The sequence below is a fragment of the Sarcophilus harrisii genome, chromosome 6 (genome assembly GCF_902635505.1).
Source record: "Sarcophilus harrisii chromosome 6, mSarHar1.11, whole genome shotgun sequence".
NCBI classification, from domain to species: domain Eukaryota; kingdom Metazoa; phylum Chordata; class Mammalia; order Dasyuromorphia; family Dasyuridae; genus Sarcophilus; species Sarcophilus harrisii.
Genome location: NC_045431.1, coordinates 225,956,817 through 226,100,995, shown reverse-complemented (window position 1 = coordinate 226,100,995; position 144,179 = coordinate 225,956,817).

Genomic DNA, 144,179 nt, shown 5'->3' with positions numbered 1-144,179 from the left:
GTTTCCTACCTCTTTGTTCATATAATAGTGAATCATCTTTTTAAAGAATTGAAGGAAATATTAAATTTAAATTATAGGTTAGTGAGAATAAAAGATGCAATTTTCCTCCCATTCAAGTTTATACATTCAAGTTATCCCTGATAACTATCCATAGAACTGTGGTAGGACCTAGACCTCAGACTTAAGACTTTTGCTCTAGAAATTCATTTTTAATATAATTGTTTTTTATTCATCTCTCTCATCAACTTTTTCAAGATATGTTTTCATTTCTTAGTAATCTTCCTAAAAGGTGATGGACAGAACTGAATATGATTCTTTGTTCAGGACAAGGTATACAAGTAATTTCATTCAGTTCTTTGCTTCTGCATCCTAATTCTCTACTCATGCAGCCCAAGTTTGCATTATTATTATTATTATTATTGTTAGTCTTAATATATATTATATTATAATTATAATTTATAATAATTTATGTGTTGTACCATTATGACATATTGGCTTTCAGAGTACTAACTGTCTTTCTGCACACATATATGCACATATATCATAATTTTGAAAATTCTTCTTAACTATAATCTATACATTGAGGAGCATGTACTTAGGAATATAACAAATACACTGAGAAAACATCTGAAAAGGATGCCTGTGAAAACTGCTGTTCAAAGCCAACCAATGAGCACATATAAAAATAGAATTAACGGTATTTTTCATATCGCTCAAAGATTGGTATGTCCCAATATACTGATACCTTGGTATATTCCAAAATGTTGGTATATCACATGACTGTTTTAGAAAGAAAAACAATTAAAAAAAAAAAAGAATAAGAGAGATCTGAGTATGTCTGCAGGTCATAAAAAAGAAAGAAAAAAATATAAATTTCTCATCCAGACTCATATGTTAATTTATTTTTAGGTTAACTGATTGGTTGTTTATTTTGAGTTTTGGTCTCTTTATTTCATGGCAGAAGTGCCATGGTAGATCCTGGTCTTGATCCCACTATAGATTGACCCTAAATCTTTGACCTGCTTTGTTTTGACCTGTGTCAATTGATCCCCAACTTTGGCAGCTTGCCTCTCCATTCCACGCCTTCTTCTTTCAGGGTTATCACATCAAAGCCAGAAGAGACTGATGTTTAATTAAGTGAATCCACTGCAATTCAGATCTACCTAAGTTCAAATCTTCTACTTATGTCAATCTTATCTGGTAGCAGGCATTAGAGGTACATTTGCTCATGCACAGCAAATTAACACATAAAACAAAACTAAAACCAAAATCAAACCAAACAAAACCTTTCAAAAAATTCTAATTAATGAGTATTTATGTTTTCCTCTTCCCAAAATGAATTTCCTTATTAGTTATGGATGAAAGATATGTCTCATTCTACTCTTTTAATGCCTCTCAGTGTGTAGTATTTACCATTACTGGTCTTCTAAAATTATGTTTTGTCATTATTTTTATTATAATTCTATAAATGAACTTTTAAAGCATCATTTCATCTATTTCCCTCCCTGGATCCATAAGCAATATCTTGGTGACATGTACATTTCATGACATATGGTTGACACTTAATAGATAATTGTTGTTTACTTGATAGAGTACACTTAGAAATGGAGATCACATTCCCTACTAACTGACAAGGTCAGGGTCAAGACCACACTGAATTATCATCATAGCTCTTTAATGTGTTGTCTTCATTTCAGAATGGAAAAACCGATAATAACCATATGGATGATGAATATAGGAATACAATTTAATAGCAATAAAAAATAAAATAACCTTTATTTATTTATTTATAAAGTAACCTTTGAAATAGGAAATAGAAACACAGAAGCTAGAAACGGAGGACACATGTCTTCAAACATTTGATAGGTTGCCATGTTGAAGAGAAATTAAATTTATTCTGTTTGGCTCTGGAGGGAAAACTAAAAGCTATAGAAACTAGAAACTAAAATTTGAGGACATTGGTCTACGTGACCTCCAAATTCTTTTCTATCTCTAGATTTCTGAATTTATAATCCTAATTTTTTTTGATCATCCTCCATTGGATGAAGGAGTAGCCAACATTCTCCAGATACAAATCATCGGTGGATTAAATGTAGTTAGGTAGTCAGCCAATGGATACATTGGATACATTTATGGAAAACATAAATACTCATTAATTAAAATTTTTTGAAAGGTTTTGTTTGGTTTGATTTTGGTTTTAGTTGTGTTTTATGTGTTAATTTGCTGTGCATGAGCAAATGTACCTCTAATGCCTGCTACCAGATAAGGTTGACATAAGTAGCAGATTTGAACTTAGGTAGATCTGAATTGCAGTGGATTCACTTAATTAAACATCAGTTTCTTCTGGCTTTGATGTGATAACCCTGAAAGAAGAAGGCGTGGAATGGAGAGGCAATGGATACAGAGTTTGAAAGGATAAATAATGGAGAAATGATATAGATTTGGTATTTGTATTAAGGAATTATGTGGATTAATTAGGACAACAATCTTTTGAGTCAAGGAGTGTAAAAGGAAATAATATTGTAAGGAAGTGGAGTTATTTTCTGAGAAGTTTTGTTTGGTGCTACAGACCCATATGAGTTCTGTGAGTGACTTTGTGTATGTGAATGTCTTGAGGTTATTTACCTAAATTTTACCTAAATTTTGATATGTGGAAGAAAGAAACAAAGATTTAAACCTGTGTATCCAGCAGGAGAGAATGAGTAAATTTGAAGTCTTAGTTCTTCCTTATAGAGTGATTTCATTATCTGAGTATGGTGATGGAAGAGCTATAATATTTATATTTATATCTATCTAACCATCTATTTATCGTTCTCTCTGTAGTTATAGAAATAGATATGTATATATAGAAAAATCTATATATACTCACATGCATATATTTATGTATGCATATATATGTATAAACACAAATATGTATATATGCATTTTAATGTATATATTTATGTGTCTGTGTGTATATGGTCACAATACACATATATGCACATATGTACATGTAAACATGTAAGCCTGAAGTCAGAAAGCCTCGTCTTCCTGAATTCAAATTGGACTTCAAGCACTTGTTAGCTGCATAACCTTGAATAAGTCACTTAACCCTATTTGCGATAGATATAGAGACATAGATATATATGGGTATGTATATATGTATATACAAATACATATATATGTACAGAGATGTGTGTGGGTGGATGTGAAAGCAATAGTAAACCACTCCTACATCTTTGCCAAGAAAATTCCAAATGGATTCACAAAGATTTGAACTTGATTTAAACAAATGAATGAGAACAATAAATATACGTTCATGTCATTATTTGTCCTTTCTTCTCAAAGATCATTATGAAAACAGGTTCATTCCTGTATGTGTGAATCTGTATATTTTTCTGAATGATATAATTCTTAGTCCACAATTCTATTTACTTGGGAACTTGGCATCTGTGGAGGCTTAAGAAAACTTGGGGTCAGAGCATTAGGGCAAGTGGGTCCATGACACAGAGATTCTTCATTATCTTTTTTACTTTACTGTGCTATCCAATTTTTAATCTATAGAACTTCCCCTCAAGTAGTTTACAACTTATTTAGGGATACAGAAGAAATCAAACAAATAGCATTACAAAGTAAAATGTTATATCTGGGAATAGAAAAGCCATATTAAACTACAGTTATCATTTCCTGCAAGGCATTTCTTTTTCATTCTTTTTTCTAAAACTAATCAGTATTCATATTATCTCCCTTCTAACCACCCATTCACATGATAGGTAGGGAAAGGGATTAAAATGAAAAAAATAAGCTTGTAATAAATATGCATAGTCAAGAAAAATAGATAGTTTCCAACATAGGTTATGCTCAGAAATGCATTTCTCATTCTGTCTCTTGTACCCATCACTATTCTAAGGGGAAGTGGGTATCATGCATCATAATCATTCTTCCAGAACTGGTCCCCAGCACTTAGCATAGTACCTGACTTACAATAGGCATTTAAAAATATTTAATTTATTCCTTTCTCCCCCTTACTTTTTAAAAAGCTTATTTAAAAAAAAAAACTTACTTAAAGAAAGAAGATTATATTATTGCTTCTTTAATTTTGCTTACCACTAATCCCATCTCAACTCCCTTAAGAAACAGATGACTATGAATTAATAAGTACCTGGGGCAATACAAGAGAAATATTTTATATGAATACATGTAAGTCATATGATTTAGTTTCTGTAAGGAACTCCTAGTGAGGGAGCTCCTTCCACCAAACTGCAATTCACCAATGATTTATTAGATAAATTATAAATAATTTCTTGGAGCTCATAAAGATTAAGGAAATTGTCTATTAACACAGCTGGTATGTCAGAGGTGGGACTTGTATCAGGTCTTCTACATTCTAAGTCAAGAACTCCATCAGTTAGACTTCACCTCCCTCTTCATCTATTTAAAAAAAAAAAACTATGTCTGGGAGGATTCTGAGAGGATGGCAGAGCTGGTTGGTAAATTTTAAGCTCTCCAGATTTCCCCCATAAACAGCACAAATTTGTGCTTCAAGGTGAACATAGAACAGGGGTCCTCCACTGATATCCCAAAAAGATCTGAAGAAAGACCCCAGCTGAGGATTAACCAGAGGAGGAAGTATAGACACCTCCAGGCTAGTTCCTTAGAAGCAGCCATCAGGAGCTACCAGGGCTTCAGCTGCTTCAGAGCTTCAGCCTGAACCAGAAGAGCTTTCACCTGCTGGACAGGTGGGGAGTCAGGGGTCTGAGATAGAGAGAATTTCAGCTGATCAGGAATGCCAGAACCAGCTGTGCTGCAGCTCCCCAGCCCTGGGTGAGAAGGAACCAGCACTAGGTGAGTAAGGGGTAGGAGCAGGGATGCTGCTAACTGTGGACACTGTCAGGAGGGGGAGCTTTTGATTTCGGGTTCCAGGAAAGGAGGAGAGCTGAAGTGAAGCTTAAGGCACCATCCCCATAATTAGAAGTATTTACCCTAACAACAATTCTTCTTCTTGTTCTTCTTGTATTTCTTCTTGTCTTCCTTCCTTCCTTCCTTCCTTCCTTCCTTCCTTCCTTCCTTCCTTCCTTCCTTCCTTCCTTCCTTCCTTCCTTCCTTCCTTCCTTCTTTTTTTCCTAATAATAACAATAATAATAATACATGCAAAGAAGAAAGAACTCAACCATGAAACTTACTATGGGAAAAAAAGACCAGTTCAATTGCAGAGGACATGATGGAAAAAACCTCTTCTATCCCAAAAAGTAACATTAAGTGGTTCCCTGCCCAGAACCCCCAAAAGACTTTAAAAAACAAATGAAAGAGATTGAGGAAAAACTAAAAACTAACAATAAAAACCATCCAAGAAAAACAAGAAAATTATAAATAAAAAATTAACTGACTAGAAAAAGATTTAGTCTTAAAAAAGAAAATAATTCTTTGAAAATCAAAATTGTGCAAGGGGAAACCAGTAAAGCTATAAGAAAACCAAGAAATGATAAAGCAAAATATGAAGAATGAAAAATGTGAACAAAATATGAAACATCTTGTAAGAAAAAACTACAAATCTAGAGAATAGATTAAAAGAGAAAATATAAGAATAATTGGAATACCTGAAACCTGTGACCAAAAAAAGAACCTTGACATAGTGATCAAGAAATAATCCTAGAAAATTGTCCTGTACTGATAGAACAAGAGAGGAAAGTAGAAATAGAAAAAAAAATCCTTTTCTGTCTTTCTTTTTTATTGTTTTTTTAAATTTTGAATTCACTTCAATTAAAAAAATTAAAGCAAAGAAAAATGCTGAAGCTGGAATAAGTTAGAACTGAGTTCAAATTTGGCATCAGATATTTGCCAACTGTACGTCACTTAACAGCTGTTATCTCAGTTTTCTCATCTATAAAATGGGGATTAATCATATCACCTACTTTCCAGGGTTAATATGTGCAAAGAACTTAGCACAATGCTTAGAACATAGTAGGTGCTTGATAAATACTTATTTCTTTCCTTTTTCTCAAATATGAAATAAATCAAGGGGAAGGGTGGTGAATAGGGGGGATGGTCCAATTTAAGAGTACACAGAAGTAGTTTGAGATAAATATCATGTGTTTGGCTATAAGTTAGGCAGCCTTCCTAACCCTGAGATAAATGTCAGAAAAGCTCATTGGTGATATAATTTTATGCCTATTGAGTTCTTCAAAAAATCTTTTTATTTCAAGTATGGATTCTGCGACTAGGATAATGAATATGCAAAAAGTGTTTGCAAATGTAGTGGATAAAATGCTTAAATGGTCCCAAACATACAAAGAGGTATGTTTTTGGCAAGGTTGTGTGTCTGTATAATAAAATGAAAAGGGGATTTCCCTTGTAGCTCTAGACTTTAGATAGTTATTGAAAATGAAACTTTTCTATCTGATTTTGATTGAACTAAGGTTTCTGAAATACTATCAATTCATGAGAAACAGGATAGTGGGTGAAATACTCCTACATGGCTGTTAAAGAAACAAGAATCATTAATCCCACGGATGCTTTCACTGCAAATGACCATAGTCTACTTCTAAAATGACTACCTAAAAAGAAGGAAAGAAAATTGGTTGTAGTGGTCCTTTTTTATTTCTATGGTAGAATCAAATCTATACATTTGTCTTTCTCCTGGGTAGATTTCTATCATTCTGGTGGCAGTCTCCATCAACTGCAAAGATAGCATTTTTCATGTAACAAAGCCGTGGTTACAAAATTTGTCTGTACAACTATGAATATATTCTCTAGCAATTGGGAAGGAGCCCATTCTGCAGCTGAGCCACTGAAGAACGAACCAGACAAATATGTACCAGTCACTTGGGATACAAGATATAGAAACTGTGCTCTTAAGGTACTCACATACACTCTGTGGGGGCTGAAGAAGGGGAGTGTAGATAGGTGGTTGATAATACATATATGGGAGGTCAACTGCAAGATGTTTACAACATGTCATGGCTCAAATCTCCATCTTTACTATTGCTCAGTAAATGAATTGCCCTCTTATTCTTCTAATAAGATTGGATCCAGTCAAAGTGAATTCTCCCACTTCTCCTTTTTGCTTACCAACCTCTCAAAATATTAGGATTATAAGATAATAAATCAAGAGCTAGAAGTCTTATTACTGACCTACTCAAGCATCTTTTAATAGATAACAAAACACTGTTTCACATTATTCCCACCCATTTATTCTTCTCATTAGCCTCAGAGAAAGAGATGTACTCCTCTTTGCTAAAGCTAGCTGGTCTACCCATACTCTCCCCAAATCCAAATATTTATCAAACCCTATCGATTCTCTCTTCCCTCTCATATAAATTCTTCTCTATTCCCTACACCTACATCCTATGTCAGGTTCTCATTACTTCTCATTTGGGCTTTTGAAATAATTTCTTATTTATTCTTTCTATCTTTAGTCTAAGTTCTCTATAATGTAGCTTTCACTGACAAAATGATAAAAGCATGCTTTGCAAATCATGTTACTACCTTAGTTTAAGTTTGACGAAACTTTTATTCAGCTTGCAAGCCTTCACAATATATCTTTTTTGTGTCTCTTGAACTTTTAAAAAGTTTTGTTTATCTTATTAAAAAACAGAATAAAAAAGAAAAACAAAACAAAACAAAAGGAATACAGAACAAAACAAAACAGAACAGAACAGAACGTTGTCATATGCCTAGCAGAACATCAGGGAGGATTCAAAATATATAACAATAAATTATCAGTTCTTCACAATATATCTTCAACTCATCTTTATAAATATTTCTTATAGGATTAAAGATTTCGATCTGTAATTGACTTTAAAAGTCCTCTGGTTCACCTCCTTCATTTTACAAGTAATGAAGCTGAGAAAAGACTTGCCCCAAATAATCTCATATATATAGGACATGAATCTAGTTTTTTTTAAAACCATCAACTGCATCATATTTCATTCTAAACTATATCCAAAGGGAATTACATTTCATCTTCATTTTGATCTTAGTGTCTCCCATTTTCATGCTTATTCTTTCACCATTGCCAAAGCCTGGAATTTACTACCTCCCCCTTCTATTTCTCTCTGATATTATATATTCCATAAAGGCTTCTTGGATATTCTAAACCACCTTGTCCAAAAGTTATTTGAAATAAAGTCATAGAACCATAGATCTGGAACTAGAAAATACCTCAGACATCATGAAATGAAACACTCTCATTTCAAAAATGAAGAAACAGATTGGTAGAGGTTAAGATACTTTTCTAAAGTCATATAGATAGTAGGTATCCTTAAACTTTTTGTTTTACTTAGCCTAAACTGAACTTATTCTTTCCCTTTCTCTGAACTTATTCTTTTCCTTGTGTATTAGGTTATACATGTACGTCGTGTTATTTTTTTTTATTTACAGTTCCTTGTATGGTATATCTCTCCTTGTATCCATAGTCCCTAGTGGTCTATTTTGTTGATGGAAGGTACTTAACAAATGCCTCTAGAAATTAAAGGAATTGAAAAGGTGTCCAAAGTTTCAAAAAGTAATATTTATGAAGATAGATCAAAGAACCGGGATTCTTTTGCCTGGAGATAAGAAGAATGAGAGTTGATTTAATAACATTATTCAAGTATATGAAAGGATCTCACACCAAGAACAGATGTTTTCCATCCTCAGAAAGCACTGTACAAGGAGGAATGGAGATTATATTAGTTATACAGATAGAGATTAAACAAAAAAAATCTCATTTTCAAGGAAAATTACAGGCTAATCTCATAAAATGGAACTTTTTAGAAATAAGGTATAATTGACTTTCCCTGAGGTATCCCACCTAAAGACAAAGAAAGGAATGGAGGAAGAATCTCTTTCAGGGAGGCATCTTTAAGTGTTTCAGTATTACGCCCCCCTCCCAAAAGAAAAGGTATTGTCACAGTCTCTTTTTCTTATTTTTTATTCTGAGCTTTGTTGACACCCAAATTCAGTGATCGTTTCATACATACAAAGAATAGTAAAGCTTGTTGTTTTATGTATATAATATATTCAATAGCATATTATCAAACTTTCTCCACATGCCATACTGGAAACATGAACAAGCAAGTAGCTAGCATAATGGATAAAACATTGGACCTGGGAACTCAAAGAGCCAAATTTAAATCCTACCTCAGATGTTTAATAGCTATGTGACAATGCATAAATTACCTAACTTCTTTCTCATTATTTCATTAGTAAAATGGAAAAAATAATATCATCATGAACAGGATTGTTGCAAGGATCAACTGAAATATTAAAAGTAGAGTTCTTTGCACAAACTATGTAAATGTTAGCTACTATTAGTTTGTCATTAATATTATTATTATTGCACATATTTCATCTATATCAGATTGTCTTGAGGAGGGGAGAGGCAAGGGAAGGAGGAAGAAATATGTAGAACACGAAGTCTTAGAAAAATGAACATTGAAAACTATCTTTACATGTATTTGGAAAAATAAAATACTATTGAAAACCAATGTGGAAATACATTTAGAAGAATTGCACATATTTAAACTATATTGGAATTCTTGCTGTCCAGGGCAGGGGGAAAATGAAGGGAGAAAAATTTGGAACACAAGCTTTTGCAAAGGTGAATGTTGAAAACTATCTTTGCATATATTTTTGAAAAATAAAAGGCTATTATTATAAAAAAAGAAAAATATAAATAAAAAATATTAAAAAGTAAAAGGTATCAGATATTCCATCAAGATTTAATTCTTCATGTAAAAATAAATAAGCACATTCATATCATTAGTATGCAACTTTGCTTTCTACTTTAGCCAATGGTAAAGTTACACGTATGCTAAAAATATTATTATCTTCTCTTAGGTGTATTTTAAATATTTCAATAACTCTCTTTCCTTTCTTTTCCTTAACAACAACAACTACTACCACTCATATACACAAAACAACAACAACACAACAACTAGAAATATTAAATATATGTATCCTGTGTCTTAAAGCCCATTGGGTATGGGTATTGGTGGAAATAAATGTCTTATCCTGAATAAAGAATAAAAAACAGAATAGAGTTGGTGAAAGGCAGGAGAGCTTCAGTTCTCAATCAGTTGCCTTTGAGAATCTTCAAGTTTCAATTCTTTAGCACTCTTGTGTTATCTAATTGATTCAGGCACTTCTGGTGTCCAGTGTTAAGAGGGAAGATGGAGGAGATCAACCCCACTTCAGGTTTCTGAAGGAAAAGACCGTGGGAGGACACAAGAATAGCTGATAGTTTCCATACTGTTCCTATTGCCAGCTTGCCACATAACAGACATTAGGAAGTTTTCTCTTGACATTGAAATCAAGGATAATTTCTCTTAGTTGAGCTGAATTATCTCACTCCTAATAGGAAAGCTTCTTCACTTTTGTTCCATATTCTCCTATATACCCCTTCTCTGGTTTCTATTTGTCATAATTTGGGGGAAAAAAGTGTTGTTGGTTTTTTTTTGTTTGTTTTTGTTTTTGTTTTTGCTTTTCACTGTGCATCCCAATACCAGTTTACTGGGAAAGGGGTCAAGCTTTGGACATGGAACTTGGGGTTTCCTCTTTATCTAGTAATAACAACAAGATGATCAGAAGATAGATGGAGTGATCACAACCTCTGAACTAATAATATTTAAGATAGATGAGAAGTACCCATTCTCCTTGAGGAGGGTAATGATCTCTGGAACCAATATTCTGCTACCCTTACTATCAGGAATTAACGTCTACCTTGGAGAAGGATGGAGAAGAGTCTGGAGATGTTTTATCTGTTTTCCTTTGAGCATATGACAACATTCATGATAGAAAGGCCCCTCTCATTAAATGTAGTCTTTTTCCTACCACAGACATGTGTAGTCAAATAAAATAAAATGCATTGTCCATATTACTCTAAACTTTGGGCACTTCAACTCTTTTTCAGAATGTAATATCTTTTTACTTTTTCCTTTTGAATTGTGGCTGTTCATTATATGGATGGTTGTTCTTAAGACTTTCCAAGTTGTTTATTATTTACAAATTTTTTATTGCATATCTTATTCACTGGATTCTATACTCATTCATTCAATATTAGTTTAGGCAAGTCTTCCAGATTTGTCTAAAAATGTGTCTTATAGTTCCATGATATTCCCATATCATCATTTGTTCAGAAATTACCCCTCTTCAATGGGAAATCATTTATTTTAAGCTCATTACCATGGCAACAACAACAAAGGCTACTTTTAGTATAGCTGTCCATGAGAGTCCTTTTTTATAAAAATTTCTTTGAATGTATAGATCCAATATTGGTATTGTTGAATTAAGGGGTATATACAGTTTAGTGATCTTTGAGTATTGTTCCAAATTGTCATTTTCCTTTTTTTCCCTGTCACTTCCTTTCAATTTTGTAAGTATAAGAAGGAATATAAGAATTATTTTAATTGAAATGTCTTTTTATTTGTGTTTTGAGATAAAAAATAATTGTGGTTATTGATAATTTAGAGAGAGAGAGAGAGAGAGAGAGAAGAAGAAGAAGAAGAAGAAGAAGAAGAAGAAGAAGAAGAAGAAGAAGAAGAAGAAGAAGAAGAAGAAGAAGAAGAAGAAGAAGAAGAAGAAGGGAGGAAGAGAAAAAAGAAAAAAGAAAAAAAGAAAGAAGAGGGAAAGAAGAAAGAAAGGAGCAAGGAAAAAAGGAGGAAGAGAGAAAGAGGAGAAGGGGACAGGAATGGAGAGTCTATATTTATGCTAATTCCCAGTCAATTTGTAAGTCTAAGAAGTTGTGATTGGCTCTCCAAATTTTAGTTGCTCTTCCTAGCAAACAGGCAGCAATATGCAACCCCATTAATCTTTCTACTTAACTCAGCTTTTCTTCCTTTCTTGGAGCACAGTGATTTAGGGGAGTAGATGAGAGGAAATGGACTAACATGACATAAAATATGGGGCATAACTCTGAACCTTAACTAAGTTTGGAATTGCCCCTGATTACTTTTGAATCTCATTCTTTATTTGCAAATGCCACTGACTCATGGTCACTGCCTTCTCATTTCCTTATTGCATCATTAATCATTACAAGAATCCCAACAACGTGGCTCTAAGATCAGTATACACAGCATACCTGCATCACTTCAGCATTTTCTCGTTACACCTTGCATTTAAATAATCTCTTGTTTCTGCAATATCTCCCACAGCTCTGTGCACAATGATGTGAGAACCTTTAGAAAGAAACATTGCACCAGCAGCTTGCAGAAACAAATAAAAGATAGGGAAGGAAAGAAGACGCACATATGTACCCCATTAAATAATGAAGGTTTATGAAGATTGAATAAACTTACAGTAGGACTACAAAGATCATAAATCAATAAGAATTTATTTAATATTCCTATAGATACTGTCAGATTCTTGGAATACATGTACAAAGAAGGAAACAGACATACCTGTACACACATATATTTATAAACCTATATGAGATGACACATCATGGGAATGTTTGCATGTAGCTAAAAAGAACATGTTATGTGTATGTATGTACATTCCACAAAAATATAAACTGAGTAACTAGAAAATAATTAATTGCAAGGTAGTCTGGGAAGGACAGCACTAGCATCTGGAGGAAATGGAAAGCTTTTATGCATAATATTATGTTTGAGCAACCCCTTGAAAGTAGAAAGGAACATTCTAAAAAGAGGTTAATAGGGAGTTCATTCTAGGCATGGGATTGGTCAATACACAGCATTCAGCCATTTTCCTCTTTTACCTCTTCTATCTCCTCTTCACCTGGAAGAGAGATGTGCAGACATGACTTCCAGAGACAATCCCCACCTAGTTAATCCACACACTTTTGGAACTTCACTTGGGGTTGAACAGTTCTAACTTTAGGATGAATGCCAATTGACCTCATCCACTACATCTAACTGGTCCTAGAACATGCATCAAATATTTCCAGCCATCTCTGAAATACTGAGGGTTTATGGAGGAATGTCATTCTCTCTCTTGACAGATGCCTTTCAACTCTTGCTCTGGGAACTAGTAATTAAATCAATGCTAACATTGCTTCTAAAAAGTTTGGTAATTGAAAGCACAATGGATTCCTTTACAATCCTTATGATTTTCTGGGGTACCAGATAAACATTGTTTCATTTTTTTAGAATATAGGGTCTTTAAGAGCAGGGAATCTGTATCAGAGCTATTTATTTCATAAATACCTTTCCTTCCTTCCTTCCTTCCTTCCTTCCTTCCTTCCTTCCTTCCTTCTTTCCTTCCTTCCTTCCCTCACTTTCTTCCCTTCCTCTTTTCTTCCTTTCCTCCCTCCATTCTTCCCTCCCTTCCTCTTTCCTTTCCTCCTTTCCTCCTTTCTTCCCTCCTTCCTTCCCTCCCTCCCTCCTTCCTTCCTTCCTTCCTTCCTTCCTTCCTTCCTTCCTTCCTTCCTTCCGACTACAAGTGATCTCACCATTTTAGTTATCTTTCGTTTGGTCATTTTCAACACCTAGGATTGAATACAAAACCACATGCACTTGGACCACTGTAGGATACAATGGACAATTACCTCCCTTGTTATGAAAGCTAACTCTACTCAGATTAATGAAGCTGAAAATTGCATTGACTTTTTAAACATCATACTGTTGAAATACATTAAACTTAGAGAAAGGTGAACGCCCTAAGAGTTTTTTTCACATGAATTTCTGTCTAGACAAGCCTGTCCCTGTCTCAGATATGTGTTGCTGATACTCCACTCAAATGCAGGAGCATTATGCTTGTCCCTATTAGAATTCATCTGATTAGATTTGCCCCATTATCCCAAGCACTGGCAATCATTTTGGATCCTGATTCAAACAGCCAATTAATTGGTAATCCCTGATTAAAATTAGCTTTGGATCATCCACAGGTTTTGTTAAGCTATCTTTCTGTTGACAGCCATGCTTTTAGATAGATAGAGATAGAGATGGAGATAGATACACACACATACACGCACACACATACATACAGAGACAGAGAGAAATGGGAATGGAAATGTGACTGTGAAATATTATTTCTTTTCATTTTACATGCATATTTAAATGATGATACATCACTGATATGAATGACATTGTAGATCAGAGCCCGTCCGCACATATCATTCCTGTATCACTCTTGTCCATACCCTCCTTCAATTTCACCAAAGGATGCTATGACCTTGCTCCGAAATTCCAAATATTCTGTGTAAACCAATGGGATACCTGCTTTATCCACTGATTATCTCTCTTACTTTCTCCTGATGGCCATGGTATTTTATTATAAGATCATAATTTCCTTAATGACATCCTTTGTACCACCTGCTCTTTCATATTTACTTTTGTTTTTTTGGCTGAGGCATTTGGGGTTAAGTGACTTGAACTCAGGTCCTCCTGAATTCAGGGCTATCCACTACACCAACTAGTTGCCCCCATATTTACTCTTTCTTAACATATTACAACCTGTCTCAATAGTCACCTTGAGTTTCTCCATTATCCTCTGCACATTCTCATTGTCAATTTTTGGAGATAATAATGTTATATGATTTGCATTCAATCAATATCACTAAAAGATTCTTGGTATCAAAAAGCTGAGCTTGGTTGCTGGGATAAGTTTATGATAATTAAAATGCCTTTTCACTTTCTAAAGGCAATCTAGGTCACTTTTTCTCTCTGAACCCAATTTACTGTGTAATCACATTGTAAATATATATATATATATATTTTATATGTATTTTCATATATATCTACATGTGCTTTTGTTATATAGATATGTGTGGAGTAGAGAGATAAGGTGAAGAACTTACAGGAATGTATGAATTCTATTTCTGTATTTTATTTTCATTATTTTTATGTTTCCCCTATGACCTGTATAATATGTTCAGGCCCATATTTACTTGACCCTTGGCCAGCTAGAAACATATTTACTTAACCTGAGCTGATGACATTTATCTGTATTTGACATTTATTGATATTTAGTCTATTAGCTTGACCACTATCTGCTTGATTAAGCCTGAAGGCCTGATTTTCTGTTTCCTAGAAATCAGGTGATTTTGGGGAAACAGAAAAGTTCCATTCCAATCTCTCCAAAAAGCAACAACCAATTAGATGCCTCCTTCTCCCCTTCTCAATGCTCTCTTACTTGTGATGTAATCTCTTGTATAAAAGCTGTGTATCTTTATTACTTCTTTAGCCTCCCTATCATGAGCTTTCTCTTTCTTATCTCATGATGGGACGGCTCATCTCTGGAGGTTTTAATAAACAACTTTTCTGCTTTCTGCTGAGTGACCTGAGTAATCATTTTGGGTAAGGGTCTTCTACATCCCTCACAGATATATATATATATATATATATATATATATATAAATTTATGCACATGAATGTATATGTGATATATATATATATATATAAACATGTGTATTTATACATATATATGTGTATAGATATAAAAACCTATATGTATATAGTGATAGATGTATAAACATCCATAGATACATAAGATATTCATATAGAAGAGCATGTGAATATGTCTATACATATCAATATAAATAAAGGTATGAGCACAGAGAAATATAGATATATAGCTACATATATGTATATTGTGAGCATGTATATGCTCCTATGTTCATACGTGTGATACATGCATTCAGAAACAAAATGTAGCTTGTACAGTCATGTCAATTGTGTCTAGGGTTTTCATGGCAAAGAGACTAGAATGATTTTCTATTTTCTTCTCCAGCTTATTTTACATATGGGGAAACTGAGGTAAACAAGGTTCAGTGACTTGCCCAGGATCCACAATCAGTAAGTGTCTGAGGTCAGATTTTAACTCCGGCCTTCCTGACCATAGGTCCTACACTTTATCCACAGTACGAGCTAACTGCACTAAAATATGTGTGTATGTGTTTGTGTAGATCACATATATAAAAGATCAATTAATATATGCTAATTAAATAGTAGTATCTGCATATGTTACAATTATATTGTATTACAGTGTGTTTATATACTACATAGAATATAAAACATTAGAAATTATTTAATTTTCATGCAGATAGTTTGTCAAACTTTTGAACGATTAATAATTTCAGACCTCCTAACTGAATTTGATACTGAATATGATATTCTGGGATTAATGCAATCAGCACAACTCAGTGTAAAGACAGAGATATCTGAAGACCTCATCATGTACAAGGATTCCCTCTTCAATCTGTATTTTGGAATCAGAGAGAAACTAACTCATGAAGCAGCATCCTTTGAACACTGGAAGTCAATTATTTATGAAATCAGTTAACTGTATTATAAATGGGAGATATTTTTCTATCTTTTCCCACAAGAATCTATTGAAAGGTGAGAGAAATGATTATTAATAACCAAAGATTTGGGGAAAGCCAGATTTTTCATTTTTCTAAAATACACATTTCAAAATTGTTTTCTGCAAGATATTACTGAAAAAGGAGATTGAATTAATTCTTTCCTCAATTTTGGTCAGACGTCATCTAACCTTATAAGGAATTTAATCTAAGATGTAGAAGCCTATTGAGTTCTACACAGGAGGTGGAGATAAATTCTTTGATTAGACTGCCAAAGCTGGGCATTAAAGAAGTAAAGTATATAATCAATTTGCTACCCATCAGCCCCTCATTAAAATTCACCTCTTCTTGTAGTTCTCTCTCTCTCTCTCTCTCTCTCTCTCTCATACCCACCCTTCCAAAGACATCTAAACTAGAACCCACCACCACAATTGGTCTTTCATTTTTCAGAGTGTCACTGACCATCTTATAAGTAAATGCTAAAATTATTAATGAAAGAATTAATTAACCGGAAATTATGTCTCTTGATTTTTTTTTAAACATCACAAATGATTCTTCTAATTTTTTAAAAAAATATATTGAATTTCAAGCTCCTTTCTGTTTTCCTACTTCCATGTAGAAAGCCCAGTTTGTAGTTTCAAAACTAAATTCTAATGAAGATAGTCCCTCTATCAATTCAGATAAGCAACTATTATGCAATTTATAATGTTAGAGCCTGTGCTAAGTGATGGAATACAAATAGAATAACAAAGAAAAGCTCTGACCTTAAAGAGCTTACATTCTAATGGGAGAAAGATAATAATACCTAAAAAGAAAATGAAGGGGATGGAAAGAGAACTGGTAGAAAAGAGAAATTTGGAGTACAACTTGGGGAAGAATGAAGTTCTGGCTAGCCTAGGTACTCTACTTAAAGACTACCATTTGCAGCTGGCCAATGGGAGAACAAGTCACAGGAATGGAAGGTATTTTTAGTATACGAGTTTCAAGTGAGAAACGAGCTTCCAGTATAAAGAAATGTCTGAGTTGTGATAGAGAAATTCAGAGAACAGTTTGCAAAAGGTGCTGAAAGACTGGGAAGGGTGAAAAATGAGAAAAGATCCTATGAATGTCATTAAACAATCATTATTAACTTTAAAGAGAGGGATAAATTCTGAAGCCAAAGTGCAAAGATTTGGGGAGTATGAAAAGAAGTGAAGACAATATTACTTCTAGGAGTTTGAGTAAAAATTGGAGAAGTGTTGCTTGAAGGGATCAGTGTCCGATTAAAGTTTTTGTCTTTATTTGAGAATGGAATCATCCCAGATGAAAATTATTTCTATCTTATTCCTTGATAAAATGAGTAAACTTTTATTTTTGAAGAATTCCATTGATATAGATTAATGAAATTTTTTAAAGTAAAGTATTTGATTTTCCCATGCAATCTTCATAGAGCATATGCAGTTGTATAGGCTCCAGGGGTCCTCAAACTTTTTAAATAGGGGGACAGTTCACTGTCCCTCAGACTGTTGGAGGACAGGACTAGAGTAAAAACAAAAACTCTGTTTTGTGGGCCTTTAAATAAAGAAACTTCATAGCCCTGGGTGAAGGGGATAAACGTCCTCAGCTGCCAAATCTGGCCCACTGCCGTAGTTTGAGGACCCCTGGACAAATGAAGTTAGGTACTTAGTCCCAACAAATAATCGTTAATATTCTATGTTGACTTGGAAGGAAGGATCCAGAGAAATGCTACAGAGATCCCTCTGGATGTGGTATTCTGCATTTTTTTCCAGTTCCTTGGTTGAAGGAATATTTTATCAGGTTTGCTAGTGGTACCAATCTAGGAGGAATGATTAACACCTTTGATAGCAGAGACAGAATTCAAAAATATCTTGACAGGATAGAATATTGGGCTGAATTAAAGAGAATTTCACTTATTAAGGATAAATTTAAAGTCTCATATGTGGGATCAGACATTTGACTTTGCAAGATGATGAAGAATAACTAGATAATATTTGTTTGAAAAAGGTCTGGTAAAGCTGAATTGCAAGGTCAATAAGTGTTAGCAGGGTAATATAGGAGTTAAGGAAGCCAATGTAATGATATAACCCGTTATCAACAGACTCATGGGATCTATGTATGAAGAGGGGAGATAGTACTTCTGTATCTGACCTTGGCGAGACTGCATTGAGGACATTATATTAAATAAAGAGTAGCAAAATAATAGTGGCTAAAACACTGACCCTCAATTTAGATCTGAATTCAAATTTGACTTCAGCTGTCTGCTTACTTTTTTTTTACATGTAAAATGGGAATAGTAATAACATCTCCCTGAATGCGTTGTTGTGAAGATTAAGTGAGTTAATATATGTAAAACACTTTGTGAATCTTAAAGATTGAGAATGTAAGAATTCCTGAACTACTAAGAAGACTTGGAAGAAGTGGAGGACAGATAGTTTGGCTCAGAAAATCAGAGCAACAAAGAGTCAGATTTGATATGATCTTTTCAGCCATCGATAACAGAATTAAGATCAGTCCGCTGAAGCAGCAAAAACAAAAACTAAACCAAACCAAATTTAGTCAATATTAAAGAGGGAAATAACCCTAATTGTTAAAACTTTGCAAAATATCAGACTTTTCTAGGAGTTCTTGAATTCCTTCCTTCTGAACAACTTCAAGAGGATACTTAATAATTGTTTGTCAGATATATTGTACAAGTTTCCCTTATTCAGGTGGGATTTGGGCTAAATATCTTCTGAAGTCCTTTCCCACTTCTGAATTTCTTTAAAATATTGTTGCAATAATCTGTACCAAAATGCTTTTTTTGTTTGTTTGCTTATTTTTTGTTTGTTTGTTTTTAAGGGAGGGCAATCCAGATGGAGTGTTCTGGGATATGCAAGGAAGGAGACACCATTTTCAGAGGATCTCATCTGAATTCCTAAGCAGGAACCCCTGCAGAGAAAAGTGATTCAAGTTGAGGGCTCCCTTTCACAGATGAGGAACCTTTATTCAAGAGAGATGGAAAGAGGTAAGAAGGGGAAGACTTTGCTGCAAGGATGGTTTCATTTTTTGATCTTGGAATTCACATACTATCTTTCAAAAATTCTATCTGGTCTTGATGCTATGGATCATGGAACGGCTCCAGGGTGGGGGAATGATGCCATCTATTCTGAGTACCTGCAATTATACACCTCCACAGCTATGGAGCTCTGCATAATCCCCTTGGCAACAGCAGTCCTCCATAGAAGCACTATGTGGAGTTGATGCATCATTTCTAGGCCAGTGTTTTGTTGCTGGGGTCAAATTTGGAGAGTTTCAATTTAGTTTCAATGAAAATGGGGGAGATGAAGGCTTGAGACAAGGGCTCAGAAGGTGCTCTGGAGGCTGAGAGTAGCCCTGGGAGGAACGAGATATTCAGCACTGAAAGACATAAAAAAAAATACAAAGGTTTTTTTTTTTTTTCTTTTTTTGAATAGTTCATCTTTTAAAAAATTCTTATTAGTTGCAGAATGTGTGTAAGTTTTAAAACCACAAATATGTTGACATATCAAACTGCATGAAAAATGAATTAAGTTGGAACAATTTACCTGTTACTTCTCAAGTCTGATTTGGGGACAAGTGCTTCCTAATTATAGAATCTCTGAAGTTGCAAGGGACCTTAAGTATCCTATCATCTACCTTTTACTGACAAGTTATCTGTAGTAAAAAGATCATATCTCACAGATTAAAGAACTAAGATAAGAAGGAACATCATAGATCATTAGTTCAATCCCTGCTTCTTACATTGATTTTACAAAAAAAGGAAACTGAGGTTCAATCAAGGTAGTTAAATTACTTGTTCAAAGTCAAGTATTTGTTCTTTCCATGATTTTTTTTTACCTCTGCTGCTGCATTAGTAGTATTTGCTTTGACTATTGAAATAATCCCCAGACATACTTCCTATCTATATTCTCTCCCCTTCCTCAATTTTTCCTCCTTACCACTATCAGACTTGCTTATATATACATAAACGTGCATATGTTAATGTGTTGTTTCTCTTCTGAACAGAGTTCAAATTAATTTGCCTGGACTTGAGACCTTCACAATGTCATGTTTTATCTTTCTATCCAAATGTCGTAACTTATTTCTGAAAGATATTTTGCAATTTGGTCAGACTGATGTCATCCTTATAACCCACTTCAAATCCTGTTTTATTTATTTATTTTCCCTATACATCATTCAATGCTCAACTTACAAGTCACTGTCTCTGTGTTATCTTCCAAGATCTCTTTATTTGGAAATGAGAGCACTGCTATGTCTAGAGAAAAGATATATTTATCAACTGATTTTATTCACTTTTCTTTTGACTTCCCTGACCACAAAAATAACCATTTCTGGCTTCTATATCATTCATTTTCTTTCTTTTCTTTAGTAGACATTTATTTATTAATTTTATTTTATATACCAAACAAATTAAGCCCTGGAGATACAAGAAGCAGCAAAATATAGTACTTGCCCTCCAGGAGCTCATAATTTAAAGACAGAGATGACCAACAAGCTATTTATAGGATAAATTGTTGCTCAGTTATATTCTTATTTATTTTCTTCCCAATATATAATAATAGTAATGATGATGATTGCCATTTTTCCCTTCAACTGTGTTCAAGTCTTTGTATCTCCATTTTGGGGTTTTCTTGGAAAAAATCCTCGAGTGGTTTGCCATTTCCTTTTCCAGTTCATTTTGCAGATGAGGAACTTGAGGTAAATGAGGTTAAATGACTTGCCCAGGGGCACTCAGTTAGTCTGATGCCAAATTTGAACTCATGAAGATTAATCTTCCTGACTGCTACTTAAGAGGATGATGATGGATAGTATTTTGTAGAATATTCATTCACATTTATAAAGTGCTTCACAAATATTCTCAGTTTATCCACAAAATAATCTTGTGAAGTAAGTGCTATTATTATCCTCATTTTTATAGATGAGGAGCTACTATCATCTAGAAGAGATTGAGTGACTTTCACAGTATCCCACAGGTAGTAAGTGTCTGAGGCTAGATTTGACAGCAGAACATGTAGGTTTGCCTACCCACATATGTACAGATATAAAACATCCAGTGTTAATCATAATATATTTTTGTTTATATCTAGTTTATATATGCATATGCCTATGATCACATAAATTCATATGTACATATACAAAAACATTAGGCTGATAATTTCAATCTCCAGACCAGACTGTAAATTTCTGAAGAGTAGGGACTATTATATCTTTGTATCTCCTCAAGCATCTAAAACATTGCTCTTCACAAACGGGTGCTTAATGAAGCCTTATTGAATGAATTAAGTTTAATTGAAATGGGTACCATCTACTGGAACACCCTAATCAATCAATCAGTCAGTCGACAAACATTTATTAAGCATTTATCATTTACCAGAAATAATGCTAAATCCTGGAGATTAAAAGATAAAAATAAAACAGTACCTACCCACAAGGAACTCACCCTATATTAGCGGAATCAACACACCCACATATAAGCAAATCAAAATATATACAAGGCAAATACAATGTAATTTTGGCAGAAGGGAACCAGCAGCTGGTTTGATCAAGATAGAATTCATGTAGGAGGTGGTCCTTGAACTGAACTTTGAGGAAAACTAGGGTTTCTCCAGATTTAAAGTCTCAAGGTCATCATTTTTAACTCATCTTCTCCTTTTATGCTCTATAACCAATCTGTCACAAAATTCAATCTTTGCTTCTTTTGCAGAATCACTCACATTTATACTCTCCTTTCCATTTATATTACTGCTTACATTCACTGCCCAGTTTGGCCATTATATGCAGCTAAGCCATTGAAGATAATGGGAAAGTATGATGCTATCAGGTATACATCCTCATTCGCATCAGGAAGGTGCCTTAGCAGCCATTTAGTTCAACCTCCTCATGTCCCAGGTGAAAAGCAAAATCCCATGTAAGTTAAAGTGAACCCAGATTCTTTAAATTCAAATTCAGGTATCTTTTTAACTATATAATACTCCTTTTTTGTCAGAGAACACTCCTGGTCATAGAATTTACAACAACTGAAGAAAAATATTTCTAAAACATTAGTTTTCAAAATGACAGTTTTCAGTATTAACATGGATTCTAAATGAAATTTCATATACTTAATCTATTCTATAGAGGTAATAGAGCAGCCTAAAAGCATGATAATTTCTCCCTCCACCTCTTAAACCATACATGTCCATTTATGTTTGGTGAACTTTTTAAAGAAACCTTAACTTTTCAAAGAAATTTAAAAGAAATTTTAAAGAAAATGCTAATTTTTAAAAGAGTTCATTGGGAATCCTTTATAATTTTCTTTTTGGTACCTAAGTGGAAGGAGGAAGATAGGAAGCAAAATCAGCACCTCCTGTGACAGGAGTACATGATGGCAGCCAACAGAACATTGGGGAGTGCCAACAATTGGAATATGCGCAGAAGGTGGGTGTGCCTTCATTACCAAGGAAGTCTGTCATAAGGATATTTTTAGCTTTTCTACTTTGAAGAAAAAGGAATATTTTAACAGGCATTTCATAGAAAGACAATGAGAGGAACATTTCCCAGTGAGGCTTGAAGAATGATTTTGAAAACTTGATAGCTTGAGTAAAATTGTAGGAGTAATCATGTAACAACTTGTTTTTCAGGGTCTCCAAAGACTAAAGCTAGTTTTCAACTGAAAAAAAAATCAAATTTTACAAATTTAGATTTTATTTAATTCAATATAATAATTAATTCAGTTGTTATTCACTTTCTATGTGCAAGGCACTAGGAATTCAAAAATGAAAACAACAATAACACAGAAATAAGTCAATGTAAAATAAATGCAAAGTGATTTCAAGAAGGACAGAATGCTAGCAAGTGGGAAAATCAGAAAAGGCCTGGTAGAGGGGAAAAGCTTGTAGTTATATTTGAAATGGATGTAGGGATTCTATAAATTACAAGAATATTCCAGACCAAGAGGGACTTTTTATGCAAAATCATGGAGCTGAGAACCCGGAGAACACAGTCTATAAAGAATAGCTAGTAATCTACCCTGGATCAAACAGAGATAGGAGGGATGAAAATGGTTGAAATAAATCTGGAAGAATGGGTAATATGCAGATTGTAAAGGGCTTTAAATTTTAGACTGATGACTTCATCATAGATTCCAGAAGCAACAGGGATCTCCTACTGAATCCTTATCCGGGCATTACATAGAATCTCTGATGTATATGTACATAGATATAGATAAAGATATATAGGTGGATATCGATGTAGATATAGATACATATATACATATATTATATACATATATATATATATATATATCTATGGAGAGAGGGAGAAAGAAAGAAAGAAAGGAAGGAAGAAAGAAAGGAAGAAAGGAAGAGAGGAAGAAAGAAAAAAAGAAAGAAAGAAAGAAAGAGGAAGGAAGGAAAGAAAGAGAGGGGTGTGTGTGTGTGTGTGTGTGTGTGTGTGTGTAACCCTGGCTATTTTTTGAGTGTGCTCAGTTTGGCTAATGTGGAGCCTCCTATGTCACCTACCATGGGAATAGGAGTAACCTCCTTTGATTGGCTTCTTGAATCTTTAAAAGAAGTGAGACCAGAAATGGGTGCCCTTTTCCAACATCTTTTCAGCTTTATTCTTCTCCAAGATTCCTATCTTCTTTCCCTCATGTGGACTCTATGACTGAACCATGAAAGGGGATGGTACTTTCCTTCTATTCTCCCTTTTTTATCACCAGTTCTGACTTCAAGAAATGGGCATAGAGGTGTTTGTTTCTGTTCTTTGTTGTTTGTCCTCAGGGTCAGGTGCTAAAAGTAATCCCCTTTGATGGGATGGCAACTTTGGTAACCATGGCAATCTTGGATTCCTGGCAAAGAAACCTGAGAAGTCTCTGCCCTGGGGACTTGAATCTGATGGGGATTTTGGTCTTAGAACCGGGATTGTTCTCTGTGGGACATAAACTCTATGGGACTCTATGGGAATAAGCTAAATTATCAACTTAATCCTTTTTCTCACTGCAGAACCCAACATGGTACAAGGGCAGGTGAATTATGCCTCCTACATGTGAAGGAAATTATGCTTGGATTTTTATGATTATGCCTTTTGAAATGCATGTTATTTTGTAAAAGAACTACTGTGTTGTACACATTTCAGAGACCATGAGACAATAAGATTTCTCTGCTCTCTGATGGTCTCATGGTCTTGGCTGCATAATATTCCTGGCTAACAGCTTCTCGTTTCCATCTCTTCAAAATTACTTTCGGGCCATCCCAGTTCCATTCTGATAGAATACAAAGATTAGAAAACCTCTCTTTGATAAGAACAGAATGATGGGTAACTCTTTAGTTGTAACCAGGGGCATAATGCACCAAACTTCACTTGGTTTGCTTGTCTGTGAAATAAAATGGTCGCATTCGATGTCCTCTAAGGTCTCATCCAAATCTATATCAATAATCCTGATGTTGTTTGACCTTTGTTCTTGAGGAGGACCATGGCATCAGGGAGATGATGTCACAACATGCAAGTGAATTGTATTTAAGTGAGGGAGGGCTGGGCAAAGCTACCTGTCTCTCTTTCCCCTCCAGAACCAACTGGGTCCAGTGTCCAGATCAGGATCACTAGAGATGGCCCGGATACAGTGCAAGATTTTGGTCTTTTTAAACTAAGGTCTTTAATAGGTCTCAGTTTGACTGAGAAAAACAGTTTAAATAATTTTATGAATAAAAACCAGGCAGAAAGCTCCTAGCTTTTAGAAAATAATTATGTCTCATAATTCTTTGTCAGAAACAATGTTCTGACTTGGAGTTGGAAATTCTGAAATACTTCTTTGTCTTGATACTTAAATGAAGTGAAGCCAGCACAAAGGGAATAGAAAGCTATTAAGTCAATATTCACTATCGATTTAATACTGATTACTGCCTTTATTATGCATGTTACATGAGGAGGGGGAAACAAACAAACAAACAACAGATGAACAAAGAACAAAACTAAGCTTGACTTCAGTATTTAGTAGAAAACTTCAAGGTTGTGAATCTGGATGAATAGAAAAATAACTGGTATTGTCATCGGTAGAAATGAGAGGTTCACAAGAGATAGATTTTGGGGAAAAGATAATGAGTTCCATTTTGGATATGTGATTAAATATCCATTATATGCAAGCATGATTTGAAGCTACCTAGAGAAAATAAGACCCATTCTTCATTCCCACATTGTTAGGTTGTGTATTATCTATCATATTATATCTAGCTATCTGTCAAATCTGGGAATGACTAAGTATATAGGAGAGGTGAAAGAAAGTGGGCTGGCAGTACTGAAGAAGGGGACATCACTTCTAACAGTTAAGGTGAGGGTAGAAAAGGAATGCTAAGTGAATAAAATAGAGCTGTCTATATAAATCAAGTAAAATCATTTGACCATCCTTGTTGAATTTTAGCAAAAATAATTTTTTCTGGGCCTCAATATGTTTCATTTTAAAATGGCTACGTAAATCTCTAGGTTCCCTTTCAGCATGGACATTTTCTGTTCTAAGCTCTCTTGAATTTGGAGATTCTGTGTTCTATATTTCAAGGCCACTTTCAGTTGTAATGTCCTATGTCCTAGGTTCTAAGTTTTCTTCCAATTGTAACACTTTTGATAATAGTGAATAAGCAGGTATATCTTTTAATATCATACTTATAAAATGACAAAAACAAACAAAAATCCTTATTCTATCTGAGTCCTCTGCCCACAGCTCAGATTAAATAGTTGACAATTTATAAAAATTTAAGAGTCTTAGAACTATTAGAGTCACTTTATGTTGTGATACGGGAATCACCTGTCAGCGGCTGCTCAGCGCTGTAGCGCTGTGAGCGGCTAACTCAGACCTGTAGAATGGATCTCTTCATGTGAGAGGATGATGATGATACAAGGAGACTGAGAGGCAGTTGCATTGTCTGACCTCCATCCTCTTCCCTCTTGCCTCCAATTTATTTCATTCCCAATCCACAAGGAACATCTGCCAAGACTGCTTTGCAACTACCTCAAGTTTATGATTCACAGTCATGGAGGCTCTCAGAGAATTGACCTGCCCCTTAAGCATGGTCCTTAACAACTCCCCATTTTTTGTTTTATGGAAACATGATTATTTTCCCCCCACAGTATGGCCAGTAAGTTTATGCCTTAGCTGTTATCTAAATCCACATGCTAAGATATCTGAGTCCGCATGCTAGGGAATGCAAACAGCACTATAGCAGGTGTTGAAGCTTGTGAGATGTCTTGGAGGCAAACTTTCAAACCAAGGAGAGGGCTATGGACAGAAAAAGCTTTTTTTCCTAAGTCTCTCATCAGTCTCCTGGCTTGGCCCTTTGATGTGTTGGCTCATTTAATTACCTAAAAAAGTCTTACCAGGTCTCTTCTCCCTTTTCTTCCCTGTGGGTTTCTGAAGGAACTCTGGGAGGGTCCTGCTCACTAACAGCTCTTGGGCTCTGCTGCTTCTTTGTTTCTTGTGTCCCATGTTTGGGCGCCATAATATAGTGTGCTTTCTAGAGCTCCCCTGCTGGGATGCCAAAATATACCGTCTGGACTAGCTCTCTGGAGTATCTCAGAACCAGCCTTGGTCTTAGTGGAGGAGTGAAGGAGGCAGGAGACTCACAGGGAAAGAGGATGGTCAAAGATGGAGTTCCTTATTTCAAGTCCTCTCATCCCTTAAATACTTAAATCTTACTTAAATCCCTTAAATCTTAGTATGATTACATCATCACAGCCCACTAAGTCAACTAATGAACCATTATATCACTACAGCATACTGTGCAAGTGCTAACTATAAGTACCCTGCTATTGATATGTAAATGCATCTCTACTGTAAGTATCTCTTGCTTCAACCAGAACACAGGTGATCATGCCCTCCTTGACTTCTCAGAAAGGATGAGAGTCCTTAGGGGAGATGGGGAGCTAAACCAGATATTATTGGCCAGTTCCCACCGGGCTGAAAGGTCCTATACCTCACCCAGAGTTTCCACACTGTCTTACCCTCTTCAACTTTATATTTCAACATTATTCCCAAGCCCTAAAGACGTGCAATTTCTTTCAATAAATCAGGAATTAGGGGCCCAATCACATTTTCAGGATGAGATAAGGTTTATCATCAGTCAATGACCTTAACCAGGAATAAATCAAGAAAGGAGAATAACAATAATGGATGAATCCTTCAAATCACTAGTAATAAAAGAAATGTAAATCAAAATGTCCTGGTGGTTTCACTTAAACCCTGAAAAATGGCAAAAATGACAAAAATTAACAATAGTGTTGAAGTTGCATAGGTACAATAGTATATTATTGGTGGAGCTGTGAAATGGTATATTAATAATATGGAAAGCAATTTGGAAATGTACAAACTAAATAAAATGGCCATAATCTTTGAACCAGAGGCCCCATTACAGAGCTATTGATAAGAAAAAAAAATTCTCATATAACAATAATAAATGAAACTAATTTCAGAATTAGAAGGGATCTCAGTAGTACTCTAATCCAAAATGAACCTTAACACAAATCTCCTCTACACAATCCTCCAGATGCTAATGACTGATCTATGTGTATGTTGTTTTCTGCTCCCTAACAACTTCACTCCTAGAACACAAATTCTTTGAGCACAGGAATACTTTGATTTTTTTCTTTATATCTCCAGTATTTGACATAGTGCCTGGCACATAGAATGTACTTTATAAATGCTTATTGAATGGAATTGATTCAACCATACTCAAAAAATGCTCATCCAACTTTTATTTGAAGACATTCCTTTCCTCTCAAGGGAATCCATTGCACTTTCGAACATCTCTCATTGGGAAGAAACTTTTTTCCTGACATGAAATCAAAATTTTATTTTTTAAAATTTCTGCCAAATGTTGTAATTTCTGCTTTCTGAGGCCAACTAGAACAAGTGCATTTCATCTTGCAAGTGACAGTCCCTCAAATACTTGAACACAGCTACTATGTTCCTCTTAAATCTATTCTTAAAGTTCAATGTCCCTAAGTCTTTCAACTGATTCTCATATGGTTCAAGGTCTTCTGCATTCTGCTTGCTGTCCTCTGAACAATCTCTGACTAATCCACATCTTTCCTGAAAGGTGTTTCCCAGAACTGCACACTTAAGATATTATCTGAGCAGGGCAGAATATTATTAGCTTTTTTGGTATTTAATAATGACCAAAACAGAGTTGTAACTAAATCCATATATTTTGCTGCTTGTTCATGACTCCATTTGTAAATTAATTTTTTTAAAAATACAAGTATAAGATTTTATACTTATCCTTGCTAAATTTCATCTTCCTTGATTTGACTTAATGTCATTAAGGAATTAGTTGCCAAATAGTAAAAAAAGGAAGTTATGATTACAAAGAACCAGCATGATTTCATCAAGGAAAAAAAAATGTCATATCAGACCAATCTAATTACCTGTTTTATCAGAATTACTAAAGTTGTCAAATTCTAAGTATAAAGTTTACCTAGGTTTTATGAAAATTTTTTGAGAAAGTATCTCATACACTAATCATGAAGTAGATGAAGATCTATGGATTAGAAGACCAAACAATCAAATAGATTTAAAACTGGTTGGATGGTTGGGTTGCAAAAATAGATGTTAATAGTTTATTTGCATCATAATAGGGAATCTCCCAGTGGAGTAGTCCAGGAATCTGTGCTTGGTTCTCTGCTGTTTATATCTCATCATAACTCTCCAGAAGAAGGTTCTCCAGTCTTTTTGGTATGAGAAATTGTATCACAAGTGCTCTGCTCAAGATTATAAAGACTGGAATTTTTGCCCAGTTTGCCATTACATGAGTGTTTTAAGGGTTATCACATGAAGTAGGGATTAGATTTGTTCTGTTCATGACCAGAGGACAGACCCCAAAACAAAGGAATTCATAAAGAAACAAATTTAACTTTGATGTCAGAAAAAATGAATTTTATTAAAAATTAGAGCAGTTAAAAAAATGGACTTCTTAAAGAGGTCTTGCCTTTCTCTTCCTTAGATATCTAGAAACAGAGTTGGAATGATTTGCTGGGTATGTTATTCCAGGGATTCCCTCATATATGGCCATTGAGATCTCTTTCAGCTTGAAAATTCTGTGATTCTTGTGTTTCCCTAGTTGAAAGTACAGTCATTTCCTCCACTTTCCCCTTATTTTTCTTAATTATATTTGAAAGACTCTATGCAAATGCAGTTCCTAACAGCCCTTGCTGGTTTTACTTCACTGACCAGGAGTCTGTCATTTCTTTATTTTAAGCTGTGGTCCAGAAATACAAATTGTATTTTCCTATAGCATCTTCTTAACCTACTTCCAGCTTCTTCATCTTTGCTTTTAAAATAAATGTGTATATGTTTTCAGAAATGGTTGTGTGTGAAAGAAATATTGTTCCCTTTTAATGAGCTAATCAGTTTTATAAATAAGTGCCTGAATCTGACCAGCAGTAATTTTCATTTTTACCAGCCTACACTCTCCTCTGCAGGAACTCGGGCAAAATAATAAAATAAAATAAAATAAATGGATAAACATCAGAGAAAGCATTCTTCTTGCTGAAAGAGTGGCTATTTGTTATAACAAAAGTCTTTATCAAAAACTTCTCCTTTACCAAGTCAGGCTTCATAATATATATATATATATATATATATATATATATATATATATATATATATATATATATATATATTTTAAAGAAGCAGAGAAAATTCCATCCCTATGATAGACAATGTTTTACAACAAACCTAACATACAGAAGACACATTTAAATAAAATTTGGAAACTTTTGAAAAAAATCCTTTCTTTTCAGACATTTCCAACATGGGCAACTGATATGACACAGTTCATTTTAAAAATTGCATCTACATAATCAAAAATCTAGAGAGATTTCACTAAGCCCCTTGCACAGTTTTTCAACTGCAATAAATCTAGCTCTCTTTCTCAAATTCCACAATGATCCCATTTAAGTTTTTATCAGTACCATTTCCCCCCAAGATATTTGCACTGATTAACTAGATAAATAGATTGTCCATCTGAATGGACATAATACATTTAGTTTGAAATTAGTTGACCACTTTTATTTTCTCTACGTGGATTATTAGGTTTTATTCTTTTGACTTTGAGTCAGTGTTTGGGAATTTGATGCAATCAACAAAATATCATCTGCAAACAACAGAAATGGTACTATTCATTATCTTTTCCTTCCAAATCTTCTTTTCTTCCTCATTTCCCTATTATTGGTGAAAACATGAACATCCTCTTAGTTGTCTAGGCTTACAATTTATTTGCCCATTCTCAATTCCTCAGCCCCTTTATTTAATCAGCTATCAAATTCTGCCATTTGTCTATCCATTGTATCCTTTATTTACATCTTCTTTTCCATGATACTACCAATACCATGGTGCAGGCTCTTGTTGCTTCCTACCTAAACTATTGCAATGTCCTGTTAGTCAATCTGCTTACTTCAAGTTTCTCCACATTCCCAATCTATTTTCCACTCTGCTATTAAATTGATCAGCCTAAAACACATCTGACCCTATCACTTTTCCCCATTCTTCTCCTTACTCAGTGACTCCATATTGTTTCCAGGATCAAATATAAATCCCTCTGACTTTTAAAGCCCTTCATAATCTGGCCCCTTCCTGCATTTCCAACCTTAAATTTACATCCCCCAAATACTTTACCATCCAGTGACACTAGATTACTTGCTGTTTCTTGAACGTGACATTCTATGTTCTAATTTCAAGTATTTTCACTTGCTTTCCTCCATGCTTGGAAATCTCTCCCCCCTCATTTTTCTTCCCCGATTTCCCTGGCTTCTTTTGAGTCTCAGCTTTAGTCCCCTTGTCTGCAAGAAGATTTTTCCAATTCTTTTTTAATATTACTGCCTTCCCTCTAAGAGTATCATTAATTTATCTTGTATGTATCTTGTTTGTACATGTAATTTGTTAATATTATTATCCATATTAGCCTCTGAGCCCCTTTACAGATGATATTGTTCTTTGTCTTTGTATCTTTACTCTTAGTACTTAGCCTGGTATATAATTATGTATTTAAGAAACACTGATTAAATGATTAATCTGTCTTCCATTTCATCTCTGTACTTGACATTGTCAATGGGATAAACTTGGAGTAAGGAAACTATCATTTAAAATCTGCCTCTGACACTTAAATAGCTACATCATTCATATCTTCATCTCTCTGAGTCTCAGTTTCCCTTTTCATAGAACAAATGCATCAATTAGCACAGTGCTTCCCTTGCTGGGTTGTTAAGGAGCTCAAATGAGGTCATGTTTGCATAGAGCTTTGGAAGTATCCAAAGTACTATAGAAATGTCAGCTATTATGATGATGGCAATGTTTTGGGGAAAGACTGCACGCTCAACCACTCTATTCCCTTTTTTTTCTCAATACAAGTAAATAGTTGGCAGAACTCAAATTTGGGGATACTGCTACAATGACGCATTTAACCTTTCTCTTTCAGCCTGTTATAAATAGCAGGGTAAACTGTGAACCTCTTTCCCTTTGAAAATGATGCTACCCTGAGGGCTTAGTCACTTTCTGAGGCTTTTTCAAGGAGCTGTGATACTTGGCTTTCTTTGAAATGAGTACAGTTATTGAAATAGTAACCAATGCAGCTGCTTGGTGGATTGGCACTGGAAAACGAGACAAACTGGGAGCTTTTCTCTCCAATTAATCTATTTGTATATAGATTTTTTTTTTAAATTAACAGATTGGGGGCGAAGACAGATGAGCAAAACTGGAGAGAAAAGAACAGGTCTGACTTTTTTTAAAACTAAATTTTGGATTGGATGATTCTTAAGTTAAAAAAAGTTGCTTCTGCAGGGAAACTGGATGACGACAAACATTTTCTTAGGATTGATGTTTAACTCATTAAATCTCAACTTATGAATTTTACAGAAGTGTATAAAGATTTTTCAAAGAGCAATGTGTGTTGTGAGAAAAAGTCTTTCGTTGCGCAGAGAGCTCTGGAATCCATCCATTCTTTAGAGTCAGGAGGACTTAAATTTCAATCCTATTTCAGACAATTATCACCCTCTGGTAAATCTTTGAGTCTCAGTTTCTGCATCTGTAAATTGCGGTGATAATATATGCTATGTCTATCTCACAGGATTATGCATCTCAAATGAGATAATATACCCAGAGAGTTTTGCATACTTTAAAGCAATACATAAATGTGAGCTATTATTCATGTTTATTACCTGTAAGACATTGGACAAGTAATTTAACCTCTCTGGATACCATTTTTCTCATCTGAATAAAAAAATGGGTTTAACTAGATAGTCTATGAAAGCCCTTTAGTACCAGATCTAAGTTCTTAAGTGCAAAGCTCTAGAGTTGAAACATCTAACAGAAACTGTCTTGTATAATTCCTTCATTTACAAATGAGGAAACTGAGGACTATGAAGATTAAGTGAGTTTTCTGAAGTCATTCAGGTGGTAAGAATCACAGGAAGGACTTGAATCCAGGTCCTCTAATTCACAAGATATCTAGAGATGGAACAAATTGCCGAGGTCAAATAATCCAATCTCCTCATTTTATAGTTGTGTATCTTGGTTAGGTAAGTGTCTTGCCAAAGGTCATATAGGCAGTAAATGATTTTTGATATGGGACCTGTTGACTCCAGTGTCAGTGCTCTTTCCTCAGCATCATGCTACCTCTTTTATTACAAAGGGACCTAATATTGTTTCTATTCTGAAGAGGTTTTTTTTTTAATTGTTGTCACTTCTCCAAAGACTGTCATCTACACTTAGAATAATCCTACTGCTCCTAGAGAAAGCCAAGGAATGATGTCTTTAAAAACAACCTTATTTCCAACACTTCCTACATGACAGGACAAAAATACCATTAGAACAGAGTCCCAAATTCGAGTCTTGTATTTCTAGCTTGAATTGGAGCCAGGAAAGGGAAAGCTCAAGAAAAAAAATCTTCACATCTTACAGGCTCCAAGAGAAATTTGGAGGCACTGAGTCTGGGTGTCTTGGATTAATTACTTCACACATCCCTGAGCATGACCATTGCCTTCTTCCAGTTCATTACACATATTTCTGCCTTCTTTGTTTTCATTTCCTACTCGTGACACTATAGTTTCTCCTTTCCCACAGCTTTACCCTAGTCTGAGACTATGTGTGTGGTCATTTGCTGCCTGATGGCTCTCACAGAATGGTTCTAACTCTTGCTACTGACTCGTTCCCCAAGTTCCCCTACTAAATTCTGTTTGACCAGGAAGCATTTTCCACCTTTTCAAAATTAGAGCTCAAGAATTATATCTGGAGGGAGAATTCCTAACTAAACAAGGGTTAACCTTCATCACATATAGAGTCTGGCCCTCCAGAAAATGATATCTTAATGAGGGAGACCATATAACCAAAATGGAAATGATTGTCTTTCCTCCTAAACCCTCCCTCTTCCTAACTTCCTTGTTATTGTCAAGGGTACCACCATCCTTCTTCTCATCTAGGCTTGATTCTTCACTCCTTCTCATCTTCTATATCCAATCAGCAATGAAATCTTGTCATTTTTACTTTCCAAATACAGCACATTCTCTTTTCTGACACTTCAATGCTGGTACAAGCCCTTATTCCCTCAGACTTGGACCATTACAATTGCTTTCTGATTTGGGCTCTTGACTTCTTTTCTTCCCCATTCTAATCTACCCTCCTCTCTGCTATCAAATTTAATCTTCCTGATACACAGGTTTGACTATGTCATTTCCCTATTCAATCAAGTCCAGTGGCTCTGTATTGCCTCCAGGATCAAATTTAAAATCTTTTGTTTAACTTGTAAAGTCCTTCATAACATGTCTCCTTCCTCACTTACTTCCTAAGATGACCAATTCCTTGAAAGCAGAAATTGTGTTTTGCCTTTCTTTGTATTGCCAGGGCTTAACTCAATGCCCCACACTTAGTAGGTGCCTAATAAATGCAAGTAGATTGACATTCATATGGATAGTGAAGGGAAGGTTACTTTGGAGGGGAAGTCACTGGAACTTGGGGTTAGTGGGGAAAGAAGCAGAAAACCAGTAGTTTTTAGAGAAGATTGCATTTGCTATAGAAAGTTGGAGATTAGGAGAAAGAACATTTAGGAAATGGAAAACAATTCATAAAAACATATAGATATGAAAAATGGAACATAGTGATTGAGAAACTGTAGATTTGCAGAATATGTGGAGAGAAATAACATATTAAAAAACTCAAAAGAAAGGATAGGACCAGATTGTGAAGAGCTTTATATGACAAATTGTTGTTGTTGTTGTATGAGTCAATGATAATCAAACATCATGAGATAAATAGATTTTACTTAAATCACTTTGGCATCTGTGTTGGAAATGGTTGGGAGTGGGGAGAAATTTGAGTCCAGGAGGAAGATTATGAGGTTATTGCAGTGGTCCAGAGGAAAAGTTCTGAGAGCCTGAATCAGTGTGGTGGCTATGTGATTTAAGATAAAAGGATGCATATAAGCCATATTGTAGAGAAAAAATGATAAGATTTGGCAAATACATACTATTTTCTAAATCAAATCAAAGCAAATTTGAAACTGTATGTTTACTGTGTGTAACATTTCAGCTGAGGAAAATACAGTACCATCTAGCCAAACCAATCACTTGGAAGACATTCCCATATCAGTGAAATCACAGATATATCAAGGAAAACAAATAGTCATCAAACAGTGATTCTGTAAATAATATATCTACTGTGGGCACAAAAATATCCAAATGGAATAAAAGACAACTGAGACAGATCTCTGAGCCAATAACCTTTTAATTTTTTAAAATAGTATTGTATTTTTCCAAATATGTGCAAAGATATCTTTCATCATTCACCTCTGCAAAATCTTCTGCTCCAAATTTCTCTCTCTCCCTCCCCCAACTCCTTTCCCTAAAAGAGCAAACAATCTGATATAGATAGGTTAAATGTGTGATTCTTCTAAACATATTTCCATATTCATCATACTGTGCAAGAAAAATCAGATCAAAAGGAAAACAAAAACTTGAGAAAGAAAAATATATATATAAACAGCAGACAATAACAACAACAAGGTGAACGTACTAAGCTTTGATCCATATTCAGTCTCCAGAGTTCTGTCTCTGGATGCAGATGGCAGTATCCATCCTAAGTCTCTAATAATTTTTTATCAAAGGGACATGGGTCACTTTAGTGAATGGGACCTCAGATCTTCCTCTTAATCTGAGATGTCCCCTGTCTACTAGATTTCATATCAGAATAATACAGATGAAGCAAAGTACAGAATCTTATTGGTTGATAGATCTAAACCTTGACTCTCTAGAGAGGCAAAGAAGAGTCATAGCTGCTATGTGGTCATAGAATAGAAGCTTCCTATTGGGCAATAGGTATAGTCTGGAGGTTAAAAAAATAATAAGTTGGGGGACTTTATTTATCATTAGGTCATATTCACAAAGCAAGGCTTGGTTATAATGATGAGGCACAAGAGAAGATCCAGAGGTCCTTTCATCCATCCTGTCCTTGATCACTCACTTATTAGGCCAAAAGTGTAGAAATCCTCTAGTTGTCATTCTATAGTTAGGCAAATGAACTTTCAAAAACCAAGTGAACTTATAACTTATAATTTAAAATTTGGGAACCTAATCTGAGAACAATTTCATCTAATCTTACCTAATTTTGATATATATATATATATATATATATATATATATATATGTATATAGTCAGTGTAACTAGTGTAATATATATATATATATATATATGAGTTGATTAAACTGACTAAATGCATATTAATAGATAAATATAACAGAAATAATCACTCCCTCTGTGGAATCATACTAAACTGAATAATAATACTTTTTGGAATAAGATAGGAGTTAAATTAATCATTTTTCACATTACCTATACCAACCTTTGTCAAGAAATCTTTATTACACCAATCACTTAAATTTATTTATTTTTATTTTTTTTATTATGGCTTTTTGTAGGTGTTTTTTATTATTAGAGCTTTTTATTTACAAGTTATATGCATGGGTAATTTTACAGCATTGACAGTTGCCAAACCTTTTGTTCCAATTTTTCCCCTCCTTCCCCCTGCCCCCTCCCCCAGATGGCAGGTTGACCAATACATGTTAACTATGTTAAAGTATAAATTAAATAAAATATAAGTATACATGTCCAAACAGTTATTTTGCTGTACAAAAAGAATCAGACTTTGAAATAGTGTACAATTAGCCTGAGCCACTTACATTTATAACATGAAAGTAGTTTTTATTATTATTATAAAATATTAATCACTCTGACTTTTTTTGGGAGGGGGAGCGAATAAGTTGGAGTGAAGCCAGAAAACTGCTTGATCTCTCCCAGTTTTTTCTTGAAAACCACGTGAAATCAAGCTTCTGAACAGAAACTAAGGGAATGGAACCACTCTCCAGCTCAAGAAAGATTTGGAAAAAAACTTCAAAAAAAGTCATTACCACTGAGGTAAAAAGAGTGTTCATTTCAGCTCAGAAAGAGTCTGGGAAAGTCACAGAGAGGGTCTTAATCACAGCATATCAGCAACTGAGACCCTCTGTCCTGGATCAGTAGCAGAGCTAACCAGTAGGGCAGTCCCCAGTCACAGCTCAGAAGGGAAATTCTGGGGAACCAGGGTGTTTCCTGGAAAGCAGGAAAAGCTACTTCCTGCAAACAAAGAGCCCCAGTTCTCAAAGCCAAGATTCAGAACTACACAGGAAGCTTAGGACTATGTTCCATTTACCCCAGATGGATCTTCAATGAAGTAAGAGACTTTCAATTGAAAAAGCCAGAATTAAACAGGAAATTTAATTTAAAAACACAAGACTTAAGAAGCATAGAAAGGTAAACCAGGGAAAAAGGTTAAACGGTTTATATACCTAGCTGGGAAAATGATCTCTGTAACTCTGGGAAACTGTATCTTTCACTTTAACTGGGGAAAATAGAGTAAGTCATCACATGGAAAAAGGGTGAGGTTGTGAATGAACTGATATGATGATATCAATGAAAAACACATTAAAGAGTTGAAAAGGACTATAGAGAAAGGAAAGAGGAAGTATAATGGGACAAATTAGATTACACAAAGAGGCACAAAAGACCCATTACAATATAGAGAAGAAAAGGAGAGGAATGACACAAATATGGCACTGATATCTAAATCAGGAAGAGCCAAAACAGAGCAAGAAAATTCCAGACCAAGAATATTGATACAAAATTTTATTTTTTTTATTTTTAAATTTTTTTGTTCAAGCTTTTGATTTTCAAAACATATGCATAATTTTGAACATTCATCCTTGCAAAACCTTGAGTTTCAAATTTTCCCCTCCTTCTCCCCATCCTCTCACCAGATGGCAAATAATCTATGTTAAATATATGTAATTCTTCTATACATATTTCCACAACTATCATGCGGCACAAAGCAAAATTAAATCAAAAGGGAAAAAAATGAGAAAGAAAACAAAATGCAAGCAAACAATAACAAAAAAATACAAAAATACTATGTTGTGATCCACACTCAGTCTCCACAGTTCTCTTTTTAGGTGCAGATGGCTCTCTTTATCACAAGACCATTACAACTGGCCTGAATCATCTCTTTGTTGAAGAGAACCATGTCTGTCAGAATTGATCATCATATACTCTTGCTGTTGCCGTGTATAATGATCTCCTGGTTCTAATTACTTCACCTAGCATCAGTTCGTGTAAGTCTCTTCAGGCTTTTCTGAAATCATCCTGATGCAAAAAAAAATTAAATAAAATATTAACAAGGAGATTACAGGAACTTATCAGAAGGATAATATACTATGAACAAGTGGGATTTATACCAGGAATGCAGGTTTGGCTCAATGTCAGAAAAATTATTACCATAATTGACCATATCAATAACAAAACCAGTAGAAAGCATATGCTAGTCTCAATAATTGCAGAAAAAGTTTTTGACAATATATAGCATCCATTCCTATATTAAAGAGCATAAGGGGAAAGGAAGCTTTCCTTAAAATAATAAGCAGTATCTATGTAAAACTTATAGCAAGCATTATTTATAATAGAGAGAAACTGGATGTATTCCCAACAAAATCAGGGGTGAGACAACGATGGCTATTATCACCACTGTTATTCAACAATGTACCAGAAATGTTGGTTTTAGCAATAAGGAAAGAAAGAAATGAAAGGAATTAGAATAAGCAATGAAGAAATAAAACTATCACTCTTTGCGGATGATATGATGATATACTTAGAAAATGTTAGAAAACCATCCAAAAACCCACTGGAAACAATTCACAGCTTTAGCAAAATTGCGGGTTTTAAAATAAACCCACACAAAACATCAGCATTTCTGTATATTACTGACAGATCCCATCAGCAAAAGATAGAAAGAGAAAGTCCATTAAAACTAAAATTAGACAAACTAAAATACTTAGAGATTTATCTGCCAAGACAAACTCAAGAACTATATGAACAAAATTACGAAACTTCTCACACAAAGAAAGTCAGATCTAAACATTTGGAAAAAAAATATTATTTGTTCATGGCTGGGCCAAGCTAATATAATAAAAATGACAATTCTGCCTAAATTGGGCTACATGATCAGTGCCATACCAATCAAACTATCAAAACATTATTTTATAGAACTAGAAAATGTAATAACACAATTCATCTAGAAGAACAAAAAAACAAGGTATCAATGGAATTAATGAGAAAAAAAATACAAAGAATGGTGGCTTAGCAGTACCAAACCTAAAACTGTATTATAAAGCAACAGTCATCAAAAATATCTGATACTGGCTAAAAATAGAGGGGTGGAACAGTAGAATAGATTCAATACATGCAGCACAATTATGCCAATCTAGTATTTGATAAACTCCCAAAAAGATAATGCGGAATGTTGGAGGGGATTTGGGAAAACAGGGACACTAATACATTGTTGGTGGAATTGTGAATACATCCAATCATTCTGGAGAGAAATTTGGAACTATGCTCAAAAAGCTATCAAACTGTGTATACCCTTTAACCCAGCAGTGTTACTACTGGGCTTATATCCCAAAGAGATTTTAAAGAGGGCAAAGGGACCTGTATGTACACGAATGTTTGTGGCAGCCCTCTTTGTAGTGGCTAGAAACTGGAAATTAAGTGGATGCCCATCAATTGGAGAATGGCCGAATAAATTGTGGTATATGAATATTATGGAATATTATTGTTCTGTAAGAAATGGCCAACAGGATGATTTCAGAAAGGCCTGGAGAGATTTACACGAACTGATGCTGAGTGAAATGAGCAGGACCAAGAGATCATTATATACTTCAACAACAATACTATATGATGACCAATTCTGATGGACCTGGCCATCCTCAGCAATTAGATGAACCAAATCATTTCCAATGGAGCATTAATGAATTGAACCAGCTACACCCAGCGAAAGAACTCTGGGAGATGACTAGGAACTATTACATTGTGTGAAGATCGTGTATTTTAAGATCAGCACGAGACAGGAATTCAGGTTAGGGGAAAATTGTCAGTCTTTATTCTCAGTGAAGAAGGATCGGAGGTGGAAGAGAATCGGCGATAGCAATGTGTGCAGCTGAGTCAAGAAGCTAGCTCGACCAGCAGCCACACAACCAGCAGCCAAACAACCAGCAGCTTGAAGTCTTGAACCCAGCCCAATCTCCCCCAGCTTCTCTTCCTCCCTCTCTCTCTGCCTCCACCCACTAAAATCGTCATTTCCTATACAACACATCAGGACTTGCACGGAGAGTGGGCAGGGACCATTCTTTATCCAATCATGTATATTAATAGAGTATAGCCCAATTACTATCTAGCCTCATGTACTTGGGACCTCAGTGCATCAGCTCAAACCTCAGCCCATTACATTTCCCGCTTTCTTTTATTTTAGAACACAGGTGGTCATGCCATCCCTGACTCCAGGGAGGTCGAGCCCCTAAGGGGAGGTGATTGACAGCCTTCCTAACTTCTTCAGAGAAGGAGGTGAAAGCACGGAAAGGAGGTGATCACAGTCTCCTGACTTCTCAGAAAAGGCGGTGAAAGCACTAAAAGGAGATGATCACGCCTCCTGACATCTCAGGAAGGGAGATGAGAAGCACCAAAGGGAAATGGGGGTTGCTAGCGGGTTTCTGGGCTGAAGGGTCTTATTATGCACAAACCCATCAGCATGGGAGGTATTACACAAGCACATAGCAATAACACAGAGGCTATTAGGGATGACCCTCCCCTCAGTCAGTGCAGGCTCGATGTGGTGTAACAAACATGAATTGTACACGCAAGTAGCGGAATAGCAAACAATATAAATCAACATGGTGTTGGAAAGGATCACCAGAAGTCCTAGAAAGAGGGTATGTAAACAACAGTCACACATACACCTTCTTCAACAGCCAAGAGATAGTCCAAAACCAATCTATTGTCCATTGCTTCACATGTCAGGGAATCCAATGATCCCCCTGAGTTTTTGAAGTCCTGAAAAAGTCTTTTTATGTGTTAGGGAATCCAATGATTCCAGCAGATTTTGAAGTGTTGTAACAGTCTTATCATTTCTCAGAGAATCCAATGATTCCTGAGAGTTTTCAAGTCCTATGTCTCAGAGAATCCAATGATTCCTGAGGGTTTTGAAGTCCTGTTTCTCAGAGAATCCAATGATTCCTGAGGGTTTTGAAGTCCAACAATCTTTGATGTCCATGAGTCAAACGCCATAACTGCCACGCTCTTTCAATGGTGAGCACAATCAGCAACAGAACCACCCGATATTTCTTGTCTTTCCTTGTTTCAAGGGTCTGCTCCGTCTCTCTGCGATGGACAAGGCGAATATGGCTCGTTGGCACCATCTGATTCCTTTCCCACCTGTAGAGATACAAGCAAACCCTCTCCCCAAAGCAGTTAGCCTATCTGGTCCTTTCCATTCACCACTTTCTGGGTTCTCCACATCACCTGGCGGTTATCTAAAGATAGTGGAGTCTGCTCGCACTGGACACTGACCTTCCGGTGGGTTATAAACCTAATCTGCCGGAGCCAGTGCATCTTATGCAAAATCAAGAGTTAATAGTATAAAGAGCTAGATTTAGAAGTTCTCTAGGGTTACCTGTGGCTCCCCTTTCTTTTTGTTTTGGAGGAGTGTCTTAATATCTCTGTTTCTCCTTCCACTATTGCCTGTCCTTGAGGATTAAAAGGTATGCCCGTGTGTGTAAAATTTATACTGTGCACAAAAGTGTGCAAAATGTTTCGAAGTATAAGCAGACCATTGTCTGTTTTTATTGCTTGTGGCACACCCATAATGGCAAATGCTTGTATGAGGAATTCAGTGACCACTGCTGGTGCTCTTTTGCTGCTGGCATTGCAAAAGTGAATCCTGAAAAGGTGTCTACCACAACATGGATGAAAGACAGACGACCAAAAGATTTATAATGGGTCACATCCATTTGCCAGATTTCATTGGGTCTCAAACCACGAGGGTTCTTCCCTGGAGGCAGTGTAGGAGCGTGGAAAGGAAGGCAAACCATACAGGCTTTTACTATGCTCCTAGCTTCCTCTCTTGTTATTCCAAATTGTAAACGTAAAGCTCGAGCAGCCTGATGATATTTAGAATGAGATGCCTGAGCTTCTTGGAACAAAGGGGTATTGACCAACATAGTTAGAAGGCTATCTGCCTTTGAATTGCCATCAAATATGGGACCTGGAAGTCCACTATGAGAATGGACATGTAATATATAGATCTTACCTGGATGCTTTCTCACTTGCTCTTGAAGTTTCTTAAAGAGCTGATATATATTAGAGGCTGCAAATTTTATTTGGGCTGTGGCAATTCTTTGTACCACACCTACTGAATAGGCCGAATCAGATATTATATTTATGTCTCCTGGATAATAAGTAAGGGCTAGAAGGATCGCGTACAATTCATTCTGCTGAGTGGACTGAAAAGGAGTTCTGACTACTCTCTTTATAGTTAGATCATGAGAGTACACAGCACAAATATTATGTTTGGATGCATCCGTGAAGATTGTTGGTCCTTGAAGAGGAACTTTAGAAACTTTTTCTTCAAGAGTCCATCGCCAATTATGTAATAGTCTAGTTATCTTTAATGGAGACCCATGTAAAATTTGGAGCCATGGCTAAAAAATTTGCACTCTGGGATGGTCTCACAACACACATTAATTTGTATATTGGTATAAAAGGTGTATATCTTGTCAGGTCTTGTCCCAGATAATTGTACTGCTCGCTTAGTGGCCTTTAATAAAACCCTAGCCACAAGCACTGGATAAGGAGTAAGGCTTTGTTCTGGTTGTGCCAGGAGGTTCACCCACTCTATCACACTGTGTCCTTGATGAAGGACTGCTGTGGGTGCCTCTTGTGTGGCAAAAACTGATATCTCCAAGGGTTTTTGAGTGACTCTTTCAACCACATTGGATAAAGCCAGTTCAACTTCTCTCAAAGCCTCTTGAGCTTCTTTTGTAAGCTGGCGTGGTGAATTTAAAGCACTGTCTCCCCTTAAAATGTCATATAACGGTTGTAACTGATAGGTAGTCAAACCTAAACTGGTCGCATCCATTGGATATCTCCTATCAATTTCTGAAAATCATTCAATGTGTTTAGCTTTTCTGTTCTTAAGGAGAGTTTTTGAACTGTAAGCACCTTAGGGTATACTTCATATCCTAAATATTGAAAAGGAGCATGTCTTTGAATTTTTTCTGGTGCTATGTATAATTTGTAATTCCTTAGTGTTTCTATGGTCTTTTGGAGACATGCCTCTAACATTTGTTCCTCAGGTGCACATTCCAAAACGTCATCCATGTAATGTAATAGCATAACTTTTGGGAATGCTTTTCTTACTGGAGCAAGAGCAGCAGCAACATACATTTGACAATAGTAGGGCTGTTTTTCATTCCTGTGGCAAAACTGTCCATTCATATCTTTTATAAGGCTCAGCTAGTTAACGCTAGGCACTGAAAAGCCAAATTTTTTCATATCCTCCTTATCCAGAGGGATAGAATAGAAATAGTCCTTAATATCTATGACCCAAAGAGGCCATTCTCTAGGTAACTGAATAGGAGATGAAAGTCCAGGCTGAAGAGTTCCCATAGTTTCCATCTGTTCATTCACTTTTCTTAAATCCGTTAACATCCTCCATTTTCCAGATTTTTTTCACAACAAACACTGGGGAATTCCAAGGACTTAGAGAAGGTTTTGAAGTGTCCTTGGTCAAGCTGTTCCTGTACTATATCTAATAAGGCCTGAATTTTATCTTTATTTAAGGGCCACTGCTCTATCCACACTGGTGTATCAGTTTTCCATTGGATAGGAACAGGTGAAAGTGTTGGCAGGCCTTCAACAGCAGCCCTGCTTTAAAAAACCGAAGTACTCATTTTTAACCCTAATTGCTGTAAAACATCTCTTCCCACAGATTGATGGGGATTTTTTAACTATAAAAGGAGTAAAAACTCCTGCTTTTGCCTTCAAAAGTCCATCTCATAGGGGCAGCACTAACTTAGCTGTTATTGATCCTCCTACACCAGACATGTAGGTGTCTGCTTTAATCTTTGGCCAGTGATGGGCCAGCTGGCACCTCTAATGACCGTCTGATCTGCACAGTGTTACTCAATCCTTCCAATGGAAGGCCATTTATATAGATTGTAGCATAGGTCGGTCAGTTGTTACAGCTGCTGTCCAGTAAATTGCTGGATTTTGTGATCTGAATCAGAATCTGGGTGACTATCACCAGGCTGCTTATTAGGATTCTGTATGAGTAAACCTGATGCTACTATTTTCCTGGGTGATAAGTCACACATTGTCTGCCTGTATTGGTGACTGGATATTATCTACACATTCCAGTTTCCCCATCAGTATGTGGATGGACACTGTTTTGTACGTACCTCAGGAGGTAAAATGGTCAAGCTTACTGTGCCTGGAGGCAAGGGATCCATAGGCTGGAGAGGAACAGATTTCACCCTCTAGGGGGTATCTCAGTTGTCTCAGCTGCATACAACTCTATTCTCCCTAATTGTAATCCCTTTCTTCCATCAGGTTGCTTCCTGGCTGATTGATTGTGTAATCCCTTTCTGCCATCATATGGCTTCCTGGCTGATTGGTCATATTGGGTATTGGCTGTCTAGGACTCTCTGGGTGCACCATTGGCTGCCATCATGCCCTAAGTGTTTTGCTGGGCCCTGGGGCTGGGCCCTCATCCTGTTTCCTGAACTCTGTTCTACATTCTGAGGCCCAATGGAAGCTCTCTGTTGCATTTTGGACATGGGATACTGGGTCTTGTTCTCCCACCCTGCTTTCTCACTCTGCCTCTATACCAACATTGAGCTTTCAGATGCCCTACTTTACCACATTGAAATCATTGACGTGTCTCTCTAGAAGTCCCTTGCCGGAAGGGACCCTGTCTACCCATGTTGGGATCTTGGGAAGTCTGCATCATAGTGTGGCTATAAAAGGCATTTGTACCCACTGTGGCACAGCGTCTTATGAACTCCTCTAAAGGAGCATCCTTAGGCAGTCCTAGTATAATCCTTCTGCACACCTCATTAGCATTTTCCTTAGCAAGTTGCCTTATTAAAAGATCTGTTGATGCATTTTCCCCATTAGTTCTTGTGATAGCAGTCTGCAAACGTCCCACAAAGTCAGCAAAGGGCTCATCTGGCCCTTGCATTATTTTTTGTGAAGGCCTCTTCTTTGTCATTTTTATTGTGAATCGAAGCCCACGCTTTGATAGCATTAGCAGCAATTTGCTCATATGCTGCTACTGAATAATTAATCTGTGCTGTGACGTCTATACCTTGTAGTAGGCCATAGGTGATCGCAGCATGAACAGCATTTTGACTATTTTGTTGGGCTTGTATCCTACAGAACTCACTATATTCAGAAAGCCACATGTAATTTTGTCCAGGTTCTAGGCATACCCTTGCTATAGATTTCCAGTCATCAGGAGTCAAGACTTTGAAAGCCAAATTCTGTAACAGCATCTTAACATAAGCTGATGTAGCCCATAATTAGTGCAGGCCTTTTTAAGATCTTTAATGATTTCTACATTAAAGGAGCATATCTTCCACTTTGTTGACCTTGAGGCATTAGACTGGGAAATTACAGGAAACATAAGTGGTTGAAGCTCCTGGATGTCCACACCCTTTTCTTTGGCCTTCATTAAGCTCCTCTTGAAGCCTGCTCAAGGTTGGTCCCTCACTGCCCCCCACTGCCCTCCTCCCTCCATCCCGGAGGGTGGAGTTGGTGGAGGAGAGTCAATCACTTGCTCCTGGGGTGGGGCTGAAGCTGCCTCCTGAGGGGAAAGGTCACCACACCCTTGCTCACTTAAGTCTCCATGCCCTGTGGGGATATGGTCATTAATCTCTTCATTGTCTTCCTCCTTAATATCAAGGCTAATTTGAGGAGGAGTGGAAGGAGCCACAGGTTTTTCTTTCTTCTAGGGTTTCTTAGTGCTAACTGAAATATATTGTATAAATAAAATGCCTCCATGGAAATTGAGTGAGGACCACATTCTCTGAAATGCATGGACATCTCTTGTCCAACCCGGGACCAGTTATCTCGAGAGATCTGCTCCCTCCTCTACGAACCAAGGGAGATGCAGTTTAATATACCCACAAATCTCGCTATCTGTTCCCAAGTTAAGTAACCCATGTATTTCTGTCAGCTTAATCATGCTTTCCATAGCACCACTCTTGGGTGGGGTTGGGGGCGGGGATGGAGAGTCTTTAGCTAGCATTTGTCCCATTTTAGCCAAAAAAAAAAAAAATATATATATATATATATATATATATTACTGGTTTAGTTTTTAAGAAAATAAGTTCCTTATTTGTCTATTAACAATACTCACCCAAGTTCCTGGTCACCGGAGACTTCTTCAGTCCTTGGTTCCCACCGTTGGGCGCCAAATGTGAAGATCGTGTATTTTAAGATCAGCACGAGACAGGAATTCAGGTTAGGGGAAAATCATCAGTCTTTATTCTCAGTGAAGAAGGATCGGAGGTGGAAGAGAATCGGCGATAGCAATGTGTGCAGCTGAGTCAAGAAGCTAGCTCGACCAGCAGCCACACAACCAGCAGCTCAGAGTCTCAAACCCAGGCCCAATCTCTCCCAGCTTCTCTTCCTCCCTCTCTCTCTGCCTCCACCCACTAAAATCGTCATTTCCTATACAACACATCAGGACTTGCAGGGAGAGTGGGCAGGGACCATTCTTTATCCAATCATGTATATTAATAGAGTATAGCCCAATTACTATCTAGCCTCATGTACTTGGGACCTCAGTGCATCAGCTCAAACCTCAGCCCATTACAACATTGAATTCCCAATCCCTATATTTTTGCCCACCTGCATTTTTGATTTCCTTCACAGGTTAATTGTACAATATTTCAGAGTCCGATTCTTTTTGTACAGCAAAATAACGTTTTGGTCATGTATACTTATTGTGTATCTAATTTATATTTTAATATATTTAATATCTCCTGGTCATCCTGCCATCTGGGGGAGGGGGTGGGGGGTAAGAGGGGAAAATTGGAACAAAAGGTTTGGCAATTTTCAATGCTGTGAAGTCACCCATACATATAACTTGTAAATAAAAGGCTATTAAATAAAAAATAAAAAAAATAAACTCCCAAACTCCAGCTTCAGGGATAAGAACTATTTGACAAAAATTTCTGGAAAAACTCGAAAAATAATGTCAGAAACTCAGCATAGACCTACATCTCACAACCCATACCAAAATATGGTCAAAATGGATATATGATTTGGCAATAAAGGATGATACTGTAAGCAAATTAGGAGAACAAGGGATGATTTACTTATAAGATCTTCGGAAAAGGGAAGAATTTGTGACCAAAGAGTAGAGAATATTATGCAAGGCAAAATCGACAACTTCAATTATCTCAAATTGAAATTTTTTTTGCACAAACAAAACCAATAGGAACAAGAATCTAAGAGAAGTATATAGCTAGGAAAATTTTTTTTTACAACTAGTATTTCTGATAATGGTATCATGCCTAAAATATGTAAAGAACTGTGTCAATTTTATAAGAATACAAGTCATTCCCAATAGATAAATGGTCAAAAGATATGAATAGACAATTTTCAGATGATGAAATAAAAGCCATCTCTAGTCATATGAAAAAATGCTCTAAAGCATTATTGATTAGAGAAATGCAAATTGAAACATCTCTGGAGTACCACCTCATATCTCTCAGATTGGTTAAGATGACAGAAAAAGATAATGATAAATGTTGGAGGGGATGTGGGAAAACTGGAATATTAATGCATTATTGGTGGAATTGTAAAATAATCCAAACTTTCTGGAGAGCAATTTGGAACTGTGCTCAAAGGACTATAAAGCTATTCATTCCCTTTAGCCCAACAGTGCCACTGCTATGTCTATATCCCAAGGAAATCATAAAGGAGGGAAAAGGATCCACATGTACAAAATTGTCTGTAGTAGCTTTTTATGGTGGAAAAGAATTGGAATATGAATAGATGCCCACCAACTGGGGAATGGGTCAACAAGTTGTGGTATATGAGGGTAATGGAATATTATTTTTCTATAAAAAATGATGAACAAACTGATTTTAAAAAGCTCTGGAAATATTTACATGAACTGATCCTAAGCAAAATAAGAAGAACCAGGAATACATTGCATACAATAACAGCAAGAATGTTTGATGATCAACAAGGAAAAACTCTGTGGTTCAGTGATCCAAGGATCCAAGTGATCCCAATAGAGTGTGAATAGAAAATGCCATTTGCATCCAGAAAAAGAACTATGGAAATTGACTGTAAATCAACACATACTATGTTCACTTCTTTTTTCTGTTTTTTTTTTCCTATCCATCATGGTTTTTCTCTTCGGATTTTTCTCTCCCAGCATGCTACATATATCAATGTGTCCTAAAACTAACTAACTAACTAAATATTCCCAAAATATAATCACCAGGAACAATTTCAATCATTGTCAAAATAAGATTTTCTGCTTGACTTCCATGGACCCCCAAGAGGTCTGTGGTTACATTTCAAGGAATTTGTGAATTTGTATAGGAAAAAAAAAGTGTGTGTACACACACACATACACACACACACACACACACACACACTACATTGTTAGTGAAATTAGAAGTAAAGGGATAAAAATGTTTTCTCCTAAAATCAGTCTTTAGCTTACAAATTTCTTTTTTATTGATGGCCCTGTTATGTCACATCCAGATCACTGCAATCATACCTTCAATGTGCCATAGTCCTGGCTTTTTCTTTGCTTTCATCTGACTTGAACATAGTTACTGGGACAAAATCATCTAAACATTGCATTAAATTTAGTTGTTTTCTTATTTAAACACCAACTGTAGTTTGGATTCCTAATGTCCATCATATCAAATTTTAAGTCATCTACTAGGATTTTAAGATCTTTCATAAATGATATATTTTTGTGGTTATAAAGAGGCATATAAATTCATGTTCTCATTTTGAAATTTTTAGTTTTGAAAAAAAAAAGCACACAGTAATCATCCTAACCCCAAATATGATTGTAAAACAAGTACAGTTTGTCCTCAGTATCAACATCTTATCCCTATACCTTCATCCCACCCGCACATTTTGTTTCCTTCCCCTAAGCCAACTTTCTTCTATGACTTAACCATTCAATTCTCTGTAGAGCAATGTTCTCAGACACCAGTATTACATGTCTCCAAGACTTTTGCTATTAAATTCCCAGAGTTCTTAAAACTCTGATAGAGTCATTACATGAAAAGCATTTACATGTGGTGCAAAATAATGACCCAGGTGCACTTTTGGGGGATTGCCCATGTCTCTATTTAATTGAATCTATCCAGAAAATCTGGGAATTGCAGAATTTGACACTTTTCAATGTGATAATCTTAAAGTCATGAAACATTGAAATCTTCAAGGAATTTTAGTATACCTCAGGGTAGAATGGAGAGATGCAAGTTATGTGGGAACTGACTGCAAATAGTAAAAAGACAAAAAAATCAAAATAAAAAACAACTGAGAATTGGAATAAAGATGCAATCAAAGAAATGTATATTGAAAAAATTTACATTACCTCTTTTTCATGCACACAAGGGATTATAGCTAGTTAATCCATTATCTTCCCTGAAGGTCCCATCAAGGTGGTGTTCAATGCACGGTACATTTACAAGACAAAATGGATAAGGATCACATAGGATAGACAAACCTAAAGAAGTTGCCATTTGTATCACTGAACGACTTATATTAATGTCATAGACCCATTAGATTATGTAAATAATCTTTGTGTATGTGTGTGTGTTATATACAGATAAATGTACACATATCTAGAGAATATTTTTCATTATAGATCCAGATGTCAATTTGTAAATTTAGAATCAGAAAGTAGGTAGAAGTCACCTAACAAAAAGAATAAATGGCTTTCTTGGGCCTGAAACTATGCAAGTGCAAAAGTACTCATTTATTAAAAAGCAAATTAATTATATTTATGAAAAGGACTTAAAAGCTTTGCATTTACAAAAATACAAATAAACACATCATTTTAAAATAGCACAAATAGGGAGAAGTGGGGAAAATAAGAAAAGAGAATAGGAGAAGAGAAACAGAGGCAATCTGCCATAGTGGAAAGAACACTGGATTTAAAATCAGGAATTACACTCTGGCATTGACCACATATTATCTGTGTGACTTGTTACAATTCACTTAACCAATTTTCCTATACACAATATGATAGTATTGAACTCTATTATCTTTAAGAGCTCTTCAGTCTCTAAATTATTCAATTCCTTCTCATTATTGAGGTTTATCTGTTTATTCAATAACCAGAGATCCAGGTGTTATCCTTAACTTTCCCCTTCTCTCAAAGGAATTCTGATTTTCAGAAGCCTCCTGAGAATTTCTGATTATTAACAAATATCTCTTTCCCCAGAACCCCAAACACTACTTTCTGACTTCTACCTATAGTTGTTACTTAAAGGATAGAATTTTATTTATGGCTAAAATGGTGGGTGTTGCTCAGAACAATGTAAGAAATAATAAAGCCAAAAGGAACCCACAGGAATTCAGGAAGACAAAAGAGACTGAAAATTGAACACCAAGCTGTTTTGGTTGGCATCCTCAGAGAAATGAAATTAAGCCTGGTAATCCCATCTCTAGCCTGTGTATCCATTTCTACATGTACTGAGATAGAAAAAATTGACAGCCTTTAAATATTAAGATGGCCCATCCTCTCCTAGGTCAGCAAAATTTATACAATAAAAGTCTCCACATTATAAAATAAACCCTTAGAAGTTCATCCTCTCCTATGGAGTGCCAGACTTTTAGAATTCCATGGGACATGTTATATTTCTAAAATATATATACAATATATGTTTGCAAGGATATATGTTTGTATATACATGTGTGTATACATATATAAAATTTAGAGTTATGTAATAAATTTACATTATATTGATGTGTATAATATACTAGTATATTATATTGCATCATAATCTATAACATACATGTAGATTATATTATAATAAATCTCACAGAATTTGTGAAAATATATGTGTATGTCTGTTTTTTATACACATGCAATGGAGTAAGAAGATTTCTTATGGTATAATAGGATACTGATCCATGAGAGCACAGCCCTTATGAAAATGGAAATATTCTCCACACGAGCATACACACGTATTTGAGACTATTTGTTCTTTATTTATTGTATGTCTTTTTCATTGATTACTGTGCTAGAAGTGCATATGCATGTAAAAGATTCCCAAAGGGGCAATTCTGTTTTTTTCTTCCCTGGCCACGTTCAAGTAGACAATATTGTTTTACGCCTCTAAATTGAGAGAGCTCTGTTGGTCTTCTCCAATTTAGATCTACGTGAAGCCATCATGGTCCTACTATTTCTTCTCTCCCTTTTGCGACATTTTTTTTCCTTTCCTGATTTAGCAAAAAGGAATATAGGTAAAATTATTCACTTGTCTGTGTCCTTGTGAGTTCCAAAAAGTCAGAAGAGTTCCAGAGGCTAAGGAACCAGCGTCCATGCCAGAGTTTATGGATAATTAACCTCCAAAGCCAATCCCTGAGGGACCTGACTGACCCAATCCAGCTGTGGATTACTATCAGGGTGCTCGTTTATCCAAGCAAAGGAGGAACTTTGTCCATAGGCTACGCCATATTTAAAATGAACTTCATAAATTTAATGCTTAAACTTGAGCCCATTCTCTCCAGGGACTGAGATGCTTCAGAGCAGGATGTAACTTTAGCTTGACACAAACTCATGCTTGTACTTCTTGCTATATCTTATGGGCAAATATCCCTTTGCAAAAGTTTAGTGATGTTAACTGATCAAATATACTAGAACAATAATTACTGATACTGATAATAAAGAGGATATATCAGAATAAGGGCTAAAGCTCTACTGAAGAATACCACTGATAACCCCAAGAACCCAGAAGGGTAATGCAAGTAGCCAGGCTTCTAAAGACCTGACTCATTAATGTTAGTAGGAGTTGAGACAATGACCTCTAAAGTCCATGTGGGTTGCTGTGATATAGTAGAAAGAAACATGGTTTGGGAATCTGAAAACTTCTGGGTAAAATCTTGACTTAGTACAGGTGTGTGTCCTTAGAGAAATTATTAACCTCTTAGCTTTAGCTTCTCTTTTTTTGTAAAATGACAGAATTGAACTAAATTTTTTTGAGGTATCTTAAAGCTTTAAATCCATGATCCTAATATCCAATTAAATTTGAAAAATAAATATAAACCAAATATAAAAAGTACTGATAGTATTTGAAGAAATTGAGTATATAGTCACTGGAAGATTTTGAGGAGGGGGGAACATTCATTTTTATAGGTCCCTGGCATTGCAAAACTCTAAATAAGAGCTCTGTTAGATTAGAGCTAAAAATGATATTGCCTCACAAAATGAAAGAAATAAGGATTAGTCCTGTGATTTGATAATTGTAGGGATTTCCCAAAGGAGGAAATTCCTTATTGCAAAGTAAATCTCATCACAGAATATTAGAATTTCTTAGTTAGAAGGGATATAAGCACCCATCTAGAAAAACAAAAAGAAATAACCCCCCTCATCAAAAAAAAAGTTGGGAAATCCTTCTGTAGTCTACCTAACAAGAAATCATCTATGCTCTATTTGAAGACTTCTAGAAAAGGCGAAACTCAATGCTTCCTGAGGCAACCCATTCAACTTTTGAATAACCATCCTGCCATCAAGACTTTATTAGCTTGTCAGCGAATTCTACCATTTGTTCCTGCTTCATCCTACTGGGGCTTTCTCCTGATTCAAATATTTGAAAGAATCAATTTTGAGCCCTTTCCTCACCCCCAAGTCTTCTCTTCCTCGAGATAAACATAAAATCTAGGCTTTTGAGTTTATAAAATACAGTCATTTTTGAAAATGTGAGGGTAAAGGGGAAAATTAAGGATTTTTTTGCTCCTCCATTTCCGCATCCCCATAGTGCCAAAAGTTAACACAAGATTTGTCAGTGTTTATGCTCAGGAAAGCAACTGAAATAATGCTTTGAGTTTATTAATAGAACACCAGCTGTGTTTAAAACAGATAAGCGGAGGTATGTGCACCGGCTCATTCTTGTCAAGATAGGTGTTTTAAATATATCTGCCATTTTAAGCATTTGGGGGGATGGCATCGAGTAAGGTTAATGCTATATTTAGGTCATGTATATACAATGTTAATGCAAGCTAATGTTTTAAAAAGGAAGAAAACTACCAAGACCAGCTACTGGTATCCCATTCGGTAAAAGATCAAAGTTATGGTCCCTGGGATAGTCAAGAATGAGAGAAAGCTCTTGGTATGGTAGGTACTTGATAAATGTTTGTTTTCTTGACTTAAAGATTCATCTCATTTTGTTCTTGAGCTTTTTCTAGTCTTTCTCTCCTCCCCACTCTAATTCTAGTCCCTTCCCTTTATGATTACCTTCTATTTATATTATATTTCATGATGTATTTAGTAGTTCAGCTACTATCTGCCTCATTAAAAACTACATGAGAGAAGGAACCACGTTTTTGTTTCCCTTTCCATCCCTTTGCTTCCCAGGGGATCAGTATAGTGTCTGGTACATGAGAATCACTTAATAAATACTTGTTGACTGATTTTCTGACAAAGTATGGAAGGAAGGAAGGAAGGAGAAAAGAAGGAAGGAAGGAAGAAAGGGAGGGAGGAAAGGAGGGAGAGAAGTAAGGGATGAAACATACTGCATTTAAACTGATATCAAAAGTGTATAGCCACCCATAATGAAGAAGATAAACTGTATTATACCATGCTAGATTTACAATAAATGCTTAAGTTCATACCTCAACTCCATTTTAGGCAGGTATAATAAGGGTAGCTATGTCCTGAAAGTTGTCCTATTGCAATCAAAATTAAGTCCTGCCTTTTCGCCCTTTTCAGTGAGGTGTTCTTTTATATTAAATAATCTTATGAAATGAGGGTCCCCTTCTAAAACCATGATATTTCTACCATAGCATTCACAGAATATCACAGTGTTTTCTAGAATCAGATTGATAGTTTATCTTATTCATTTAGCAGGATGGAATTACTAGGCTGCCATGCTGAGTTGGTTTCCATCTTTAGTCCCTATTAAAGGGACCACTGAAAAATTCTCACAGAAGCTGTTACTTTTCGTTTTTAGTCATCATACTTTAAGAGGGTTTCTTTTTCACCTCCATCCCCACAGCTATGAGTCATCTTGACAGACTTTTGGCATATTCCATAGCTGTTTAATTAAAGTTGATGGCATGAACTAGTAGATAACCTGATGAACTTAGAGTAAGTCAGCCTCAGGTCCAAATCCTACTTCTAACTTTTGCTAGCTGTGTGATAATGGGCAAGCCACTTATCCTCTATGTTCCTGTACAAAATATGAATAATTAGAATAAAAATAACGATAGAATTCATATAGCATTTTAAAGTTATCAAAATTTATATATATATATATATATATATTATCATTTCATACTTAGGAAAACTCTGAGAGGTGGGTAATATTATCTGTTAAAAAATGAGATACACAGAGATTAATTGACCTACCCAAGATCATATAGTTATTAAGTGTCTGAAGCTAGATTTGAACTCAGGTCTTCTTTACTTTCATTCTAGCATTCTGTCCACTTTGTTACCTAGCCAGTTCTTAGTACTTACCTCATATGGCTATTATATGGCTTGAATAAAGTAGTTATATAAATCATTATATAAAACAAAATGCTAAAAAAAAATTAAATTTAAAAAAATTAAAAAAAAACAAAGTGCTAGATAAAATTTGGTCATAATCATCATTCTTGTCATTATCACTGTCAGCATTGTCATCGTCATCATCATCATCATCACCATCATCATCATTGGTAGTATTAATATTATATACACTTTATTTCTGGTCTCTTTCATTTGCCTTGAGATTCCATGATACCATACCACCTCTTTAATCTAAAGGTACTCTTTTAAATCAAAAGATAACCTGAGATACAGGGCATTCATGTACAAACTAAATTTTGAAAATACTCCATATCTTTATATAACTCATTTTGTTGTCCTGCATTGAGTACCAACTGTGTGCCCATCACTGTGTTATCTGCAGAATGTCTATTGAAGAGCAGCCAGGAGAGTGAAATATCTTCAGACCATGACAGATAAGAATAAATTGAAGGAATTATAAATATTTACTCTAGAGGAGTGAATAATCGAGTGAAATGGGGGAGGGTGGTAAAACTTTTTCAAATATATAAAGGGTTTGTTTGGAAAATGGTTTAGACTTCATAGATAATTAGTTCATAGATTTGAGCCAGAAGGGACCTCATTGGGAATCTAACCTAAACATCTCTTTTTCAGATGAGGAACAAGGGCATTCAGTGATTTGACCAACATTGATTAATCAAGATATATATATATATATATATATATATATATATATATATATATATATATTCTCTGTGTATGAGCCTCATTAGTTTTGAGCTTTGTATATGTGGCTATCCTATCCACTGATGGTGTATATAACTGGGAGACTGTGTCCAAGGTTTATGGGGAATATTTATTAGCTATTGTTCACTTGTGCCATCTCAGTAAATGCTTCTTTGCTGGGTTAAATGTCTACTACTTGACAATATTAAAGGAGGAGTTCTCATGAACTGGAGTTTTAAAGTGTGAATAAATAATATGTTGGAACTAAGAAAACTAGTCCCCCTCAGATCACCCTACCACTAAGCTAAAATAATATTCTAGGAGTATTATATTAGCAAAGAAAGTGATTAGTAGAGGAAGATGTAACTATGGAAGCTTGAGCAGATGTTAATTTTTGAGCTGTTTCTAGGATACTGTCAGCTCAGTTATTCATCAACTAGGTTGGATTTTTGGATTCAGGAATCAAAACATGTGCTAGAAATATACTAGAGGGCAGTCCTTTTACTTGGTCTCAAAACACTTACTGACCATAGAATCATGGATTTAGAAATGAAAGAAATCTATGGCTATATGTGCATATATATGGCTATATTTTTAGACTTCCACATCATCATCATCATTATCATAGATGAGGAAACAAAAATGTGAAAAGGCTTACACGAAGTCACAGGGGTTATAATAAGATCCAAGATTTGGATCTAGGTCTTCTATATTTAAGTTCATGGGTATTGTAATGAATGACAAATATATCATGGGTCAAACAGAATGATTTCTTTTCTTCTCTGCTCAAGAAAATTCTGACTAGCATATAAATGTCAAACTAACAACCTTAGAAATAATCTCATTTTCTCTCAGTCTCATTTTTTCTCATCTTACAAAGGGAGATATGAAGATGGAAGTCAGAAGATGTCATTTATAAATGTATCTCTTACATTTCTTACCTGTGTGACTTTGGACAAATAATTTCACTTTTCTTGACTTCACTTTTCTGATCTGTAAGAAGCAATAGCTGAATGACCTATAAGGTTTCCTTTCAGCTTTAAATTTGTAATCTATGTAATCTGAAAAAGAAAAAAAAAGGATTTTATAAATTGAACTTCCACAAGAGAAATTAAAAAAAAATCAAACTTAAATAGAACTAATCACTTTTGGTTTGTTCAATTTTGGCATGAAATAACCTCATAACCTGGCTCAGATGGCTAACTGAAACACCAACTTTGAGTTCAGTTCTTGATTCAGTCACCAAATATGCTACATGACCTTGTCTGGGTGCCTTTTCTATAAATCCCTTGGGAAATATAAATATTCTGTAGGCTGAGGGTACATATAAAACATAAAAATCATTTTCCAACCTGCCAAATGCATAAGGAATGATAAGCATTAGAAGCTCTGCTCTGACCCCAAAATACTAAATAAAGAGTTGGTCATAATATGAGACTTGAAAATATATTAGGAATCATGGACTTCCTGTCTTAATCTATTGTGACTGTTTTAGGGGGAATTAGAGATTTCCACAAAAGTGAATCAGATGATAATACTTCTGAAAGCAGCATATGACTTTTTATTGTGGACCTACATTTACTTCTCTCAAGTAAAGATCCTAAAAATTTAAGAGAGGCAGAGAGAATGAGGATAAAGAGGAAGGAAAAGTGGAAAAAATAAATTTGAGATGAATATCAGAGATGGTTTCTGGAGGGGATAGGCTACATAGGAATATGGGCATGTTAATCTAAACACCTGAGAAGGGAAAAGCTGGAGGAACGGGAGACCAATGATCTAGGTTTTTTAAAAAAATAAAAATAACAAGTAAGTCCTTTTATGGTGAAGTACATTCCTTTATTTCTATGTAACTTAGTTCAGGGATATGGAATTATTATGGAATAAATCTATATGTGTTTTTGGGAGGGGAAAATTTCATTTAGGGACATCTGCTTGATTTCCTACCTTTGATTTCTTAGAGACAAAACTGACAGTTTCTAGCTGAGAAGGTTCTAAGTAGGTAAGACTGAATGCTGTCTCTCCCCTAGAAATGTTGGTGGACTGTGTGGAGTGTCTGTACACTGATAAGTTTATATTACTTAAAATTCCCAGTACTGTAAGCCATTCTTCTCTCCCATGATTCTTTTTGTGGGTTGGGAGGGACCTAAGGGACTGACTCTCACCAAGGAATTTATCCACCATTTATATACCTTTTGGCATGAAGAACCTTGAATGAAATCAAGGAGAATCAAGTAGTTGGACCCAGAGGAAATAATAATTGGTGAGATGATCAGAATTTGGTCTACAGCTCTTTAATTCTATCCTCTTCTGGGACTCTTCCTGAAGTACTGTCCAGGGAAAGCAATGTCACTTTCCTAGTAGGCCATAAAAAGGTGCAAAGCAAACCATCATGATCTGCAAAAAGAAATGCTTATTTGTATTTCTATGTTGCTTAAAGGTGTTATTAAAGAATATGGGCATTTGCAACATTTTTAATCAAATCCAATAAATGTATGGTTGAGAATGGAGAGAAAGCTGTCCTGGGGGTGATGGAGGAGATTTTCCTCAGTTTGGACTGAGGTGGGAGAAAATTTCTGCAATATATGTAACCTTTTAGAAATGTATACTTCACTTGAACGTTTTTAACATGTATGGGACTACCAGCCATCTAGGGGAGGAGGTGAAGGGAAAGAGAGAGTCAGTGTTGAAAAATTACCCATGCATGGATTTTGTCAATATAAAGCTAAAATTAAAAAAAAAAAAGAAAAATCCAAGTGATATAATTGGTGATTTTGAAAGCATCTTTAAAATCTTAAGCTATAGGGGTGAATGTTGAAAATCATGTATATATTTTGAAAATAAAAAACTTTAAAATAACGGTTTGGTCATGTATACTTATTGTGTATCTAATTTATATTTTAATATATTTAACATCTACTGGTCATCCTGCTATCTGGGGGAGGGAGTGGGAGGAAGGAGGGGAAAAATTGGAACAAGAGGTTTGGCAATTGTCAATGCTGTAAAGTTACCCATACATATAACCTTTAAATAAAAGGCTATTAAAAAAAGAAAATAAAAAGCTTTAATTAAAAAAATAAATGTATATTTCAGAATGCTTCTGAACTGGGGAGAGATTTCTAGGCTACTCAAGTATGGAGGGTTCCAAGGAAGGGACAGGGATGCACTGGCAAGCTGGAAGAGTAGTCCATCTTTACTGAAGGACAATCTTTAACCCAGTAGTCTATATTCTGAAGTCCAGAGATGATTTGTTTTGTTTTATTTTTTTCCAGCAGGCTAAAACAACTGGTTCAATTGGAAACCTAGAGAATTGGCATCCAGTTACTGCTTTGGGCCATCATCAGCTTGAGTCACTTTCAGACCAATAACTTAGAGATAAAAGACCAAATATCTTATTACCAGGCCCAGGAGCCTTGTAGCCAACTTCTTAAAAGATAAATTAGTCGAATGGTTCTTTGCAGTGATATCCACTGCCAAGTAAAATCATCCTCCCTCAGGTCCTAGGTCAGTATTAAGAGAAAAAAAAACTGAATTCAATTTGCCATTGATGAAGTCCTATTGACCAATTACAGTCCAGGACGTACAACCTTTAACATGTTTATAACTTCCATTAGCTACAAAATTGGGTCTTATGTTATTGCCCTAGGTTATCCTAACTATTGAGACTATTAAAATATGTCTTAAATCTCTGAAATGACATCTTTCAGAATAAGATTTGACCACTAGACTTTAATTTCTTTAGAAAATGCAATATACTGGGTGGGTTTCTACGAATCTTAGGTAAAATAGAACTTAGAAAATGTAACAATCAATAGTATTTATCAAGTCTATTAGACACCAAATATTGTGGTTGCCATGGGTATGTCAAGGAAAAAAAAAAAGATAGATCATTCTCTGTCATCCAAGAATTTACATTATTCCAAGCTGTTGCCAAGCCCTGTGGATTTCAGTTCTATAACATCTCTGAGATGTGTCCTCTTCTCTCCTTAGACGCTGCTCCCATACTTTTTATAGACACCCATCACATCATTTACAAATCCTGCTGGTAGGTATTCCTGCCTTGTTTCTCCCAGTCCAATCCATGCTCTATTTAATCATCCAAGAAATTTTCCTTAAAAGCAGATCTGACCATGTTTCCCTGTTGCTCAGTAAGCTCCAGTGGCTCCCTATTGTCTCTAAGATCAAATACAAAATACTCTGTTTTGTCATTCACAGTCCATTATCCAGTTTCCTCCTAACTTTATACACTTCTTACATATACCTTACTCCCTGGAAACTTTACAAGTTTCTTATATTTACTTTATTCTCTTTGACCCATTAACATGACCTTCCTGCTATTCTAAAAACAAGACAGTCTCTCAGCTCTGGACATTCTCTCTGGTTGTCTCCTGTTTCTAGACTACTTCCCTTCTACTTCTCCACTTGCTGACCTCTCTGCTGCATTTAAATCCCAACTTAAATTTTTTTTCTGAAAGTTCTCTTCAACCCTTCTGATTATGAATGCCTTCCTTTTTTTTTTTTATTTTCTTTTTATCCTGTATAGCTTGCTTTGAAAATATTTGTTTTCATGTTGTCTCTCCCATTAGAATATAAGGCCTTTGAGGACAAGATCTCTCTTTTGCCTTGTTTTAAAAAAAAATTCCCACTGTATAGCACAATGCCTGGAAACATGATAGGCAAAATAATAGATATTGATTGATTGATTATCAACCATATTTAATGTGTCCTACAGTGGTTGCTACAGACAGTTAAGTTTTTCTTCCCTGATGATAAGTGAGTGACTTTTTGGTCCTAAAGACAAATATTTTATCCTTCTTTTCACATTTTAATGAAAATAGATTGAGTTTTATCTTAATTACAAATGTGAAAAATTGTTAATAAAAGTCTTAGAATCCAAAAGAGATAGATATGGGTGGACATAGACATATTAAGTAAAGAAACCTTACCCACTGTCCATTGGAAAAGATATATAGGAATATTGATGTAAACTTACATAAATGTAGAGGTACACATAGACAGCCTTTCTCTCCTTGTTGTTCTTAGTGTATACGGCTTCCTCCCCAATCCATGCACTTGCCTTGCTCTCTGATATATATGGATATGGTTCATTCTTAAGGTATTTCGAGACCAGAGGGCTTCTATTATTTTACTGAAAGATTGTTGAAGTAACTGATATTTTTATGTGTAGTTCAAAGGGTGTTCTTTTTAATCAATCAGTGTCTTCTGTATGCTATCACCTGACTTTTAGCCTACAGCCAAAAAGCCTATTAAATGATTAAGAGATTGTCTGTGTGATCTATTGAGATCATAAGATAATTCCTTAGTAGCCAGTTTATCTTTTATCTGAATAATTGATTAAGGTGGGGGAAACATATATGCATATGGATATGAATTATACATATATAAAATACTTGTACAAGATATAATGCATTATATATGTATATACAATATGAATGCAAAATAATATACCTTATATATAATACCTCAGTTGTCCTATAGCCCACCCATGTAAACTATTAAACTAAATTAGACTTGTTTATTAACTGAATTTTTGGAATCAACCAATGCTTATTAAGTGCTTCCATCACACCAGTCACTATACCATGGGGTATGCAAAGAGAAATATATATATATATATATATATATATATATATATATATATATATATATATATATATATATATATATTTCACACACACACACACACACACACACACACACACTAAGTATGTAGAATGCAAATGAAAGATCACTTCCAGTAAAGTCATTAGCCATCTGTGAGAGTGATTATGGAAGGACCAGGTGAGTTTTGAAGGAAGCTGGGGAAGTATGTGGTATGAAGGAGAATATTCCAGGGATGAGGGCCAGCTTGTGGAAGGGCACAGATTTAGGAGAGTACTTGGATTATAGAGTATTTATAGGGAAGTATAATGTAGGAAAACTAGCAAGGTTGAAAGAGACCAATTCAAGGCAAACAAAAGATATTATAGTTGATTTTAGAGGCTAATTACAAATCCCAAATTTTTTGAGTAGGGGAGAGACCCAGTAAGACCTGAACTTTAGGAAGATAACTTTGGCAGTTAAATGGAAGATGGACTGGATTAGGGAAAGCCTTGAAACAGAAACAATAGTCTATTACTTACTACTGCAAGTAATCCAGGTTTGAGGTGAAAAAAGTCCTGAACCATGGGGCCTGCTGTCTGAGCATAGAGAATGAGCCACATAGAAGAGACATTCCAAAGATAGGGAAATGAAGACATGACAAATTTGGAATATATAGGATGGATAAAAATGGACAATTAAGAATAAAATTTAGGATTTGGATCTAAAAGGATAGTGTTCCTTTTTACAATAATAGGGAAGTCCAGAAGAAAAGTAGATTTCTTTAAAAAAAATGTTTATTTCAAAATTCTTTTTTGTTTAAATTTTGACTTCAGATTCTTTCCCTCCCACACTTTGTTCTCCTACTGCTAAGATAAATGATATGATATCAATTATACATGTAAAATCATGCAAAACAATTCTTTATTAGCCATACCATCCAATTTTTTTTTCTCCTTGACCTATGGGTTCTGCAATTTGGCTATTATATTCCTGGGAGTTTTTATTTTGGGATATTTTTGAGTACATGATTGGTAAATTCTTTCCATTTATATTTAATCCTTAAGATCTGAGATATTAGGACAATTTTCTTTATACTTTATTGAATTATGATGTTTAGTGTTGTTATTTTTTTAATCATGACTTTCAGGCAGTCTAATAATTCTTAAATTATTTCTTTTGATCCATTCTTCTGGTTAATTGTTTTCCCAATGACATATTTCATCTTTTCTTCTATTTTTGAAGGTTTTTGTGTGTCTGTTTTATTATTTCTTCATATTCATGGAGTCATTAGTTTCTATTTATCCAATTCTAATTTTTTAGGAAAATAATTCTCAGTCAGCTTTTATACTTCTTTTACCATTTGGTAATTCTGCTTTTGAAGGTTTTTTCCCCCAAGTCAATTTTTTTTATGTTTCCTTTTTATCATTAGACCAATTCATTTTATTTTTTATTATAGTTTTTTTTTGCTTTCTGATAAATTTACTTATTTTTTTTAAAACACATTGCTTTATGAATCATGTTGGGAGAGAAAAATCATACCAAAAGGGTAAAAGGGAAACCATACTTCTTTTTTGGGATGCCAATGGCATTTTCAGACCCCAAGTCTATTGGGATTCCTTTGCATCACTGAATTGCTGAGAAAAAAACAAGTCTTTCATAGTTGCTCACTGCAACAGCTCTTGCTGTTATTGTATATAATATATTCCTAGTTATGCTTGTTTTATTTAGCATTAATTCCTGTAAATCTTTCCAAGCCTTTCTAAAATTATTTTATGATTTTTATAGAACAATAATATTCCATTACCTTCATATATCATAACTTGTTCAGCCATTCCCCAATTGATGGGCATCTACTCATTTTTCAGTTTTTTGCTACAAACTGCTGCAAACATTTTTGCACATGTAGGTCCTTTTCCTTACTTCATGATTTTCTTGGAATATAGACCCGGTAATGGCTTTGCTAGGTCACAGAGTTTATAGCCATTTGAGCACAGTTCCAAATTGCTCTCAAGAATAGTTGGATCAGTTCACAACTCCACTGACTATGCATTAGTGTCCCAGTTTTCCATATTCCCTCCAACATTTATCACTATCTTTTTCTGTCATTGTAGTTCTCTAATCAATAGTGATTTAGAGCATTTTTTCATGTGACTACAGATGGCTTTAATTTTATTAAATGAAAATTATTTGTTCATATCCTTTGACCCCAATGCATTTTTAAAGGTCTTGTTTTTATCAATATTTTTTCTGCATTAAATCATTAAAATCCCTTTTCATGATTTTTTTTTTTTGCATCACTCTCATTTCCTTACCCCATTTTTCCTCTACCACAACTCATTTTCTTTAATGCTTCCAAAAATTCTTGCTGACCTTAGATCAAATTAGCATTTTTCTGTGAGGCTGTGTTGTGGAAGTTTTCAAATTATTGTCTTTTTCTGAGTTTGTGTCTTGATTTTCCCTCTTGCTAAAACAGCTTTTCATGGTCAAGTTCTTTTCCTATTGTTTGCTCAAATTCCCAGTTATTTCTTCATCTTGAATTTCACATTAAAGTTGGACTCTGCTTACCTGAATATGAAGGAACATTTCATCAAGCTTTTCAGGGTCTGTTATTTGTAAAACTACTTCCAAGAGACTAAAAGTTTTTAATCATTTCAAAATGATGCTATCCTAGAAGAAGTATGATTAGTACTCTCCTTGTGTTTTCTCTGTCTTTACCCAGGAAAGGACATGCTCCCCTGCAGTTTATGTGGTAAGTACTGATGTTCCTCTTAGCCCAGGAACTGTGACCAGAATACCTGCTTCCTTGTGATTAGTCACAAGTTTTTATCTTCACCATGACTCAGATCTGTGTATGGGCAATGGAATTGCCAATTTGTGCCATCTGCATCCCATACTAGCCAAAGATGCTCTATAATCTCTTTGATCAGTTGTCCAACCCTGTTACTGTCTCTGGCCGGAGGGTTTCCAAAGATGCTACTGCTGCCTCTGATTCATGGCTACCTCCAAGATCAACCACTAATGCTTCAGACATGCTCCAGGATTGCCCCCAGCTTCTTATTACAGACCTCTCCTGTGAACCTCCTAACTTATCTTAGGCTTCCATCTTTTATTGACTCGACTACTCCAAAATTTGATATGAGGCATTAATTTTAAGTTGTATAAAGGGGACTATTGGGAGAGTTCAGCTGGATTACAGTCTATATTCTACCATATTGGCTCTGCCCTAGACTAGTGATTAATTCATTTATGTATTCAGTGAAATTTGCCAGACAGAGGAAAAATCCCTATAATCCCTATAATCACTAGTCTAAGGCAGAGCCAATATGGTAGAATACAGACTGTAATCCAGCTGAACTCTCCCAATAGTCCCCTTTATACAACTTAAAATTAATACCTCATATCAAATTTTGGAGTAGTCGAGTCAATAAAAAGATTTTTATTGACTCAAAAAGAATAAAAGACAGAGGAAAAATCCTGCATATTGGCTTGTCTATGGAAATCTTTTTATTCCCTCTCTTGTATAATTATTCATATATAATTGTAAAATATTGAATCTTTAGATTATTTTGTTTTAGTTTGGCAAAATCTGAGATTTTCCTCATTTTCACTTTTTTTTAGTTTTTAACCTAATTTTCATACATCTTACAAGCAATCTCTGTCCTAGTGGTTCCTTTCCTCTTTTCCAGACTTCTCCCCCCATATTTGGACTCTCCAAAAATTACAACTTTATAGATAGAAACTCTCTACTTGTACCTTTCACTCTCCTCCATATTATTTAGCTCTGTAATGTTTCATTTGAATTAGTCTTCAATCCCTAATAAAATGAGCCATTACAGAAGATTAAGGAATTCTGTATGATGTGATATCCCCTCCCCACACATGTGTGTGTCAGGGAGGCAGAGAAATGAATTAATAAGAATGATAACAATTATAGACTCTTTAGAGTGAGGTAAAATACCAAGTTTGAAGGGACAAAATCTCAAACTCTGAAGCTGTAAAAAAAACAAAAAAACCCAAAACAAAATAGAGAAGCCATCTAATCTAATGTAGATCTGGGGGGAAACTCCCAACCCTCACTTCTGTAGCATATCTAGCTTCTCAGTTTCTCATCAAGGATTTCCAGTGAAGGAGAAATACTCCTCCATATCACCTTATTCATCTTTTGACAGCTATAATCATTAGGAAGTTTTTCCTTCCCTGGAGCTTAAATGTGTTTGTTTTTCTACTACCATTCATTACTTCTGGTCCTATGCTTTGAGCTAATCAGTGATTCTGATTCCTCCATTCCAAAAAATAACTTTTCAAATAATTACAAACTGTTATCATATCTTTCTCCTTTGAGGGAAAACATTCTTTAAAGATCTAAGAATTGGGTAAAGAGATAGAAAATGAAGATAGAATTAATAGAAGAAAGGGGGCTTCAATTTTTAAAATCTTTTCTTGATTTATTCTGAAACAAACTAATAATTCAACAAGCACTAAATAAGTGATAATTTTTTTTTTGTCAGACATTTTGTTTAACCCTAGACATAGGAAGAATTAGGTAAAAGCTGACCTTGTCTTCAAAGAGATTATATTCTACTGCAATCTACAAATATAATGTAATTGAAATATATAAATCAGAATACAGAAAAGAACATAAAATAAAAGGGAGCTTTATAAATGAGAAAATGTGACTACTTGCATAAATGAAAAATAAACTGAATATAAATATCATTTTTTGTTTATTTATTTCAAAGTCAAATTGATTAAAAGAAGAAGAAGGTTCAATCCCAATGACCAGTGATCTCATTCTTACAAAAGAAATTACAAGAATGGCTGATGTATAAACTGTCCTCCAGGTCACCTTTAAGGCAATATCCCATTAGACATTGAAATCCTCTCATTCAATTTCCTTTAATTGGACCAAGCTTTCCCTCTAGAATGAAATTCCCTTCATTTGCTGTGCTGGTTATGACCACTAATTTTAATAGCGTTTGTCACACCACAGCTATCCTACTCACAGATTGCTTGGGAAATATGAATTCCAGGAGGGAGGAAGTCATTAGCAAACAGAGGTATTTAGTGGGAGTAAAAGGGTAAAATGTACATTTAGCACAAAGCAGCAATCGCTTTGCTCATAGCTCGGGGTTATCGGTATGCCATTACCAACATTTCACTATGTAAATGTTTTCCAACACAATAATCTAAATGAGTAACAAGGTGAGTCTGGTTCATTCTAAGCTGCTTATTTAGTGTTGCTTGATAATTAGAGGGGAAAAAAAATTGGTAAGATCCAATTTCTTTCCAAAACAAACCTTGGGAACTTTTTTTTTTTTAATACATCGAATAAGTTTTTGTACTAATGTGATTTGAGACTCATGATATTTGGGTCAAATCTGCTTTTTAGAAACCTGTAGGGTAACAAATATTGTCAACATATTATATATACATACATACATACATACATACATACATATATACATATATATATAGATAGATAGATATTCTTTCCTTTTTCCAATTTCTAACTTCTAAACTTGGCTAAGTGTTTTATAGGCTTTTGCACCTTTAAGTGTATATAGGAAATCATTCCTAGACAGTGTCCTTTTTAGATAATGGATTCTAGTATTTGATATTTTTTATGATAAATCTGGCAGTTAGGTGGAGCAATGGATAGAGCACTGGACTTATGGTCAGGAAGACCCAAGTTCAAATATGAGCTGTGATACTGGTTGCGTGACCTTAGGCAAGTCACTTAATCCTATTTGTTTCAGTTTTCTCATCCTTTAAATGAACTGGAGAAGAAAATATCACCACTCCAGTATTATTACTGAGAAAATGATAAATGGAATTACAAAGAGTTAGACACAATTGAAAAGAACTAAAACAAAGATTGGTCTAGAATTAGTATTTATCACATCAGTGGATCCAGTATTGTTGGAACCATTTCCTTATTAAGTAAAATGAAAGTCTCCTTTTCATTTTGCTCTTTTTGTTTCAATAACTAGCCTAGTGTCTTGCTCAGAAAATAGATGAAGGATATGTGATTTTTTTGAATATAAAAAACTCCCTTTTGGGAAACTTCTCTCAATACAGAAATGACAACCTATGATTTAATAAAAATATTTTAGAAAATTATCCAAGGTACATAGAGATTAAATGATTTGACTAAAGTATCGGTGGTGATATTGAACCCTTCTTCTATCCTTCTCCAAGTCCACCAAAACTGAAAAATTCATTTGAAACCGTATCTTCATTTTTGTGTTGAAATCCCCAATATCTAGCATGATGTCTGACACATTATAGGTACTTAATAAAAGTTTACTAAGTGATTGACATGTCATATTGTTTCTACTGCCATATAGAATAGGTGCTTAATGAATTTTTATTGAATTGTGAAATCATTGTTCTTATAGTGGCCAAAAATGTCTTATAGGAATTATTGTAAATGATTTATCAGATAATTCAAAAGGGAAAAATTATGTGGTTTATGAAAACAAATTGCTTTTCCCATGAAAGCATAGATATGAGCTAGAAGGAACCTCAGATGTAATCTTGACTGACACTTATTTTTACAGATGAGAAAAATAATAGTAAGAGAGATTTGGTATCTTAACCAAAGTCACATGATGTCCCATGTTACCTTGAACAGAGTGAAGATTTGAACCTAGCTCTTATGTCTTCTCAAAAAAAAAAAAAAAACTTTTTCATTAAATAGTTAAAAAAAAATCTCAGTTAACATAATATCATCAGGGATTCAAGATAATCAGTTCCTTAAATAGGCATTTAACTTTCTTGGCTTCATCTGCAAATTGCAGATAGAAAACTGAATGATATCTGAGATTTCTTGTAGCTTCAGCATCTTACTCTTGACCTGAAAAATGTAGATATACTATTTTTTGCTTGATTTTATTATTGTTATTGCATTTTGTTCATGTTTATTTATTGAACTTTCTTTTTTTTTTTAAAGTCAGTTGATTTAAAAAAATACATTTTATAGACATAGTAGTGCTGTCATTTCCAAATACAGAGATCATGGAAGATATTATAGAGGCAGTGACTTCTAAGTTGAGCATTAAATGATCTATAGAAAAAATAAATAAATAAAACAGGATTTGAGGTGGGGCATAATTATTACGTCAATCTGAACAAATTGCAAAATATCTTTTTTACAGTGTTTATTTTTAATACATATTGCTTTATGAATCATTTTTGGGAGAGAAAAATCAGAGCAAAAGGGAAAAACCATGGGCGAGATAAAAAGAGAGAAAAAACAAGTAAACATATGTGTTGAATTATATTCAGTCTCCTTAGTTCTTTTTCTGGATGCAGATGACATTTTCTGTCCAAAATCTATTGGGATTGTTTTGCATCACTGAACAACTGAGAAGAACAAAGCCTTCTATAGTGGATCATTGCACATTCTTGCTCTTAATTGTGTTCTGCTTGCTTCACTCAGCATCAGTTCATGTAAATCTTTTCAGACCTTTCTATAATCAGCTTGTCCATCATTTTTATAGAACAATAATATTCCATTATCTTCATGTACTATAGCTTTTTCAGCCATTCCCCAATTGATGGTCATTCACTCTTTTTTCAATTCTTTGCTACCAAAAAAGAACTGCTACAAACATTTTTGCACATGTAGGTCCTTTTCCTTCCTTTATGATTTCCTTGGAATATAGACTCAGTAATGGCACTGCTGGGTCAAAGGGTATGCACGGTTTTATAATCCTTTGGACATAGTTCTAGATTGCTCTCCACAATGGTTAGTTTTCACCAGTAATGCGTTAGTGTCCCCGTTTTCCCAAATCCCCTCCAACATTCATCATCTTTTCTTGTCACCTTAGCCAATCTGATAGGTATGAGGTAGTAGCTCAGAGTTGTTTTAATTTGCGTTTCTTTAATCAATAATAATTTAGAGCATTTTTATATAACTATAAGAGCTTTTAAATTCATCATCTGAAATTGTTCATATCCTTATTTATCAATTATATTACAATATCTATTATATTATATATGATATTACATTATAATATCAATTATATGTTACCATTTATCAATTGGGTAATAACTTGTATTCTTATAAATTTGACTAAATTTTTTATGAGACTATTATTAGAAATACTGGATGTAAAGATTGTTTTCCCAGCTTTGTACTTCCCTTTTAATCTTGTTTCTCTTGGCTTTGTGCATAAACTTTTTAATTTCATGAAATCAAAAATGTCCATTTTGCCTTTCATAATTATTGGATTTTCTTTTAAATAAAATATGTATCTTTTCCTCCCAATTCTTCATTTAAAACCTTTCTACTGATATAGAGTAAGAGACTCTCACCTTGTATCTTAGTTCCAAAATCGTTACTCCTCATTGATATTTATATTATTATTCTTTTTTCTCTTTCTTTCTTTCTTTCTTTCTTTCTTTCTTTCTTTCTTTCTTTCTTTCTTTCTGAGGCATTTGGAATTAAATGACTAGCCCAGGGCCACACAGCTAGGAAGTGTTAAGTGTCTGAGGCCACATTTGAACTCAGGTCCTCCTGACTTCAGGGCTGGTGCTCTGCCACCGTACTACCTAGTTGCCCCTATATATTCTTTTGTGAAAAAAATTGGTTGTTGCCACATAATCTCTTAAGTCTTTTTTCAGCTCTATGGTTTATTTAAATTATATGTTGTTATAATTTATATAATTTATCTTTTCTCATGTTATATTTTTAACTGTCTACATTATCACACTACCTTCTTCACCCTGAAAACTTAACTCCTAAATTTCTCACATTGTAAGTATCTTCTGGCCCTGAGACCTCTTCCCTCTAATTGTTTTATTCCTGCCAGAATCTCTATTTTAAAGAGGCCATCCTTATCTCTATTCCTCTCCAGTTTCCACTTCTCAACTCTCTGGACTTTCTCTACTAGCCACCCTCCCTTCTCTTACTGTCTTTTAAGTTCCTTTTATATGTTGTCTTCCCCCAGCACTATGTAAACTCCTTGAGGGAGGAATTGTCTTTCTTTGTACTTGTATTTATATGTTTTCCAGTTATCTTCAGCCAAATCTTGCCCCTGTATCCAGATGGTTCTGGAGGGAAAGTGAGGTAGATGATCTTGCACAACCCTCCCTCCCTCAAATAAAATTCACTTGCATGTCATAACATCACCTCCTTGATGTCATGGTCCCCTTCAAGGATGAAGGAAAAACAATAACAATAACAACAACAACAAATGAGAATAGTGTAACACTTACACTGATACTCAGATAGCTCATGAAGGTGTAGAGATAACGCCGGGCTCCTAAGAGATGTGCTGCTAGAGCATAAGGTCTGGATATTCCACCAAGCTGGCAAGGCTTTGAGTAGGGACCTGGGGATGGGTTTGATTATTTATTTCATGATCAACTTAGCAAAACTCAGGGAAATTGGCTGCAGATGACACATTTTTTAATGAATGAAATTCACAAAAACTAACTACTTGGTCATGGAGGATTTGCCACATATAAAACTCAAAGGATTGAATATCGATTTGGAAGGGATCTTTGAGATCACTGAGTCCGGATAGACATTTTAGATTAATACCATGAGATAGATTTCAGTCAGAACAACATCATCAGGCTTTGCTACTTAATTCTTCTACGACCCTAAATTAGACATTTACCCTCCCTATTTCTATCTGGAAATAGAGTAAGACTATATGATCTCAGGTTCCTAATGGTTCTAGCATTTTATGATCCTATTATTTTACTATATATGCAGACACTTTATTTTTGCTCATCTGTATTGTTGTTATTACATTTTATTTTCTGGATTTTCATCTCCTTTTCTACCTGAAACAGTCTATTAATATTCCCAAGATCATACAGCTAGTTAAGTAGCAGAGGTAGGATATAGTGATTTTGAGAGTCTACCATAAGCTGCTTTAGTGATTCTCTCATACTCAATTTATTTGTCTTGATGACTTAGGTTATTTCTACATCATGAGTTATGAAAGCTGATTTGAGGACAAACTCAGTGCTGCTTGATCTAGAACCCCAAATTGCTAGTTGCTGACCTATTTGAAGAAAATCCAAGCAGAAAATGCTTCTGAATGGTAAAGGAAGTTGATTACTAACGGCTCCATCTACATGCTGATCAATATGAGAAGAAAGACTTGACTAAGCATAGTATCTAGGAATTCCAAATTTACTTTCTAGACAAAGTAGAAATTATAATCAACAAATATTCATTTGCTGCCTGCTATGTGACTGATATGCTGCTAGATGCTGGGAATTAAAAAGAAAAAGAAACCGTCTTCCAATATCTCATATTCTATGGTGGAAAAATATGCCCAAAGCTAAGTAAATGGGAAAAATATGTATATGCAAAATAAGTACAAAATATATAATCCTTGGCCCAGTTTCACTAATAATCTAAAATAAAATGCAATTGGGAAATGACCAAAAAACTTAGGTGATAAAGAAGAGATAAAGGAAGTTTGGGAGGGAAAGAGGGGTCAAAGAAAGAGATAGAAAAGAAAGATGGAGGAAGAGAGGGAAGAACTGAGAAGGATGAAGGAAAGGAAGAAGGAAGAAATGAAAAAGGAAGACAAAGAAAAGAAGGGAAGAAGTGATGGGATCCAGAGAAAGACCTAAGTATTTCACTAAGGCAAATAGGGAAAGATACTGATGGGGTTCAGTTTAACCTTATAGCCCCACTTTGCTGTGTCCAGTCAAGAAATCCCAGTCATGTCTCTGAGATTAAATTCCCCCTATAACATCTGTCCACAACTCATGTCCCCTTTACTGAGCCCTTTGGATCAGTCCATCATAGCACTCTGCCTCCCGGTGTCTTTCCCTTCCCCTTTCCCCCATGCCATGTGGTTCTCTCCTCTCAAACCCCGCTATATCTCCGGGTGTCTGTCTCTTTCTCTTATCTAACTAACTCTTTTAAGGTACTAAGTCCTTTTTAGAATTTAGCCTGCCAGCTAAGAGCATGTTCCACCCTCTTGAGCTATTTCCTTTCTCTGGCTAATTGAAAGTTCCACTAGAGAACTTGTCTTTTCCATCATTAATTATTAAAAACCTCTTTCCTTGCTATGTGCTGTAATAACTCTCCATTGTATCTCTTCATTTTGTCTGTAACCTTTCCTCCTAAATAAATTTACCTTTTGCCAGGGAGAATGGTCATTGTGAATTCTTCACATGACCGAACCCCAACATCTGGCGCTCTCCTAAATAACATCATTTGGTGTCTACAATAACCACATCATTTGCTTCATTCAAGCACATCAGAAGGAGAGAAGGGAGGAAAGGAGTCAGGAAAGAAGAGAAGGAAGGGGGTGAGGGAGAAAAAGAAAAAGGAAGAAAAAGGTAATTTATCAAATACATAATCTATCATCTTTTTATTTCTGCCTCTGTGTTTCCCTTGCACCTTCTTCTCTTGACTCTGTTTCTTTCTCTGTCTCTTTGTCTCTATGTCTCTGTCTCTGGCTGACTGGCTATCTCTTTACCTCTCTCTGTATGTCTGTCTGTCTGTCTGTCTGTCTCTCTCACTTTCTCTCTCTCTCTCTCTTTCTCTCTCTCTCTCTCTCTCTCTGACTCTGTCTCTTGTGTCCATTTTAATCTCATTGTTAAGAAATCTCAGTAGCTATCTAGTTCATTGCACCCCAAAGAAATACTCAGTACGACATAACTGACAAGTTGTCATTCAATCTATTCTTGACAACCAAGGTTTAGTCTTTGACTTATCATAAATATTTTGACTGGTCACTAACTAATCAGTTTAGTCAGTTGGTCCTACATAGAGACACAGCATTATTGATTTCACCAGATGAAAGATATATTGCCTGTCAACTTCATTTTATCAGTACCATCGATTTTAGCAGAGAAGCAATGGGGTGCAGGGCACTAGATCTGAAGTCAAATGCCTCAGTTCAGCTACCAATCAAATACCTTCCCACTAATGCTATCGAGGAGACCTTGTAAATATTACTTCATCTCCCTGGGTCTCAGTTTCTTTATCTGAAAAATGAGGGAATTGTATCATTGGCATTTTTGGTCCTTTCTGGCCCTAGATATATGAGCTGAAGAACCTATGATTTGGTCATCAGTTAGACACACTCCTTTGCACTTCAAGGAGGGAGAAATAGTCTCAGAGTACTAGGACTTGAGATTTGGTCTGCAGCTGCTCTGTCCTGAAATTTAACGCCGTTGTCAACAGCCAGTAAATTGTCCCATAAGCAGTGGGATGGTGGTTGTTCTGTAGCTCAGAGCACACTATTCTGTTGTCCAGAGTTCTTTGTTTCCATCAATATAAAAGCTTCATTTACATTCAGCTGCTCAAATATGTGTGCAAGATAGAATAGTGTCCTTTTATTCATACTTCATGCACCAGAAGATGTCGATGAAAATGCACAGGCTCTTGAAATTGGTGCCTTAATAGTTCAAGTCAAATATGCAGTCAGTGTTAGAAAACAGCTTGAGTGTCTGGCATTCAGAAGCAATATGTCTAGATTTGCTAACCCCAAACAATCCAATTTTCTAATTTCCCCACTTGAAGCCATAAATGGAGAAATTCAGCAGATTATTCTAGGCTTCATTTCCCCCCTTCTATTCCATGAAGATTAGAGGTTCCCAATGGTAAGGTATGATTTTCCACATCCTCCCCCCAAAATACAGATTTAGCTGTTTTGAATACTATTCATACTTGGCCTATTCTTTTAAAGAAAAAAAATAGCATTAATTTTTTTAAAATGTTGAGTTTCGGATTCTTTTCTCTTTCTTATCCCTGGCCTACACACTAAAAAGGTAAGAACAATGATATTAATTATACATGTGAAAATATACAAAACATATTTCTATATTGATATAATAAAAAGGTTAAAATTTTTAAAATGAGAAAATTATATTTCCCCTTTTACTTCATCAATTCTTTCTCTTGATGGGAAGAGCATTTTTCCCCACCTAATTATTTTGGAATTGTCTTGGATTATTATATTGGTCAGAGTAGCTTAGTTTTTCATAGCTGATCATCATCCCAACATTGCTGTTACTGTGCACAATGTTCTCCTGGTTCTTCTTACTTCATTTTGCATCAGTTCATATAGGTCTTGCCATGTTGTTGGTTTTTGCCTTCATTATTTCTTCTAGTACAGTAATATTCCATCTAAATCTTATGCTATAACTTGTTAAGCCTTCCCTCAAATGATGGACATTCCTCGATTTCTAATTTTTACCAACACAAAAAGAACTGCTTTAATTATTTTTGTACATATAGATTCTTTTCTTTTTTTTTTTCCCTTGATCTCTTTGAGATAGGTATCTACCAGTGGTATTGCTGAGTCAAAGAATATGGACAGTTTTTTCTAGTCCTTTGAGCATAGTTTCTGATTTCTTTCCAGAATGGTGGAGCCAATATACAACTCCACCAAAAGCAATGAGAAAACAAAATTGTGTTTCAGTATATAATAATAATATCCAAATCAAATATAATAACAATATCTATCCTTTCCTACCACATAATAAGAACACAGCCATAATGATGTAACAAATGACATGGCCCCAGACATGTTCTTTAGGAAAGCACCAAATATTGGGGTTAACCATGTGAAGCATTCATAATGGCCATTTTCTTTGGGGAAAGGTAGATTTATTTAGGAGAAGCTATAGATAAAATGAAGATATGCAGTAGACACTAGGAATTGTAAATATGAAATGGAGTTGGGAGAATAGAAGAGGTTTTTTTTTTTTTTTTTTTTTTTTTTAATTTAATAGCCTTTTATTTACAGGATATAATGGTAACTTTAACCATTAACAATTAAACTTTTTAATTTTCCCCTTTTCCCCCACCTCCCTAAATGGCAGGATGACCATGTTTAAATATTAAAATATAACTTAGATAATAATAAGTATAATGACCAAAAATTATTTTGCTGTACAAAAAGAACGACTCTAATTATTTACAATTACTTGTGAAGGAAATCAAAAATGAGGTTATAAATTAGGGTTGGGAATTCAATGTAATGGTTTTAGTCATTCCCAGAGTTATTTTTCTGGTATAGTGGTTCAGTTCATTACTGCCCATTAGAAATGATTTGGTTGATCTTGTTGCTGAGGATGGCCGTCCATCGAACGGTCATCATCAGTATTGTTGTTAAGTATTTGATCTCCTGGTCCTTATTTCCTCAGCATCAGTTCTGTAAGTCTCTAGGCCTTTTGGGAAATCATCCTGTTGGTCATTTCACAGAACAGTAATATTCCATAATTTTCATATACACAATTTTTCAATTCTCAACTGATGGACATCCCATTCAGTTTCAGTTTCTAGCCATGGGCTGCCACAAACATTCTTCACATACAGGTCCTTTCCCTTCTTTATAATCTCTTTGGGATTAATCCCAGGTAACACTCTGGATCAAAGGGATGCACAGTTTATAACTTTTTTACATAGTTCCCAAACTACTTCCAAAATGGTTTGGATTCTTCCCAAACTCCACCAACAATGAATCAATGTCCCAGTTTTCCCCATCCCTCAACAATCTCATTATTTTTCCTTCATTTTTCCAATCACAGGGTTTTGAGTGGTATCTTAGAGTTGTTTAATTTGCATTTCTCTATTAATAATGACTTGGGCATCTTTCATATGACTAAAAAGTTTCTTTCTTCATCTAGAATTTCTTTCTATCCTTTGACCATTTTTCAATTGGAGAAGGCGATTTTTATAAATTAGAGTTAATTCTTATATATTTTGGTAGGCCTTTATCAGAACCTTTGACTGTAAAAATATTTTCCCAGTTTTTGCTTCCCTTCTAATCTTGTCTGCATTAGATTTGTTTTAAAAAACTTTTCAGTTTGGTATAATCAAAATTTTCATTTTGTGGTCAGAAGATCTCTAGTTTTTTCATAAAGACCTTCCCTTCCACAGGTCTGGATGTAAATATCCTATGTTCCTCAATTTATTAATGATTTCATTCTTTATGCATAGGTCATGAACCCATTTTTTTATCTTGGTGTACGCGTTAAGATGGATCAATCCTAGTTTCTAATATTAGTTTCCAATTTTCCACAATTTTATCAAACGTAAGTTCTTATCCCAAAAGCTGGGATCTTTGGGTTTTTTCAAAGACTAGGTTTATTTTTTGACTGTTTATCCCCGAACTTATTCCACTGATCAATTATTTGAATAAAATAGTTTTGTAACTGCTGCTCTATAATATAATTTTAGATCTGGTCATAAGCCACCATCATTTATTTTTTCATTAATTCCTTAAATTCTTGACCTTTTGTTTTCCATATGAACTTTTTTTTTTTTTTCTAGGTCATTAAAATAGTTTTTGGGAGTCTGATTTATAGGCCAAATAAATAGTTGTTTGGTAATTTTCATCTTTTTTATTTTGCTGCCCTATCCAAAGATTTAATATTTTCAATTGGTTAGATCAGACTTAATTTGTGGAAAAGTGGTCTTAATTTTGCTCATAAAGTTTCTGATTTTCCTTGGAATGATTCCTAAAATTTTATATTATAAATTTTCTTTTAATTTCTTTGTAACTTATTTGGATTTTGTTAGTGATATATAAGAATGTGATGACTTATGTGGGTTTTTTTTAAAACCTAAAGTTGTGGATTATTTCTAACTTTTAGCAGAATCTCTGGGGTTTCTAAGTATACCATCATGTCATCGGCAAAGAGTGATAATTTGGCTTCCTCATTTCCTATTCTTATTCCTTTAACTTTTCTCAGCTCTTATTCTTATAGCGTTTCTAATACAATATTAAATAGTAACGGTGATGGGCAACCTTGTTTCCTCCAGATCTTATTGGGAATGGTTGCAGTTTGTCCCATTACATATATCACTGATGGTTTTAAATAGATGCTGATTATTTTAAGGAAAAAGTCCATTTTCCTATACTCTCAAGTGTTTTAATAGGGAAGGATGTTGGATTTTATCAAATGCTTTTTTATTATTGAGATGATCATTGGTTTTTGTTAATTTTTATTAACAGGCCCAATTATATTGATATTTTCTAATATTAACCACCCCATTCCTGGTATAAATCCTACTTGATCATAGTGTATTATCTTGGAATGATTTTTGGTCTTTTGCTAATATCTTATTTAAGATTTTAGCATCAATATTAAGGGAGTTTCATAATTTTCTTTCTCTGTTTTCAGCCTACCTGGTTTGGTATCATACCTGTTTGTCATAGAAGGATTTGGTAGGACCCTTCATTCCTATTTTATCAAATAATTTATATAGCATTGAAAATTGTTCTTTAAATGTTTGGTAAAATCCATTAAACCATTCTGGTCCTGGGGATTTTTTCTTAGGGAGTTGTTTAATTGCCTGTTCTTTTCTTTTCAAATGGGTTTCCAAATTTCCTCTTTAGTCGGGAAGTCTTATTTTTGGGGTAGTCCCATTTCCTTAGGTTATAAATTTTTGGATAAAGTTGACAAAATAACTCCTTATTATTTTAATTTCCTTTCCTTGGTGGAAAGTTCTCCCTTTTTCATTTTAAGACACAATTTTTTTTCCTCCCTCCTTTTTCTAAAGTTTCCAAAACATCTATTTTTTGGCTTTTTCTGAACCAACTCTTAGTTTTATTAATTAGTTAATGATTTTTTACTTTCAATATTTTAATTTTCCTTTTAATTTTAAATTTCCAATTTAGTATTTGATTGGGGGTTTTTTAATTTGGTTTTTTAGTTTTTTTTATTCAACCCAATTTAATCTTTTCTTTCTCTGTTTATTCAATAAGCCTCTAAGGATATAAAATTTCTTATTACCCTTTGGCTGCATCCCACAAATTTTGGTATGATTCCATCATTGTCATTATCTTGGTATAATTGTATCTATAATTTTTTCACCCAATCATTCTTTAAGATAGTTTTTAGTTTCCAATTACTTTTGGTCTATTTCCCCCTAATTTTTTTTGAATGTAGTTTTTTTTCATGATCTGAAAAGAAAGCATTTACTATTTTCTTTCTTGATTTAATTTGAGGTCTTTTGTCCTAATATATGGTCAATTTTTGAATAGGTTCCATGAACTGTGAGGAAAGTATATTCCTTCTCCATTCAATTTTTCCAAAGATCCAACCCCTAATTTTCTAATATTCTTTTACTTTAATTTCTTTCTTATTTGTTTTGTGGTTTTTTTTTAACGGGGTGCAAATTGGATTTACTATTAAGTTTTTTGCTTTTCTTCTTCAACTCTTAATTCTCCTTTGGAAGTGGATGCCTACCCCTTTTTGCATATATATTTAATTTGATTTCTTCTTTTTATCCCTTTAAGGTTAGTTTCCCCTTCCTTTCTCTTTTAATTAATCAATTTTACTTTTTTGTTAGAAAATCTCTTTTTTGCCACCTAAATAAAGATTTTGCTCGCCTTTACCTTTCTTATATGTACCCCTCTTTAAATTTTTCTTTAAACCTTTGAGGGTTCTCTTTATCTCTTCTCCTCCTCTTTTGGGGGAGTTCTCCCATTCAATTTCTTAGAATTCTAAATCTGATTTCCTCCTCTAATCCCCGATTGTGTTTCTTTCTTGCCTCCCCAACCCTCTTTTCCCCCTTTTTCCCATCCCTTTTCCATACTTTCCTTTTATAATCCCTCCCTCCCTTTGGTTTTTTCCCCTTATTATTTTTTTTTTCCTTTTCCTCTCCCCTTTTAATGGGGAAGGTTTTTCAAAACAAATGAATTATTTTTTTTTAGGCCAACTCTGAAGAAAGTAGTTCATTTCCTCCCCTCTTAAATTCCCTCAATATATAATTCCTTCCTCTTTTTGGGATTGGTTTCCCTTTTTTCCCTCCTTTTTGTTTTTTTTTCCCTTTTTAATTTTTCCCCTTTTTTTTATTCGATTCAAAATTTTTGTTTTTTTTATTTTCCAAACGAAATAATTCTCAAGGTTATTTTACCTTTTTCTCACTCTTGAGTTCTTTTGAATAAATTTTTTGTTTTAATTGGTTTTTTTCTTTTAAACAAAAATTCAGTTTCTTAAATTCCATCTTTTCCCGGGAAGAAAATGTCCATTGCGGTGTTTTTCTTGGCTGCATCAAGTTCTTGTCCTTTCGAATTATTTCAGGCCCTTTTTCCTTTTGTAAGGGCCCAATTGGTTTTTGTGGATGGTTTTAAATTTTTTTCCCAAAAATTTTTTTTTATTGATATTCTAAATTTTACAATATTCCTTGGTGTTTTTTTTGGGTTTTTTTAAGGTTTCATGAATTCTTTAATTTTTTCCTTCATTTTTACTCTGGATTTTTTATTTTTTTAAAATGTATCGATTTTTTTTTCATCTGTTTTCGGAAAGTCCTTCCTCCCAATTATCTTCTAATCTGTTTAAGTCTTCTTTTGAAGTAGAAATTATGGTTTTTCGTTTTCTTTTTGGTTTTTATGTTTTCTGCTAATATCTTTTTTCAATTTTTATTCAATTTTTAAATTATTTTCTTCAAGTTTTTTCCCTTTCTGAAGCAGGAGTTTTAATGTTTGTTTGGTCTTGATTTTTTCCTTTCAAAATTTTTTTAGTGAATTATTTTCTATTTCCAATTCACAGACCTATTTCGCGGTTCTTTGCTTTTAATTCACGGATCACTTTCAGTAATTCATTTTTCTTCCAATTCACCCTGGGTTTTTTATTTTCCCAATTCAAATTTGATCCCGTTTTTTTAACTTTTAATTCTTTTCGGGTTTTGGGCTCTCTTTAAGGCTTCTCTTTCCTTTCCCCATTTTTCTCTCTCTTTTGGGCTTTAAAACTCTTCATGGGACATTTTGGGGAAGTCTTCATTTTTCGTTTGGGTCCTTATTTTGAGCTCTTTTTCTAAAAAGCTTGGGATCCTTCTTTTCATCTTTTTTCCGTTTTAAAATTTTTCTCCTGAAAGGGGGTTCCAACCCTTCCCAGAGAGGGAAAGATTTAAACATTTGTCCAGTTGGGGTCCTGGGGGATTTTCCCCCCAACAAAGTATTAAGGGAGCTATAAATTGGTAGGGGTGGAGGGAACGTTGTAGGCGGGATAAGGGTAAGGTCATGAGGCCGGTCTTGGGGAGTGGGTGCAGGGTTTGAAAAAGACCCCGGGAACCTGCATTTTGAATGAAATCAGCCTGGAAATCTTGGCCCCCCAAGGCTCCCCACTGTAGAGAGGCCCCAGGCTTGTCCTCCCTGCCTGGGATCCTCCCGGAAAAACCTTCTCGGTTGGGCTGCTGTGGTAATCTGCTTTTCCCCTCAGTTTGGACTCTCCTCGGAACTAATTTCTCTCCCCGCCCGCCGATCTCCCCCCTGGCCCCGGAACCAACCTTTTTTGGCGAGACTGCAGATTTTCTTCGGCCGGTGAGTTGTTCTACTTCTTATCTTTCCGAATTGTAGCAGTCAAGACTATTTTTGAGGCTCGATATAATATTGGTAACGAGGGTAAGAGAAGAGCTTAGAAAGTCGCGTGTGTCTTCTCCGCCATCTTGGCTCCGCCCCGAATAGAAGAGGTTTTAATAATTAATGATAGAAAGGGGAAGTTCCTTAGTGGGACCCACAATTACCCAGGAGAATGGGACTACCCCATGAGTTTAGGGCATGCCCTTTGCTGGCAGGATTTAGGCTAAATCCTAAAAGGGATTTAGCACCCTAAAACATTAGTTATAAGGAGGAGAAAGACATCATAGAGCATGGTAGGGGATGAGAAGAGAGAATAGTGGGGGAATGAGAGCAAAGATACCATGGAGCATGATGAGGGGATCATAGGAGAGATACCATGTAGCTTGGGAGAGGGGTAAGGGGAAAGACACTCAAAGACAGAGTGTCCTATAAAAGAGTGCATCAAAAATGGGATAGGTCATAAGCAGATTTATAGGGAAAATTTAAATTCAGGAACATGACTAGGATTTCTGATAGGACATGGCAAGGCAAGGCTGCCCACAACCGTCACAGAGAATGGCCCTGAGGAGCTTAACGTAACTTGGGTTTCTGACTGGATGACCTCCACAGAAAATGGAAACTAAACTGATCCCTATCAGAGTCCTTTTGTCTGCCTGCCCGGGGGAACAATTCCATCAATGCTCCAGTTCTCTGGGCCAACTGCAGCCGGTTAATAAGAACCTCATCAATAATACTTCCAATTGATACTAATATCAGTAGTGATGCTAATCTTTATTAGTAACCCTATCTAGACAGGGCAGTTAGATGGCACAATGGATAGAGCACTGGTCAGGAAGCCTGAAAGCCCAAGTTCAAACCTAACCACAGACATGATCCTAGACAAGACACTTAGGCCAATTATCTTGCCAAAAATAAATAAATAAACAAGTAAAATAAACTATCTGATCTATTTATCAGTATCATACTCAGAGGACAAAATATGGGAGTGTTTCAAAATATCTTATTTTTTACTTGTTAGGAATTATGTGTGGTGATGTTAAGAATGATTAAGGGATTCCCTGAGCTTTTCTTTTTGAGTTGACATATTTTCTTAAAAAAAAAAAAAAACAAAAAAAAAAAAAAACACAAAACATCCCTAAATCTAGAGCATTCAGGAGGCTATAAATGTGTGAAGGAAAAACCACTGACCCCACAGTTGACATACTTTGTTGGTGGCATTTCAAACTGGATCCCCTGTGGGTCTCTGGGGGGGCAAGACATTCCAGTCCATCTGTGCTAGACTGGGGAAAAATACTAGTGTAGCTGGGTTATTCACAGATAAACTAACCAGTTCCAGTTTTGTGGGGTAGCTCTTGTTTGTCCCTCATTCTCAAAAAGAAGTTTTATTTTTTTTCTGTATTTTTTTTCTTTTGGGTTTCTGAAGCCTCTCAAGATATCTTGGGGTTAACTGCATGAATTTCTTTCTAAAGGACCATGCTTTAAATGAAAACTACTCTGATTCTCATGATTTGGCCAGAAATAGGTCCTGGACCAAACTCCATTTGGTCATTATTGAACTCAGATTGAATGTAAATGACAATTATTTCAACTTTGGCCAGAAACTCTGAGGATCTCCCCTAACAGATTTATCTCTGTATTTATGTATTTGTTTGTTTGTTTAGTGGGGAGGGGAGAATAGGTGGAAGAGGAGAAAAATCTTTGCCTCAATTGCTACCTAGCTTTAATCATTAAATGGATGCAGCTTCAGTCAAACTAAAAGCTACTGAAGACCTTTGCTTAAAAAGGCCAAGGTCTCCCATTTCACTCTTTGCCCCCTCCAGTCATCCTGATCTATAATCTGGCCTCTGGACCCAGATGACTCTGGAGGGGAAAGTGAGGCAGGTAACCTTGCCCAGCCCTCACTCACTTAAATCCAATTCACTTTCATGTTATAGCATCATCTCCCTGATAAAGTACAATGAAATATAAAGCAAGCACAATTTGCAGATAAGGGGACCTACCTCTCTTCAGAGTCCAGAAGTTCCCAAGGGAAAAGCACTAGGCTTTTGTCATTGCCTTGCTCCTTCCCTTCAGAAGTGGGGGTAGACTTTGACTACTTGTGCCTACCTGTAGTGCACCTTCCCTCTTCCTTGACACATATTACTTCCTCTTGTACTGTCAAAAATGTGCAAGATTCTATAATGTGAGAAATGGATGATCATTGTGGGTTTCCATTGTTATGATCAATGAAATTGGCTATCCCAGATGAAATCTCTTGGGATTATAACTGAGACTATTTTGGGTTTTGAATTTGGGGATGATGATCTGAATTAAGTTAGTAACTCATCATTTGAGAAAAATACTATTAAGTTACTCAAACCGATTCCTGAATCGACTATAAGGTGAGATTGTTTGCTGTTATAATTATGTCCCTGCTTTTTCCTTTCACAGAAAATTTCTATAATCAGAGTAAGTGGTCAATAGAAGCCATAAGCACAGTTCAAGTATGTGATATTTTAGTGTTTTCGATCTGAAAATATGTAGTCATCATAATTAGGTGAATAATTTGGCTTAGTCATTTACCTGTTGCTAGATGTATGTCTGTATGAAATAAGGTCTTTAAAAGACCTTATATAAATATAAAAATAATTGGTACAACCACCTGTGGGCTATTATTTTATTGATTATCGAAACTAAAGTTGAAATTATCTTCCATATGGTTTAGAGAAGAGGATTTTAGTGTACTCACGTTTTCTTAGTGAGATGTGGCTTATGGAATATTTTATTGTATCAATGGGAAAATCACTTTTATTTAAGTTTGTTATCCCATAAGTTATATGGGAATACCATTTATATATATAGTGTGTATAGTGTTTTCTTTTGAATACTTTATATTGAAAAAGCTACTGGTCAATCTATTGGCCTCTCTCAATCCATCCTACAATAGGCCCTAGCAAAAGAGGGAGAATATCTTCTTCCCCACATACCTATTAATGAAGGATTTTGTGAATACCTCTGTTATTCTAATGGGATTCCCCCCTTTTTGAAAATTGCTTTTGAAATGTTTGTGGCAGCCCTTTTCATAGTAGCTAAATGCACATTAAGACAACTCTGAGATACCACTACACACCTGTCAGATTGGCCAGAATGACAGGGAAAGATAATGCGGAATGTTGGAGGGGATGTGGGAAAACAGGGACACTGATACATTGTTGGTGGAATTATGAATACATCCAGCCATTCTGGAGAACAATCTGGAATTATGCTCAAAAAGTTACCAAACTGCGCATACCCTTTGATCCAGCAGTGTTTCTACTGGGCTTATATCCCAAAGAGATCATAAAGGAGGGAAAGGAACCTGTATGTGCCAAAATGTTTGTGGCAGCCCTCTTTGTAGTGGCTAGAAACTGGAAAATGAGTGGATGCCCATCAATTGGAGAATGGCTGGGTAAATTATGGTATATGAATGTTATGGAATATTATTGTTCTGTAAGAAATGACCAGCAGGATGAATACAGAGAGGATTGGTGAGATTTACATGAACTGATGCTGAGTGAAATAAGCAGAACCAGGAGCTCATTATATACCTCAACAACGATATTGTATGAGGATGTATTCTGATGGAAGTGGATTTCTTCAACAAAGAGAAGATCTAACTCAGTTTCAATTGATCAAGGATGGACAGAAGCAGCTACATCCAAAGAAAAAACACTAGGAAATGAATGTAAACTGCTTGCATTTTTGTTCTTCTTCCCGAGTTATTTTTACCTTCTGCATCCAATTCTCCCTGAGCAACAAGAGAACTGTTTGGTTCTGCACACATACATCTAGGATATACTGTGACATATTTAACATGTATAGGACTGCTTGCCATCTGGGGTAGGGGGTGGAGGGAGGGAGAGGAAAAATCGGAACAGAAGTGAGTGCAAGGGATAATGTTGTAAAAAATTACCCAGGCATATATACTGTCAATAAAAAGTTATTTAAAAATAGAGGATTAGAGTTCTTGGTAAGGTACTTTATTTCTTAAGTGTAAGGATTGTGAACTCCTTTGGTTCCACATCAATGTTCATTCTCTTATAATAAACCTAGTTTTCATGTAAGTTATTTGACTTTGTAATTGCCTGTTGACAGTGTTATTATATGATTTATCCTCCATGATCTTTCATTGTTATTTCTTCTTTCCTTGTATAGAGCTTTGTCTTGCATCATTCAATATTATCTGTTATAATTGATCTGAAGCTATTAAATGCTACTAGATTATAAGTTCCATGAAGGCAGAAAGCAATTCTTATCAAAACTTTGTGCCACGCTTAGTAGCTAACAGAGTACTCTGCTTGAGTAAGCACTAATTAAACATTTGTTAGACATACTTCTCATAGAGATATTTATTCATCAACACATAAGATAAATCTTATGTATGTATGAAACCTCAAATTCTTTTTCAGAGGCCTTTTCTCAATCCCCTTTTTTTCTTGACCTTGCTGCAAAATTTGACATTGTTGTCTACCCTCTCCCCCTAAATATTCTTTTTGTCATTTTTCATAAAATTGTTCTTTTTTAGTTTTCCCTCTACTTGTCACTCTCCTTTCCTATATCATCATACATAGCTTTCTCTCTTTGCACAAATGTGCTGAAACTAGCTCTAACAATTTTGGAAGAGAAGTAGTTGAATTTTCAGTATAAATATTTACACCTCAGAAATTGGCTATAAGTCAAGATTTGATTTTGTGGCTTTTTTTTATTGTCTAGACAATAAAGTGTAAAAAAAAAGCAGATTACACTTAAAAGCGTACTGCACACGTTTTCTAATAAAGAAAAACTAGTTGTTCGACATTTACCAGCAAATCTATGCATTGCTCTATAAACATTGCTTGAGCATAGCAACAGTATAGTAGAAGGTTCAATCAATCAATAAAGATTCATTGAGTTTCTATTATTTGCCAAATATTGTGCTAAACACTGGGAATACAAAGAAAGACAAAGATAATCTCTGTCCTCAAAGAGCTTATTAATGAGACAGACAACATCCAAACAAATATATACAAAGTAAGTTATATATATATATATAACTTACTTTGTATATATATATATATAAAAGTGAATAGGAAATAATTAAGGGGAGAAAGACATTGAAATTGAGTAGTTGGGGAAAGCTTCCTATAGAAGGTGAGATTTTTATAAGGAATAAAGTTATAGACTAGGGTCCTGTAGGATAATAATCATAATCACAACAACTCATATACATACACACACATACAATACTTTGAGGTTTGCAAAGAGCTTTACATTCATCATTTAATTTGAGCCTCACAACTTGCCTCTAGGTTTAAATCTATCCCATAAAAATATTCAGATACTCCTCTTCTTTTTACTGTCTCTTAGGACTTCAAAAACTTCCATATATTCAATTTTCATCTCATTGCAGATCTATATATGTGCCCCACAGTTATCTCTTCTGAACTTTATCTATGGACCACAAACTGATTTTTGGACATTTGGAACTGGATATTGCCTAATAATCTCAGACTCAATATTCTATTTTTCCTCCATTCTTTGGATGCAGATTGTCTTTTTCTTAATTTTCCTATTGTTGTTTATATTCCTATTGTTCTGTCCTTCCAGTCACCCAGCTTTATAACTTTGTGATCATCCCATTCATTCTGCCTCCCCACACATATTAAATCAAGAGCCGTTTTGTTGTTCTACTTCTACAATATCTCTCAAATCTATCTCCTCATGACTCATTATAATATAGCCACCTAGATTAGATTCTCAATTAATCTCATATGTACAAATGAAATATCCTTCTAATTCTTCTCTGTCTCAAGTTTTTCTCTTCTCCAATCTATTCCTGGAAAAACTTCTAAAGTTATAGTGATTCCCTATAACCTCTCTAATAAAATGGTGGATAAAATAATGGTTCCTTTGTTTAAAATCCTTCAAAAACTGACTCTAAGCTCTTTTTTCAGAATTATTGCACATTATGTTCTATAAACCAGTCACATGGACATTTTTGGTCCCTTTCACACATGATAGTCTATTTTCCCATCTCTGTACCTTTTACAGGTATCTCACACTCCTGAGATGCTCTCCTTTCTCATATCTCTTACTCATGACATCTATTCCTTTAGGATTCAGCCAACATTCCACCTCCAACACAGGGCATTTCCTTATCATCTCAGCATTTTTTATAACTTTTTATTTACAAGATATATGCATGAGTTATTTTTCAGCATTGACATTTGCAAAACCTTTTGTTTTAATTTTTTTCCCTCCTTCCCTCCACCCCCTCCCCCAGATGGCAGGTAGACCAATACATGTTAAATATGTTGAAGTATAAGTTAAATACAATATATGTATACATTTCCATACAGTTATTTTGCTGTACAAAAAGAATCAGACTTTGAAGTAGTGTACAATTAACCTATGAGGGAAATCAAAAATGCAGGCGGACAAAAATAGAAGGATTAGAAATTCTAGGTAGTGGTTCACAGTCATCTCCCAGAGTTCTTTCTCTGGGTGTAGCTGGTTCAATTCCTTACTGCTCTGTTGGAACTGATTTGATTCATCTCATTGCTGGAGATGGCCACGTCCATCAGGATTGATCATCATACAGTATCGTTGTTGAAGTACATAATGATCTCCTGGTCCTGCTCATTTCACTCAACATCAATTCATGTAAATCTCTAGGCCTTTCATCTCAGCATTTTGTATGTGTGTATGTATGTACACATATTTGTAGAGAGATACATAGGTTTATATGTATACATAGGTGTCTTTCTCTCTAGATATATTTATATAACTTTAGTTATATATCTATCTAGGTACTCACTGATTTTATCTAGTAGTATGTGTGTACTTTTCTTAAAGTTAAGTTGAGGTGCCAATGGAAAATCCAAGAGTAAATCTCCAATGGATGGTCAGAGATGTTGGGCTAGTTCACAAAAGAGAAATTAGGACTGATGCAGATATATGGTTTTGAATGTTATTTAGATAGAGATGATAATTCCAGTCAAAAAAAGTTTAAATGTTCCAACAGTTCCAACAACGGAATTCATGAGTTGATCAGATAGAGAGTTGATGGAAAAGGTGAGGAAAGAAGAAATTTTAGGGCAGAACTTTGGGTGCTATTCAAATTTTAGGGGGAAAATATGGATAATAATTCTGTAAACAGACTGATCAAGGTCAGATAAAACAGAGAAATTTAAGAAGAGATTAGTGACATAGAAACCTGTTCATTTCCTTAAGTTATACTATGTATACAAAAACACCCATCTTATTAACATTTATTCAACTCAGAATTATTTTAAAAGATATGTGTGGACTTGGAGGAGGGGCAAATTTAGGAGTTAATTCCAAGAGCTGGAGAGATGATTGGGTTTCCCTGCTTGTTCCCTAACACTTAGCAACAAATCCTCTCTAAATGAATAGTTTTATAGTATGTATTATCTCTGTTCTACTAGAAGGTGAAAGCAAAACTAAATGTACCACACATATCCCAGCAGGGCTTATTGATAAATGAGTTATTCAAGGAAATGAGTTACTGAAGGTTGAATCTTAGATCAATAATGACTGTTAGGATAGTGAATGATTCCAGGGTGGGTGCTTCCAAGTTATGAACATTTCCCTAGGGGCTAGTAAAGGTTCTTTTCCACATTGACACAAGCAATAAAATCTGTATGGAGGTCAAGAGACAAGTCATTAAAGCTGAGGCCAAATTACTCCTTTTGAAGAAGAAAAAAAAAATATTCTCTTTTGATGTCATTCCTCATCAGTAAGTCCCCAGTTCTTCAAATGTTCCTGAAGATTGATTGGTTAATTGGCTAGATTGTGTGTACCTGAGTTTGCAGACAACTTTTCTATATTTTATTGGTTTTGGGGACGACTTGACCTTGACACAAGTTGAAATTCTTGATGTCCTCAGAGGGTATTTGTCTATTTTCCAAGGCAACACTATCTGTGTCTTGTTTTCATAATTAGAATAGGGAAGAAGTATGATCAATGAAATTGAGAAGTAGTAATTTTCTCAATGCAAAAAGTGTGATCAGTTTTAGTATTTATAAGTACTGATATAATGGCCTTGATGGAAGATTTGATAGCCATTATAATTTAGGAGGGCGGGTGAATGACTGAGGCAGAGAAAAACCTTTTGCAGAAGTTAGAACAAAAGGGGGGAAATGAACTTCTTTTAGCATTTAAGTTACAAAAATTGGCACTAAATATGATTATTCTGCAAAGAAAACTATTAAAACTAATAACACTTAACAAGCAAGCAAAACTTAACAACCATATTTCTTACAATAGTTTCTTCTATTAAGGAAATGAACAAAATCAGATGAAGCCTTCTCAAGTTATTTATCTATCTGTTTGTTCATATTCAGCTCTTTATTCATTTGTTTATTTATTTTTCACAGGTAAGATCCAAACATGTTAGTAGCAAATTAGTGGGGAAAAGATAGGCTGGATCAGTGATCAAAGAGTCTGAACATTCGAATTCAAATCCTCTGTCAGATATTCACTAATTGTGTGGGGGGCTCTAAGCAAGTCACTTAAATTCTATGCCTTGGAGTCTTTATCTGTAAAATAAGGGAGTGGGACTCAAAGATGTCTAAATTTTCTTCCTTCTCTAAATTCTGTGAATCATGGGATCATGCACCCAGCATACATTTTTCATTCACACTTTCATCACTACAAGGCTATTAAAACAATTTAACTTGCTTCTCATCTTCACTGAAATATTGATATGATATTAAAATAGAATGTAGCTACTAAATTTGCTGAGTTAAACATGTGCCAGAATCAGTCCATAAACAGTCACCGAGAATCCAGATAATGTCAATGTAATGACAGGATGCCAGGATTACTCAAATAATTTGATTTCAGCATCAATGGGAATTTCCTCTATCAGCACAGAATCCAAACCATCTGTTATTGAATTTATAAATACTATGGAGCTTTTCAAGAAAATAGAGTTGAAGTGACTTGTCTAGGGTCACATAACTGGCAATTGGCAGAAACTAGTTTTGAAACCATGTCTTTGAGATCCAATGCCAGATACGCTAGCTACTGAACTATTCTTTCTCTATGTAACAGGTTTGAAATGCAAAAGGCATTTTGACTGCATCTAATGTTTGATTGAAAGCTGAAAAGAATGATAGAAAATGAATTATCTCAGTTTTTAGTGATGCTTGACTTGATACAAAAGTTTCTTTTTTTTTATTTAATAGCCTTTTATTTACAGGTTATATGTATGGGTAACTTTACAGCATTAACAATTGCCAAACCTCTTGTTCCAGTTTTTCACCTCTTACCCCCCATCCCCTCCCCTAGATGGCAGGATGACCAGTAGATGTTAAATATATTAAAATATAAATTAGATACAAAATAAGTATACATGACCAAACTGTTATTTTGCTCTACAAAAAGAATCAGACTCTGAAATATTGTACAATTAGCTTGTGAAGGAAATCAAAAATGCAGGCGGGCATAAATATAGGGATTGGGAATTCAATGTAATGGTTTTTAGTCATCACCCAGAGTTCTTTCTCTGGGCATAGCTGGTTCAGTTCATTACTGCTCCACTGGAAATGATTTGGTTGATCTCATTGCTGAGGATGGCCAGGTCCATCAGAACCGGTCATCATATAGTATTGTTGTTGAAGTATATAATGATCTCCTGGTCCTGCTCATTTCACTCAGCATCAGTTCGTGTAAGTCTCTCCAGGCCTTTCTGAAATCATCCTCTTGGTCATTTCTTACAGAACAATAATATTCCATAATATTCATATACCACAATTTATTCAGCCATTCTCCAACTGATGGGAATCTATTCAGTTTCCAGTTTCTAGCCACTACAAAGAGGGCTGCCACAAACATTCGTGCACATACAGGTCCCTTTCCCTTCTTTATGATCTTTTTGGGATATAAGCCCAGTAGTAACACTGCTGGATCAAAGGGTATGCACAGTTGGTAACTTTTTGAGCATAGTTCCAAACTACTCTCCAGAATAGTTGGATTCGTTCACAACTCCACCAACAATGATGCAAAAGTTTCTAAGGAAGTTTCCTTCCTTCTTTCTTCCTTTCCTTCCTCCCTGGAGGTAAGATATGATATAGACACAAACAATGTATCTTTTTAATTTTTTTAATTGAAGCTTTTTATTTTTGAAACATTTGCAAGTATAATTTTTCACTATTGACCCTTGCTCAACCTTGTCTTCCAATTTCCCCCCTTTTCCCCATTCCCTCTCTTAGATGGCAAGTAATCCAACATATGTTAAACATAGTAAAAATATGTTAAATCCAATATATGCATACGTATTTATACAATTATCTTGCTGCACAAGAAAAAATAGATCAAAAAGGAAAAAATGAGAAAGAAAATAAAATTCAAGCAAACAACAAAAGAAATGAAAATGCTATGTTGTGATCCACACTCAGTTTCCACAGTCCTCTCTCTGGATGTAGATGGATCTCATCATCATAAGATTATTAGAACTGGTCTGAATCATCTTATTGTTAAAGAGAGCCATGTCCATCAGAACTGATCATTGTATAATCTTGTTGTTGCCATGTACAATGACTTCCTTGTTCTGTTCATTTAACTCAGCATCAGTTCATGTAAGTCTCTCCAGGCTTTCTCTAAAATCATCCTACTGGTCATTTATTAAAGAACAATAATATTCCATAACTTACTCAGCCATTCTCCAACAGAAGGGCGTCCACTCAGTTTCTAGTTTCTTGCCAGTACAAAGAAGGCTGCTACAAACATTTTTGCAAATGTGGGTCCCGTTCCCTCCTTTATGATCTCTTTGGGATAAAAGTTCCTCAGAAACACTGCTGGATCAAAAGGCATGCCCAAACAAACAATGCCTATTTTAGTAAATTAACTCATCTCTTCAAATTGTCTAGGAAAAAGAAAGGTCTAGTTATTATTTCTCTTTCCTAGATGGCTTGAAATTCCTATTTACTTAAATAATCCTGAAATTTCTGCATCAACCCAAAATAGGTACACTGAAGATTAACCTAATAGCCATAGTTTAGTTTAAATTAAATGTTTTTTGTTTCGTTTTGACAGAGACAAAAAGGAGATAGAAAGATACAGACAGACAGGAAGAGACAGAGATAGAGTGACAGAGACGGAGACAGACAGACAAAAAGATTGGGGACAGAAACAGAAAGAGAGATGAGACAGAGAAAGATGAGACACAAAAAGATAAAGAGACAGAGACAGATTCAAAGAGACTAGTCTGTCTCTATTTTTATTTGTTTGTTTGTTTTGTTTCCTTTTTTTCCCTTTATGACTCCCTAGGAAGGTCCAGGACTCCCTTTTACATGACAGGGTTATATACTATAGATCTGGCCATTTGGATCTGTTATGCCTTTAATTAACATATGGAAGGTCATGGGAGTGCTCCTGAGGTGCCAGTGGCAGATGCTTAGGCTAATAGTTATTGGATCCAATCACTATTAATCACAAAAATTTCATTGGGGTTTGCAAGTGTTGAGAGGAAACAGCAGGTTTTCCTATACAGTCCACTGAAGTTATTCTTCTTGTCCATTAACTCTTATGAGGTCATGATGCTAATGTTTTCCCATGAGCTTCATGCATCTTTCCTTCTATGCACTGGGCTTGTCTGGAGGTTCCAACAGCTGGTTTGGTTCATAGCCTTTCAACGTATAGACAATGATTGCTCTTAATATTTTCCCAAATGATTGATCCGAGCACCATCCCTAGGATTACTTCCAATAGCCCTGAAGGAAAATGGTCTTTGGGGGGAGGGACTTGATACAGTGGAAATACCATTCAATTTGGAATTAGATTACCTGGCTTTGAATGTTGACTTTTATGTGCCAAGTGACACTGGCCAAATCATTTAAACTCTCTGAGCCTGATTTTCCACATCCACAAAACAAAAGAGTTGAATTGAGTGTCATCTCGCAGCTCAAAATCTGTGAACCTGTTGTCACAAGGCCTTGGTAAATAGAGTCCAGTTTTAGAAGGATGCACAATAAGCATTGTTTGCTGCTGACCACTGTGGACAGCTGTGGTGCCTTAGGTGATAGAGTGCTGGAACTGGAGACAGGAAGATAAGTCTTCCTGAACTCAAAGCCATCTTTGGACACTACTTGTGGGAGTCATTTTATTTTATTTGCATTGTTTTCCTCATCTTTATAATGAGCTGAGGAAGGAAATGGCAAAGTACTCCATTATCTTTGCCAAGAAAGTCCCAAATAGGGTCACAAAGAGTTGGACACAATTGAAATGGCTAAATAACAAGAGAGATTCTATGGGGGATTTGCTGAACTTGCTTTTGAAACATATAAAAGAAGGGTCCTGATCTCTGGTTCATTCTTCTATACTATTCATCTGAGCTTTGATATTTATGGATTTTGGGTCCATTTTTCCCACCTACAAAATGGAGAAATTAGTAATTATACTGTCTTCTATGGCACAGAATTGGGAGATTCAAACTAAGAATAAAATGATTAAGAAAGGTAGAAATGACAGACATGCAGACACAGAAAGATGGAAATAAAGAGGCAAAAAAGACAGAGACAGGCAGAAAAAAGAGAGACAGACAAAGTGAAGAGAGACAGAGACAGAGAGAGGCAGATATACAGACAGATTAAGAGAAGAGGGAAGGGAAAGGAAAGAAAGGAGAGGTGAGGAAAAGGGGAAGGGAGAGGAGCAGAGCAGAGAGGAGGGGAGAGTAAAGGAAGGTAGGGAGAAGGTAGGGGAGGAGAGGGAGAGGGGAGAAGAAGGAAGAGGGGGAGGAGGGAGAGGGGGAGGAGGGAGGAAGGAAGGAAGGAAGGGAAGAAGAAAAAAGGAAGGAAGGAAGGAAAGGAGAGAGGGAAGGAGAAAGAAAGAAGATAGAAAGGAAAGAAGGAAAGAAGGAGGAGAAAATAGCAAAATTCCAATCAAACTTGAAAAGAGACAGAAATTAAGTGCCTTTTGCATTTCTTCACAGTCTGTTATTTCATTATTTTGCATGAAATTTTTTTCTGTTATTTAACTCATTTTCTGCTTTGTTTGTCAAAGAGGGACAATGATCAGGGGGTTTGGGATTCAAGAGTATTTGGGTTCAGGTCAGGGTTGTGTGTGCAATCTTACACGAATTACTTAAACTCCCTTTACCCAGATATGGCAATTCCTTGGGACTAGGTGCTAAGACATCATCATACTGAGAGCTGCCTTGAATTAAGAATTCTCCAAGGCTGAAGAAATAGCTGATGACTTAGATATTTTCCTTGTTAAATATAAAAGGTTTTGCTCCAAATTTCATTCTTCTTTTCATGTTTTGTTATTTTTTCTCTTGACATTTATTAAAATAATGTAATTTAAGAAAGGAAGCATTTTGCAGCAGAAAATTACCCTCAGAGAAAAGCCTGGGTTCAAGCTGGTCTCTGATCTAAGCTGACTTGAGTGACCTTAAATAGGATTTCAGATTTCTCTAAGTCTCTAATTTGGCTATTTTTAGTAAATTGCATTTATCAAAAAGTAATCTAACTCCACTTCATTTTAACGCAATAGAAATGACTCAAATACAAGTTTAGAAAAGAATGTAGTGAGTGACATATAGCTTATATTGGCTAGTGAGAGCCAGTTGTTAAATTTTCATTATGATCATTTGCATCTTAAATATATGCAAATTCGACAAATTGGGGCTTGATTTATTGTTTCATTGACTGTCCATACTTAAAATATGATGGAAAAAATATTAATAATGCAGATAAAATGTAATGATTTGTCATCTGGTATTCTCACTCCTCTCCCTTCACAAGAGCCAGATGTTAAATTCTTATCAGCCCATCTTTGTAACTTTCTTCAATAAGAGACAATGCAACACACAGGAGAAGCATTGATCTAAGAGTCAGGAAGGTCCAAGTTTATGCTCTCTTTGTGATCCTAGACTACCTTTGGCTTTAAGAACTTCCCTAAGATTACAAATTGCTCATGAATCACTCATCTGTGTTAGCAAAGGAAATTACCACTCCAGGAACTTCATATACTGATATAATCATAGATCTAGTCAGTCAGTCAATGAGCATTTAATAAGCACTTACTGTATACCATTTTGAGTGTTGAACAGAAAACGGACATACATTTCAATGTCAAATTCTATTTACTATCCTAGCATCATTTACCATGAACGTGAAGTGAATAAAGACAAGTTGTTCTTGCTGACGCAGCTTCAATGAACTGAGAGTATCTTATAGCTAGGTTAATGACCATTTCATTATCCATAGGCTATTGGCTTGTACAAACTAAAAATTATTTTCCCCTTTTAATAGTTGCAAAAACTGAGGCTCAGATTATTAAAGAGATTTGCTTAAGGTCACAGAGCTACTGAGGGGCAAAGCTGGTACTAAAATTGATTAGAAGTATTCTGATGAAAAGACTGGACAAGTAATGTATTCTATTTTCTCTTATCTTAGTTTTTTTTCTGAATACCGAGAAGTATAAATATAAACTGTGAATGATATCAATTGAATATTTTATTTCATTTTAGAGATAATCAATGCGAATGAAAAAAAAAGCTTTTTAAGTAGCAGAATGGTCTTTTGTCTTTTGTTTTTTTTGTTTTTTTATCCCTAGCATTTGGCACAATGGCCAGTACTTAATAAGTGCTTAGGAAATGCTGACTAATCAATAAATATTTACTCAATTTGCTGATTATGATTTCCATTGTTAGTATAATTTTCAATTCTACATTCTTGGACTTTGGTTCCATTAAAAAAAAATGTTTCCTCTTATCGGATATCAACTGTTGACTTTTAACAGTATATTGAGAATCTAATTCTTCCTTTTAAAAACTGTTTTGCTGACTATTGGGAATTTTATGCTTTATGTCAAGACTACAAGGAGCCAGAGCCATGGGCTTTCATAGATGGTTTTTTAACAGGAGCCAACAAACTATCTCCAACCAGGAAATGCTTGAGTAGAGCACTCAGGGTATATTGAAGCTACAAAGAAGATTCAAATGTATTCCTCAGTCATATTATACTCCCTCCTCTACCCTATCCACTCATATCTCTTCAAGCTGTATTTTAGTTAGACTAAAGTAACTCTGACTACTGTGCTTGTCAAGATAGAAATTCCCAAAGGAGATCAACTCTGGTCATCTTGTCAGGTTAGGACTTCCCAAAATGGGTCATCTCCAGTCACCTGGCCACTGGACTCAGCTGGCTCTGGAGGAAAAAGTGAGGCTGGTGACTTTGCACAGCCCTCCCTCACTTAAATCTCTTCTCCATCATAGCATTTCCTCTCTGATGTCATGGTCTTCTGCAAGAACAAAGGACAATACTTAACACCGTACACCAAGATAAGGTCAAAATGGGTTCATGACCTAGGCATAAAGAATGAAATTATTAATAAATTAGAGGAACACAGGATAGTTTACCTCTCAGACCTGTGGAAGGGGGAGGTCTTTATGACCAAAGCAGAACTAGAGATCATCACTGATCACAAAATAGAAAATTTCGATTATACTAAACTGAAAAGTTTTTGTACAAACAAAACTAATGCAGACAAGTTTAGAAGGGAAGCAATAAAGTGGGAAAATATTTTTACAGTCAAAGGTTCTGATAAAGGCCTCATCTCCAAAATATATAGAGAATTAACTCTAATTTATAAAAAATCAAGCCATTCTCCAATTGAAAAATGGTCAAAGGATATGAGCAGACAATTCTCAGATGAAGAAATTGAAACTATTTCTAGTCATATGAAAAGATGCTCCAAGTCATTATTAATCAGAGAAATGCAAATTAAGACAACTCTAAGATACCACTACACACCTGTCAGATTGGCTAAGATGACAGGAAAAAATAATGATGATTGTTGGAGGGGATGCGGGAAAACTGGGACATTGATGCATTGTTGGTGGAGTTGTGAACGAATCCAACCATTCTGGAGAGTAGTTTGGAACTATGCTCAAAAAGTTATCAAACTGTGCATACCCTTTGATCCAGCAGTGTTACTACTGGGATTATATCCCAAAGAGATTATAAAGAAGGGAAAGGGACCTGTATGTGCACGAATGTTTGTGGCAGCCCTTTTTGTAGTGGCTAGAAACTGGAAACTGAATGGATGTCCATCAGTTGGAGAATGGCTGAATAAATTGTGGTATATGAATATTATGGAATATTACTGTTCTGTAAGAAATGACCAACAGGATGATTTCAGAAAGGCCTGGAGAGACTTACACGAACTGATGCTGAGTGAAATGAGCAGGACCAGGAGATCATTATATACTTCAACAACAATACTATATGATGACCAGTTCTGATGGACCAGGCCATCCTCAGCAACGAGATCAACCAAATCATTTCTAATGGAGCAGTAATGAACTGAACCAGCTATGCCCAGAAAAAGAACTCTGGGAGATGACTAAAAACCATTACATTGAATTCCCAATCCCTATATTTATGCACACCTGCATTTTTGATTTCCTTCACAAGCTAATTGTACAATATTTCAGAGTCTGATTCTTTTTGTACAGCAAAATAACAGTTGGGTCATGTATACTTATTGTGTATCTAATTTATATTTTAATATATTTAACATCTACTGGTCATCCTGCCATCTAGGGGAAGGGGTGGGGGGGTAAGAGGTAAAAAATTGGAACAAGAGGTTTGGCAATTGTTAATGCTGTAAAGTTACCCATGCATATATCCTGTAAATAAAAGGCTATTAAATAAAAACAAAACAAACAAAAAAAAAGAACAAAGGACAAACAAGAATAAGGATTCCCAAAGAATAGAAAGTTTCCTCCTCATGTATCCATTAAAGGTCCTATGTAACATTGTATGAATTCAGAGACAGGAAGACTTTGCTTTAAGACCTGCCTCTAATACATATGACTCTGGGGAATATACTTAACCTTTCAAAGTCATAGCCATTTCTTATGTGAGATGATAAATTGCATAGGAGGTACTCATTTGTATTGATAGAAAGAGTCCTTCACTAGTATGTTCCTACACACACACACACACACACACACACACACACACACACACAAATAGAAACCACACAAAGACATTTAAACAAAAACAATTCAAAGAAACATCTGGATTCCCTGCTATACCATACAGTATGCAACAGCTGGATGGGTCCCCTTCTTTGTCTGCCCAAGAAAATGAGGCTGCTCAAAATAACCTGTTTTGGAAGGTCTATCCAAAAGCAATAATCTGATCAGCAGATGATTAGGACAATATGATTTTGTATTTTTGTCAATAAATGCACCTAAAACTCCAAACAAGTCACATGTTTGATTTTAGATAAAGAGAGCCTGTGGCCTTTATCTCTAGAATATTGTTTCTCATGATTCAATCATGAGATTGATAAATCAATAGATTTATATCTATATAGAACATATCATCCACAGAGAGAGAACTATGGAAACTGAATGTGGATCAAAGCATAATATTTTCTCCTTTGCTGTTGTTGTTATTGTTTGTTTATTTATTTGCTTTTTTTCTTTCTTGTGTTTTTTTTTCCTTTTTATCTGATTTTTTTCTTACAAAGCATGACAAATAGGGAAAAATGCTTAAGAGAATTGTATGTGTTTAACCTATATTGGATTCCTTGCTGCTGTCTTGGGGAAGGGAAAGCAGGAGAGAGGGAGAAAAATTTGGAAGAAAAGGTTTTGCACAGGTGAATGTTGAAAACTAATTTTGCATGATTTGGAAAGATAAAATATTATTAAAAATAAAAATAAAAACTGTCTCTCTTTTCTTACTTGAATGCCAGCAGGTATGAACAAGACAAAGAAAGACAATGAGCAGAGTCTGGCAGATTAATGTCTTTTGAAATCAGTTGAAACAAGTTAAGGCTATGTAGCTAGCTAGTTTCTTCTTCTTGATGTGGCTAGGAGTCTGGAACCAGTTACAGAAATATAAACATGTCCCAAGTTCATGCAGGGATTGCATTGCCAAGTCTTAGGTGAAAATTCAATAAAAAAAAGGCTTAATGGTCAGTCTGTTGGTACACACTACAGAGAATTACTATTATAGAATAAAGCAATTTTATTGGAAGAATGTGCAAGGGACAAGAATCATTCAACACTTGCCCTTATAGTTGTGGCCATAATATACTACATTAGCAGTCCTATTAGTCATGTGTCTGTATGGGAGAATATTCCATACACTTACCATAGTTAAGACTCTAAACAATAACATATATGTTTAAAGAAGTAGTACATTAAGTTTCCAATTATTGTATGATTATAGGAGAACCCACTAAACATTAACAACCATCATGACATATTAAAATATTGAAGTTAGGACAGGAGGTGTCGTAGAGTGGGAAGTGCATTGAATTTAGAATTAAATCTACCTAACCTGTTCACAGCTGTGCTGACTCCTACTATTTACTATGTTTAGATCAATTAATCAAGGCACATCAGGGAATTTTTTTTTAATCTCTTTGTGCTAAACAACTAGGCACCTGAAAATACAAAAACAAAATTATTCCTATTCTAAAGAAGCTTACAACCTAAAAAAAAGTAAACACCAAATTTATCTGTTTCTCTATTTTTCCATCTGTCCATCTATGCATGTACTTGTATTCTTGATATATAGATATATATATATGCATACATACATATATATATATATATAAACATGTATATACTTATGTACACATATAATTTTGTACATAAATATAAAGGCAATAAATAAAAATAACTACTATATAGTTTGCAAGGGAAAATCTTAGCAGTTAAAAAAGCTTCATAAAGAATGTGATGGGGAAGATGGTGGAGTAGGTTGGTAAATTTCAAGTCTCCCAATTTCCCCCACAAATAGAACAAATTTGCATCGGGGTCCTCCTCCTGATGCACTACAAGATATGGAGAAAGATCCTGGACTGTGATTAACCTGTCTGAAGTGAAAACACCTCTCTGGACTAGTTCCACAGACACATTGAGTCAGGATCCCTCGAATTGTGGCTGGACCCTCAGCAGGAATCACAGAGAGTATTATCTCCTGGATTATTTGTCGAGTGGGTGTTTGGGTCTGGGAAGACAGTGAACTTGGAATCATTTCTACAGACAAAGAAAAGAACTAGGCCTGTGGCCAAAAATATCATATCCACTAAAATTACTATAATTCTGAAAGAGAAAAAATGGACATTCAACAAATTTGCAGTTTAAAAGAGATTCTAAAGAATGAGAAAAAATCAAATGAGAGACATTGAGGAAAAATTAAAGAAAAAATTAAAACCATCCAAGAAAAACAAGATTGTTAAAAAAAAAAAAGTTAACCAACTAGAAAAGGAGGTATAGAGTCTGAAAGATAAAAATAACTCTGAAAATTAGAATTGGGAAAGTGAAAGACAGTAAAGCTATGAGAGACCAAGAAATAATAAAACAGATTCTAAAGAATGAGAAAACAGAACAGAATGTGAAACAACTCATGGAAAAAAAAAACAGACCTGGAGACAGATCAAGAAAAGAAAATAGAAGAATAATTGAACTGTCAGAAAGCTGTGACCAAAAGAAGAACCTTGACAGAATAATGCAGGAAATAATCCTTGAAAATTGTCCTGTAGTGATAGAAGATGAGAGGAAAGTAGAAATACTTTCTACTGAAAGAATCCACTGATAACCACTACAAAGAGATCCTTTGGGAAAAACACATAAGGATATTATAGCCAAATTTTGAAACTACCAGATCAAAGACAAAATTTTGCAAAAAACAAGAAAAAAACAATTCAAATATGCTAAAGGTATAATTAGAATTGTACAAGATTATTGAGCAGTTACAATAAGAGACCACAGGTCTTGGAATCATTTCTACAGACAAGCAAAAGAACTAGGCCTGTGGCCAAAAATATCATATCCACCAAAATTACTATAATTTTGAATGAGAAGAAAATGGACATTCAACAAACTTGCAGATTTTCAGAACTTTTCATTAACCAAATCCAAACTTAACAGAAAATTTAACATATAAGCATCAGTAGCAAAGAGCAATTTTAAGGAACTTAACATAAACAAACTGTTTAAACATGGACAAATTGTTTATGTTTTTCATACATGGGGAAATATATACTTTATGTTTAAGATTTACATCAAAAATAGGGTAAGCTAAAAAAAAAGATTGGCAGACTAATGGTAAAATAGCAATCATGTTATACAAATAAAGTACAGAGGAAGAATAGACACAGAGGCATTAGAGTAGGGAGGAGGGCTCATAGTTCTGAAAACTTACTCACATCGGGAATGGGTTCAATAGGCAACAATATTATGAAGGATATAGCACCCTCAAAAAATTAATAAAGAAATAAGGGGGGAGGGATAGGTAGATGGGAAAGCAAAGCCTGAGGGAAAAAGACAAGGAAGGGATTCTTGAGTAAAGGAGGTTAAGTGATAGTAAGCCAAATTATAGAGAAGAATTCAATGTAAGAATTAGCAGGCATAGGAAAGACATGGGTATATTTGGAGCATGTGTGTGTGTATGTATGTATATACTTATATATGTATACGTAAATATGTCTAAACTGTAGCTTGCTTGGGGGTGGTAAACCAGATGAAAGGGAGATATGTGTGTGTCTATGTGTGTGTATATATCTACATATGTATATATAAATATATCCTTTCTTAACTATAGCTTGCTTAGGGGTGAGGGGGATAAAAAGGGGGAAAAAGAATAAAGAAAAAGAGGTTCATAGCAGAGAACAAAAGAACAATTTACAAAGAAATAAAGAAAAGATGGACACTCGTGAACATAATTTCTTCCATATATATATGTATATATGCTTTCTTAAATTGACATTTGTTGTTATATATTTTGAATTCTCCTTGATCTTCTGTTGGGCACATAATAGTGTTATCTTTTGTTTAATTTTGCTCTGTATTGCTTTTCTGGGTTTTTTTGCATATTTTGTTTCTTCAAATAAATTTTGGGAAAAAAAGACAAAAAAGGGACAAAAAATTTATGTGGTACCTGAGCTGAATTTTAAATAAGGATAACATTCTGTGATGCAGAAGAGGGAGAAAAGAGTGCATTCCATGTAGGAAAGATGGCCAGATCAAAAGCATGACAATGGGAGTTTTTGTATCATATGTGAAAAACAGAGAGAAAAATAGTTTGAAAAGATTTTATAGTGTGGCATAAGGGAGCAATGTAAAATGAGACCGAAATTTAGTACTGATTTTGAAAGATTTCAAAAGCAAAAATAGAAATATTTCTGTTTTATTTGTGGAGAATACTGCTAAAGTTCATTGTCTAGGGAAGTGACATGGTCAGATTTGCATTTAAGGAAAATCACCTTGATTGAAGAGACTAGAAGAGGAAATAAGACCTGAATCAGGGGTACCATTTGGAAGGCTATTAGTTATGTGGGGCCGATGAGAAAGAATAATTGGGAAGAGTCAAGGATATTGTTAAATTTATGAACTTTGGAAACTAGAACAATAGTAGTATCTTCAATATGAATGGAACCTATTCCTTTGGCATATCTAGAACAAGTAAATAAGCAAAATTTGCCCAATGTCATTGGAATTTCAAATATTCTAACTCCTTTGCCATCTTCTAAAAGCTTAGCTTTGAGAGCAATGAAAGAAAACCCAGTCAAAGTTTCTAAGTGTGATTTTGTAATAATTTGTGTAATTTTATATATCTAATATTTTAACTTATATTAAGTTCTATATTATTTTATATATGTATATACAAATTTATAAGCCATATATGCTAAAGTATAAATAGAACAGATAACATTCACTCTGTCGATGTTATATATATATATGTGTGTGTGTGTGTGTGTATGTGTATAGTGTATGTGTGTGTATATGATTATTGGTAAAATCACAGTTGAATAATGCATATCCAGAATTAATTTTAAGTATCTTCTGTAGATTACTTTTTGACTTCTATCTTTTTATGTACAAAAATATATTTTTACTAAAGAGATAGCCTGGTGAATTGGTAACAATAACAGTATTTTAAACCTTGCAAAGTACGTTATATGCTATCTCATTCGATCTTCAAAGAAACAGAGAAGAAACAGAGGTTAGGCGAATTTAAATGGTTTTCCTAGGGTTACACAGATAAGTGACAGGATTTGAACTCAGGTCTGCATGCCTCCGAGTCTGGTGCTCTCTCCAGCAGTTTGCTTAGCTGTCTTGGTCAAGATCTGTACCTTAATCCTGGCTCTATTATGTGTTACTTTTGTAACCCTGGACAAGTCATTCAGCCACTTTGGACCTTATTTCCCCAAGTTGTAAAATTAATATGGTGGCACATGTATCAAATACTTCACTGAGTTTTTGAAAGGAAAACATACAAACAAATATCCAAACAAGGTTTGCTTTGTGTTTATGTACAAATGCGTAGTGATACACTATACATACACATACATGGGAAAGGGAGAGGAAAAGGGAGAAGGGAAAGGGAAGGGAAGGGAAGGGAAGGGACAGACACATATATGTTCACTTTGTGTTTATGTACAAATAAATAGTCATACACTATACATACATACACAGACATAAAAGTGTACATACATGTACCCAGTACACATAATACATGCCTAAACAAATGCATATATGCTCACATAACACATACACACATATATACACACACATGTGTTTGCATGTATATCACTGGGCTTGACATGCCAGATCACCCAGATCTCCTGTGGGAGACAGCAGTGATCTCTTCTTGAAGCAGATCTCATGCCTTCTTCTACCACATGGGTGGGAAGCAATCTCTTTTTTTTTTCATTGCCTGTAGTTAGAACAGGTTGTCTTTAACACTACCAGGCCGGGATGGCTTTGCTTTCTTACTGGCAGTGTCTAAGGGTCCACCCCAAGTATGAACAACACAAACTAAAGTGGGGGATGGTACAGGGGTAGTATTACCTTCTTGCTTTTCCATTTAGGTCCCTGAGAAATGGACTGGGATTTTAGTCTTTTTTTCCCCTTCCTCCCTCCCTCCTCCCTTTCCTTTCCTTTCCTTTCCTTTCCTTTCCTTTCCTTTCCTTTCCTTTCCTTTCCTTTCCTTTCCTTTCCTTTCCTTTCCTTTCCTTTCCTTTCCTTCCCTTTTCCCTTCCCTTTTTCCCTTCCTTTTTCCCTTCCCTTTTCCCTTCCCTTTTCCCTTCCCTTTTCCCTTCCCTTTTCCCTTCCCTTTTCCCTTCCCTTTTCCCTTCCCTTTTCCCTTCCCTTTTCCCTTCCCTTTTCCCTTCCCTTTTCCCTTTCCTCATTTTCTTTCCACTTTAGGCTTAGCTAGTGGAGTCCCTAGATTCTAGAAACCTTGAAGTCAGGATTCCAGGTAAATGTTATTGCCAGCCCAACCAAGGAGCCCTGAGAAGCCAAAGTTTTATGAAACTGGGATGCCTGGACACTTTGAATTGGGAGAACATAGTCAATGATAGCTTGAACTAAAGGTAGCTGCTCACCAGTCCTGTTAAAGGTACTTTATAACACTCAGAAGTGATGAAGTGAAATATATCTGATCTGATCTTCAGGCAGTAGGGCCAGAGTAGTCACTGTTACATTTTATTTATATATATATATATATATATATATATATATATATATATCCATATGTATCCATAAATCCATACGTATATATGTATATATGCATATACATAAATAAATACATGTGTTTGTACTCAGTCTGAATCTGATCACTGTGCCTTTAGTCCATAGTGAATATAAATAATGCTTCAAATGGCAGCAAGATAGCTAATGATGTGTAGATTCCGGAAAGGTGGTTGGGAGATTGCATTCACTAAAGTCAATGATTTATTGTAAGTAAGGGTACATTGACAAAATTGCCCAGTGAGCTGAACTGAAGCAAGTTCTCTGAATTATTTTAATCTCTTTTCCCCATAGAGCAAGGGAAGTGAACATTTGCCTACATGAAGAAAAACTTTTTTTTATCCATTCACTCCTGCCCACAACCCTCACTTAAGAAGAAAGGAAAGCAGAACTATTCATTTGTGACTCTTAGTCTCATCTTTTATTTTAAATGAAAGATATGGAATGAGCATTGAGGATGGATTTAAACTGTGTAATTGAAGAAAATAGAATAGAAATAAAACCATTTAATGAAAGAGCAGGGAATCAAGAGAAATGAACAGAGGATAGATCTCCATTATCATTTTATTGAGCAGAAGGAAATAAGCGCATATAACAGGACTGGCCCATAATTCCTGGCCAGGCAGTAGACTAGAGCATTCCAGTAGACTCCTGAACCTAGAAGTACAGTATGCACTCAAGTCATCAACAGTATTCAAGCATTTATTAATTATCTATTACTATGGCAGGCTCTGAGCCAGGCATTGGGAATCCAGAAAAAAATAAATTAAAAACAAACCTTGATCCATCTATGTTTTCAAGGAATTGAATGTGTAATTTGTGATCCTTAAGATAGATAGACACACAGAGAGAGACACAGAGAGGCAAAAAGAGAGAGAGACACAGAGAGACAGACCCAGACATAGACAGAGAGAAAGACACAGAGACAAAGAGCCAACATGCAGCGATCACACGGAGGGTTTGCTGAATGGATTCTAATCTTACACTCAAGAAAAGCTGAGTTAAAGTTGTAATTTGAGCAGATATTGACAATGTGACCTTGGGAAAAATCCATGTCTTTTCAGTGCTTTATTCACTAGAAATGGCAGGAAAAGTGTTAATGTATTAACAGCTAGGTGAATCACTAAAAGCTTTGTAAAGAAATTGTTAATTGACTCAAATTGTATAGTAAATAGAATTTTGAGAGTTGTAGGGCTGGGGGGTGGGCTAGGGATGCATTTCAAGCTTGAGGACCATCTAAGTAAATACATGGAGATGGGAACTGTCATATTGAGTGTAAGGGATAGCAGGAAGATCACTTCAGCTGGACTGCTAAATGTTCAAAAAGAGTAATATATGACAGGATAAAGTAGGTTTTAACTAGGGTGTACAGGACTTTAAAATCTAATGGATTTTTATGCTAGATGCAGAAAACCATAGGTTGGTTGGTTAGTTTGTTTCTGTTTTTCTTTTAATAAGGGGAGTGATGATGATTCCTTGGAGTTTTGCAAAGAATAGACAAAATTTGAGTAAGAGGACCAAGTTGGATAGTAAGATTCCAAATGACTGTATTTGATTTAATTTTATTCAATTCAACAAAAGTATATGATTCTACTATTGTTAATTACCACAGTTATCTAGCATTATGATAGGTTTGGGGTATACTTAGACCAAAAAAAAATCCTGGAATTCAGGAACCTTATGTACCCACACACATACACACTAACACACACAGAGTGTCTTAATAGTACATAAAGTATATATCTTATACCATAATCAGACAAGTAAACATAAAGTCATTTAAAGCGAAAAAAGCCCACAGAGAACGGCTCTGTGTGTATATAGTGGGGCAGAAAGTGTTGAATGAAATCAGAGAATTGTTGCCTCAACTGTAACTTGAGTAAGCTTCTCATGTAAAGTGATCTCTGCATTTTTGCACCTGACTGTGCACTGTGGATGACATCCCTGTGAAGTAGTACTCAATGCCTTCATTTGAAGGAGTTAGAGAGAATTACAGAAACTATTTGAGCAAGGGAATGGGGTTATTGTTAACCAGGTGCTATGCTCTGCTGTTTCTAAGGTATAAAAGAAATGAGCTATCAGAATGATCTTTTCCTGGCTCCCTGGTGGAAAGCCCCAGCTGAACCTCCTTGATATAGCCCTGCATGTATTCATTAAGTATATTTCCTGCTCAGTCAGGGGGAGGAAGTTGAAGCATGGTAGTGTGAGCCTAATGGTTAGAGTGGCAATGATGGTTTGGGTGGATGGGAGAAAATAATTCCCTTTTGACAAATGTAATTAGGAGGTATAGAAAATAAATTTACATTACTGAAGATGTGCCACCATCATTTGATTTCAAATTATTATAGTGGAAAGAAAATTATGATTCTGGGAGTTAGGATGAGATTCTAAACCTATATCTGCTAAAATGGGGACCGTTTAATTTTGGACATTTAAGTCACTTTGCCCTCTGGCTTTACTTGTTTCATCAGAAACATGAAAAAGTGGAGTACTTGATCCCTAAGGTACCTACAAACTTTTAAACTCTACCTTTTCACAATCTTGACTTATTTTGGTATATGTACAAATAGCTAATGTGTACAGAGTTTCAAAGATTACAAAGCATTTTCTTCACAGTAACTTTATCCATTGAATGGTATTAGTGTTGTTATGCTTTTTTCCCCCTAATTATGGAAAGTGAGACTAAAAAATTGGAAGCATCTCACTAAAGTTCTTTACCCAGCTTTGAGCAAGTCACTCTGACCCTTGGTCTGCTTATCTGTAAAATCCAGGGGTTAGAGGAAATGGCCAGTCTTAGCTATTTATCCTATCCTAGTTTAATTTTTTTGTATTGCCTAGAATTTTTGGAGTCCTTTTCATGACCACAAGATATGCTAACACATCTTCCCAAAGAAACTTGCCCAAAGTTAGTGGTACAGGCAGAATTTGATTTCAAGGTCAAAGCATGGATTCTTTCTCCATCACTTTTCAAAATGTAAAATGCAATCTCTTTGGATGGAGTTAGAAGGATAAATTCCATATTCTATAATTCTCTTAGACAAGTATAGTGGATAGAATACTGAATCAGAAAGACCTGAGTTCAAATCCAGTCTCAGACACTTATTAGTTGTGTGACCTTGAGAGAGTGATTTAATCCCTGTATGCTTCCCTTTGCTCATCTATAAAATAATCGAACTTTCCTCACAGAGTTATAGGGATTAAATGAGATAATATTTGTAAAGGGCACATAGAAGGTACCATTTAAATCCTATGGATTATTATTGTTGTTGTTTTTATTATAGATACACACCTGGACAAAAATTATATGTATAGGCTACCCTTAGGTATAAAGATTTATTCACTACCTGTGAATTCTGTGACTGATGACTCGGCTGAGTTATTCCTTTTCTTATTTCTTTATGCCAATATGATGTGTCTATCACTGTTATTTCCCTGCTATCTACATCAGCATAAAGTGGCCGCAAACTTGAATTCATTGTCTGTAATTCTATATTTCAGAGATTGACCTACTTTTCATTTTAATGTGTCAATCAAAGAGAAGTCTAAAACTTCATTGCATGGTAATTCCAAAAAGGATCAGGTATTTTTCCCCTTTTCTCAGGTGACTTAAGTGAATCTAGTTTGGCTTGAGGAAAGTTAAATGGCACCATTTGTCAGTAACGTGCAAAACTTATTCCCTGTTTGTGCCCTTCAGCTGGGGAATATGTTTGTCATCAGTATATTTTTTGGGAAGATTTTTTTCCAGTGGTACTTGGAAATCATATTGTTTACACGAACTTAAGTTGAGATCAGTTAATTTGGAGATGACTCCATCAATCAATCAAATGTCTGCCATGTGCCAAGACATTATGAGGGGCTCTGGAGATTGAAGTACAAAGAAGGAAGCAAGTGAAATTTGTAAAGGGCTTATGTTCTAATAAATATGACAACTTTTAAATATAAAAATAATATATAAAATATATACAAATATATTATACATATTACAAATAATATAAAGCATGAAATGAAAATAAGGAGAAAGAATACTAGCAGTGAAGGAAAAATCATGAAGAAGTGTGCTTAAATTGTTTGTCAGATCTTAAAAGAAGAGAGAATTTCTATGCAATTGAAGTGAAAAAGGAGTTAATTCAAGGATGTTGGATGACCCAGTACAAAGAAAGGAGAAGGAGAAAGAATACATTGTGTTTGAGTCACAGAGAAAGCTAGTTTGGATGGATCATAGAAATGAAGACTGAGTTACTGGGAATAGGAGGAGATGAATTTTTTTTAATGGAATTGCTCTTCCCAGGCACGTGGCCATGGGAAATCATTTTCAACAAAGTCAGCTTCTGAACAAAGGGTTACAGAGCAGTGAGATGATGAGCTGCCTGGAGGTCACTGGTATAATTTTCCTGAAGAGAAATGTAAATTGGACTTTTGTAACTATTCATCTAAATCATCACTAATTTTCTTGAAAGGAGCGAATATTACAGCCAGACACCTGGCACCTCAATTTCGAAAAGTAAGCTGAACAAATCCCAAATTTCATAACAGAGGGGATGAAACAGCAGCAACAAAATCCTTTACTGTATTCTGTGTAGTAATTGGGTCAGATTCCAGGTAATAGTCCAAATATCCATTTTGTTTCACAGGAATATATAAAAGTTGAGATGAAAATATCTGAGGAGCAGTGTTACATGGTAGAAATCCTTGTCCAATTAACCTCTTCTTAATTCTCTTCTATTTCCTCCTTCTTCCACTCCAGGCAACTTTTGCTTAAGGGATTAGCATTCTGTAGTGCTTGGAATAGATGAATTTCTGTTGATCTTTTCAGATAGATTTTGGTTTATACATTCAATTTAGTTGAATATGTGTTCTTTGGTTTTATGTTCTCAGGACCATAACTAGGACTTTTGGAATCAGGGATAACAGCAAAAAGGGTTATCTAAAATCAACTTTTTAACTCAAATTCAGTTGGGGAATACAGAGGAGACCTCCAATCTTGGAATGTGACACAATGGTAGACAGAAACATGAGCAAAGAGCAAAGAATAAGACTGCTACAAAAGATGTTGTTGCTGAGGGATAAAAGGAGATATAGGATAACTAACCATTTAGATGAGTACCTCCTAGCTTGAGGAAATGAGAATTATCAGAATAGCAGTCTGCTTTTCAAAGTGGCAGAGGGACTAGAGACCAAATTGCCAACATTGTCTGGATTATAAATAAATCAAGGGAATTCCAGAAAAGAAAAAAAAAATACCTCTACTTCATTGATACTAAAGCTTTTCACTATTTTAAAAAGATAGGAGCACCAGATTATTTTCCCTTTTCTCCTTAGGAACCTATATATGGCCAACAAGAAGCAACTAGAATCAAACATGGAAGCGACCGATTAGATTAAGATTGGAAAAAGTACAACAAAACTGTATATTGTCACCTTATTAATTTAACTTACATGAAGAGTACATTATGTGAAATGCCAGACTGGATGAATAAAAAAAACAGAATTAAGGTTTCTGGGCGAAATATCAACCACCTCAGATGATAGCACTCTGATGGCAGAAAATGAAGAATTAAGGAGTCTCTTGATGAGAATGACAAGCAGAGTATAAAAGCTGGCTTGAAGTTTAACATCAAAAAAAAAAGGTCCAAAACAAAATAAAACAAAAAACTAAGAACTTGGCAACTGTTCCCAAATTTCCTGGCATATAGAGGAAAGAAGAAATGGAACAATGTCAGATTTTATATTTTTAGGGTCAAAGATCACTGTAGATGACAACTGCAGCCATGGAATTAAAAGATGCTTGCTCCTTGGAAGGAAAGCTATGGCAAGTCTGAACAGCATACTAAAAAGCAGAGCCATGATCTTGCTGACAAAAGTCCATATAGTCAAAGTTAAGGATTTTCCTGTAACAATATATGGCTGTGAGGGTTGGACTACACAGAAAGCAGAAATGGCACAGAAGGGACACATTCATATTGTGGTGCTGAAGAAAACTTTTGATAGTCCCTTGGGTAGCAAGGAGATCAAGTTAGTCAATATTTAAAGAAATTAATTCAGATTATTTACTGAAAGATCAAATACTGTATTTGGAGGTTAAATACTTTGGCCATATAGAGAGAAGAGAGGACTCCTTAGAAAAAATCTTGCTGTCAGGAGAGATTAAAGGCAAAAAAGAGAAGGGAACTGCAAAGGAGGAGATGGATGGATAGTTTCATGAAAGCAAAGAACATTAGTTTGGACAGATTTCAAAAGGTAATAGGAGATCTGGGCAGCTAGATGGTGCAATGGAGAGAGCACCAACTCTGGAATCTGGAGGACTTGAGTTCAAATTTAGACTTAGATACTTAACACTGTGTGACCCTGGGCAAGTCACTTAACCCAATTGCTTTGCAGAAATAAAAGATAAAGGAAAATGGAAGGGCTTAGCATGCTATATAGTTGATGAGGTCATGGGAAGTCAGAAACAGTCATAAAATGACAACAATAATAAGAAAAGTTCTAAAAAGTACTATACTTGGAGCAAAGTCCTAGGTTTGAATCCTGCCACAGTCACTTAATGAGTAAATAATAACTTCTCTCTCCTTCACTTTCCTTATGTTTTAAGGAGGACCTTGGTTTGGATAATCTCTAAAATCTTTTGTAGCTCTAAATCTATGATTCTATGAGCATTAGAATCATGAGTCAGGTCGTGGCAGATTAGTTAGATCAGCAGGCCTAGAGTCAGGAAAATGTGCGTTCAAACCCATTCTTAGAGACTTACTAGATATGTGACTGGCATAGTTAACTATTCTTTGTCTCAGTTTCATCATATATAAAACTATGCTCAAATAAAATATAATTAAAAATCCTCAGATTTAAAATATAAAAACAGTAGCACTTATTTTGCAGGATTGTTGTGAGGATAAAATGAGATGATATTTCTGAAAAGCACTTAGCACAGTTCCTGACTCATAGAAGATGCTTTATAAATTCTTGTTTCCGTCCCTTCTCCCATTACCATTCCAGGAAAGACCATGTTAACTAATTATTTTGTAACTCTATTAATCATCCTTTCAATCTGCCTTACTAAAACCTCCCTCCTTGATCAATATCCCCTTATATGTTGTCTTTTTCTATTAAAATGTAAGTTCCTGAGTGCAGGGGATATTTTGTTTTTTGAGGACCAAAAGATATAATTAAAAAAAAAGGTTTGCAAACCATAAAGTATTATACAAGTGCTACTTGTTACCATCATTCTTAACATATCTTTAGAATATATCACAGTTCTTAGTATGCGATAAGCATTTAGTAAATAATTTTTGTTCAATTATCCATTCATTCATCTATAGATCATCCACCATTAAATGAAGATCGTCATTCTTCTTACTTTGATCCACCTTCCTTGCTTATTTAAACTTCTGTGGACTCCAAAGGAAAGACAAAGAAGGTGTTGTAGGTTACATTGCCATTATTGCATACTTTACCACATGGAGGAGAGTGTTGTTGTTCATCCTTCATTTTCAAAGAAGATCAATTATATCATAAGGATATGATAAATTGGAAGTGAGGCAGTCTTGGTTCAGCCTCATTTTCTCTTCCAGCATCACTGAAGTCCGGATGACCAAGGATATAGTGGATGATCTTGGTCTCTTCCATGTCTGATTAAATTCCAAGTACTCCATAGCACCTGCTTCATCCACCTCCATGGCCTTTGAAACAAATTGTTCTCATGATCCCATTCTGCCAGAGATAGAAAGACAGATTTGGGCCAGGAGACTTAGGTTTGAACTCCCCTGCCTTCTCAGATGCATATTACATTCAACTGCAAATGTAAAAACCACTGTTATGAGCTTGTGAATATAAGAGGTGGACAGAGTTTTGAGAAGAGGAGGTAGGAGAATTTTATCATGGTACTGATGAAAGAAGCTATTAAAAGTCTCTGATGAACCTTGGATCAAGGAAGTCACCTGCATGGAGTGTTATTCAACTTGCTTTCTTTAGCTGGCGTAGATCACAGTAGACATGAGAACTTCAGGAGAGGCACAGTAAAATGTATCACTCTCCTATACTGTATCTTGAGATCTAATACTTAACTTAAATTTATAAGTCAGGAGAAAGAAGTGGTCAGACAGGAATTTCGAGGCTCTTCTGGGCCATGAGTATTTCCAGAAAAAGGACAGAAACTAAATTAGCCTCACCTACCTATAAATTACCAGTGCATAACCTCTTCTTGGCCCTACAGTTCAACAATACCTAGATACAACTCACTAAAAAGATTCCCTTTGCCATTGTCTACAGTAACTGCCCCAAATGTTTTCCTCCCTTCTTCAGCTTCCCACTTCACTGCCAACCACATCTAGTGAAAAACTTTTGGCAGATAAGGGTGAGCGAGTCTGAAAGGGCTTCTTTTCTCTCTTCTGTTCCTTTTACTCCTGTTTCTAAGAATCTTTATACTTATACCTGAACCCTTGCTCCTTATTCACTGCTCTCTTTTCTAGGATTTGGGTCCAGAAATTATTGAATTTTCCACTATGTGTGTTTCAGTTCAGTCTCTCCACTGTCTCCCTCCCACCAATTTTTTTTTTAATTTTCCCTAGTCCTCAAGAAGACTTGCCTCCAATTACTATCACATCTCTTTAATCTCCCTGGTTCTCAATTTCATTAACTATAAAATGAAGGGTTTATCTGGATGCCCTCTGAGTTCCTTTCCATCTTGTAGATCTATGATCTTATGATCAGTCAAGCAATAAGCATTTATTAAGTACTGTGCTTATCTTTTGAGAGGTCAAAAAAGTTGCTATTCATAGTCTAATGCCCAAATTCTTAAATAATGAATCACAACTCCATATGGAGTCATGTGACAATGTGGGGGTTATGAAATTATGATCTATTACCAATAAATGTTTAATTTGTATACCTGTTTTATATATATATATATATATATATATACATATATATATATATACATATATATATGTATATATATATATGTATATATATATATATATATATATATATATATCATTATCCCTGGATTCACATAAAAATATCTTGTAGGAGAAGGAGTTTTTAATGGAAAAAGTTTAAGATTCCCTGCTCCAATGGAAGACACAAGGTACAGACAAACCAACAAAAAATAAAACTAAAAAGCAGCTCACGTACTACAAGATTCATATAGAAAGATGAAGGTTAATCCCAAAAGGAAGACCCTAAGATTAAGATTTGGAAGGGACATTTGAAGGGAACCAAGGAAGTTAGGTAATAAGGATGAAGAGGAAAGCATCAAAAGAAACAATTTTTGAAAATGCTTTATCAGGAATTGGAGTGTCATATAAGTGGAAATAGTAGGGAGATCAGTGTAACTGGGGAAGTATAACATGTAAGAAGATTGGAAAGACAGGGGAAGGGGCCAGGTTAGAAAGGGCTTTAAAAGCCAAACTGAGAATTTTATGTTTGATCCTGCAGAGAGCGATGATATGGTCAGACCAGCTTTTTAGGAAGACATGTTTGATATCTTAGTGGAGGACAGAGCAGAGTGGGGAGAGACTTGAGGCAAGAAGAACATACACCACACTATTGCAATAATCCAGGCATGAAGTATTGAGGATATGGATCAGGTTGGCTATAGTCTTACCCTACATGAAGTAAAGGGAACATGTTATAAAGGTAGAAACAATAGGACTTGACTAGTGATTAAATGTGGTCCTAGAAAGTGGGACGTTTAAAGAGTGACAAATAGGTTGTAAGCTTGAGTAACTGGGAGAATGAAGGTGCCCTCAACAGTAATAGGGAAATTAGAGGGGAGAGTTTGGAAGGAAAGATGATGAATTAGGTTTAAAATGTCTACTGGATCTCCAATTCAAGGTGTCTGTAAAAGCAATTGGAGATATAAGACTGAGGTCAGGACAAAGGATAGAGATGTGGGAGTTATCAGCATAGAGACAATAATTGGAAATTGATAATCTTTCCCTTAACTTCCCAAATTCCTGAAGAAATGTCCAAATACCCCAAATCTCCATTTCCCCACTATATTCTTCTTCTCAAACTTTTGCCTCTTGCTTCTGACCTTCGAACTCTGTTGAAAACAACTGTCCACCAAAGATCTTTTATTCACCATATCAATGCCCTCAGATGACTTCCAAGGTACCTTTCATTCCCAAATCTGTGATGCTAGAAATAGTGGAAGGTCTCTGTGTCAAATGATTTATCTATATTGCCATGTCTACCTTTTCGATTTTATTGAGACCTTTTTTAAAAATTTAACTTATGTTTCAAAATATACTCTTAACCTCACCAGAAAGCTATCTAATATAACTAAGTTTTTTTTTAAAGGGAGGTGAATTCAGCAAAATTAACAAAACCATCAACCAAATCTAAGATTATATAACCTAATCTTTCAACTTTTTGCATAATTAAGGTCAAGTCAACAACATGACTTGTAGTACAGGACTTTGTTTTATCAAGTTCTTACTGCTTTCTAGGTACTATCTAAATACCAGGGATACAAAGAAACAAAGAAAAGAAAAGAACAAAACATTCCTTTCCCTTGTGGAATCAAAAGTTTGAAAGACTTGGCTTCAAACTCTGCCTCAGACACTTACTAGCTGTGTGATCCTGGGCAAATCACTTAATTTCTGTCTGTTTTGGTTTCTTCATCCAAATCCATGGGGATAATCATACCATTTATCTTTTAGAGCTGTAAAAATCAAATAAGATAGTATGACACATTTTAGAAACTTAAAGTATTAAATGCATGGTGTCTATCAATTAATATTATTAAGGCACGCAACATAAAAAGCTAGACATAGGTTTTATTGGAGCAGTGAAATGGCACAGTTGGTAGAGTCCATGTGGGACCTGGAATCAGGAGTTCATATCTAGTTCCATTTGCTTTGGTTTTCTTCCTTGTAAAATGAGCTAAAGAAGGAAATAGAAAACCAGTATCTTTGCAAAAGCAAACAAAACACAACAAATCAAACAAACAACAAATCTCAAATAGGAAAAGGAAGAGTTGGATATTACTAAAAAAGGAGAAAGAAAAGGAGAATGAGAAAAAAAGAACAAGAATAAGGAAGTAAGGAAAACTAAGGGGTAAAATGGGGAGGGGTACATCATTTCAGGTATGGGAATCATTTCAAAGCCAGCATCGCTGGATCCTAAATTGAGAAGAGTAAAGTGTAAAAATATGGTAAGGCAAAAAGGAGTCAGGTGAAGGAGGAGTGGGGTGGGGCTGACATGGATGAAGAACCAGTAAAGGAGACTTGAAGGTCAGACAAATGGGAGAATAAGAACAGATCAATGTCATGGACACCTAGAGAATATCTGGGAGGAGAAGATAATATCGCCAAAAATTTCAAAGAAATAAAGAAGGATTAATATTGATATGTACTTTAAATTTGGCATCTAATAGATTATTGGTAACTTTATAGAAGGCAGTTTCATTTGAACAATGATAGCAGAAGCCAGCTTGCAGAAGGTTAAGGAGACAGTGAGTGGAAACATCAAGCATAAAAGTCTTTTTCAAAGATTTTGGCTGCAAAGGTGAGGTTAGATATCCCACTAAGATAATTGCATTATCTGTAAGCTTTCCTGCCAAGACCTTTTTTTAGCCATTCTTCAAAACATAGCCACTCAACTTCCTCATATGTAGGATACAATCAATTCATGCCCACCCACCGACACCCCTCTTACTTAAGAGGTACAAAGCATTTGACTTAGGTAGTGCTCCTGTGGCTCCCTTTCTTAGTGTGATGTCTACTTCCTGCCAAGCCAAGGTGGATATATGGGACCAAAACCTCAACTCTACCCCCAAGCAAAGATATATCTTGGTTTTGCTTAGGATAAGCTTCACCAAAGCAGAAATCTCAGAACCTCTTTCTCTTTGTGACTCAGGCATCCTTTTCCATCTAATCCAATGAGTTCCACTCAGTTCAATGATCACATTTTGATTTCTCATTATAATTCCATGTCTCTGCAGAGAATTATTTTCAGCTTAAATGACCTGAATTCTGACCACCTAGGACCAGAGCTCCCATTTATAAATGCTTTTTATGGAACTAACTGTTCCCTATAATACTTTACCTAACATCATGTTTTTTTCCAGAAACCAATTAACCAATTAATATCCAACAGGCAATACTTGTATATCTCTTTATTAAAACAAGTAAGCTTAATAAAACATTAAACAAACATCAAGTCAGATATTGTTTTTAGGGCAATGTTTAAAATAAAGAGACTCAAAGGTACAGTTAGATATATTTCTTTAATTTTTAATCTAAGTGCTTATTCTAACCCTAAGTATAATGTATCTCCAATGCATAAGCTATTTTTTGTATAAAATTCCTTGAGAGATAAAATACCACAGCTAATTTGGTTTAACAACCCTCTGATCATTAATATCAGAGAATTTGAGTGTTGGAAGGAACCTTAGCAACAATATACTCCAATTCATACACAAATGGAATCCTCACTATAATACAGTCTTAACATGCTCAACTGATCAAATGATCAGCCTCTCTCCTAAGAGGTAAGAAATCTATTGCCTCTTGGATCACCTATTGCACTCTATTTCAATTTTGAATAGTTCTAACCATTAGGAAATTTTATCTGGCATGAAGCTTAAATTTACTCCGTAAAATCTCCTAAATTTTACTTCTGATTCAGTCTATCAGGGCCAAAAAGATTAAGTTCAATCCCTCCTGAACATGACAGCTCCTCAGATACTTTAAGGCAACTATCATGTCTCTTTGAGTCTTCTTTTTTTTTTTAAACTAAATATGTCAAGTTATTTCAACTGCTTTTTATAAACAATGGACTCAAGGTCCTTCACTACTATTCATTACCCTACGCAAGGACCATTGAAGGGCACTACTCAAATTATCTTTCAAAAATGTTGTATGTTGAGTGGAACATTATACTTCCAAGAAAATCTGAAAAGTACAGAGCACAGTGGGACCATCAATTCCCTACTCCTAGAATCTATACCTTTCTTGATGTAAATAAACCAAGATCACATTGAGTTTTTTGGGGTTCCTTATAATACTGAATCATAATGAATTTGAGGTCTACTAAAACATCTTGATATTCTTATTAGAAGTAGGTAACCATGTCTCCCCCAACAGTCTATTTATTTAGTCCTTTTTTGTATCCAATTATAAGACTCAACATTTTTTCCTAGTCATGTAATCTTACTGTATTCACCCCTGTTCCCTACCTAGTCTGTAAAGATCATTTTGGAGTCTGAATCTCCTATCTATTGTATTACCTAAAACTTCTAGTTTTTTATCATCTGTAAATTTGATATGCCTACAAACTTGTGCCTTTTTCCAAATCATTATATAAAAAATGACTATCTTAGGGTCAAATTCCTAGGTAAATCACTGTTCTCTTGCCACATAAAAATAAAAATAAATACACAATAAAATAAATGCACACAAAGATGGCAGAGAAAAGCCAGGAATTTCAGGCTGAACTCTCCTCCATTTACACAATGATAAATCAAGCCACTAAATGGATTCTAGAGTGACAGACCCACAAAAAGATGGAGTATAACAATTTTTCAGCTTAACTTAAAAAGACTTGAGCAAAGGCCTATCTCACTTGGATAAAGGGGAGGCTCAGCTCAGTGTAGGCTTGGTGCCAGCAGTTTAGTGAGAAGCTCTTAGCCTCAAAACACAATAGCAGTCATGGCCCTTGGGTTCTGACTCAGCAGGCTAGTGGCAGAACTTTGAGAACTCCAGCCCAAGTACACAAAGCAAATTATAAATCCCAGAAACTTTGTACACCAGGTGCATCTAGGCCATTGGCACCTAAGATCCCAACACAAAAAAAAGTAGTGAAAGAAGCCTATCTCTCCGCATAAGAAACTCAGGACAAGCTCTCCTATACTCTAAAAGCAGAACTCAATTTAAAAAAGGAGAAAAAGAATCCCACTAAACAACCAATCAAACAAAAAAAGAGTCCTGACCATAAAAAATTACTATGGTGACAGAAAAGATCAGAACACAAATTCAGAAGGGGACAGCAATGGTAAAATGTGTATATGTGAAGCCCTAGAAGGGAATATGAATTGACCCCAAGCTCTCTTGGAAGAGATCAGAAAGAGTTTTAAAAATCAATCAATTTTTCCAAAAATCAATTTATATTTTCAATAATGTCAGAGGTGAAACAAGGATATCTATTATTCAGTATTGTACTAGAAATGTTAGCATTAATAATAATGATAATAATAAGAAGAAAAAGAAATTGAAGGAATTAGAATAGGCAATGAAGAAACAAAACAATAATTCTTTGGAGATGACATGTTGTTATGTTTAGAGACTCCTAAAGAATCAACTAAAAAGTCCCTACTTGAAACCATTAGCAACTTTAGCAAAGTTACAGGATATAAAATAAATCCACATAAATCATTGATATTTCTATATATCACCAAAAATAAACAGAACCAAGAGAAATAATGAAAAATTCCATTTACAAATAATTGTAATCAACATAAAATATTTGGGAGTTTACCTGCCAAGACAAACCCAGCACTATATAAACACAATTGTAAAATGCTTTTCACACAAAGTCAGGTCTAAAAAATTGAAAAAATATCAATTGTTCATAGGCTAGCAGAGCTAATATAATAAAAATGACAATTATACTTAAATCAATCTACTTATTCAGTCTCATGCCAATCAAATTGCCAAAAAATTATATTATAGATCTAGAAACAAAAATAATAACAACAAAATTCATCTAGAAGAATAAAAGGTCAAGAATATCAATGGGATTAATGAAAAAAAAAATAAAAAGGAAGGTAACCTAGTTATACCAGACCTAAAACTGTACTGTAAAGCAGCAGTCATCAAATCATTTGGGCCAAGAAATAGAGTGGTGGATTAGTGGGAAAAGTTAGATACACAAGACACAGTGTCAATACCATAGTAATCTATTGCATGATAACCTCCCATCTCTAGAATAAGAATTCACTATTTGATAAAAATTCTAGTAGAATTGGGAAATAGTATAGCAGAAACTAGCATACATCAGTATCCCATATCCTATACCAAGATAATATCAAAATGAGTTCATGATTTAGACCTATTTAGGTCTAAAGAGTAATACAATAAGCAAATTAGGAGAGATCTTTCATTCAGATTTTTGAAGAAGGGAACAAAATAGAAACAAATAGAAGAAGGAAACAAATAGAAACAAAATAAAGACTGACCAGCTCCACTTTCTCTTGGTTGTCAGTTACCATCATGGCATCTATCCAAAACAAATGTCCTATCCCTTCTTTGATTCTGTATTTTCTTCCAATAAAGGTTTAAAAATCATTTTTACTTTCTTTAGCTTCCTTTTCTGTATCAGCTTATTTTGAGTTTAGCATTCCAGACACTATTTTTATAGGATTGTGCTGTGTTCTCATAGTCACCTTCTGTTATCTGGCCTTGATTCCATTTTCCTGCATATTTCATTTTTTTAAAAAACCCTAAGATGGTTGGTGAATTCTTTGTATATACACATTGATCTCTTCAGACAAATATGTTTTACTCCTTCTCTTTGCAATTGTTTCCCTTTGTATCTTCAGAATTTCATTCTTGAGCATCCCCCACTCCTCCTGAGCTAATTTCTCCTAAAAAACATTTTAGATTATTGTTTTTTACCCACTTAATTTTTTTTTGAAATCTAGTCTTCTAAAATAAAGAGTACATGTCAGATTGCATCCAGATTTCCCTTTCTTCTCTATTACATACATCAGGATGTGATAGTCATTTCCCCCAAGTTTTTTATCATTCCCACCCTCATATTGAGTTGTACTTTGTTAATGAGACTTAGATTCAGAAAAGAATTTCCTTATTACATCTCTTGATCTTGTAGGCACTTAATAAATATTGATTTGTGAAAAGTGGAATTATCACTGTCAAGTTAATAGCTCTTCTACTTTTGTATAAAGCAAAAATTCCAATAGGTTTTTGGATAATTATTTCGTATCAATATTGTATTTTGCCGGACTAATTTCTATATTTCTCATCTATTTTCTCTGAGATATGATCTAGTGACAATCATTTCTATTTCTTTCTTTTTTGAAAGAAATGTTGTCTACCTTTTAATTCTGCTTTTACTGACATGAGTAAATGAACCATACTCCTTTCTCCTCCCCCAAATAAATATATATTTTCCTCCTTTTTTAATAACTTATATGTATGCAGTCCCCTTATGGGATTAATACCATGAAATTCCACTGATACATTAGAACATGAGAACCAAAGGAAAACAAAAATACAAAAATAATCCATCCTAATCATCTCCTAAATGAAATCCTCAAAGAAAAATTGCCAAGAATGGCATAGCTGAAATACAGAAATCCATATGAGAGAAAAATTTCCAGAAGGAAGCAATTCAGATACTAGGAACCATAATACAAGATCACACAAAGCCTAGTGGCTTCCATTAAAAATGAAAGGAAATCTTTGAAGTAAATATTCACCAAAATAAAAACCCCCAAATAATTTATTTTCTTAAACTTAATGTATTCCTAATAAGGGAGGGAAGGGTTGTTTACTAGAATAGAAAACGTTCAATCATTTCTTATAAATGTGACCAGAGTTGAATGGCAGCTTTAAAATGAAAGCATGCACCAAGAAAAACAAAAATATAAATTTTTGAACAATGTTAACATCATAATGGTGTGTGCCAAAAGTTTAATGTTTTCCAAAAGGAAGTGAGGGGGTTAAATTAAAAAAAACTGAGACTTTTTTGAAAGTTTTAAGAAAAGAAGGTAAAGAAAGAAGGAATACCATAATGTGGAAAAGGAGAAGGTAAAATTTATTTCTCTTATTTATGTAATAAATGTATAAACTGTGATTTAATCTTACTTACAATGAAGAAAGAAGGTTGAAGGCACGTGTATACACTTATACACACACATGATTAAATGTAAAAATACATGAAACTCAAATGGTAAAAAAGGGGGTGGTATTGTAAGAAGGAAGATAATAACAAAGAAGGAATGATCACAGGAAAAATATATTTTCTGATTCTGAAAAAAGTGATAAAAATAATTTTTTAGACTATTGGAGAGAAAGTGACAGAGATAGAGTCACAGACAGACAGGGACAGTCAGAGACAGAATAGAAAAGAATTAGAATCTAAGGAATTGTGTACCTATTAGGAAATTGCTAATGGCTGAACCAATTGTTATATGAAAATATAATGCAATGTAATATCACTGTGCCATAAGAAACGATGAATAAAATTTCAGGAGATAATTAGTATTATAAACTGATTTAGTGTAAAGCAAGTAGAATAAGAACAATTTATGCAAGAATGACAGGAAAATGATGGACTCCAGATACAACAAGAAACACTTTTGGACATGACCACTGCATAGATTAAGTTTTCTTTGATAATGTTCTTTTGCCCTTAACTTTCTTTTTTTCCTTTCTCTTGTTTTGTTTTTCTTGTTTTAATAGAAAAGGTTAGCAAAAATAAGATCCATCAATTTAACATTATTCCTGTGCTTTTGCTTTATTGTTATAATCTATATAATGCAACAAAATAAGAAGGATTAAGGTTGAGGATCACCCATGATGCAGTTTGGTGTATTTACAACACATTAGAAACAAAGAGTTAAAGAAAGGAATAGGAATAAAGTATAGCATTCATAAAACATGTCCCCTCCCCAAATAAGATGCCCTGGTTTCATGTTGAGCAGGGAAAACCTAAAGGATAATCTTTGTGTTTGATTGACACACTCTTAATGTAAAGGTAAATCAAAAAAGGCTCCATTTCATTGGGCAAACAATTTGTGGTAACTTCTGGGAAGAATGGGTAGATGGGCAGACAGGGATGGTTACAGTCTATGGTTGGAGGAAGAACTCACATTGATTATTCATTCACAGAGCCATTGGAATGTTTGAATATTGTAATTAAATTATTGGTCTTTGGCTTATGTTAGTGGAAGAAAGTCTTCCTGGTGTCTTGGTGTTGGAGGTCCTTGGAAAGGTTTTCTTTGACACTGACTTCAGTATAGACAATCACCTCTGCTATTATGTATTTTTTCAAAACCTACAGCTGAATTAATCTTCTCTTGGGTCTATCTCCATTTAACTTCCTCAAAGCTTACACCTCTTTCTAGGAAAAAGGAAAAAAGAGAAATTCACAACTACCATTTTGCTTTGAGGACTATAATCATAGGAAGTGTTTTGTCACTTGCTCCAAGAGTAGAAAAACTCCTTCCATTCTCCTCCAGGTCGGGTCAACTTGATCTGCATATAATGCCATGGTCCGTTTATTAGTAGACTCCAGTTAGAGTGCCCTGGGAAGCAGCGTTGGATAATTGCTATTAAAAAAAAAAGAAAGGAAGAAACCAGCTTAATACGTTGAATATACCTTGAAACTGAATAAGGAGCTTGAACGTAAAAATTAAAACTATCAAAAAATGGCATTTTGAAGTGTAAGAAGTGCTGAACTTAGAGGTAGCTAGGCGCAATTTCTGTTATTTGTGTGATGATGACTTTGTGTGTACTTTGTCTTCCTGAGCCTCAGTTTCTTTGTCAGTAAAATACCTTGACTGTGAATGTTCCTTCCTTTGCTAAATAGCTAATCTCCTGATTGTCATAATACTTGAAACTGGAAAGAGGGCAAAATAATAAAAGAAAAAACATTTACATTGAAGGGAAGCATCATGTATGGCAAAGTCCAAGAGATTTGAAGTCAAAGGACTTAGATTCATATTTCATCTGTCACTTATTACCTGAGTGACTTGTGGAAGTCACTTAACCTTACGGAACCACATTTTCTCAAGTTGTGAAATGAGGAAACTCACTTGGACAACACTGAAGTTCCTTTCAAATTCAAATCTGGGATTTGGTAACGCTTAATTTTTCTCTCTTCAATTTCCTTTCATGGTAGAACAGAAAGTTCACTAATTTTTGCCCTGTTTTCATACCTTTATGACTTAGGACTTCATGGAACTCCAGAGCAGGGACAGAGAAGGACGTAAGTAATCTGGGCCTCATAAAGAAATGTTTTTATGAGGAAGATAATACCCTAGATGGATTTTGTACAATTTATTGCATCCTCCTGATGGAAGAGCTTAATGTAAGAGTAGTAAAAGATGCCCAAATGTGAGGCCATCAGTCACTGTGAGGAAAGAAGACTGAATGGATAAATAAACCATCAATGATTTGTTTTATGTCTATAGTCATCTGACCACAACCCATTCTAATCTTTCAGCACAAAGATATTTATGGACAAGCATTAGTATCCCATCACACACCTCCACAGCAGTGCTAATATGCCCTTAATATATTTTCAAGCTATTTTTATTTGGTTGTAAAATGTCTAACAGTTAACATTTTAGCCAAATTCACTTCACCTCCAAGTTAAGCAGGGGCATTGAAGACCTTGTAACTTGTTAATTGATTGCCAAAAATACATTCCCATTTTTAAAAGAATGTCATCAATAAAACCCATTATTAAAACATACTCTGACAATGAAATACTCTTTAGAAGAATACAAATTATTTTTGCTTATTTTAGATGAAAAATCAATTTGATAGTTGACTCATTCAAAGTTTCTTTTTTTCAGCACTTAATGGGAAGAGTGTGTATGTTTGTGTATTATATATATATATATATATATATATATATATATACACACACACATATATATATATATATATTTGTATGTATGATATACAAGGAAATGTAACAAAGGGAAGATGTATATACATCATATACAAGGTATACAAGGAAACAGATTTTTCTTATTGAAATGATTTGTTGGGGCAATGTGAAAAGATTTTTTTTTTCCTTTCAATTTGATTTGATGAGTAATAGTTGTTCATTTTTTGAACCAATAGAAAAAATTTTGGATCTAAAATAAAACCAACTTAGGTTCAATTTCAGGCTCGGACTGACATGAATACATTTGTGATGTGAAGAAAATAATTTAATAATCTTAGGGACTCAAGTCTATCATCTTTAAGAAAGAGGAAGGTGAGTTTACAACTTTTCCAACTCCAGATTTATGATGCCATGACCCTGAATCACTTGATTTCTGTGCAGGGCAAAAGGTATAAGCAGCTTAATAACTCTTTCAGCATGCAACTCAGTTTCTTCATATAGAGAATATAAGGATTGGAGTAGATTTTTGTTAAGTTTCATTCAAAAGTAGTTCTATGATCCTCCACCAGTAAACTCTTATTTTTTGTGTCATCATGACAAGAAAGTATGCCTAAGTTGTCCAAGTACAATCTCCAGCAGACTGTCAATCAGCAAATGCTTTCTGTATGAATCGAGTAATTAATTGCATTCTTCTTGCTAGAGAACCAACTGAGCTTATTTTAGAAAAGCTCTTGAACAAAGTTGAACATAGGGTGATGAAGGTCCTTATGATCTTAAAGACTACATGTAAATGTCCCTTTGTTTTAAATCATTTGACTGTTCATTTTTCACATTATGTAGATACAACCAGTGAAACAAATTGTAGTTATTTTGTATATTATCACTGCAGAATCACATTTTAGAGTAGAAAGGGACCTTGGTGGCCATATTTTCTAACTCATTCTTCAAATAGAATTTCTACTACAAAATATATTTAAAATGGTCTCCCTTTCTCTTCTTAAAGACTTCAAATGAGAGTAAAGGCACAATTTACTGAGACAGTTTATTCCACATTTGAACAACTTTGGTTAGAAACTGATGTGCAAAGAAATTAAGAGAAGTTTATAATTTTTATACATTAGTCCTGTCAAATCTCTTGAGAAACTCTGAGATTCCCTCACCCTACAGCACACTTTCAAAATATATGTTCTTATTGTTCTTCCTATTGCCATTCTATGTAATCAGATATGGAGAGGATAGTTTATGTATCAATAGAATAAATTATCATAACAGATCTTTTAGCATGGGAAAATTATATGTAGTCATCATGCTATTTCCACTTGGATGCATTTATAAATGTTACATAGCCAACATCACACATATTTCAAATATTTCTAATTCCAACAAACATTTGTATAATTATCCACTTTTACTAATTAGTAGTCTGTGATCCTGAGACTTCATAGTCAAGCCATTCTACATCTCTTCGACTCAATATATTCATCTTTTAAATGCCTAAATAGATTTGTGTTTCCAATTCAAGAGTTCTCTCCAATATTTTTGATCACCACCTCCAAACCCATGGATTGTCATTCTATATGACTATCAAATTGATAATTAATATATAAAATTATGAAAAGGGCAAGCATGTCTAGTTCTTTGGGTACTTGTTGGCAAATACCTTGATTGGTAGTAAGAAATGTGGCAGCAATCATAATTTAATAATCACAGAGGGTACAGAGACAAGTGACAATAATGTACAGAAGAAGATAACATTGGAACAGGGATAGAATGGTAAAGCAATGTAGGTAGCATGGGAAAGAGTATGGGGAGGGGATAGAGGCAGAAAATATCACTCACATAACCATGGAGCTCTGAGCAGCATGGACCTGATGAATCTGAAAGATTGCTTAGGAAGCAGGACTTTGAGGTTTCATTTTTATAGGATTTGGGGGAAGGGAAACAGACTAACTCTTACCTGTATCATCTTGGGTTTTGTTCATTATTATATCCAAATCAACTCAAAATGATAAGCAAAACTTTAATGGCACTTATCAAACTTGTCAGCAGCTTTTTCATGTTCTGCTGGTCTGGAACTGTGGAGGTCTGAATTTTGTATGGAATTTAATTAACTACGATCATACAACTTGACAAGCAGCACCTGGATTGTGAAGATCGTGTATTTTTAAATCAGCAGGAGTCAAGAATTCAGGTTAGGGGAAAATCGTCAGTCTTTATTCTCAGTGAAGAAGGATCGGAGGTGGAAGAGAATCAGCGATAGCAATGTGTGCAGCTGAGTCAAGAAGCTAGCTCGACCAGCAGCCACACAACCAGCAGCTCGGAGTCTCGAACCCAGGCCCAAATCTCTCCCAGCTTCTCTTCCTGTCTCTCTCTCTGCCTCCGCCCACCAAAATCGTCATTTCCTGTACAACACATCAGGACCTGCACGGAGAGTGGGCAGGGACCATTCTTTATCCAATCATGTATATTAATAGAGTATAGCCCAATTACTATTTAGCCTCACGTACTTGGGACCTCAGTGCATCAACTCAAACCTCAGCCCATTACACTGGATGGTTTCCCATGATTTAATACATGTTTCCAAGATGCGCATTTTGGTTAATATATGATAGCTTATAAATTGTGCTCCTTTGCTCTTTGGGATAGTTTATATATGACATACAGGTTTTCCTTTGCAATCTTATATCTTGCCATTACCCTTTGGCTATTTATAAATTTACTATAGATTGGAAAAGGGGAGTGATTGCAGAGACCAAAACAAGATGCATTTTTAACACAGTCCTGTTTATTGTTTTTCAAAAGAATTCCACCGGACATGTTAGAGGTCTTCCCCACTATTTCTTCCTGATATTGTGAGCATTTCAGTGGTCCAGGGGTCATACCTCATTTTTGTCACATGATTAGTCCATTTTCTTCTAACATACATTTCCTTGGCATTTTTTACTTTTGGTATTTTTCAGAGTTCCACAAAAGTTATGAATCAATAAATAACTTAGCATATTCTGGCCCACTATTACACAGCACTACCCATTGATCTCTTACAAAACTTAGTCCTAGAGTTTCTTCTCTTTACTCTACACTGTCTTGCTTGGTGACCTCATCAACTCCCATGAATTCAATTGTCATTTCTATGTAGATGATTCAAAGTCACCATTCTCCTCATAGTTACCCAGGTACAAAACCTGGGAGTCACCTTCAGTTCCTCACTCCTTATCATTTCACATCTGCAGCCCATTGCCAAATCTTCTCTTTTTTCTCACATTTATGTTTTCTTCTCTCTACTCACATAGCCACAGTCCTAGTTTGATTCCTTATCCTTTCTAGTTTGTAAATTTTCAATAATGATTAATATGTTCTCCTCCCCTCAAATCTCTCTCCATTATAATCCATCTTCCATTCACTTCCCAAAGTGATCTTTCTAAGAGATACATATTATTATGATACCCCTTGTCCAGTACTCTACAGTAGCTCCTAATTACCCCCACAATTAAATATAAGCACGTATTTGGTATTTAAAATTCTTCATAATCTCAGTCCTTCAATTTACCCGTTTTCTTATACTCTGCTTTCCCAGCGCACTGTCACTCTCTGCAATCCAGAAATGCTACAGTACTTGTGATTCCCCAAATACAATATACCATCCTCCATTTTGGTAGCTTTGCATTATCTCTCATATTTAGACTGCTTTTCCCCTTCATTCCTGCCTCTTAGATTCCTGTATTCTTTTGAGACTCATTTCAAATCACATAATCTTAAGGAATTTTTTCCCCAGTTCCCTCAACTCCTAATGCTTTATTCTCTCATATTGCTGTCCATTAATTTTATACATAGGATGGTTATATCTAGTCATTTAGAATGTCTTCTTCATTAATATGTAAGTTTTTTTAGAAGACAGAGATGATTTTGCTTTCTTTTCATTTCTAGTGCATAATACCTGGCATATATTAATAGCTTAATAAGTACTTATTGTTTCACCAAGCAACTGCCCACATCTCCTTGTCTCTCTTCTTTGATCTCAATGGATTCTCAATTTTAATTCCTTGGAGTTATATTCCATGACTTTCCATCATATATCAACACTAGTAGAAAGTTGGTATTTAAAAGATGGATCTTAGCTTTCATAGACCCAAGTATTTGTCCAAACATACTGTCTGTCCCAGATATAAAGTATGGTACCTCTCCAAATGGGTGTTGAAATCTTAGCAGTAAACATTTTTCATATATTCAACAATTTTGTTTGTGCATGAACAGGCTAAAGTCCTCTGAATGATTATGAATATTTTCCAAGATGCTCTAGGGGTTTATCCAAGCAGTACAATGCCATCCACAAACCACAGTATCTGGTGAAATACTTTTCATACATAAGGACTCCATCCTTGACCTGGACTCTGTGATCAATACCCTTTAACGTAGTAGCAAATAGCCTTGATGTACATATATCTCCCCGTTTTATAACTCAACTGACATTTATTATCAGAGGGTCATTGTACAAAGTTATTTCTCTTGTCATATCTTACATTGAATTTGGAATTATTTTTATATATGCAGGGATCCTACCTTTTTCTTAAAGGGCCTATTAGCATTTTGCTTTACTGAATCATGGGGGCTATTTTGCAATCACCAAATAAATTTAAATGAATTATAATAGTAAAATATAATAAAAATTGCTATAGGATCTTATTTCTCTACATTTTCTAGTTAATTGTGGTACCCTCAAGTAATATACAGATGACCTTCATATAGATTTTGTATTGATGGAAAAAAAGGCATTTAATTGATAGCTATTGATATTCTGATGACCACCATTTTTAGTACTGATAAGATTTTTTCCATGTCTTTGATGATCTTCAGAATTCTTACATTAAACTATCAAGTTCTAGATATATTTGAAAATTTTAGCCCTTAATTGTATAGCTTAAATATGCCATAGAAAATTAAAGCAATAGGAGTAGAATATAAATATCTGGAAGAAAGGAACTACATTACAATTTTTTGAGAGATAGGGAAAGGGAACAGATTGCCTTGCATTGTCAATACATAGAATAATGCCTGGCGTATGAGACTTGGAACTCAGAGTGTATCAAATCAGAGCAGAAGAGATTTGTCTCAGGTGCCAGAAACCTTCGGGGGAGTAGGGAGTATTTCCCTACTATCATCATATGCCATATCCATTAAAGTGCTGGCCACTCTCTTGGACTTTTCCCTGACTACTTGCTTCCCGGTTTTTATGATGTTCACAACCCTTTGGGGTTCACCTTCTCACTGTGAACTTTGGGGTTCACAGTCTCACAGTAGACTGCTCTAAGTCGGCAATCTTGACTAGAGACTAAACCACTCTGAATATCTGGGTTTAACAGTTGGATCATCAGTTGTAGTTGTACAAGCCAGACAATGCCCTCTACCCTTGTAAATTCAGTTTAACTTTCTTCAGTCCTTATCTTTCAGGATGTTCTATTTCCATGGTGCCCCCACCTAAAACTCTGTTTTTGGTGAGATAGCACAGTGTATAGATCACTGGACTTGAAGTCAGAAAGATTTATGTGTTCACATATAGTCTCAGACAATAGTTAGATAATCCTGAGCAAGTCACTTTCTCTGTTTGCCTCAGTTTCCTCATCTGTAAAATGAGTTGGAGGAGTAAATTGCAAACTGTAGTGTTCTGATTGGTTGTCTGGAGGTCTCTGGACCAGCCTTCATTTCAGCAGATTATCACCAGGAGAATAGCATGTGTTAAAGTCCAAATTCTTTATTTTCTCCTTGCCCGGGCCATCTTTCTTGGAGGCTTTCTGGAGTCCTGGTTTCAGTGGAGAAGTGCAGGAGGTCAGCCACCACAGTGGTGTGAGATGGAGTGAATCTGTCTCTCAGTCCCACCTTGGCTGAATTTGTCCCAGCTTATATGCTCTATTATAATTACATCATCATAGATGTGAATCTTATAGAACTATATTAAATATTAAGTACATGTACTGAACTAGAGAACTATTAATCACCATGCTAAAGTAGATAACCATTGTATTTTCAATTCCACTGAGTTAGCCCCTTATAAGAATCCTTATTTCAAGTTCAGAGTTCTGGCCGATAACAGCAAACAGTTCCAGTATCTTAGCTAAGAAAAACTCAAATGGAGCCATGAAAAGGTAGACATAACTTATAGGAGTGAATGGTGACATTTTTGGTGAATTCCAGTTTCTCTTCCTTTCAGATGCCTTCCATCTTCTGGTGCTCATTAAAACCTTAGTTTTGATTTTAATGAAAAACAACAAAAACCAAACATATCTTCTATAACTGGACCCTTGGAGGAGGAGATGGTATTCATCTTTGTTGCTTTCCATTACCACTCTTTGATCTTTCATTCAATAATTTCTTTTTTCTCTTCTGTTAAAGCTCATTCTATTCTGTCCTATCCTAAGTTAGATGTCATGTGGGGATGTTCAGTTCACTTTCCCTCCTCCCTTATAAAATTAATAGCTAGTTTATTTTTTTTTTTTATCCCAAACTCGGTCTTCTTCAATCAGGTCTCTTAATTCTTCGACTTTCTCAATGCTCCAATCTCTGTTTCCAGGCTACCTAGGCTTCTTAAATACAAAGAAAAGGGGATCCTACTTCAAGAACTTTATTCAATTGAACTTGTTCTAGATGCCAGAACCCCTATTGATGACTGCACATGAATGGGGAAGGAATACAAATATGTTCAGAACCCTGATTGTTTGAGACAGGATTTCTTGTGAGATAAGAAGTTCCTTCTATCAATGCAGATTGTCACCTTGTGAAAGTGTTAATGAAGAGTTGACTAGACAGAATGGGCAGATCATTATATCTGACAACAGCAAGATTATAGGATGACCAATTCTGATGGACATGGCTCTTATCAACAATAAGATGATTCAGACCAGTTCCAATGGTCTTGTGATGAAGAAAGCCATCTGCACTCAGAGAGAAGAGTGTGGGAACTGAATGTGGATCACAATAGAATATTTTCACTCCTTTTGTTGGTGTTTGCTTGCATTTTGTTTTCTTTCTCATTTCTTTCCTTTTTGATCTGATTTTTCTTGTGGAGCATGATAATTGTGGACATAGGTATAGAAGAATTGCCCATCTTTAACATATTAAATTACTTGCTATCTAGGGGAGAGGTGGAGAGAAGGGAGGGAAAAAAATTAGAACACAAGATTCTATAAAGGTGAATGTTGAAAATTATCCAGGGATATATTTTGAAAATAAAAAGTTTTAAATAATAATAATAATTAAAAAGAGTTGACTAGAGTACCACGAAGATAAAGAATTCATTCAGAGTCAAACAACAAGTATATATTGGAAACTGTATTTGAACCCAATTCTTCCTGAATATGAAGATAACTCTCTATTTGGGGGGTCATGCTACCTTTCTTATAGACGGTAAATATTTAATAAATTCTTTTAATTGAATTTAAATACTCTGATTACTTGTGACTTTTTCAAAATTTACCTACAGCTGATGGTCAAGCAGTCAAGTCTGGGGTTGTAATCTTTCCATTTCAATCCCTGAAGAAGAAGAAAAAAAAATGAGTAATGTGTTGTCTTACGAAGACCCTGAACCTAAAACATACCACATTACATTCGGGAGTGTGGGGAAAGCAGGAACCATTTGTCTTCTTGAATTAAAGTTCTCGTTAAATCGGCTAGTGATAACTGCCTTTGTGCCGACAAAGTCCTGGAAGGAGGAGTTCATAGACTGCCACATGGTGCTAAACCACGAGAAAGAATATGGGCAAGTACCGATGGAAACAATACAGAAAGCAAAGCTCATCTGAGCAATATGTTATTCATTTATTTCTCCAAGAAATTATGTGCTTCTCTCTACAACTTCCCTGCCAGGTACAAGGTATTATTGTTATAACCATGGCATTAACATCCCAACAGATTGTTTTTCAGTGCTCATTTCCCTATCCTGGGTAATCCAGGTGATAGCTGATAAATGTGAATCATCAACACATGCATAATAATGATATTGAATATCACTAAAATGTGCAAGACACTACTAGCTCTGGCCATTAAATTTGAGACAGACTTCAGCAGATAATTAGGATGGAGAAGCCAAATCTTTTCAATTGCATTGGAATGGCCTAGAGCTAATGCACTACAAAGTTCCAGAGAGGCTGCAGCAGACCAATGGTGCCTAAATATCTATCTCCAAAGTTCTGCATTAGCATCTAAATTTCAAATGCAGATATGACTCATACAGACAACAAATCTGGTTAAAATAGTTCTCCAGACAGTATTTTGAGGACCTTGGGCTTCAGGTGAGTAGCATAACAATGTTTTTCTTAGTGGTGACTTAGAAAGATTTTTTTTTCCTCTGGCTCCCCATGAATCCCTAAAGAGCAAGGGGAACAACTTAATGTTAGTATTAAAGGCAAAAAGACTTTGGCTCTACTTGGATCAAATCTTTAAAGTATCAAATAAATAAAATGAAGCTAGAAAATTGACTTGGACTGACTTCATTTATACCAACAAAGAAAAAGACTTTTAACTTCCAACTGAAAGCCATCTGATTCTAGTTACCTGTACTGCAGGTGGGAAGCATATGATTTAAGAGGCAAAAGGATTGGGTTGAGTTCCAGTTACTAACTCCAGGTTATTCAGTCATTATTGATATGTTAATTCTCCTCTGCGAATCTTAAATATGTTACAATCAAATGATGTGATTTATACTCTATGGTCTCTATGATCTCTAAGGTCTTTTCGGCTTCTCAGCTTCTGAGACTTTCAGTATTTAGGATGGGATCAGCTCCAGATTTTGCACTACCCCACTTTGCTTGCTGAGAGAGTAGCAGTGACTCAGCCAAGCCTATCATCCTGGAAGGGACATAAGAAATTGTAAATAGACTGCCACTGATGAACTTCTAGAGCATTTTTTCCTGGGTTATTCAAAGTCCTTAATTTCTTGCCACAGTAACTGGCCAGCTTATGTATTTTAATTAACTGTTAGTCCCTGCAGGGGATTCAGTGGTAAGCAATTACTTGGGTAAATACCATCAATATGGAACATCCCATCCTCTAAGGTTTTGAGTCGGATTTTCAAGTCCCACCTAATTGTCTGATTTCATCAGCAACAGTAAACAGATATGGCCTAAGCTGAAACAGAGTTGAATCCACCTGCAGATGCTTCCCTCTCCTACCAAGTTTTCATTTGCCTGCAACTCTTGACGAAAGTCTTAGATTTTTACTTTTTTTCTTCAACTGAATATTTCTTATGACCTCAAACAAACCCAACATGTGTGAAGCTTAAGATCTACAAGGAATGAAAAAGGTAATGAAGTTGCCAAGTCAGCTGACAATGTGTCCTTCTTCCCCATTCCAAACCAAAAATGACTGGGTTGAGACCACCAGCAGGAAAATGTCTGGGACTGTCCTCCTTATGGTTCTCTACGTTTACCTGAGCATGCTGGGTGTTTGGGGAGAATTCAAGCTGCTTTGCAGACACCATATAGGAGTACAAAGAAGTAGTCACCCTTCAGAAGGTTTTATAGTCCTAGAAAAAGAGACCAGAAAGAGGGAAAGGTTCAAACCCGAGCTGACAGCAATCAGGGATGGCACTACTGGGAGAATGCACTGTGCTGAAGGACACAACGACAATGAGGGAGAAAAACAATGTATTTTAGAGTGGAAAAGGAAATGAATGCACTTGCCAGCTTAGTTCGTCAGAAAGCACTGAAAAGGCCTTTCCATTCTATTTATTTATTTATTTTTCTCCCTGACTGCAGTGAGGTTGTATGACATTTTAATGTCCCTCAACTGTACAGACTCTCGAGTAGCTCTGGGAATTGGGAAGTATGCAATTTACAGCCTCTCTCTCCTCTCTCCTTATAAGCAATTTGAGCAAACTCTGCTTAGCAGGAGACACTTAAGCAACAAAAATCCTGGAGGAGATCTTTTTAAACCTATAGTAAAGATAATACAATCCTACTGCGTAAAAACAAAGAATTATTAATCCGAGGCTTCAGAGGCAAGGTCTCCCTTCCTGACCAGGGAAATTGGGGATATTAAATCAGTGCCTGCCAGTGGTAGAGAGGAAATTTTGGGTATCATACATCATGGGCCTTGTTGGAAGCAATGGCCAGACAACCGGGACCCCTAGTTTCAGCCATCAGAAAGGTCTATCTGTGACTTTTATCTGTACACGCCAACCCCTTCTGCCCCCACATCCCCTCATTCAAATTTATTTTCCTGCCATGGTTCATAGCTCCTGTCTCCAGGTGCGTGTCCTCTGTAGGGAGAACTTGGCATCTGCAGTGTGTCTCCCATCTCAAATCCTATCCCTCTAGCAATGGGGAGCTTGGCTCCCTCAGCTATTAAATCTAAGTTTACGACCCATTTACCTGAATAATTCATAATCAATAGAGTTGCTAATTTTGCTTTTTTTGCTGAATCACTCTAGGAAGCTTGACTTGAATAGGGGGTGATTGGAAGTCCCCACCATATGATCTACAGATCAGACATTTTTGCTTTTTATAGACTGCTTCAGGAGAGCAAAGGAAAACAACTCTGCATCTTGCCTCCATGAAGGCACAAACTTAGGAAGAAATGTCACTATTTTCTCTTTTAAGGGTAGGAATTATTTCATTGTTACTCTTTCACCTGATAGCAAACATAGTGCCAAGCACATAGTAGGTGCTTAATAAATGATTGTTGATTGATTGATTACTAAAGTAGTCATATAAGTGTTCAAATGGACAGTGCTGGTTTTCAAGCCATTGGAGTTCAAATTTCACCTTTATCATGTATTTCTTGTGTGCTTTCAGCAGTGCTCTTTAGGTCTTATTTTTTTCCTTTCTAAAAATGGCAAAATTGGACTAGATCAAGGATTTTTAACTTCTTTAAATGGACTTAAAAGAATAATGATTTTTAATATAACTAATTTCCTTTCTAATATGAATTTTACTTTATGTATTTCAAAATATTCTGAGAGAAGAGCCATAATGTTAAACAAACTATCCTCTCTCTCTCTCCTCTCTCTCTCTCTCTCTCTCTCTCTCTCTCTCTCTCTGTCTTTTTTTTTCTCTCTTACACATACACAAGAGTAAGAACACTTGGAGTAGGCAGACATAGACATAATAGAAAGATAACCAGATAGACACCTATATGCTGCATATATACATACATAGTATTCATTAGTTACTTTGTGCCTGCTATTCTGATAAACACCAAAGTGATTTCTTGAAGTTCAGGGCCAATTATCTTACTCCATCTGCTCAATAAACTGTAGTAGCTTCCTATTGGTTTTTTTTTTTTATTCTATTTATCCTATTTTATCCTATTTAACAGGATTAAATACAAAATGCTCTGTTTGGATTCTAAGCCTTCACCATTCCTGTAATGCATCCTTTGCTCTGAGGACTGATTTCCCTGACTTCCTTTAAGTCCCAAATAAAATCCCATCTTTTGCTGGAAGCCTTTCCCAATCTCTCTTAATTCTGAACCCTTTCTACCCTGTAAAAAGCTTGCTTTGATGGTATTTGTTTGAATGTTGTAGTCCTCATTTTATCAGCGGGTCTGTTTTTTACCTAATTGATTGATTGTACCTAACTTATAATAGACACTTAATAATTGTTCACTGACTGATTGGTTGATTGGATGTACATATACAAACTTACAAAACAGTTCCCGTCCTCAAAGAACTTACATTCTAATGAGAAAGACAGCAGGTATAAGAGAATTGAAGGGAGGAGGAGTTGAATATGTCTGGCTAGGAGGAGTCATCTTGTAGTGAGATGAAGATGGCTGGCTAGTTTCTTCCTAAAATGATGATTGGGCAAGAAGGTACCATTCAGGAAAGAAGGTTTCCTAGTTCTAGGGTACCATGATCCCCTTGACTCTGAAGAAGGCATCACTGAATAGGTAGCATGAGAAAGTAGCTTAGTACATTGGCTCTGATCTCAGAGAACCCAGGTTCAAATCTGGTCCTTGATGCTTATTATCCTGATGATCTTGGATGACTCCCTGCCTTGTTCTTAATTTCCTCATCTATAAAGCGAGGAAGCTGGAGCACTGAGCTTCCTAAGTCCTTTTCAATTCCAGATGAGCGATTTTATCATTTTTTGCAGCTCTTCCTCCAGTGGGTGGTCATCTCATGCTCTTCCTTGAAGTTTCAGTAGTTGATTGCACCACATGGGTCACTATGGAGCTCTACTTCACACAGAACTGCAAATGGAATCACTGACTGTCTTATATTGTTTGGGGAAAATTCACTAGGTTCTATTTCTTGAATTGGAAAAGATTTCATTTGGTCTAAAGCCTTCATTTTATAGATGTACAAACAGAAGCTTATAGAAATGATGTGGCTCAACCAAAGCCATAGATAGTAAGGATTTAGTAAGGAGTTAAGGCAGAATTTGAACTCGGGTTTCACATCTAATATTCTCTCTATTACAGCATACAGTGTTACATTTCTGTTTTTACTTTTTTGCTAAAAAGAGTTGAAAAAACTCAAAGTAGATCCATGAACATGTATTATATATATATATATATATATATATATATATATATATATATATAATATATAAACATAAACAATGTCTGGTATACAGTTCATACCAGACTTTGTGCTAGCTGCTGAGGATACACTGATACAAATGTAATAGTCCAGAAGCTTATATTTTCCCGTACTTGAATACTATGGCATTAGCAAAGGGATCAGTCATTCAGACAATTTATTAAATATTTTTAAATATCTACCATGTGCCATGTGATATATAAACAGAGTTCCTCCAGCAACCAGCAGCACATCATCTGTTTGTGGAACCATTGGTATAGAAAATGGTGAAATTTTAAATATTGTAGATAAATTCACTTATCTTGGCAGTGTATTTTCCAGGGATACATACATAGATGATGAGGTTGACACATGTATTGCCAGAACGAGTTTGGAAGTAGAGTTTGGAAGGTCCTAAAGGAAAAGTGTGGTAGGGAAGAAATATTAGTCTGCTTATCAAAATGAAGGTCTACAGAACCATTGTGCTAAGCTCATTGAAGCATGCTGCAAGACCTGGACAGCATCCCAGTACCATGCCAGAAAATGCAACCACTTCCATTGGAATTATCTTAGGAAGATTCTGAAGATCACCTGATAAGATAAGGTCTTGGACACTGAGATCTTTTCTTGAGTTGAATTGTCAAGCATTCAGACTCTACTGCAGAGAGCACAATTCCTAAGGGCTGATCATGTTGTTCTAATGTCAAAAATACATTTGCCTAAAAGATTATTTTACAGATAATGCACATAGGACAAGTGCTCACACAGAAGTCAGAAGAAGTGATATAAGGACACTCTCAAAGTCTCCCTGAAGAACTTTGGAATCAATTGAAAGACATGGGAGACAGTGATCCAGAACTGTCATAGCTGGACTTACTGTAACTTGATCTTAACATAATGAAGTCACAACGGTCCCCTTCTAGTATGAAGGACAACAATAAATGATAATTAAATTCTGGGAATATGGAGAAATGGAAAACAACAACAACAAAGAAATATCTAATACCTTCTTTCAAGGAGCTCACTGTCTAATGAGGAAGGTCGCATATAAACAGTTTTATACCAAAAAGATATGTAAAACATTAAATTGAAGATAATATTTGAAGGTCCTTAAATTTAGGAGGGCTAGGGCAGGTATCTGGTAGAAGTTAGGATTTAGCTGATTTGTAAAAAAGTAGAGGGAAGTCAGGAAGCAGAGATGAGGAGGAAGAAAGTTCCAAGCATGGAAGGCAACCAAAATAAAGACCAGTATCAGGAAATGCAGTGCCATGTGTAAGGGACATCAAACAAGCCAGTGTTAACTGGATTTCAGAGATGCAGAATGTACATGGATTGGAAAGGCATCAAGGATGCAGGGTATGGAGAGTTTTTAAGTGGAGGGTTTTTTATTTGATGTTGGAGTTAGGAGCCACTGAAATTGATTGAATAAGGGTGTGACATGATATGACTTGTCCTTTAGGAAAATTAATTTTTATTTTAGGGAAAGATGAAGAGGAATGGAAAGAGACTAGGGGATATGATAATCATCCAGGGGTGAGGCAATGAAGACATATACCAGACTTGCTGATGGCAGAGGAGAGGAGATAGAAAAGAGAGATGTGGAAATGACAGAATGGAGTAGAGTAAGAGAGATTGAGAAATTGAGGTGATTTCTGGCTTGAGATGCTGCTCACTGGGAGAATGGTGATAACGCCACCCAATAATAGTAGCTAGAAATCCATAAGGGGATGGAGTAGGGAAATGAATTCAGTTTTTGACACGAGTTTAAGTTTAAAATGTCTTACAGGAGATCTAATTCAAAACATATAATAGGCAGTTGGAGGAGTAAGATTAGAGATCTGAAGAGAAGCTAATCTAGACAAATTGATCTGAGATTAAATTTATTTTGTTAGTTCCTTTGAAAGGCAAACCTGAATGAAACTTCTGAAACAGTTGTGGATTGTTCCCCAATGGGAACCAAGGAGAGGCTACTAATGTATTTACATACTATGCCAAGTGTCCATGAAATTGTTCATCTTTTGATTTTAATTTCATGCCCTTCCAGAGGTGCACTCAAAGGAAAACTGGTTTATTCCACTTATCAGAATGAGATGAATGAGAAAGATATAATGGTGACTTGATGAATGAATTAGCTGACTTCGTTGACATTAATATAGTTTAAACTGAGTCTCTCTCCCCATGACTTATCATCCCACCTTCACTATTCACTTCCATCCCAAGAGTTTTAAAGAAAGCCATGGAAGGGCAGACTTTCTAAAAGACTTCTAAAGATATTTCCCTACCCACAACCCCTTAAGTTTTTTGTTATCCTGCCAACTTTGTCTCTTATGTAAAATGGCTGAGTATTTGAAAGAATATGGGATGAATGGAACTTATCCTGATAAGAACTTTGGGGTCATCCAAACCAGGCTTTTATTTCCTCCTAACTGTTAATGAGAAATTGTTGTATACATCCAGAATCATAATTTGACATTTTTGTGCCAGTGGCAGATGGCACAAAAGAGAGAATGCCGCCTTCATTTAGTTGGTAGGTGAGCCAGGATCAGTTCCAAAGAGAGCTCACCTAGGTTACAGTTCCCTTGTGAGAGAAATCATGCACTATATGCTAGCTCTCTTATTTAACTAATTATTTTTCATCAAAAAGTGCTAAGCACAGTTGTTTCTACCCTGCTAAAAGACTAAAAATGCTCACAGTATTGTCTTAACTTTTGTACTTTTGAGCAAAGTCATGGTTGGCCCAATATACTAAGAATTCTGCATGTCTGAGTTACTCAGTGTCTTAATGTCCAATCTGTGACATCTATCCTACTTGTCTTCCAAAGCTATTAGCCAGTTACTGTTTCTTCAATCCACACTCTAGAAGTAGAGTCATAACAAACTAGTTAGTTCACTTTAATGCACCATCCTGTGTCTTTTCAGATTGCCTAAATTCAATAGATTAGTAGAAAACTTATTTGAATAAGGGCTGTTATATACCCAGGTAAGACAAATATAAACCCTATATAATTTAACAAGGGGATCTTTCCATCTTTAATACTCTATACTATAAGTATCCCCTCTTGATTTTCCTCTAAATTCTCCAAGGAAATCATATGATCTTATGACTTCAACTATATCTAGTATGACCTCTCACATAAACAATTGTCTTATTTCTCAAGAACATCTTCTCTTAGGTGACTCATCATCACCACAAACTAAATTTAGAATTAAGCCCATAGCACTCTTCTCACCTCAAAAATAAAAATAAAATGAAAAAACAAACCAACCCAACAATTTGACTTCTCTTCTCAAATTGCCCATTTTTCTCCAAAAAAGATCATGTTCCCTCTTAACCCTGGCTCAAAAGCTCAGAATATCTTTGATTGCAAACTCTCATTGTTTCCTTCCTTTGAGTAGTCATGAAGGACTCAATAAAAGGAGGAATATAGTTTAGACCTTGAGGTAAAGAAGAGGCAGGAGCAATTAATTTGCTTCAACTCAGTCCAAATTAATAGGAGAGGAACTTTTCATTAAATCAAAAAGGAAGGGGAGGAATGCTTGCAGTTTCTTGAACAATCTTTTGCATTGTAATGATTCTCTTTATCCTTCCCATTTCCAAATGCATAATCTGCTCTCTCTCACATCTGTAATAATAAATCACCCATAAAATGCTTTAAAATTTTCCTTTATAAAAGTAAAATCTGACATCCTATCTTGAGATGGAAGTAGTCCTAGATTTTGAAAGGCTAGGGTGATAGAATTCAAGTTTTAGTAAGCCCTACCAGATGAAAAGGCTTTAAATGTGGTTATCACAACAGATTATTTTTACTATTTAACATTCAGCCTTATGAGGCAGAGAGAAGGTTGCCACAAAATATACTAGTTATTTGATGAATTATTTCACAATTTTAACTCAAGGGAGTAGATGTGACAGAAAAAAAAATATAAGATTTAGGCTTTTTTCTGCATCTTCAATAATATTGGAGGAATGTAAAAAAAAAGGGAAAGAAGGTAGTAAGAATCATTCAGTTTTTAATTTTTTTTTTGAGGGGACTCTTATCTTTCCACCTTAATCTTGGCTGGTTGTACAATGAACAGTCACAGGCCCAACTCCATTGCTAATCATCATTACAACTGGGTTTTCCTCTATTTCTGATGTGAGTTGGTTTTCCCTTTATTTGGCAATCTATGTGTGGCAAGAGTTTTATACAACTTTCGCAAGGTCACAGACATGATAAATATTTGAGGCCATACTTGAACTCCAGAAGAGGAGTCTTCCTGACTCCAGATCTGGCACTCTACCCATTGTGCAACTGAAGTGCCCATTCTAAAGGAGAGAAAAGGAAGTTGTAACTAAATGGAAGGATTGTCCATAGGGTCTCCTTGGAGAAACAAAGTAAAAGAATGGATGAGAAAACTTATGTAAAGACCTTTGTAGATATTAAAGTGATATAAAATGCCAATTTTTATCATCATCACCATTATTATTGTGATTATGTTACTTTTATTGTTGTTGTAGCCAAAGACAGCAAGAAACATGATTTTATGGGACATTTGGTCAATCTCACATTGCAGAGCTCATGATGAGCATCTGCAAATAGACCATCATGAAAATAATTACACCATAAGCAGTAACATCTGTTCCAGAGAATGAGGCAGTAAAAAATTTTATGAAGAACTTAGTAAGAACTAGCAAATGAAATCAAGATATACTTTGACATTTGATGAATTAAATGCTAAAGTTTTACAGTCAGCATCATCTAGTGGATAAAGAGCTGGTCTTAGAACTAGGAAGATCAAGAGTTGATACCCATCTCTGACATAAATTGGCTGTGTGCCATTAGGAAAGTTATTGATCTGCTCAATGACAAAGTTCACTCTCTAATATTATGATTTTCAGAGACTATACTGATCTTAATGAGTGGATGAAGTTTCTTCATCTGGAAAACTCTTTATTAGAAGAAGTCACAGGTCTTATCCCTATCCCAAATTGAAAAATAGATAGAGATAATGATGGCAAAATACATGTTGGAAAACATGGTTTATGAGTAATAAGTCAAAGTCACTAGAGTCTAAATGCAAGGTCCTTGTTCATGTCATGAATATTTTCTTAAAGAAGAGAATTAAATTGCCTCTATCTTGATATATTTTCTTTGACTCTACTTACATATTCTGAAAGACCATTCTGTTGGGAGAGGGTAGCAAGAGGAAAAGAATCATGAACACAATGCCTAGCATATACTAAACACTTAACAAATGATTTTTAATGCATTGATTCTTATTGAGAGGTGGGAAATCATCTGTCAAATATTTTTCTAAAAAAAGAAGAGAGTCTTAAGGTAAAAAGAAGAGATTCTTAAGGTATTACAAATATTAAGTACCAAATAATACTATAGAAATGAAAATTCTTATATTCTAGCAGATAAGAAAAAATGAGTTCCCAATGTGGGAGTTGGATTTGAATGAGCTCTTTATGTAAAGTCAGAAAATAGACATCTTAGGGAGGAGAATAAAATCAATACAAAATTTTGAAGAAAGAATACAAGTAAGAAAATACAGACCAAACAAGACAACTGCAACATGCTCAATTTCATTAATAATGATGAGTTGATGATAGCTAATACTTACAAGGAGTATGGATGGTCTGTAAAGTCCTTTACAGATGTTATTTCATTTCTTCCTCAAAAAAAAAGCCTGTTGAAGTGGAGGGTATTACTATCCTTCATCTTATAGAGGAAGAAACCGAAAGACAGAGAAGTGAAGTTAATAACCTACCCTGTAGTCAAAGAAAGCTCCAGTTAGAATGAGAGGAGTACCAGGCAATGAGAATCTCAGCATAGCTGGATGGAAAAACCAAATGGTTAAGTATATATTTTCCAAATTATGTTATTCAATTGGAAGATAAACTATAGACATAATTCATCACTATATATAGCTTGAAAAGATACCATGGAAGGGAGATCATCTGGATCCAAACTGAAGAGGACAAAAGAATGGGCAAGATTACATTTGGGGAATTTTTCATTGCTATCAATGCTCATATTTCTCCAAGAGACAGGGACATGTCCTCTAAACATCAGTATTAAGCCTGATTTGCTTAATAGATACAAACTATAAGATATAGCAGGCTCTTAAAAATGAAAATTGGTGATCAAATAAAGAACAGAGAAGAATCAGACTTGAGGCAGTTATAATCCTTTGTCAGGGAAGATCCATTCAGGATAATATGCACAGAGAAGTTTGGGCAGAAAAGAGGTGGACTAGTCATATAATAACAATAACAGCTAACATTTACAATACAGCACATAAAAGTTTGTAAGGTGCTTTAAAAATAATAGTCAATGCACAATTGCCATGTTTCATTAACATGCACGCAATGTCAAGTGATCTAGAGGAGGATCTGTAGCATTGTGGGATGAACCTTCAGGATCTTCAGTAAGAAATGGATTAGTCACACAAGATGTCAATGTATGAACTCATTGTAATTTGTAACCACATCAATACAAGTAAAGGTCCATCTTAGCACCAAATCCATGTTGGGCAGTCAGGTGACAGTCAGGAAGACCTGAATCCAAGTGTGGACACAAACATTTAGTAGGCGTGTGTCCCTGAACAAGTCAATTCATCTCTGTTTGTTTTAATTCACTGAAAAAGGAAATGGCAAAATACTCCAGTAACTTTGCCAAGAAAACACATGCGGTCATGAAGAATTGGATATAAATGAACAACTGAACAGCAATGTTAAATTATGATTCTTGGGCAGCTTGCTGACATAGTAAATAGAGTGTTGGGCCAGGAGTCAAGAGGACTCATCTTTCTAATTTCAAAACCAGCCTCAAATATTTAGCAACTGTGTGACCCTGGGCAAGTCACTTAACCCTATTTGTCTCAGTTTCCTCAAGTGTCACATGAGCTGGAGAAGGAAATGGCAAACCATTCCAGTATCTTTGGCCCCCCAAAAAATATACCTCCCAAATAATAAATAAAAACAGAAAACAAACAGACCAATAAAAAAGAAACAAGGGGGGACACAAACAGTCACAATTCTAACTATTGTTTAAAAACAAACAAACAAAAAAGCCTAACAGAAAACAGAAAACAAAACCCAGAAACACTAGGAGCCTTCTTAGAGGATCACAGTTATTCTTAGATGTATCCTTCTCACTTGCCCATCAGTTGCCATGTGGTTGTTTTATATTTACTGGTATGTGTAAATATAATTTCTTCCAATAGAATGAAAACTCCTCAAGAGGATTTATAACTTCCTTCTTTGTATTTTCACTGCTTAGCATAATGCCTGCTCATATTAGGTGCTTAATAAACACATGTTTGTTTGGTTGCTTGGGCAAATTTAGTTAATATAGGTGACACAGAGTACAATCCAAATTTGGGTACAATTACACCAGAAGATGGAGTGTCTTATCCATTAGTGCATTTGTGAGTATGGATAGACAGGGATGGGAATGGAATTGGGTTTTCATATAATAGGCCTTATATAGTCAGAGGACAATCAGATAAGAGCTAGGAGGCTGTTACTCTATGTAGGAAGCACTCTTATACATCCTTTATCTCAGCCCTCTGGGACAACAACCTGATCTCCCATTAAAGCCATGCCTTTAGAGATTTCAGGAGACACCAAAAAACAATTAGTATTGTATTTGTTTAAAATTTTTAAATTTAAATTAAAATTTTATTTATTTGCTCATATTGTGAGCAAAGCCCTAAGCTAGGCTCTCTAGTTGGATAAACAGTATTATGTTGTGATGGTATGGGCAAGACTATTTACCAAAGAATTTTTTTTAAATGGGACTTTTCCCCTAAAAAAACAAGAAGAAAATCAAAAATATTTCCTTCTACTGGGCAGACAAAAATCTGTAAGAATATGGCAACTAGGGCAAATTGAAGCATGCTTTCAAAATATTTCATTTAAGAATGGAGAGCAAAAATATTGCAGAAACTGAGTAAGGCATACACTGTCATAGTAATAAAGGTTTTTAGCAATGTGTAGCTTATAGGTAACTAGTGTCAATGAAAAATGAGAATTTGCTTTACTAATTTATTCTCTGTGATAGATGCATGAAAAATCTAGAGAATAATGGGAGAGAAAAAAAATCAACTAATACTCCAGGACTTCAGAGAAGGGATAAACCACTGTGGAGAAGATTAATCAGGAAAGGTAAATGCAGCTGGAGGCAACCCTTGAGGAAAACATTGGGGTGAGCTCATGGAGCAGATGTGGAAGAGTACTGTACAGTGGAGGCATATTGTAAATGAAAAGCACTGTGACAGGTTAGATAGATGACTCCAAATTGAATCAAGAAAGTTTGAATTCATATCCCACCTCTGACTCTGACAAGATATGTGTCTTGGGCCTGACTTTGATTATCTACAAAACGGGGATGATAATGTAATTAGTATCTCTCTTACAAGATTTTTATACTAAGGAGACTGAATCAGTACACACTATGTTCACTTCTTTTTTCTGATTTTTTTAGTCTCTCTCATGGTTTTTCCCTTTTGCTCTTATTTTTCTCTTTAAAAAAATAAACTTACTACAAAACAAACAAACAAAACAAAAAAACAAGATTTTTTA